The 144,179-nt window shown below is 38.4% G+C and overlaps 1 protein-coding gene across 2 annotated transcripts; it reads left to right on the top strand.

Annotated features, from left to right (window-relative positions):
* The first annotated feature begins 33,940 nt into the window (after positions 1-33,940).
* Positions 33,941-132,867, top strand: MME (membrane metalloendopeptidase). Of its 2 annotated transcripts, none has more exons than XM_043595076.1 (23): positions 33,941-34,150; positions 39,340-39,506; positions 40,236-40,271; positions 69,577-69,738; positions 70,905-70,985; positions 71,072-71,167; positions 71,286-71,404; positions 73,183-73,248; positions 84,526-84,660; positions 86,862-86,963; positions 88,515-88,651; positions 88,761-88,854; positions 90,001-90,129; positions 91,100-91,198; positions 94,428-94,508; positions 95,796-95,899; positions 112,706-112,764; positions 118,700-118,819; positions 119,838-119,971; positions 120,803-120,868; positions 123,780-123,875; positions 124,206-124,282; positions 131,651-132,867. In XM_043595076.1, exons 2-23 carry the CDS (start codon positions 39,350-39,352, stop codon positions 131,748-131,750), a joined length of 2,250 nt encoding a protein of 749 aa, XP_043451011.1. In that variant the 5' UTR covers positions 33,941-34,150; positions 39,340-39,349; the 3' UTR covers positions 131,751-132,867. The 2 variants fall into 2 exon arrangements, with proteins under 2 accessions (XP_043451011.1, XP_043451012.1); XM_043595077.1 differs by lacking the exon at positions 33,941-34,150 and adding an exon at positions 34,285-34,417.
* The last annotated feature ends 11,312 nt before the right edge of the window (positions 132,868-144,179 follow it).

Raw genomic sequence — 144,179 nt, 5'->3', positions numbered from 1 at the left:
TTCTCCTCGATCTCCCTCATCTCAATATTTTTTTCAGCAAAGATTTGTGAAGTATCTCCTATGTGCTGTAGGCTTTAAGATTACGATGATGAAAGCAGCTGACACGGCCTTTTCACGGGGTTTACCTTCTAATCAGTGACACGGTAAGGATTTGTAGAGCCTTAAATGAACATAATTTGGCAGGCCCTCTCTGAGACAAAGCAACCTACAAATTATAGATATCAAATTAGATATAGTAGTGACTACTTATTAGGAATAAGAGAAAAAAATCCAACCACTTTCGGGGCATTGGAGGTTCAGGCCCCTTTCTTCTGAGATACCTGTAAGCAAATTACTAGACATGCCTACATGCTAAGGCCTCTCAGTGGCAGACTGCCTTCCCCTCTTTACCCTGAATACTCCACAGCTTCCAGAAACTCCCAGCACTCACACGGGCCCCAGGTGAAACAGGGGCTCTGAAGTTTAGCTTCATTGACTTCATGGGAAATTGGCCTCCAATCTATGAACAACACAGATAACATACAATTATACCAAAAAAATATTTTCAGAGAGTGAGAAGTACGATAAAAATATAAAAGTGGGCAGGCAATGTGATACAAAATGCATGGGCAGGTAGTATTAAATATGGTGGCAGCAAAGACCTTAAACTTGATTCCAGAGTACAGATAAAAAAGCCACACACCTAGAAAGGTCACAACTTCTTTGGTTTCTTGACTATTTCTATCGCAGCAAATTTTCAAAAGGGATTTCATGGAAGGGTAGCAGAAGACTATGTTGCACTTATTACACAAAACAGCTTTATAGCTTTAAAAAGATCCATAAATTTAGTTTTAAGAGAAAAGAAGGATTTCATCATGAGATAAATAAAACTAATAAGAAAAAGTAAGACAAGCAACTATTACTTTTATCTTTGAAATGATGGTTCAAATCATCCTGCAGCATATTTAAGGCCTATTAATCCACCCAAAGACCTTTTGGAAATTGTCTTCATACTCCAGAATCTCGATTTAAATAGAAGTGCACAGGGTGGTATCTTAGAGAAATGAATGAAAAGAAGGAAGAGGGAGTTCAATTTTAATAGAAAACAAAGAGCTAGAGATGAAAGATAGGAAAGGAAAATGGAAAAACTTAAATCCTCAAGTACCACGTCTTAAATGCCAAAGACCCAAAGGCTGTGTATCAAGTTACTAAAAGGTATGGCCATTTAGAGTCAGAGAGGAAAGAAGATTGTCAGCAGCATCATACTGTCTCAATCAAAGAGATAAACACTCTAAATGTTTCTAAACTTTTATGAACCACTCCTTTTAATCTTTTTGAAATTGAATTTTGTCATCTTATAAGAACTCTACTTAGCTCTCAAAAATGTTTTCAACAAAGGAGTATTTCAATTTAGGAGTTTAGAGAAATTAGTCAAATGGAGTTGGCTGTCTTAATGACCATGCTGGCTTTCATCTCTCTGAGATAATGTGCACAGACACTCAGGTACTGAGAGCTTTTCCCAGCTGCTCTTTTAAATCCTCCTGTCAGGTAAGTTCAGAAGAAAGGATACAAACTAGCTGCTGAGAATCTCTGCAATGGAATTCCTTCCATCAGCCTGGTCATCTTTTGTGAGAATGTGAGAGGTAGGCGTCTGGCTAGTTTCTTTTTATTTTGAGATACAGAATTATGGTTAGGGGGGAAAAAAAGGAAAACCCTGTAAACAAAAACATTCATGCTATAAAAAGAAAATGTCTCTCTTCCCATTTCATGAAGAGTCCTTCTCTCCAAAGGTAACTGATGGGAAGAGTTTCTTACGGATCCTTCAGGGAGAAGGGGAAAGACACACACACACACACACACACACACACACACACACGTTTAATGTTTTACACAAATTGCATCATATACCAAAGAGAATTTGAATCTTCTCATTTTTCAATTTGAATAACTGTTGCTGAATTATCTTTCAAAGAAGTTGTATATTTTGTTTTCCTACCAGCGATATATGAATGTATATATTTCTCCATACCCTCCCCGACATTGAATATCAAACCTCCTTACCTTTGTTAATGTAAAAGGTGAAAAAGACCACCATTTTTTGCTTTTGTCGACTTTAATTATGAGTGAAAGTGAGTATCTTTTCATGGTTTTGGCCATTTACATTTCTTTCTCCATTAAGCATTTATCACCTTTGCGTGTTTTTCTACACTCATTGTCTTTCACGTGGGGATTCATATAAACCATCTGTAAATTCAGAAAAATCACCATTTGTAAGCTTTATCTGTTATAAATTTTTTTCCAAGTTCATCTTTTTTTCTTTTTCTTCTTGCAAATACAATTCTTTTAACTTTTCTTTTATGGCTTTGGTGTTTGGTGTCCTGCCTAGAAAGCCTCCCAATAACAAGATTACATATAAGTTTACCCACTTTTCTTTTAGTAATTTTATAATTTTATTTTTAGATTTTTAATGTACCTAGAAACTATTTTGAGATTCATTTTAAGTAAGGGATAAACTTTATTTTTTCTAAACTGTTAGCAAGCTTTTCCAATGCTATTAATTAATCCTTTTTCCCCCACTGATTTGGTATGGCACCTTCATAATACCCTAATTTCCCATAAATAGTTGCACCAACCACAGGATCATTTATTATGTTTCCTAGGTGTATTTCTTTGGTATACTAAACTCTTTTAGTTGTTTTAACTCGATTACACATTTTATTATCTAGTAGACTAGTTTGTTTGTTTTTTTTTCATTGCTTTTCCAGAATTGTCCTTCCTATCCTCATATGTTTACTTCCACAAATTTACTCTGGTAACACTTTGTCTAATTTCCCCCCAACCTTTTGGTGTTTCAAGGAGATTGAATGACTTAAATTAATAAATTAAGTTAGCATTAATTGATCATTTTCCTTACCTACCCATAAATGAAGTATCATTTCCTTTACCAGTCTCAATAGTTTTAAAAATGTAGTCAAAAAAGTCTTATAAATTAAGTGTGTATCTTTTTAGAACCATTGTGAATGGCACCTTTTCTTTTTTTTCATCTGACATGTTATAGTTTGTTGTTAGAGAAGGTTCTGACTTTTGTACATTAATTTTGAAACCAGCCATCTTGCTAAAATTTCTTTTAGTTTTATTTGATTTCAATTAACTTAAATTCATTTTAAAATTTATTTTAATTGTAAGAGGGTTGTTTTGTGTGTGGTTCTTTTAAATTTTCAAAGTAGACAATCATCTCACCTGCAAATAAGTTTTTCTTTGTTTTCCCTTTTCTTTTTTCCTTCCAGTATTTATCCTTCTAATTTCTTTGTCTTGTTTAATTTGTATTCACTATTACTTCCTGAACAATATTAATAATATTATTAACACTGGGAATCCTTGTCTTTATCCTGATTTTGATTTGAATGTTTATACTGTTTCTCCACTAAGTGTTTTGATTATGATAGGTGTTTGTCAAATATCTTCATTTGAATAGGATAAGAATAATCAGTTTTCCTCTTTTAGGCCAATATTATGAGTAATTAAATTACTTCATTTTCCAAGGTGTAAACATCTTTTCATTCTTGGGATGAACCTCATCAAGCCAAGAAATAGTACTCCTTAATTGACTACTTAACGCTATTTACAAAAATTTAAAAGATACTTGCATTAATATTATGAGTGAGACTAGGTTATAATTTTAGAGTGGGGCGGGGAGCACGTTTTGGTATCATTTTTCTCCTGAACTAGTCATGATTTAGGAGAACTAGTGGAACTAGTCACTAGTTTTCCTTTCACTATTCACTGAAAAAATATATATATATGTATAGTAATTTGAGTAAGCTCTACACCCAGTGTGGGGCTTGAACTCACAACCCTGAGATCAAGAGTTGCATGCTCTACCAACTGACCCAGCCAGGTGCCCCTCCCTGAAATACTTTTAAATCAGGTTGTAATTATCTATGAAACTATTTGAACTGATGTTTTAGAGGATACCACTGCTATATTTTGCATACATTTAGTTTGATATTTTGTTTACCAAAAGGTCTCTTTAGGAAAAGTGTAAATTTTCAGGAAGTTATGGTTTGAGGTTTTTAAAAATTAATCATCATTTTAATATGTATAGGCTCTTCTCTAATATCTTTTTCATTCCTGATCATGACAGTTTATCTTCTTTTTCTTTTTTCTTGATCGCTTTACCTAAGAATGTGTTGGTCTGTGTTGATTTCGTTGGTTTTTTCAATGGACCAACTTTTGACTTTGTTAATTTTCTTTATTGTTTGTTTTCTATTTTGTTGATTTCTAATGTTTATTATTTCCTTTATTCTACTGACTTTGGACCTATTTCACTCTTTCTTTAGCTTCTTAATATGGGATGTTAGGCATTGATTTTAGATTTCTTCTTTTCTTTCTTTTTTTTTTAATCTTATTTTAGGGAGAGAGAGCACACTAGTGGAGGAGAGGGGCAGAGGAAGGAGGAAAGAAGTAATCTTAAACAGGCTCCACACTCAGAGCAGAGCCTGTGGGATCTCATTTCCACAACCTTGAGATCATGATATAAGCCCAAATCAAAATCAGACGCTTAACTGACTGAGCCACTCAGGTGCCCCAAGATTTCTTCTTTTCTAATACCAGCATTTAGTGTTTTAAGTTTCACTCTTAGAACAGCTTTATCTCATAACTGTGGATATGTTGTCTTTTAAGTATAATTCAGTCCAAAGTATTGTCTTATTTTCCTTATTTTCCATGGTATTCTTTGAGTTTATACTGTTTGGGGTTTGCTGATCTTGAATCTATAAATTTATGACTTTCAACAAATTTGAGAAGTTTCAGCCGCTTTTTTCTTCAGCCATTTTTTGTGCTTCTATGTCTCTTACACAGACTCTCTGGAGCTCTGCTCATGTGCTAGACCTTTTGGTATTGTCACATTAGTCCCTAAGAGCTGAGGTGGTTTGTTATTGTTTTTTTTCTTCCCCAATCTTTTTTTCCTCTATTCTTCAGGTTGGATAATTTCTATTGACTTATTTCACATTTACTGACTTGTTCCTCTGTCATCTCAATTCAACTTGTAGGTCTATCTACCAATAAGTTTTTTTTAATTTATTTATTACATTTATCATTTCAAAATGTCCTTTTTATAGACTCGACTTATCTTATGAGGCTTTCTCTCATTCCATTCTTTTTAGGAGTGTTTCCTCCACATCACGTTGCATAGTTTTAATACATAATAGCTGCATTAAAGTCTCTTCTTGGTTCTGTGTATACAGAGTAGTTTTCTATTGTATCCTGGACATTGTGAAAGTTGTGTTGTATAGATGATAGGCCTTGTTTTAATCCTCTGGAGAAACTAATATGACTTACACATTAAGATTGATGGGGCACCTGGATGGCTCAGTTGGTTAAGAGAATGACTTCGACTCAGGTCATGATCTCAAGGTTCATGAGTTGGAGCCCTACATCAGACACTGTGCTGACAGCTCAGAGCCTGGAGCCTGCTTCGGATTCTGTCTCCCTCTCTCTGCCCCTCCCCTGCTCGTGCTCTCTCTCTCTCTCTCTCAAAAACAAATAAACCTTAAAAACAAATTTTAAAGAAACAGCAGAATTGGTCTTATTTCTATGAGTGGGAATTCAAATCTCAGTTCAGTTTTTTGAGGCTTTGCAAATCTCTGGCCCATGCGTTCATTGATTAGTATGAGAATTTTTGGAGTAGTCCAGTTTTCGGGTCAGATCTTTTTAGGCCTCTGTTTGGGTCTTTCCCGTATAGATATTGTTCCAGGGTGACATTATTCCTGGGTGAAGGTGAGACTTGTGCATATGGCTCAAAGCTCAGCTCCATGTTTGAAGGCTTTGCCATGTGCTCGTTGACCTGTGCACCCAGAGATCAGGAGCTGGGCCTGACCTAGGATCTAGGTGTAGGATCCTGCATCAAATCAGAAATCCCCTTCTTTCCCTCTCTCCTTTCCAGGACTTCCCTTAAGGCACACTCTTCAGCTGGTGACGACTCCTTCCCCTGATTTCTGTGGGGTCTACCCTTAGAGCAGGGCCACAGAGGAAAGATAAATTCATAAATAAATGAGAAAGTCACCCTACGTGGAACATTTTCCTCAGTTTTTGCTCCTCTACCGCCTATCTGGTTTTGTTTCTTTTCAGAGTCCTTGAGCGATTCAGAACATGCTTGTTTATTTGTTGTTCAGAGTTTGTTTCATTGTGATCCGTGGGAGAGATGGGCTAGAGTGAGATTATTTTGAGATGTTTGCGTTTGTTTAAAGATAGCTTTGCCTTAGGGGCGGTTGGTAGAGCATATGACTCTTGATCTCAGGGTCCTGGTTCAAACCCCATGTTGGATGTAAAAGCTTACTTAAGAAAAAAAAAAAAAAAGATAGCTTTGCCTTGGTGCTTACATAACAAGGCTTGCATTTTTTATGAACTTTTAGTATGAACTTTTATGAACTTTTAGTAGAGGTTGCCTCACTGTAAAATCTGAGGAAGTCTGAAATTTCCTGAATATGGCCTTTCTATCACTATATTTTTGCAGATTTTTTTGTCCTTGGAGTTCAGTAAATTCTTCAGAACATCCCTTGCTAATGAACAGCCTGCATCAATTTTTCCTCGAACATCGTGGGCCTTTTAATCCGTAGTTTCAGTTTTTCCTTTTTCCTATAAAAATACTCATTATTCTGTATCAGAATACTTTTTTCTACTCTAGTGTTTAGTTTATCTTATTCACAGATACTGAAGATCTTTATGTGGCATTGACTTTTGCTCTCCACATTTATTACCTGCCCTCTAGCTGCTTTAATCTTTGTTGCTTTTATGACAAATCACTGTGATTATCCCAAACCTTTCCTCCATTTCAGAAACTCTGTCTTTGACATGTCTATTCTAATCCTTACTAATTCTAATTTGTTCATTACTTCTGTATTAAGCACCCTCTTTGTTCCCTTGGCCCTGAAATCTCCCATTTCATCTTTCTGAAACTTCACTACTTTATTTTGTATCTCTTTTTTCTAACCCAAATCATGTTCTTCCTAATTCTTTTGCGGTCAGACTTCTCATGGTGTGTGCAATGGGTTGAACTGTGTCCTCCCAAAATTCATGTCCACCCAGAACCTCAGAATATGACCTTATTTGGAAATAGGGTGTTTGAAGATATAATTAAGCCAAGAATTGAGATGAGGTAATGCTGGATTAGAGGGTGCCCTGAATCCCATGACACTGCCTTTATTTGAAACAGAAAAAAAACAGAGACACAGGAGAAAAAGGCCATGTAAAGATGGATGAAGAGGTTTGAGTAGTAGTTCTATGAGCTAGGAATGCCAAGGGTTGCTGGAAACCAACCACGAGAAGCCAGGAGAGAGACATGGGAGAGTTTCTCCTTCAAACCAACCCTGCTGACACTTGATTTTGAACTCCCGGCCTTGTGAAGTGTGAAAGAATAAATCTGGTTTTTAAAGCTACCTGTTTATAGTAATTTGTTATGGCAGCCCCAGCAAAGTACTAAAAATGCCAGTTTTGGTACTGGAAAGTGAGAGGCTGCAGTACCAAATACCTAAAAATGTGGAAGTGGCTTTGGAATTGGGAAATGGGTAGAGGCTGGAAGAATTTTCATAGAAAAAGTCTAGATGCCTTAAAGAGATGGTTGAGAGAAATATGAATGTTAAAAGCATGTCAGATGAGGGCTCAGATGGAAGTGAGGGGCATGGTAGACACAGCTTCCACCATCTTCGAAAACACATGTATTGTCATGAAGTGAATGTTGGTAAAAAATATGAATATCCAAGGTGCTCCTGGTGAGGTCTCAGGAGGAAACAAGGGATATGTTATTGTCAAATAGAGGAAAGATGATTCATGTTATGAAGTGCCAGAAACTTTGGCTGAGTTGCATTCTATAGTTTGGTGAAAAGCAGAATTTATAAATGATGAACTTGGATATTTAGCTAAGGATACTTCCAAGCAAAGTGTGATGGGTTCAACCTAGTTTCTTCTTGCTGAAGCTGGTAGTAAAATGTGAAAGGAAAGAGATGGCACCAAATCTGATGATTTGGAAAATTATCAGCCTAATGTAGATAGCATGCTCTAGAGGCAGGATCAAGGATTCTGGGCAACTTTTGTTGAATAGATTAAGTACGGAAATCATGGATCAATCAACCTTCCCAACCAAAGCTGGGGAAGATCTGTGGAGGACTTTCTTGTGAGATGGCATAGACCACTGTGAATTACATGGGAGACTAACAAGTCTTCTGAGAATGTTATATGAGCAGACACACTACCAGCCTGGACTAAAAAGAGACAGAGATGGGACAAAATGAAGGAAAGCTGTCACACTTCTGAGATTCTACAAGGGGGGAAAAAAAGCTGATAAATTTCTTGGCTGCAAATATGGGCTTGGCCTTGGCCTTCAAGGACACAGAGTGGTTCCAAAGGCAGAGCTACAGACGCAAAGGCAGAGGCCAGAGGGTAAGACCACTGCCGCAGGCCCAGAGGACACAGCATCACACCTTAGATGATGATTCCCAGGCCTTGCATCTATCTAATGGAATTTTCCCTGCTGGGTTTTAGACTTGCTTGAGACTTGCTTTATTCCTTCTGATTTCTCCCTTGGGAATGGTAATGTTTATCCTGTGCCTGACCTACCATTATATTTTGAAAGCAGATAGTTTGTTTTCTAGTTTCACAGGTCCACAGAGAGAGAAGATGGCCAAGGATTGCCAGCAATCAACAGAAGCTATCCTCCAGAACTGTGAGAGAATAAATTTCTGTTGTTTCAAGTCACCTAGTTTGTGGTAATATGTTATGGCAGACGTAGGACACTAATGCAGTGTGCAATTTACTTTTATTTCTTTGGCTTTTTTTTTTTTTTTTTGCCATATCATGTATTTCACCTATTAGAATTTTTTATACTAATTCTTTTTTAAATAATTTTTATTATAGTGATTTTATGTAGCTTTCATGCAATTTCTTTTTGCCTTCATTGTTATTCATTTGAGTTTTTTGCCAAAACCTTCTTTTGGTGGTAAATAATTTGGGTACATTCTTCTTATCTTCCTTCCATGTAACTGAGACCCTATTTTTTATTCCATGGAGTTTTGGTATGAATACTATCATTTCCCTAATTGTGCATGAATAGAAAGAATTAAGTCCAGCTATGACAAATCACAGACAGATGATCTTGCCTATGTGCTCTCTCATTGTTAGAAATTCACTATACTTGAGAATGGGCTAAAGACTTCAATGAGTATCTTTTGGCCAATAAACATATGGCTAAAATGACAATGAATAAATTGGCAAGGATCTAAAGTAAACAGAAATCTCATAAATTGCTAACATAAACTACTTCAACTATCTTGCAAAATTGTTTGGCAGTATCCATCTACTAAACCTGAGTCATATGTATACTCCATTACCCAGCAATTCAACTCTTAAATATATAATGAACATGAGTATTACATTCATGTGTTTGCCAAATGTATTCATACGTTCACTAAAAGACATATAAAATATGCTCATAGCATTTCCAAACAAGAAACTGTTCAAATATCTCAACTATAAAATGGGGGGAAATGTGATATGCTCACACAATGAAATACCATATAGTAATAAGAATGAATACACAGAAATTACAAACAATGTTAGGCAAAAAAGAGAGAATCTGTTATGGATTAAATGTGTCCACTCAAAACATAAATTGAAGCCCTAACCCCCATTGTGACTGCATTCGGGCCTTAGGAGAAAATGAAGATTAAAGAGGTTATGAGTATGGGGCCACAATCTGATAGGATCAGTGCCCTTCTAAGAGGACACACCAGAGAACTTGCTTTCTCTCCGCCATGTGAAGGCACAGCAAAAAGACAACTGTCTGAAAGCCAGGAAGAAAGCTCCCTGCCATGAAACTGAATTGACTGAAACTTGATCTGGGACTCCCAGCCTCCAGAAATGAGAAAGTACATTTCTATCGTTTAGCCACTAAGTCTTGGCGTTTTTTTTTTCCCTGACAGCCCAAAGTAATACAAAGTCTATTGCGTGAATTCTCCATTTATAAACAGTTAAAAAACTAACCTGTGGGATGAGAAGTTTGAATAATGGGTACTTCTGGGACAAATAGGGAATGACTAGTAATGGGTCCAGGGGGATCTCGGAGGCACTAGCAAGGTTTCACTTTTTGGTGCAATTGTGCGGGTGTCTTGGTGAAAATTCAGAGATGTATACTTGTGATTTATGCGTTTTTCTAAATGTATGTTATACAAAAAGTGTAATAAAAAATTGGTTTGCCTTTTTTTTAAAAGAGTTCAGGGCCTTAGTTTACTCGTTGTAGTCAGGCCACAGATTTGGGGGGTTTTGTTTTTTGTTGCTTTATTTCTTTTTTAAGAGTTTTTTAAATGGAACTACTCTTAGGATATAGCTCATTTTTCTCCATTCAGCAACTTCAGATAGTAATCCCAGATCTTCAATTCCCTTACCATATTTTTTTAGCTGAATTCAGTCTCCTCCCACTCAGGTATTTTTTGTTTTTAACTATAAGACATTGGTTTGTAGAAAATAAAATTGATAGGCTTTCACCTGCAGTTCTCCAAGTGCCTCTTCCCTAAGATGATTTTATTTTATCCTTTGACATCCTTTTTACTAGATCCCTAAACTGTTTTAAAAGACCAATTAGGGGTGGCTCAGGCAGTTGAGCATCAGACTCTTGGTTTTGGCTCAGGTCATGATCTCATGGTATGTGAGTTCAAGCCCTACATCAGGCTTTGTGCTGAGAGCATGGAGCCCTCTTGGGATTCTTTCTCTCTCCCTCTGCCCCTCCCACATACACCCCCCAAAATAAATAAACTTAAAAAAAAATAAAAGGCCAATTAATTTGGCTGATTATTATACCTTTTCAGACTTCTCTACTCAGCTCACTTCTCGCTGGGTAAGCCCTAGTGGACTTGTCTGCCTCTGGTGTGCTGATAGATAGCTGTTTATATTTCATACTCTCAAAGGGTTTGAGAGTTCTTCCCAAGCTGACGTCTTCATTCATTCCTTTGTTTTCGAACTGTAATGACTGTGTGAGAGGGGAAGGGAACAGTGAAAGGGTAAGGATCAATGATACTTTTTAGGATATAATTCATCTTTCCCCCAATGGCTTACAGGAGGGATGAGGGAAGGAATCTTCACAATGCCTGTTACATTCTACCTCTCTTTCCCTGGCTTGGTTATGTATTTATTTGTCTGACTCCTACTACTACACTAATATTTTCTTTCATGCATGTTTGCAATTGCTGTTTTAAACTTATTTTCAATTTTTTAATTTTTAGAGAAAGAGGGGTCTATGATATAACTTTTTTTTTTTTTTTACCATCTTGCTCTGGAAAGCCCATGGCAAACATACTGAACAACAGAGGATACCAACTTACTTAGCTATCATATATTCTAAGATGTATCAATAGGAAGTTGATTTAAAAAAAACTTGTATAAATCCCTATAAGTAATAATAATAATAATACATGTGTACAGTTAAGCTAAAATTGTCAAAATTTTAAATAAAGACTCCTGATCATAATTGATCTCAAGGGTTAGGCAGTAGAATTCTATCAGTTCGAATCCAAGAAAGAGGAAAAGCATCCCCCTGTCCTCAGAGCACATTTAATCACTGCATTTATTCTTGTTGAAGGCAATGCCCATTTTGTTTACTGTTCACTGCCCTACATTCACTTCCAGCACCCTGGACAATGTCTAGTTCTAAATAAATATTTGTGAATGAATCAATTAGCTAATTAGTGAGAATGTAATCATAACAAATAACATATAAATATAGTGTGCTTGTGTTAGAAAAAGAGAAAGAAGGGTGCCCAGGTGGCTCAGTCGGTTAAGTGTCTGACTTTGACTCAGGTTATGATCTCACGGTTCATGGGTTTGGGTCCCACGTTGGGCTCTGTACTCAAAGCTTGCTCAAAACCTAGATCCTGCTTCGGATTCTGTGTCTCCCTCACTCTCTGCCCCTCTTCTACTCACTCTCTGTCTCTCTCTCAAAAATAAATAAACATTAATGGCCAACTAATCTTTGACAAAGCAGGAAAGAGTATCCAATAGAAGAAAGAGCATCTCTTTAGCAAATGGTGCTGGGAAAACTGGACAGCAACATGCAGAAGAATGAAACTAAACCACTTTCTTACACCATGCACAAAAATAAACTCAAAATGGATGAAATATGAGACCTAAATATGAGACAGGAAACCATCAAAACCCTAGAGGAGAAAACAGGCAACAACCTCTTTGACCTCAGCTGCAACAATTTCTTACTAGACAAATCTCCAAAGGCAAGGGAATTAAAAGCAAAAATAAACTATTGGGAGCTCATCAAGATAAAAGTTTCTGCACTGCAAAGGAAACAATCAACAAAACTAAAAGGCAACCAAAGGAATGGGAGAAGATATTTGCCAGCAAATGGCTTATCAGATAAAGAGTTAGTATCCAAAATCTATAAAGAACTTACCAAATTCAACACCTGAAAAACAAATATTCCAGTCAAGAAATAGGCAGAAGACATGAATAGACATTTTTCCAAAGAAGACATCCAGAAGGCCAACAGACACATGAAAAGATGCTCAATGTCACTCATTATCAGGAAAATACAAATCAAAACCACAATGAGGTACCACCTCACACCTGTCAGAGTGGCTAGTATTAACAACCCAGGAAACAGCAAATGCTGGCAAGGATGTGGAGAAATGGGAACATTCTTGCACTGTTGGTGGGAATGTGCACTGGTGCAGCCACTCTGGAAAACAGTTTTAGAGGTTCCTCAAAAAATTAAAAATAGAACTACCCAGAGCACCTGGGTGGCTCGGTTGGTTGAGCGTCTGACTTCAGCTCAGGTCATGATCTTGCAGTTTGTGGGTTCAAGCCCCACATCAGGCTCTGTGCTGATGGCTCAGAACCTGGAGCCTGCTTCAGATTCTGTGTCCCCCTCTCTCTCTGCCCCTCCCCAGCTCACGTTCTGTCTCTCTCTTAAATAAACTTTAAAAAAATAATAATACTAATAAAAATAAAACTACTCTACAACCCCACAATAGCACTACTAGGAACTTATCCAAAGGATACAGGAGTGCTGATTCATAGGGGCACATGTGCCCCGATGTTTTATAGCAGCACTTTCAACATTAGTCAAATTATGGAAAGAGACCAAATGTCCATCAACTGATGAATGGATAAAGAAGATGTGGTTTATGTATACAATGGAATACTACTTGGCAATGTGAAAGAATGAAATCATGCCACTTTCAGCACCGTGGATGGAACCAGAAGGTATTACGCTGAGTGAAATAAGTCAGTCAGAGAAAGACAGATATCATATGTTTTCACTCATATGTGGATCTTGAGAAGCTTAACAGAAGACCATGGGGGAAGGGAAGGGGAAAAAAAAATAGCTACAGAGAGGGAGGGAGGCAAACCATAAGAGACTCTTAAATACAGAGGACAAACTGGGGGCTGATGGGGGGATGGGGGAGAGGGGAAAATGGGTGATGGGCATTGAGGAGGGCACTTGTTGGGATAAGCACTGTTTTCATGTGTAAACAATGAATCTTAGGAATCTACCCCAAAAACCAAGAGCACACTTTACACACTGTATGTTAGCCAATTTGACAATAAATTATATTTATAAATAAATAAATAAATAAGATCAGGGGCGCCTGGATGGCTTAGATGGTTGAGTGCCTGACTTTGACTCAGGTCATGATCTCGCAGTTCACGAGTTTGAGCCCCGCATCAGGCTCTGTGCTGACAGCTCAGAGCCTGGAGCCTGTTAAGGATTCTGCATCTTCCTCTCTCTCTCCCTGCACCCCTCCCCCACTTCTACTCTGTCTCTCTCTCTCTCTCTCTCTCTCTCTCAAAAATCAACATTAAAAAATAAAACATAAATAAATAAATAAACATTAAAAGAAAATTAAAGAAAAAAGAAAAAGAGAAGAAACATCTCTTAACTATTTCTTCGCACTTTTAAAGCAGTTTGACAACATTGTACCAAAGAACAAACTAAAGCATTTAACATAAGTTAGAAAAACCCAAAAAACGAAAATAATATTAAAAGATGACATCAGAATTAAATGGAAAAAAGGAACAAATAAAGAATAAGTTGATAACCAAACCATAACCTGACTCTGAAAATGCCACAAATGAATACATATATTTTAAGTTTCATTAAGAAAAGATTAAAAACAAAACCCATATATTGATACATTTGAAAAATCTTAATATTTTCAAATAGCAAGTGTAATTTTCCAGTAAACTACCCATATCCAAAAAACTACGCCAAGAAGATAAAGAAAATGTGAATTTGTCAAAGCGCTATCCCCACCCCCTGCCAAAGGGCACAGGTTTTGGGTGATTTCATAACTGAGTTATTTCAAATCCCCAAGGAATAGATAATTATTCTGCCTTTTAAGTGTTTCCAGATCATAGAAAAAGAAGGATCACTTCCAAGTGTGTTTTATGAGGTTAGCATATTGATAGCAAAACCTGGCCAGAATGACGTTAAGACGTGGCCAGAAAGACGTTAATGCTTATAAAGAGCTTTTTGTATAAAAAGAACTACTGTAAGTGTTCCAAGAATACAAATTCATTTAACTCTCACAAAATGCTTATGAAATAGATACTATTATCACCTTTTACAGATAAGAAAACTTATACACAGAGAGGTTAAGATCCCACAATTAATAAATGGTGGGCTTGAGATGGAACCCAAGTAACTTGGTTCTAAAAGACAAGCTATTAACTATTACCTTGCCTACCTCCCATAGAGAACAGAAGCTAAAGGCCTATGTCTTTTATGAATGAAGATGCCACCATCTGTGATAAATTGCTAGCAAGTTTAAATCAAAAGTATATTAAATGATTAAAAAAGAAAAATATAGAGGTGCCTGGGTGGCTCAGTCAGTTGAGCGTCTGACTCATGATCCCAGAATCTTGGGATATATATATATATATATATATATATATATATATATATATAAAACCAATGACCAATGTAGGTTTTATCCAAGAAAATCAAAGATATATCAATAGTAAAAGCTATTTCTATAATCCCGAAATTCTAGGTAAATGAACATTTATATGTAACAAATTCAATAAAAAAGAACAAAATTCAACAAAAAAGAAGCAAAAATTATCATTATTCACACCTAGTGTAGTAAACACAAGAAAATAAAATGAAAAAAATTTTTAACAATATAAGAATTGAGTAAAAATGTTGTTGAATAGATTTGGGCCTATGAGACTAGACCCAGAGTGTCCAAGCAGGAGCTGTTAATATGTTTACAGCTCTCTTGAATTATAAGGATAAGGGTAGAAGAATGTGGTCACAAATACTTTGTGTGCCACCTAAAATTACATTGGGCCATTAGATCATAGGTTACTGACTTCAAGAATAGACCTTTATACCTGCCCTTTGAGAGGCTGGAGACAAAAATGATGTTCTGAGAAGTTGCAGCAAAATTATATAATTTCATATATGTGAGACAGTCTCTGTGATCTGCAGATGTCCCTTTGGGCCGGCTGCAAGCTAAAACCCCATTATTAAAGTCTTTTTCTTTTGCTAGAAGCTTTCTTAATGTGTTAGGTGAAATACTTATGGTTATGATGGTTTACTAAGTTTTACAACAGGTATTTATTCCTTAGTGCAGTAATTTAGGGCAAGTATGCTGGCCTCTCTGGTCCTTAGTTTGCTCATTTGTAAAATGAGGGGTCTGAACAAAATAATCTAAGATTTTTTTTCCAGCTGTAACGTTCCATGATTCTAGAGCCCTCAGGTCCCTCCCAGAGAGCCAGAACTAATGGCTGTACTGGAGGGGAAGTCCAAAGGTCCTGATGACAATAAGTGGGTTGGGGGGGTGTGAATCTTTCACTCTGAATCTTTCACAACTTTGTCTGAGATATGCCTTATCAAAGGATAACTTTGCATATAGCCTATGTGAAAAAAGATGTCCCAAGGTGAAAACAGTATGTTAGTAAAAATATCTTAGAAGGGACAGATTGCTTTCAGTACATCCTCCTCTTTAAGGTATATCCTTTGGGGTCTAAATCCAAAGCACTGAGGGGTTCACTAGTTTCCTTCTTTTGGCAGGCTCTAGCCTCCACTGTGTCTGTCTTGCTGTACAAAATTGTCAAAGCACTGCTGTCTCAGGCTCTCAGACCTCATCAAGAATTGATCCTTTTCCCTAGAGTTTTCCTCTAGGGCCCTGAATTGAGGACTCACTTTCTAGGTTACCTCTTTCTCCAGATCTTGACCCCTGCTTTTTCACTATTTCATCATGTTATCTTCCTTTGTTTTTCTGTTGTTCACAGTGGGAATGTTGTTCTGAATTAGGCAGCCCGCTATTACTGATGACCACTTTTTAATTCAAATTCCCTAAGGTCTCTTGGTCATTAAAAAAATTCTTTTTCTCAAAAAAAAATTCTCAACAATAATATAGCTGGATAAAAGTTGCTAGGTGATCACAGAAGTACCTTATAAATTTTATCTTAAAGGAGGTAAAAGGATTTTAAAATTACATTTCTACTTCTCCGAGGTATAAATCAGGCACAAACATTTATTTTTCAGACAGGATAACATGATCCTGTGTTCATTGTATGACTGATTTTGTTCTGCCAACGAAAATTGATTTCAGCAAATTTTACACCACATCATTGTCTTATATAATACAATACAATACAATACAATACAATAGTTGTTGTCAGGCAAAGGCAACCAAAGCATAGAATAATCCTTAACTGAAAGTTATTTGGAATCACGTTTTATCATATGATGACCTTCCTGACAGTGAGCTGGTTAGAATGTAGTGTTAAAAGTAAAGTCCTCAGCAACAATAATATCTGTGTTTGAGTTTTAGCCCCATTACCTGCTGAGGCAAATTAATCTCTCCATTTTAGTTTCCCTATTTGTAAAGTGAGAATACTATGTAATTAATCAGGGATATTTCAAGGGTAAAGAAAAGTTGCTTAGGAATAATTTATTTCTTAGCATATGGCAGTAATATTCATTATTAGCCATTATGCTTGATCACAATTTTCTAATCCTGGTTCTACTGACATTTTGGACTAGATAACTCTATTTCTGAGGGGATGTGCTGTATATTGTAAGATGTTCAGATCTGGGCCTCTGTCCACCAGCTGCCACCAGCACCCCCAATGTCCGACCCACAGTGGGACAAGTGAAATGTCTTCAGACATTGCCAAATATTGCCCGAAAAGCAAAATTTTCCCCATTGAGGACCTCTGTGCTGGAAAATCACATATATATAGAATAATCATCATACTCAAGTTGGAAAAATATTAAATTTGAAGTTAGAATATATAAATTAATATCCTACAATTTCCCTTTATCAGTTCTATAACTTCAAAGAATTCCTTGATTTCTCTTCATCTCAGTTTCCCCACTGTATGTATGCATGCACACACATACACACACACACACACACACAACACATGCACGTGCATATATTATATAATGTGGATGAATATATGCAGTTATCCAATATATGTGGCAATTCTTTTTATGCTGGAAAAGAAAAAAAAAGATTTGTTAAACTGTCTCAGAATTTCACTGGCTTGGTAAAGAAAATAAAAATTTCCCATCTGTTGATGAATTACACCCTACCCTCTAACTTTGAGATTTTTTTTTTAATTCCATACGTCACCTGGTGCTCATCATGACAAGTGTACTCTTTAATCCCCATGGCCTACTTTACCCATCCTCCTACCACCTCTCCTCTAGTAACTATCAGTTTGTTCTCTATAGTTAAGAGTCTGTTTCTTGGTTTGTCTCTCCCTCTCTTTTCTTTCCCTTTGCTCACCTGTTTTGTTCATTAAATTCCACATATGAGTGAGGTCATTTGGTATTTGTTTTTCTCTGACTGACATTTCACTTAGCATTACACTCTCTAGCTACATCCATGTTGTTGCAAATGGCAAGATTTCATTCTTTTTTATGGCTGAATAATATTCCATTATTTATATATACCACATCTTCTTTATCCATCAGTTGATGGGCTGCTTCTATAATTTGGCTATTGTAAGTAATGTTGCTATAAACAGCAGGGTGCATGTATTCCTTTGAATTAGTGTTTTTGTGTTTTGGGGGGGAAATACCCAGTAATGTGATTACTGGATTGTAGGGTGGTTCTATTTTTTAATTTTTGGGGGAACCTCCATACTGCTTTTAACTGTGGCTGCACCAATTTGCATTACTACCAATAGTGCAAGAGGGTGCCTTTTTCTCCACATCCTCACCAACACTTGTTGTTTCTTATATTTTTTTTTATTTTAGCCATTTTGACAGATGTGAGGTGATATCTCAATGTCGTTTTGACTTGCATTTCCCCAATCATGAGTGACCAACTTTGAGGTCTTTCAGAAACAGAAAGTTGGGCATCATACAACCTTTTACAGTAAAGCTGAATCTTACTAAGGAGTTCTAGAGCCTCAAATCAGCAGGCAGACAAAAACTATTTAGAACCAAAATTATCCAGGGGCGCCTGGGTGGCGCAGTCGGTTAAGCGTCCGACTTCAGCCAGGTCACCATCTTGCGGTCTGTGAGTTCGAGCCCCGCGTCGGGCTCTGGGCTGATGGCTCAGAGCCTGGAGCCTGTTTCCGATTCTGTGTCTCCCTCTCTCTCTGCCCTTCCCCCGTTCATGCTCTGTCTCTCTCTGTCCCAAAAATAAATAAACGTTGAAAAAAAAAATTTAGAACCAAAATTATCCATGAAAACACATCAAGAAGGTGCCAAATTAGAAACCTGTAAAAGACCTGTCAGGAATTAAAATGTATCCAGTGTTTTGTCCATATTGGAATAGGTACCTGTTTCTTTGGTTGAGAACCAAATATAGTGTTTGGCTCATGTTTAGGAACGATGTTATTTATTTTTTTAAAGTATATGGCACAACTGTGTTAATCCTCCAATTGGCAAAATACTCAATGATGTGAGGCCTAAGAGATAGGCTAAGGAAAAGAAAAAAAGAGGCTAAGGTTTGTGTCTCATTTCTTTTGTTCATTCTGAGGCACATACTCATTGTGTGAAATAATAAGAAACACCACACACTGTTTGTGTATTTATTATTCATTGAACTACACAGATCCCTTTGACTTTAAACAACTCACTTGCTTTGATGGGATTCCTCTGGGCACTCTTGTACTTTTCTATACCTTTGAACATACTGTTACCTATACTTGGAAGATTTTCCCCCTTAATCTATGTAATGATCTCCTAGATGTCAGTATTAGTTGCCTAGGGCTGCTTTAACAAAGTACCACCACTGGTCCTTAAAACAACAGAAATGTATTTTCTCCCAGCTCAAGGCTAGAAATCCAAAAGCAAGGTATCAGCAAGGCTATGTTTCTTCTCAAACTTATTGGGGACAATTCTTCCTTGCCTCATCTACCAATCAACCACGGACTAAAGTGAACAATGAAATGGGATCTAAAAAAGATGAAATTATACTTTTTGTAAGGATAACAGTTAAAATATTAATATAATAATCCAGGAAAAATAAGAGAAGAGAATTCATGCTGGCTAATGTTGGCTTTGGGAATGGAATGTAAAGAAAGGAGTCAAGAGATCCTGTAGAGATAAAAATTGCTAGGACTTGGGAACTTAACTATATGGACAGTATTAAAGAAGTCATGAAAGACCACTTGGACGTATGAAACCTAGATGAACTTGGGCAATGCTGGTTGTGTAAAATTTGCCGGGTCCCAGAAGCATGCGTATGTGCAGTGTCCTGCAAATGGAAGGAGACATGAGTCTGCTACTCAGGAAACACACGGGGCTAATTGATGAAGGTTTGTTAGTTGTGGGCCACAAGACCATGGGCTTCATGGAACCGTAAAGAAGGATGTATAAAAGCAAGGAAGAAATGGTAAAGAGATGAAAGGAGAAGCAAAGATGCTTTGTTCAGTAGACACAGAGGAAAAAGAGGATGGGAGAGGCCAGTGTTAGCACAGTGTTGTGGAACTGAGAAGTGAAAGTTCACGAAATATATGAAAGTCTTTAAAAGGTCACAGGGCTAGAAATAATGGAGAGAATTAAAGAAGGTTTTCAGTAACCAGGTGAGAGGATTAATGAGAGGGGGACAGCTCAGCATTAAGAGAGGTTTTTCTGGGACCAGGAAAAGGGTGAACCCACAAATGACTGATTTGGGGGGAAGAAGAGCATCCTTGTGATTGAAGAGTACTAACCTGACACTTTTTCTTTGAGACTTTAGAGAAATCTTAATCACTCCCCACTAGAATGTGAAATTGTGCCTTAGCAATTTATTGGAGATATTAGAGGAGGAGAAAAATTGTACTTTATGGGGAAAACCTTTTTTTTTTTTAATTTTATTAGCACCTACTTCAAAGAGTTACTAGAGAAATTAATCTGACCCCGGATTCCTTAGCAGAAAGAAACTCATTGAGTTTCAAATGAGTAAAAAGCAATACTGTCAGTTTAACAGACTAGGGATAGGCTCCATTACCTTCAGCTATTTTAATACCCTGATACTGGCCTAATTTAGCAAGAATGTGACTAAACCTATCCCTTATCTTTGTGATGTCAGACGATCCCAGCAGAAATACCTTATTGGGATCTGCCTCCCTACCCAGCTCCAGAAGCAGCAGGAAATGGGCATAATCAGAGGGAACAGGAAGAGATTAGTTTCCCTGGGGAATATAACTGCAGCCTCTACCGATAGCCATTAGATATCACAGGTGGGCTAGGGGAACAAACAACTCTATAATAATACAATTAGTCTGATAGGAGCAAAAACAAGACAGACCACATTATTTAATATTTTTAGAGCTTTCAATTACACAAATTTTGCCCTTGTCAAATGGATCCTACTTTCATTTCTTTAATTTTTCCGGCCTAACTTAAAAGTTATAGTGTACTAATGTGCACGGAGAAAACTATTGTGAAGTATTCCCAAGTCACTGTACTTGAAGGGATTTTTTTTTAACATTGAAAAGAGTCATAACAATTAGTTATAGCAGTGAGTTTTCCTTTGGATTTGGCTTTCAGAAATTGTAAACATTATAATAAAAATATACACTAAAAGCCTCTATGTGCATACATCTGCATGTACAGATCAGGGTGAATTTTAATTTTTTTTTTTCAACGTTTATTTATTTTTGGGACAGAGAGAGACAGAGCATGAACGGGGGAGGGGCAGAGAGAGAGGGAGACACAGAATCGGAAACTGGCTCCAGGCTCCGAGCCATCAGCCCAGAGCCTGACACGGGGCTCGAACTCCCGGACCGCGAGATCGTGACCTGGCTGAAGTCTGACGCTTAACGGACTGCGCCACCCAGGTGACCCCAGGGTGAATTTTAAAGACTTCATTTGGACCTAAAGAATGTAAGGAAATGCAATAATCTGAACTGGTAAGAATGTCTATCTGATGGAAAGGATTAAGAATGATGGGGTTAAAGATAAACTTTATCTTTGCAAATGAATTGCTAAGGCATAAAGCAGAAAACACGAGTCTAAAATCAAGATATTTCTATTTCATTTGGCAATTTTTCTGGGAAACTATGGATCCAAGAGAAGCTGGGAATTGATTACATTTACAATATAATTATATCAAGGTAAGATGCAAAGTTTCCCACTCAGAGGTTGCTTAGAAGCCACACTTCTTTTCTTTATCTTGCTTGTCCTAGTTTTGACTGTTTGTAATCAGCAACCCCATTCAAGGTCAGAATCAGAAAGAATCAGAGATTTAAAGGTAAACTGTGCCAAGGCTGAACAGCTGTCCCCAATCTGGGTTCTTCCTGTCGCTGCTGTGATGTACTACTCAACTCCCTGCTCTTGCCACAGATGTCCACAGGAAATGCATCAGAGAGGTCTAATGGCAGTGAATCAGATGCACATGTTCCTTAGTATGTGGTGATGGGCAGCCTCGACGTGCCTGCCACAGACAGCCCTCCCTCCGAGCTAGAATTAGTTCCAGGTTTGTGAATGCCCAGTGTCCACACAAGCTGTGCCGTAGAATCTCCACTCTTCCCCTTTCTCTATACGTTGTCAATGCGGGAATTTCAGAGCTGCTTGGGAACGTGGCTGGGGGATGAGCATGGTTCCGTAATTGAGCTTAGTCACGTCCTCATGTGAGGGGAAAGTGCAGCGGGTCCCCGTAGGGACTTTCCTGCCCTGCAATATCAGAGCACATGGAACAGTTTAGCCAGAGAATAGGCTCAATTCCACGTTTTGAAATTTAATTTTCAGTCCGTCAGTTATGGTCAATCAAAAAACTGCTTGGGGAGTGAAACCTGAAGTTACAATGTTTCTGAGTCTCATTTGTCCCATCATCGCAGATAATTATTGCATGTGTCACATAACAGATATTTAGATGTTTTGCTGGACTGTTGGAAACAACAAACATCCCACTGTTACATTCTATCACATGACAGAAATGTTACAATTTCAACGAGATGTCCAACATCCTATCCACAGCTCACCACTAAATGATCCCTCACTCTGTGAAGTGACAGACCCACCTGGTTGCCCAAATGCAGGAGTCCCTCTAGATTCCTGCTTCTTTGCTACCCTCAATATTAAAAAAAATCACTAAATCCTATGGATTCTTTAATCTTGAATTGCCTCAGATCATTCAGTTATTTTAAAAACACCTCTTATAAGAATCATTGTACTAGCTGGCGTGCCTGGGTGGCTCAGTCACTTGTGTCTGACTTTTGATTTCTTCTCAGATTGTGATCTCACGATTCATGAGATGGACCCTGTGTCAGGCTCAGCACTGACAGTGTGAAGCCTGTTTGAAATTCTCTCCCTCCCTCTCTCTCTGCCCCTCTCCTGTTGCTCTCTTTGTCTCTCAAAATAAGAAATAAACTTAAAAAAATCATTGAACTAGCCTTTTTTTTTAATGTTTATTTATTTTTCAGAGAGAGAGTGTGAGCAAGGAAGGGCAGAGAGAGAGGGAGACACCGACTCCGAAGCAGGCTCCAGGCTCTGAGCTGCCAGTGCAGAGCCTGACACAGGGCTTCAACCATGAACCATGAGATCATGACCTGACCCAAAGCCGGATGCTTAACCAACTGAGCCACCTAGGCACCCTTCATTGTAGTAGCTTTCTAGCAGATGTCTGCCTACCTTTTTGCCCTGTTGTCCATGATTTCCATGACCATCAATGCAGGCTGGGCATTCTCATGTACAAGGCTGACTTTATTGCTCCCTTGCATGAATTCCACCATGATTTTCTATTGCATGCAACAAAGTGTAAACAGTTTTCATCAGGTACAAATTCCTTCATTATCTGGTCCCTACCTCTTCAGTCTTTTCGCAAGAAACTGCTCCCCATCTGTTGTTCCTCCCCATGCCTTTTAGCCTTCAGCAATGCTAAACCGTTTGAAGTCATTAAAATATTACAATGTATGTCATACAATATTCAAGACACAGAGAATGTTCTCTATGTTCTCTCTGTCTTGAATGTTTTTATCCTCTCCTCTACCTAACAAATTCCTCAAACCAAATAAAAGATGTGTTATGTGATGAAGTATTCTGATATACCCAGTGGTAAAAAGTTGCCTATCACATAGCAAATGAACTTTATATATAACTCAGTTATGAAAATTACCCTGTTCTAGTGTCCATGCTTGTTCGTGTTTCTCTTACCCACTAAACTATGGCTTCCTTGATTACATAAGCATCATATCTTTTGTTTTCTTTGAATCTATGCAATCCTGCACAGGATTTGCTTGCTTTTTCACTCAACATCATTTTTCTGAATCATTCATATTGATTTGTTTAGCTGCAGTTGCTTATTTTGCATTCTGTGTAGTGTTCTACTAGTATTCCATGTTATGGATGTGTTACAATATTTTACCCATTCTGCCATCAATGGAATTTTGTGTTGTTTCTAGTTATTTTTCAGGATTCTTATAGATAATGCTGTGGTGAAGTCTTGCTCATATCTCCAGGTGCACATGTGCAGGCTTTCTTCTAGAATATGTATCTGAAGGGAGAATTGCTGGATTGTAAATTGTGTGCCTTTTCAACTTTCCAGATAATGCAAATGTTTTCCAAAATGGTTTGCTAAAGTGTAGTTTTTTTCCAACACTATAATGGCCTGTCAAACTTTTATTGGCCTAGGCCAACGAAACGTAATGTTTGGAGTTATCTTTTCAATGGAAATCATTAGTGTCTTTGCCGGAAAAGATTTATTTGCATTATTTTCAACAAGAATCATTTCCATTGCTGTCGTTTTCCCACAAATTCCCACACAAGTACGTTTGCATTGCTATCAGTTTCCAATAAAGGTTACCTTTTCACAGTTGCAAAATAGTATGGTCAATAGAAAGTCAACCTGAGGTATACACCCCAATAAAGTCAGATAATCCTGAGAGATCTGCCAGCCAGGGATCTGCAAACTATAGCTGACTGGACAAATTCAATAGTGGTCAGTAGCCTGCTTTTATGGAGCCCACAAGCTAAGATACTTTTTAAGGGGTTGTAAAAAAGAAAAAAAAAGAAGATATGCAACAGAAATATATGTGAACAGTCTAAAACATTAACTATCTGGCGCTTTGCAGAGCAAGTTTTCCTACTCTTATGCTAGCCAATGCCCCAAACTCTATTGAAAAGACAGCCAATAATATCATTTGCCCTTTACAAGGACAACTATTTTTTTCCTCCTGGAAGATTATACAAATTAATACTCTTCCCAGCGATGTGTAAGAAGTCACATTGAGTAAAACTTGGGCTTACATTGGAGTTTTAATTGGCAGTTACCTATTAATAAGATTGTGTATCTTCTTATATGCTATGGTCATTTTTATTTAGCCTTTGTTTTAATGTCTGTCTTTTATCGATTTGGAGGGATTGTCTGGCTTTCATTTGCAGTTCTTTATATATTCTAATAATTTTTCACTTTAATATGTTGTAGATCTTTTCCTAGTGCTTTGCTTTTTATGTTCTTTACAAAGGTTTTTGGCCAACAAATAGAATTTAATTTGTAAATTAAATTTAGCAATCTCTTTATATTTTGAACTTTTTGGGCTTTAAAACAATTCCTTATTGCAAGGTCATAAAGACATTCTCTAATATATACTGATAAAAAAAGAAAAAATAGGCCCCAAATTGAGTCACTTGTGCTAAGCCCCACTTCAGCAAACCAAGACTTAGTACCTAATGTAATTGCAGTTTCAACCTCTCCCAGGAATGTAATCTTAAACCAGTCAATCTGGTTTAAGGGATGGTGAAGTAATCCACCTGATAGACCCCTTTCTGTCCCCAAAGGAAGATGAGATAATCAACTCTTCCATTGTTCCCACCCCTTTGCCTATAAAAGTCTCCCATTTTGTTTGTATAGCTCTTTGAAACTCCTTTCCATTTGCCAGATGGGATGCTGCCTGATTCATGAATCATTGAATAAAGCCAATTAGATCTTCATATTTACTCAGCTGAATTTTTAAAAGGAGTTTTGGTGGCGGCGGTGGCAAACATAAGAAGCAAACTTCTGATAGCTTCAGAGAGGAAAAGAAAAACAGGAGTGGTAACCTGAGAACCCTTTGAGTTCAGTCTTGCTCGCCATTTCCGCCCTTCGGCCATTTCAGAGGGCTGTGGGTAAGTTTCTCTGGATTCTAGGCTCCACTCTCTTTGTGAAGCTCCTGATCTAATTGAATTTCTAGTCAGTTCCCTATTTGATTAGAAACCCCAGGCCTTAATTCTGCCCCCAGATTCTACTTTGGGAACTGCTGGTAGTTTAGTCTGCAGTTCCACATTTGTTTGGAATTCTTCCTGAGAGTCCATGTTGGGAAGTGCTGGTGGCAGCTGTATTTCCCAATGTTTGCAACCAGTCTGCAATCCCCATTCTTTGGGGTCCACCAGTTCAGTCCTCTCCCCACTCCCTAGGTTTCACATTGGGAAATGCTGATTGGTTTGGAATGGATTGGATTCAATTTAAAAACTGGACCAGGTCCAAGATGAGACAGGTCAGACTTAAGAACTGGACTGGATATGGGATCAGACTGGGTCGAGGTTAAGTTGAACTGGGTTCACTAAGTAAAGGCTATATTGCTTCTGGGAATCTTGGAAGATAAAAGGCCACAAAACGTGGTGGGCATGGGTTGAGCACTTAAAAGCTGTTAGAGTGTTTGCCACCTAACTCTAAGAAGACTCCTGGGTTAGGATAAGTTGGTCTCAGAACAGGTTAGATTGACTCTAGGTCACCTGCCAACCTCAAGAAAATCTCTATGCAATGACGTTCGCTCTAAAACATCACACAATCTCCACTCCAGTGGCACATCTTCCTTAGGTATTAGTTTGGCTCCAAGAGATCCAAAGGCTTAGCTGAAAAAGAATGGGATACTTAAATCTGCTTATTTGACATCTAATTGCTATGGTCCTGGAACTTATAAATATTTACAAAAATGAAAAAATCTTACCCCCAACCCCCCTAGAATTAGACAAGATCATTGTTTTGTGTCCTGAGAACTTAGTAACTGTCAGGTTGGGGTTCTTAAAATATGGCTGGACAGAAATGTGGGTTGAACTCCATTTGTGGTTAAGGGTCCTACAAAACTGCTGCCAGCCCTCAGGGAGGGAAATTGCAATGGCCATTCTGAGGAATGTTCCAATTAGCTGAGATCATTTAAGAAGTGCACTTAAAAATTGTGTTCCCAAATTAAACAAACAGAATGAGATACCTATTTTAATAGGTAAGCTGAAGGCTTCAAAAACGCTTCAAGATTCTAAAATAGCTTCATTGCAAAAAAAAAAAAAATCACACACACACAAGAGGCACCTGAAATGAAAGATGGACGCAATTCCTACTTCTCCTCTCCTTCCTCCTTTATAGCATTCATTCTATCATTTATCCTCTCTCTACATTGTCTTTCCACTCTAAAGAGATTACAAGACCATGAGCGCAAGTCCACCAAGTCAGTGGCCTTACAGATAACCCTGAATCTACTGTCAACGGAGAACCTCCTTACGGACCCCTCCCAGAGTTGATGACACTCAGGAATTTTCTGGTAAACTGCTATATTATTCCCTTAAACAGCTAAGGGAAACTAAAATTACAGTTAAAGAAAACCCTTGGCAAATTCTGGTAGATACCAGAGCTATACCCTCTGCTTTAACCCCCATGCATAGCCTGTGGATGGAAAACTGGCAGAAGCCAGCTAAGGGTGAGGATTCTCACCAGAGTCAGCTCTTCCAGATCTCTGTCTGTAGTACCTGATAAACAGAGAAAAATAAAATAGCTTTCACACTCAATTCGTGAATGCCTCTGAAGTCTAAGGGGGTGTTCAGTATTGCCAGAAATATTTACTGTTTTCCCAGCAGAAATTGAAAGATATTTAAAAGGATTTTTTTTTTAATTGTTGGCCAAACTGGAAGCTGATACTCAGAACCTGATAGGATTTTTTTTTTTTTTTTTTAAGGTCTTCTCCCCTAAGCTAAAATAAAACTAACTCTTACCTTCTTATCTGGGCCATCTCCTTGAAATGCAAACTTCAGGGAGGTAATTCTCTACAGAAAAAAAAAAAAAAGAAAGAAAGAAAAGAAAGAAAGAGAAAGAGGCTTTAAAATACAAACTGCTATAGAAGCTCCCTTGCCCAAAATCTAGCCCACAGCTTCCATAAGATTACTTGTCAAGGACAAGTGTGTGTTCTCCAATCCTTGGATGAAATGTTCAATATACTTACGGAAGAATGTTAGTATTGTTATTCAGATCTTCTGGGTTGTTACTAATTTGTTCACATGATTTATTAAATATTGAGAAAAGTGTATTCAAATAATCCTTATCATGGGGGTGCCTGGGTGGCAGTGGGTTGAGCTTCCAACTTAGTCTCAGGTTATGATTTTGTGGTTTGTGAGTTCGAGCCCCATGTCAGTCTCTGTGCTGATAGCTCAGAGCCTGGAACCTGCTTCAGATTCTGTCTCTTTCTCTTTCTACCCCTCTTTGTCTCTCTCTCTCTCTCAAAAATAAATAAACATTAAAAAAAATTTTTTTAATAAAAAATGAAATCATCCTTATCACGGTGAATTATCAATTTATTTTTATAGTTCTGTTATTTTTTGCAATACATATTTAAAATTTATGCTACTGGATGTAATCACATTTAGAATTGTATTATCCTGCTGAATTGATTACTTTATTTGGTTTTTTTTGGTAAATTGAAGTCTGTTTTATCTGATTACAGTATTTCTGTACCAGTTGTCTTTTGGTTAATATTTGACATATGTTTATCCATCATTTTGCTTTCAACCGTTCTATGTTCTTATATTTTAGATTTGTTTCCTAAATAGAAGATAGCTGAATTTTGTCTATTTATTGCATTACAATCTTTGTCCTGTAACTGGAGAATTAAGTCCAATTATATTTATTGTAATTGATATATTTAGATTTATTTCTACCATGTTAATTTTGTACCATATGTCTTTTCTAATGTTTCCTTTTTCTCTTTCCTTATTTTCCTTTAGATTTCCTTTTATTAATTCTAGTTTTTTTACCTCTCTGCAACATTTGACCTCATGCACTCAATTTCTCCTCGTTGAATACTTACACTAGTAATTTTTACATGTATAATTAATTTAATAAAGTCTAAAATCATTATCATTATCATTATCATTATCTTCCTTTCCGACAACATAAATAAGCACTGTTAGAGTGCTTTAGCTCTAATCAAACTATCAAGTTATACACCATTATTGTCTAATATTTTAGGTGATCTTTTTTATCCCCAGACTTATTTTTTAATTCAAATCCAGTTAGTTAGCATACAGTGTAATATTAGTTTCAGGTGTACAATTTAGTGAGTCAGCATGTCCATACAATATCTGGTGCTCATCACAAGTGTACTCCTTAATCCCCATCACCTATTTCATCCATCCCTCCACCCCCCTCTTCTCTGGTAACCATCAGTTTGTTATCTACAGTTAAGAGTCTGTTTCTTGGTTTGCTTCTCTCTTTGTTTTCCCTATGCTCCTTTGTTTTGTTGCTTAATTCCACATACGAGTGAAATCATATGGTATTTGTCTTTTTTTGACTGACTTATTTCACTTAGCATAATACTCTCTAGATCCATCCATGTTGTTACAAATGGCAAGATGTCATTCCTTTTTATCACTAATATTCCAGCCAATGGACATTTGGGCTTTTTCCATAGTTTGTCTATTGTAGATAATGCTGCTATAAACTTTGGGATGCATGGGGGTGCCTGGGTGGCTCAGTTGGTTGAGTGTCCAACTTTGGCTCAGGTCACGATCTCACAGTTTGTGAGTTCAAGCCCTGCATCAGGCTCTGTGCTGACAGCTCAGAGCCTGGAGCCTGCTTCGGATTCTGTGTCTCCCTCTCTCTTTGCCCCTCCCCCATTCACACTCTGTCTCTCTCTCCTTCAAAAATAAATAAACATTTAAAAAAATTTAAAAAAAAACAAAAAAACATTGGGATGCATGTATCCTTTTGAATTAGTATTTTTGTAGTTTCTGGGTAAATACCTAGTAGTGTAATTGCTGGGTTATAGAGTAGTTCTACTTTTAGCTTTAAGAAAAAACTTATTTATCTATTTTGAGGCAGGGAGGGGCAAAGAGAGAGGCAGAGAGAGAATCCTAAGCAGGCTCCACACTGTCAGGACAGAGCTCAATGTAGGGCTCGATCCCATGAACTGAGAGATCATGACCTGAGCAGAGATCAAGAGTAGGACGCTTAACCGACTGAGCCACCCAGGTGCCCCTATTTTTAACTTTTTGGGTAAACTCCATACTACTTTCCAGAGTAGCTGCACCAGTTTGCATTCCCACCAACAGTGCATAAGTGTTCCCTTTTCTCCACATCCTTGCCAACACCTGTCATTTCTTGTGTTGCTGATTTTAGCCATTCTGATAGGTGTGAGATGATATCCCATTGTAGTTTTGATTTGCATTTTCCTGATGATGAGTGATGCTGAACACCTTTTCATGTGTCTATTGGCCATCTGTATACCCAAACATTTTTCTAAGTCAATGTTTACTTAGATTTTCTTACATTGTTACTATATTCTTTGCTTATCACTCCTTTAAATAACTTATCTATCTAGTATTGATGCAGGCAAGCGGAGTCCAAGAACCCAGTCAAGAGGGTCCTTGGCTTCACACAGGATAGAAATCAAATGCAAGCTGGAGAAAATGAAAACAGACTTTATTGAATAGGGCGAGTGACAGAGAATAGTAGACAGAATATCTGGGCGACCCCCAAAGAAAAGGAGAATGAGTCTCATCATTGCTTGGGGCTTGGGGTTTATCTTGGACAAGGGTGTAGGGGATGTATATCTTCAGGAATCCATGGTTGGGTCCAATCAGAGGTGAGTGTCAGGTGAACAATAGATGTTATTCCATGAATTACTGAAGGTAGGGGTATTGATGCCAATATCAGCTGAGGTTTGTTTGAAGCTAATGTTCTGGAACATATTTGGGATCTGGTTCTTCTTAAGCGTTATTACGTGTTTGAGGCCTAGGACAAAATTCAGAGAACAATTAACTTTCTTTTTCCCCCTTGAAGTGGGAACATAGCTTCTTTGGCTTATTCAGAGGTAAATATGGAATATGAATAAATGGAGCCTAGCAAAAAAACAGTAAAGATGGAACCTTTCTAAAATGGTAAGCAAGGAATCATGGGAATCTACTCCTGAAATCAAGAGCATACTATATACACTGTATGTTAGCTAACTTGACAATAAAAATTGTATTTAAAAAAATAATAAAATAAAAATTTGAAAATAAATAAATAAATAAATAAATAAAATGGAGTCCTTTCAGCTTTCCTACTTCAGTATCATTTTGTTTTATAAATGTATTCTCAGTAAGTTCCTTTAGTGAGAGCTGAGTGATAATAATTCTTTCAATTTTTGTTTGGTATAGTCTAGCTGGAACCACTTTACTACAAACTTTTAACTTGGGAATTTTCAGGCCACAGAATTCGTTTAAATCCTAGCTAGCCCTACTGTCCATCTGATTATGATTCACCAGTAGCTTTTTGGTGTAAATTTACCTGCCAGAGTCAAGGCTGAAAAAAGCAAACATATTTTGGTTTGGGGTAGGGAGGGAAGGGAGGCAATGTGAATGGGGTTTGAGTTTTGTTTTTTCTTTTTCTAGTTCACCTTTGCACTGCAGATGTTTCTTTTCAGTGGCCTCAGTTTTAGGTAGGAATCTCTGACTTGACTTTTCACCTTGCTCTCTAAGAAGTCCTTGGCACTTACAAGTCCTGTTACAAATGCAACCGTAGGTTTGGTGAGGCTGCAGACGGGTAGCCACCCCAGGACAGCACCACCTTTAACACTTACAAGACTTTCTGAATTCATGACTTTAATCTTGGCCTTTCCTTCCCTTTCTTGCTGGCTCAGTGGTGCATTTAAAGGGCCTTTAAAAAAAATCCTGTATCAAGCGTTTGTAAGTGTTGTGTACAGGGACAGCTTTTAAGGATCTACTCTGTAACTTGTCGGAACCAACGCATCATTCCACTGTTAATAACTTATGCATGGTAGCCCAGAGGACTACTTTCTGGTTCATCTCTATAACCCACTAAACTGTATGACCTTGTACAACCTCTATAAGTCTCAGGTTTTCTGAGTTTCCTAACCTGGGGACTCTTTCTTTATTAGATCCTTTAAAGGAGAAATCTTCTTAAACTTGTTTAACCTCCTTCTAGGAAGAGATTTAGCATTCCTGATGAAACCCTTAAATTTTGGTAAACTTTAATGAGATTAAGACTTGTGGGAAACACACCTTCTTGACTATCAGCTGAAAGACAGTCTAAAAACAACTTTAACTATACCTTTTTTCTTTTTCTGTATATTCTCTTTTCATTTTTCTTCCCCTGTAAAATACCCCTACCACTAAGAGTGGATCTTTGAATTGGCTTCCTGCAATGTTTTCCTCTTGCAACAAGACAGAACTAAAACTATGATATATGCTTATCACTGAATAGTCCGAAAAGTTCTCATTAACAAATCTTTACTTTTTAAAAGAATTTAAATGAATTACCTTTATTTTCAACTTCCAGCTATAAGTTTAGAGGCACTATACACAAACCAGACTGTCTTATTTTCTACTGGTAATTAGATATTCCTGAACTGCGAGGGTATTCTATTACCTTCCAAAAAGAACCTTTTTCTGTTTAAAATTTTTGTGCAAATTGGAAAACAAAATGTAGCTTGAAAAGTTTAAATGGAAATGTTTAGATCAGGCATGAATTTAAGTTGCATTTTCTGTTGGTATGCAAATTTGGGGATTATTCTGGCCAGGCATCCCCCAATATTCATTATTATGTTAATCAGAAGAAACATTACATTTTTAATACATGGGGCTCCCTGTGAAGAAACTGAGGCCTGGCTACATGGGGAAAAAACAAAAAAAGGACTTTTCTAACTGCTTGTAGTTCATTGTTGATTATGTAAGGTTGAAATAACATTTTGGTAATTTAGCTGAAAAGTAATAAAAATTAAGCACTAGAGTGTTAGAAGAACAAGATTTCTCACACAATGAATTTTAGTAAATCACTACCTATGCTTCAGTCCTTTCTCTAAAGTGAGGAGAACTGTAACTCAGCATTTGAATCAAAAATGAACTAGACTCAGGGGCTCCTGGCTGGCTCAGTTGGTAGAACAGGAGACTCTTGATCTTGGGGTTTGTAAGTTCAATCCCCAACCCCCACATTGGGTGCAGAGATTACTTAAAAATCAGATCTTAAAAAAAATGAACTGGGTTCATATTCCAGTTGAAACAGTTCCCAGTAGTTTTAACTTGGCCAAGCTCCTTATGCTCATTTATGGGGCAATTACATCCATATTTTAGGGTTGTCATGAGGATTAAGTGGTGTGTAACACGTGAACCAGACAAGAGTAAAGCATAGAGATATGGAGAGAATTCTTTTGAAGCCTATATATTAGATTGATGTATATTAATCTAGTTATTTAATAATTATTTTAACTTCTTAAAAAATGTCTCTACATTGTATCCCACTATTTCACTAGCAAGTATTACTATTTCTCCTTGCCTTTCAGGTCTACCACGTAAAGAATGTAAAATCTGTCAGTTACTTGATGTCAAAAACAGATAATCGTGAGTTCAGGAAAAGTCACCTGTATTTCAGTATGACTTCCTCAGGGTGTGTGTGTGTGTGTGTGTGTGTGTGTGTGTGTGTGTTTGCAATGAGACGTGATTTGAAAAAGGAAAAGGACACTGTTGAAGCCATGGCCTTGAATAATTGAACTAAAAATCATGTAAGCAAAACAAAACCCCCAAACCCCCAAACCACACCAATATGGGAGGTCTAGTTCTTCTGAGCTCCTTGACACTTAGAGCTGCTGAAGGTAGCTTTTATATAGAAATCGCCTTTGTGCAAAAAGTATTTTTTTTAAACTTCCTTGAGGGGGAATCGCATGTCTTACATGAGAATGCTGTGCTGCTACCTGGCTCCATGAAAATGAGAAGGGTCCAGACACATTATAGCTAATTTTAGAAGGCAGACACACCTTCGCTTATTTTTGTGACTCCCTCGCTCCCGGTCCCCAAGCCTTTGGATATACACATCACTAGATTCCCAAGAGTCAGGAGGTGGGAGTGGGGAGTTTCAATACAGAATATAGCTCTTGACATCATTTTGGTCTGACCAAGAAAAAGAAAGGAAGAGAAGAAAGAGGAGAGAGGAGGAGAAAGACGGGAAGAAGGAAAAGGGAGAGGGGTCAAGAAAGAAAGGAAACCAAAAAGGGAAGGGACAGAACAAAACAAATAGGAAAGGAAGGAAGCTGGGATGGAGGGAGGAGAAGGAGAGCGAAAGAAGAATGTGAGAAGAGAATCATTTTGGTCTCAGGTTGACTAGGGAGAGCAACAGAACCTTCATCAGCACTACACATTCTCGAAGAGGCGATGCATTGTTTTCTTGAAAGCCCCGACGCTAAGCAATTCCAAGAATGTTTGGCAAAGCCCTTTTGGGAAGGGTGAGGTGGGGGGGCTTTCTCGCACGCACGCACACCCGGCCCCCACACACGATGTGACAGGGTTCGGGAGACCTAGCGGAAACCTTCAGGTCACCCAGCGAACTGCTCCTCTCGCTCGTCCTGCGGCGGGGGGGACGGGGGGGGGGGGTGAGAGCGCCGAGACGCGCGGGGCGCGGAGATGTGCAAGTGGCGAAGCTTGACCGCGCGCAGGCGGGAGCAGCCGCCCAACTCCCGGCGCGGGATCCGCTGAGAGGCCACGGTGAGTCCCTCCGGGTGCGGGTCCGAGGGATGCCCGGTTCCCCTTCGCTCCTTCGGCCCGGGCCGCCGCGGGGCCGGAACCTCCCCCGAGTCCGGCCTCGCTCGGCGCCGCCGCCGCCCGCCGCCCGGAGCCCGCGCCGCTCGGGGCGCGCTGGGGCGGACGCACGGACCGACCGGCGCTCGGCGGGGCTCCCCACGCTCGGCCCCGCGCGCTCATTGGTCGGGATGTGTCTGCTCAGCAGCCTCCAACTTCTCCCGAATCCCACTGGTGAGTCCTGGGAGAGCGAGCCCGCACCTGGGAGCTGGGGAGAAGGGTCCGAAGGGCGCGAGAGCACGGGCGGTGGGAGCCGGTGGGACGGGCACGGGGCGGGCACAGCCGACCGAGGGCAGCGGCCGCCTGGGAGGCGCACGGAGCAGGGGCAGCGGCTCGGCTCCGGCGCAATCGAGCGCCCGGGACCCCGCGGCCGTGGGCGAGGGAGGCGTGCCCTGGGAAGGTGCCGCATCTGAGACTCGAAGAGTGAGGGAAGGGGCGAAGAGGGTGACCTGGAGGAGGGGTCTGCGAGTGATGTGGGGTCGAGTCTTCGGGTTCATTTCCACAGCTCCCTGCAGCCTCTGCCTCGGGGAGTTATGTTTGGTTGCCGGGATCAGCGCTACCAAATTGCAGGGGGTCTGATCTGGGGGCTGGGAATTTGCCATTCCGCTGTTACAGACACGGATTTTTTTTTTTTTTAAGCAAGGTTTGTTTTCATTTTGGTTTCTATCGGATTTTCTCATTTGTAACTCACTTTTCTGTTTTTACTTTTCCTAACCTGAAGATCCTTTCATTACCCTAGCTCTTCATCTTGCCTTAACCTTAGCTCGCTATTATATAATTTATGCTGATAGCGTGCTTAAATCACAGAGGGTTGGTTGGCGGGAGCAGGGGGGAGTTCCTAGGTAGGTGAAAGTTTTCTTACCTCATTGGCCTCAGTGTATTTGTATTATTCGAAAATAAGGGTAATTGCAACCAAACGTTCCTCTTTAGCCACTTGATTGAGTCTGTTCCTCCCCCATAGGTGATGCAAATGGTAATTTTATTAAACTGGAAAGTAGTACCTGACGTGCAGTGTCAGCATTGGGGAGCTGCCAATCGGCAGGCCGGCTTTGGAGGCTTGCAGCGTCTTCACTCTTGCATTATTTCTGGGCCCCAGCACTTAACAAAAATTTGTCCGGTACTTTCTTGAACTCGCTGCTGTGACTTCTGTTGAAAAGCTGCACGGCATATGGGAGTGATGTGGTTGTTACTTTGTGTCCAGACCCCCGGGAACACCTACACAGTAATGTCCTGGGAAAAAAGGAGATGGTTTCTCTCTTGACCTGCCTCTTCAGCCTCCGCAGCTACAGCCTAAATATGCAACCTGTCTCTCCTGCTTCCTGTGCCTCAGTTTCCATAACACAAGATTGTTTTAATAGTGTACCCTCAGGACTTGCAGAAATGCTAATGTGGAAAAGTGCTGTGAAGATGAAAATCGCTTAGGTTTATAGACTTCCCTTTAACAAAGCAGTTATCCTGTAGGTTGATTTGACTCTATTCTCAACTGGTGTAAGAATTGCTGCTTTATATTGCTTTGGAATGCTGTTTCTACTTAAGCAAAATCATTCTTTTGGTAATGTTATTTAGCTGAAGTTGGCAGATTTCTTGTTGGGTTAGATCTCCTAATTCTCTGTTCTCTCCTCTGGAAGTGTCTCCTTTTTGGTTGAAACTTTCTGACCATATCTCCAATTGAGATGTACTATTTTAAACATGTAGGTATTTTGGGGTGGGGGGGCATATCCTGCTTTATATGGAACTATAAGTATCAACTTTATAATTTTTTTTGTATCCTTTTGCCCTCTTCCCTCCCTTCTCTAAAATGGGGTTGGATGTAGTTGACTTGAATATTCTGTATCTAGGGGGTTGGTGATTGATCTTGGTGTTCAAGATTCTGGCTCCTGTTTTCTTATAGGAACATAGTGAATCCACTAGAAGTGTCTGGAATGAATGGCAAAGTTAACCAGGAAGTTAAACTTGTATCATTTCTCCTTTTGCTCAGTGCTGTTCAAAATTGCTACTTAGGAGCAAAAGACAAAAAAAAAAAAAAAAAAAAAAAAAAAAAAAAAAAAAAATCAGCGTGTTTACAAGAGGGGCAGATGGAGGGTTTGCAGGTGATTCAAAGATGATATTCTTTTGATGCAGGTAAAAGGGCTAACAGCTGTAGTCACTGCCTTTATTTCCCTGTAACAATTTCTGGAGTCTTAGGTGCAGAACCATTAAAAGCCCAGCTGCCTCTGTACCCCAGTCTCAAGGGTAAGGAGAAGTGAGGGAAAAGTAACCTAGACGGGAGAAAGACATGCCTGCCTACCAGTTTTCTGAAGTTGGAAGCCTGGTGGAGCCAAAGAGCACCTTTAATTTAACCCTGTGGCTACCCTGGTTCCTGGCCCTAAGTTTTACTACAGAAACTGATTGTTGTTTCTCAGAGAGAACTAAAATGAGAAGTGGATCAGGGCGCCTGGGTGGCTCAGTTGGTTGGGCTACCGACTTCGGCTCAGGTCATGATCTCACAGTTTGTGGGTTCGAGCCCCATGTTGGGCTCTGTGCTGACAGCTCAGAGCCTGGAGCTTATTTAAGATTCTGTGTCTCCCCCTCTCTCTGCTCCTCCCCTGCTCACGCTCTGTGTCTCTTGGTCTCTCAATAATAAATAAATGTTAAAAAAAATTTTTTTTTTAATGAGAAGTGGATCGTATTATTTCAGGGAAACTTGGCTAGATTGTCTTCTGAAATATTAGAGCAGGAAGACAAATGCTCATGAAAGGCAAATGTGATTAATATTCAGATGCTGTTTACGCCACTCTTGAATTCTTCTGGGGAAACTGGGAAAATTATTCTTTTTATTGTTTACCTCTCTGAATGGTGTCCAAGTATTAAATTTGGTCCCATCTTTTCTTTCCCCAATTACCATCCGTATTAAAACTCCAAGGGCCACGATCAATGCAATTCCATATCATAACCCCAGGGTCTGTGAGACTAAGCCAACATGAGTTACATAACCATTAAGTAAGACATTTTAACATTCAGGTACATTACATCCCACTTTTATTGAGCAGACACAGTTTTCATGGTCTAATAAAATATTTTTATTTGATAGTCTGTCCTTGGTTATAGCCTCCTGTAATCAAGAGGACAGCGCGCTTAAGACTTTGTATCCAGAACTCTAAAGTCCAGCTGTGGTTCACTTATTAATAACTCACTGGGGAGATTAAATTCCTAGCTATCAGTGGGATCTCCCAGTCCACACTTCAAATGTAGAATCTATTTTCTACTTTATCCTGTGCCTCAGTTTCCACAAAACATACCATCAGGCAAATTGTGGGTGTTCAACAAAGATCTTTAGGAGTATTTCTGAGGAGTCACTTCCTCTAGGAACTAAGTTATATGCTTAATTGTTATAAAGTTATAAACAGCTAATCTGTTAGTTTATGATGCCCTTTTCTACAGTCATGCAGAAAAATTGAAGTTGGAGCTTTGGTGGATGGTCAATAAAGAACCACGAGGGCTCTAAAAGAAACCTAATGAAATTTAATATTTAGGCTTTCATCCCCTTAACTTCCCTCCCCCTTCCCAAAACTTCTGCAATAAGATCTAAAATAGCTTTTATTGTGTGATGATATGATACATTTTTATTTCAAACAGTGACCAAATGTGTTCTCTGTAAAGAACATTTACTAGTTTTGTAGTGGGGAAAGTTCCCTGAGTTTTATGTGCCTCGGTTTCCTAAAGTATAGAATTGGAATATTAATACCCACCTTACAAAGATTAAAATAATCAGCACAGGTAAAGCACTAAGAACTAGTGACTGACACAGGAAGCACTCAACAAATGTCAGCTATTATTAGAAGTATTAATATTAATTTTAATATAAGTTAAGTATCTTAACAATTGTTACCCTGACCTGCAAGGAGGGTTTTTTAATGCATATATTTTTTTCTTCTTCAGTCCCACGAAGAAACAGTGATTAAGGTTAACAGCTATCTCTGGGTGTAAACCACTGACTTTTGGTTCACTGAGTGACCATCAGAATGTTGTCTAACCAGTTAATAGATACCCACATCAGCAGTAGCTGTAATTTTGAGCTTGTAAAAATAAAAGTTGTTTTTAAGACTAAAAACAAGGGGTGCCTGGGTGGCTCAGTCGGTTAAGTGTCAGACTGCGGTTCAGGTCATGATCTCGCAGTTCGTGAGTTCGAGTCCCGTCAGGCTCTGAGCTGTGCTGACAGCTCAGAGCCTGGATCCTGCTTCAGATTCCGTGTCTCCCTCTCTCTCTGCCCCTCCCCTGCTCATGCTCTGTCCCTGTCTGTCTCAAAAATAAATAAAACATCGGGGCACCTGGGTGGCGCAGTCGGTTAAGCGTCCTACTTCAGCCAGGTCACGATCTCGCGGTCCGTGAGTTCGAGCCCCGCGTCGGGCTCTGGGCTGATGGCTCAGAGCCTGGAGCCTGTTTCCGATTCTGTGTCTCCCTCTCTCTCTGCCCCTCCCCCGTTCATGCTCTGTCTCTCTCTGTCCCAAAAATAAATAAACGTTGAAAAAAAAAATTAAAAAATAAAAAAATAAATAAGTAAAACATTAAAAAAAAAGACTAAAAATAAGCTATCACAAGTGTTTGTTCCTTTTTGTTTTTATCTGTATTCATATTTCAAATTACTGCTTAGTCAAAACCTCAAAGTATTAGTCATTGATTTCCATGCTTATGAAGGAAACCATTGGAGCAAGATATAAAATTCACCTTTGACGTTGTCCAAAGTTCAGAAGGGTGAGTTTAAAACTTTGCTTTATGATGGTACAGCAATTATTTGCTTATGAACTGCCATAGGAATCTTATGTGAGTATTTAGCTAAGTCTTCTTGTCTAATTTTGTTTGGATCTTTACTGTTACTTAAAAAAAAAAATTGTGACTGTTCATGTCAAATTCATTGGCTCTATACTCTGTTTTCAGAATCAAAATTCTGACTTTCAACAACAGCAGAACTTGATTTCTTACTTAAAATTAATTAGTCATTTACTTTTATCTAGCCACATTAGCATTTGGAAAGTTGTACCTACATTTTCTCTTCTTTTTATCTATGTATTAGTTTGTTGTTGGTAGTATTTAAAGACTTAACAAAAATTTTTTTCCAGATTTTAGGTGATGGGAAAATCAGAAAGTCAGATGGATATAACTGATATCAACACTCCAAGGCCAAAGAAACAACGATGGACCTCACTGGAGATCAGTCTCTCCGTCCTTGTCCTGCTCCTTACCATCATCGCCGTGACGATGATCGCACTCTATGCAACCTATGATGGTGAGTGACTCCCACACCTGTGCACACAAAAATGCACAAGAGAGTGAAATCTTCATCTTACGCCTTTTTCGTCTACCAAGCAAATGTGTTATGGAGAGAGATACTTAAGGATGGTGGTAGAAAGATTTCTTCATAAAATGTAACATCAATATGTCGAAACGGTTAACTCTGACTAAAGTACAATGTCTTTTATGTTTGAGCTAAGTTATTAATTGCCAAGTATATTTAGTGCACTCATGCTTATTTTATAAGGATTCTAGTGTATAATTTTATTTGATTAAAGTATACACCATTTTGTGGCCAGCTTCAATTAGTGAAATTTGTTGTGTCATTGAAATTCTAAAGGGCTTCACAGGAATCTAAGAGGTCTAATTTGAGTCTTAGCAGTTTTCACAATAAGGATTAGAAAAGATTGGTTCCTTAATAGGGGGAAAAAAAGATTACCGTACTAAAACAACTGATTATTTCAATTTAGGAGATCTAGGGCTTAGTGAGTAGCGATGATACAATAAATTGTTTTTTTTCACAATAAAGTGTTCAAGTTTAGGATTTACCTATTTTATTTCTCTATGTTCTTTCTAACTATTGGCAATGACATACAATACTCAGGTTTTAGTTCTTGCTTTAAGGAATTTATTATTTAATTGGCAGTTTTTAAAAGAACAGAATATAGGGAGAAATTACAAACCCGCATTGCAGATATTTATGCATATTCCCTTCTTTTTCTAGATGGCATTTGCAAGTCGTCAGACTGCATAAAATCAGGTAAGAAGATGGTTTTCAAATGGAATAGTTTTGCAAGTAACGTATTAACATTTAAAAATCAAATGCTAATAGACAAATATCTCTATATTTCCTTTGTGTATACTTTTATTTATTATAGATCATTTATTTATAGTCAAGGAAAATCCAAAAGTACTTAAGTACTAGGTAAATTAGCTAGTTTATTCTAAAAAAGAATTTGCTCTTTCCAGCTCTGGAGTGTGTGGTAAGGGTGATAGAGGACTGTATCTCTAGCTTCTTGGAGTTTGCCAGGTAGTTGGAGAAAGACAACACACTGAAATGGCGAGAGCATCATATGATCATGTTGACTTCTCGATGCAGGTGATCAGAGATCAGAGGGGAGTGTTGTGTGAAAGCCAGTTGGAGAAGAGAGATTTGGGAGGGGCCTTGATATGGGCTAAGGGTTAGAAGTACAGGTATAGAAGAGGGAATTCCAAGTAAGGACAGAGAACAGGAATCAATCATGTTGTTGAGAAACAGTGAATATATAGGCTTGATAGATAGGGCCACGTGATGGAGAGCTTTGGAAATGCATGTGTTAGCTTTGATGTTGTAATGAAGGAGAAACGGATATTTTCCAGGACAGATCATTCAGTAAGGCAAAGCCGAAAGATGATTCTGGGAGTGCAGGGTTGGGTGGATTCAGTGAAAAGTGATGAGCCAGAGAGGGTGGGCAGGTAGGGACTGCTGCTGTAATGGAGGGGTGCCTTGAGGAGCAGCTTAGAGTGGTATGAGAGAGCCCTGTGACCACATGAAGGGAGAATTGGATGACTCAGTGGAACAGTATTGCTAAGTGAAGAATATGAATGATCTGAAAATAATGCCAAGTTTTGGGGCACCTGGGTGGCTCAGTCAGGTAAGCGTCCGACTCTTGGTTTTGGCTTGGGTCATGATCTCACGGTTTGTAAGTTTGAGCCCTGCATCAGCTCTGCACTGATGGTACGGAGCCTACTTGGGATTCTCTCTCTCTCTGCCCCTCCCGTGCCCTGTAAATAAATAAATAAACTTTAAAAAAAGAAAAAAAGAAAATGATCTGATCCCAAGTTTTAAAATCTACGGGACTCAGGAAAATGGTAACCATGCGCACAGAAATAGAGAAGTTTGGAGGTAAATTTGTTTAAGGGAGAGATGTGATTAATATAGATTTGGACAGGTTGGGTCTAAGCCAGGGGTTATGCACAAGTGGGTATAGACGGCAAGAGGGTAGAGATGGAGTGTAGGAAGATCTCTCGTGTGGGTCATTTAGGATCTGTCCAGGAGCGATAGGTGAAGCCTTGTGGGGTATTTGGGTTCTTAAAAGGAGATGAGCTACAAGGGCTGAACTTAAGGGGATCAAGAGTTAGAGTACAAGGAAAAGAAAAGTCAGAGAAGGGAACCGAGAAAGTGTGTGGAGTTATAAGCTGTCACATCAATTAGAGAGTGGTGAAAAAGAGAAGAGCATTTGACAAGAAGAAGGTGGTAGCTGGGTGCAACAGCCTGGGATATGAACACTATTTACCTCCTGTCTCCTTTGTCAGGAGATTCTAGACCTCTTTTCTAATGTTCACATGTCTTCTAAGAAATAACCTGTCCCAAATGATTTTGAACCATTTCCTATTAGATGGTTTTATCTGGGTTTTTGTTATGCATTGACCTTTGCAAAATAATGATGAGAAAATATCTTGGGATTTTAGGTGATAGTTTAATGTTCTGAATGTTTGCCCTTTGCTCTTCTGTATATTGCTTTTTGATGTTTTTATTGCTGTAGTTGCTCTGGATCTCATGTGCACTGACAGGACACCTGAGATATGATGTGGGTGACTGGAGGGAGGCCTGATTGGGACATTAGCCACTGGTTGCTCAACATACTAACAGTCACTTGCCCACCCAAGGGCTTTCCAGAAACAAAAGAAGTTTCTTTATTTCCCAGAAAATGGCTGCACAGATCCCTTGGCTGGGAGATATCCAGGGGGCACTGTGCCAGAGTTGGTATGTGCCCAAGTTGTCAAAGTTATCATTTGCTCATCCCCCACTTTTCTTTTATTATATGCTCATTCTTATCCTGTTTTGAGAAACTCCCACTTATGTATTGACCTCTAATTGTCTCCAAGTTTCTCTGTCCTTAATACACTTGACATGTCTTCTAAGTCTCTTAATCTATAGGTTCTCTTTCACACTTAGTCTCTCATTCTCTTTCTCTTTAATTTTAATACAAAGAAATGAAATTAAAAAAAATGTTTTAATGTTCATTTTTGAGATACAGATAGAGTCGAGTGGGAGAGGGGCAGAGAGAGGGAGACAAAGAATCCAAAGCAGGCTCCAGGCTCTGAGCTGTCAGCATAGAGCCCGACATGGGGCTCAAACCCATGAACCTCGAGATCATGACCTGAGCTGAAGTCAGATGCTTAACTGGCTGAGCTACCTGGGTACCGTGAAGAAATGGAATTTTTTAACTAGGCGGACATAGAGAGGCTGGGCAGGCTCATCTAGTGGTACCTACCCCAATTAGCAATGTGATATCTGGAATCTGGAATCTTAGGTGTGATTTACTGCTTAGGGATTGGACTTTGGCTTTTTTTTCTTAAAGTGGTGTTTGAGAAATCTCAATTCATTAAGACATATTTAACATGTATCCTTTCATTGTAGCTTAGAAATCATACCAAATGTAAAACACCTTAGAGAATTGTACCTTGGCAGGGAAATGTATACAATAGAAATAGTGTCAGTGGTAAACAAAGTTGCTGAATAACTGTGATCTTCTTTATTTGGCTCTGTTTGTTTACAAGCTGTTAAAATACTTTCATATTGCTAGTTACTGTTCTTCCTGGGAGGAAAAATGAAGATTGAAACTCACCCTTATGGGTACAGTATTCACACTCGTGCCCACTTACACACCCACAGTTCCCTGCTTGTTAGTCAACCTTTTCTGCCATAAAAGATACAACTACTGTTTTTAGCAGCTCAAATTGGGGCGCCTGGGTGGCTCAGTTGGTTAAGCATCTGACTCTTGATTTCGGCTCACGGTTTCGTGAGCTGGAGCCCCATGTGGGTTCTGTACTGACAACACAGAGCCTGCTTGAGATTCTCTCTCTTTCTCTGCCCCTCCCCCACTCGCACTCTTTGTCTCAAAATAAATAAACTTAAAAAAAGTTGCTGCAAATTAACAAAATTCTAGGGGAATTCTTAGACAGAAAAAAGTATTAAAGAAAAATGAATGAGCAGTGAATGGAAAGGAAAAGAAACATGGGGAAAAAAAGATGTTGAAAAGAATATAAGGTCTCCTACCAACAATTTCTAGATTGCTTTAAAAAGACTGGGAGAGGGGTGCCTGGGTGACTCAGTAGGTTAAACGTCAACTTCAGTTCAGGTCATGATCTCACGGTTCATGGGTTTGAGCCCCGTGTCAGGCTTTGTTCTGACAGCTCAGAGCGTGTAGCCTGCTTTAGATTCTGTGTGTGTCTCTCTCTCTGTTCCTCCCCCGCTCACTCTCTCTCTCTCTCTCTCTCTCTCTCTCTCAAAAATAAATAAACATTGAAAAAATTTTTAAAAGAATGACTGGGAGAGGGGCTCCTGGGTGGCTCAGTCGGTTAAATGTCTGACTCTTGATTTCGGCTTAGATCATGATCTCATGGTTCATGACCTTGAGTCCAGCGTTGGGATCTGTGTTGACAACATGGAGCCTTCTTGGGATTCTCTCTCTCCCTCTCTCTCTCTGCCTCTCCCCCTGCTTGAAATCTCTCTTTCTCTCAAAGTAAATAAATAAGCATTAAAATAGATACATACAAAGACTGGGAGAATTCAACCCTGAGCACAGAGATGGATAAGAATTGGAAAAGTAGGTATTGAGAGCCAAGGTGCTTACTTTAAGTAAAAGTTGGTTCTAACTTATGTTTTTCTCTTGATAGATGAGGATGTCATAGCAAGTGTACTTCTCTGATCCTTTCAAGTCAAGGGATAGATATCAGGTCATACGAAGGCAAAAATGTAGATCATCTTGAAATCTGTTTGGTGTTAGGTACTTTAAATCTGAGAATCTATGAGTTTTAATATTTATAACATACATAAATTATGTTTATAATACATACTTAAGGATAATTTACATGTATATGAAATGCACCAGTATGAAAGATTATACCAACCTAAAATAAAAGAAACACTACTTAACAAATAACAAGTTAAGGTAGTGTTCAAAACCCTACTATTAAAGCATGAGTAATGTTATTCATCTCTTATTTACTATATAAGATTGTCAAAACATGGAGTTATAGAGCTTGCTTGTGATTTCTCAAACTTCTCCATATACATCTAAATCCTGAAACTGGTTTCCATTGTATTGTAACCTTACTAGCTCGGAAGATTTCAAGGGATCACATGCTTTAAATCAGGGTTTCTCAGCTTCATCACTGTTGCCATTTTGGCCTGGATAATTCTTTGTCGGGGTGAGGAGGCCGTCCTGTGCATTAAAAGATGTTTAGCAACATCCCTGACCTCTTACCCACTAGATGTCTAGTGCCATTCCCTTCCCAACTTGTGATAACCAAAAAATGTCTCCAGATACTGCCATTGTCCCCTTGGGACATCAGAGCCACCTCCAATTAGGTGCCACTGGCTTGAATGATCTCAAGAGATCATCCAGTGCTTTTCCCATTGTGGTGGGTGGAATAATGCCTCCCTAAAGATATCCACTTCCTATCCCTGGATCCTGCGAATATATTACCTTATATTGGGGGGGGCGGGGAAGGACTTTGCAAATTTAACTTAAGAATCTTGAAATGGGGAGATTATCCTGAATTATTTGGATGGATTTATGTAATCATAAGCATGCTTATAAGGGGAAGGGAGCAGAAGGGTAGAATCAGAGAAAGGGATATGACCAAAGCAGTGCAGAAAGCAGAGGTTGGAATGATACAGCCCCAAGCCAAGAAATGTGTGCCGCCTCGAGAAGCTGGGAGGGGAAAGGAACGGTTCTCTCTTACAGCATCCAGACAGAGTACAGTGCTGGCAACCCTTCTTGGGACTGCACGACAGGAAATTTGTGCTGCTTTAAGCCATTAAGTTTGTGGTAATTTGTTATAGCAGTGAGAGGGAACTTCTAATACACCTCCATCATTCCTTTATTTTCAGACTGTTGGTAAGGAATTAAAATATGCACATACATACATGCACAAGCGTTTCCCACCACGCTGCTGCTTTATTACTAAATGGAGGTGTGTGATATAGAGTATGGGGAAGGAATGTTAAATAGATTTACAGGGGAGTATAATAATAGAATATAGGAGAAGAATAGAATAGAATAGAATAGAATAGAATAGAATAGAAAGAGACGATAATAAAAGAAAGTAATAATAGTTAACACTGAAGAGTCATTTGTCTGACACTATTATAAGCAGTTTATATGTATCGATATGTTTGATTCTTACAATGACCCTGTGAGGTAGGTACCATTATATCTTATTTTTATAAATGAACAAACTTGGCCTGGGATGCCAGCCCAGATAGCCTGATTCTGGAGCTCGTAATGGTGACCATTCCTCCGTGTTGCCTCGAAGGAGACTAGGAGTCTATCAAACTTTTAATACCAAATGTCTTTACATTGTATGAAAGCAGATTGCCTCCCCTCCTGCTAGAACCTAATGCTAAGAGGCATAAGATGACTCTCGGAGAGTTGAAATAATTAAATCCAGACTGAGAAGGAGGAGAACGAATATCTCTCCACTCCAGAAAACAGCTATTTTACTGAGAACAGTGAGCAGCTTCATCAGTGATTTTAGTACATCAAATACAACTGCAATTGAGTGGTCTTAAAGAAGCAAATATTAACAGTGTTGTTTTAGACTCTTTGGGGGATGGAGAAGCCAAGTTAAGATACATGAGCAATACAATGCACAAGAGAGAGAGAAAGACTGTCTTTACAATTGTGCAGGTTGTATACTGCATAATCATGGTAGCCCGAGAGACACCTAGAGACAGGTTCATGGAGCATCAAGCCTTGGATAAAATCTCTCAGAACTATTCATTTCCTTTCCTTTAAATCTCTACTCACCAAGCAAACTTTTTTTTTCCTACCAAGCAAACTTTTGATAAGTACTTAATTATTAATAGAAGGAAAGGAGGCATTCTGTTCACTTGAAAGATATATTCAGCATGGTGAGATAATGTATTCATATTCAGAGTACGAACCTTCAAATTTCTGCTCATTTTTGTAAGGGTCAGATTCTGGTAATGCCCTGGGTGAAGTATCTTGGCACCAACTGGCCTTTTCCTGGCAGCAACAGGAAAAGGTCTCTCACTGTTGGCCACGGTCTCTCCTTTCTTGCCTGTTAACACCCCATGAAGCCTCCATGAAGAAAAATGGCACAACTAGATAAGTACAAGAAAGACTGCAGACTGACTCTTCAGGGCTACCAGGTGTGTAGCAACCTTTCGGAGTAGGAGATGAGGCTATTTTATTTTGTAATTAAGTTTGAGAAAAATCCTTCGGGCTAGCAGGTATCTTAGTAGAAAGCTGGCTGAGACACACCTTTGTTCATGTAAATGTGGCATGTGGCAGTTTGCTTTGGGCAGCTTTCCCCACACCATTCTCCCGACTATTGTGTAGCAATACTTCCTTGAAAATTTCCCCGGTCAAAATTAGCATCTGTCAATCAAATCCTTTCCAAGAAGGGAATCAATTATGTGATAAAAACAAACATATGTAACATATTTTTCTTACCTTCTGGGTAGAATTTAAGCAGTGGTACACCATTATTTTATTTTTTTTCCTTAATGCACGGCCAAGGTATGGAAAACATAGATAAGTTGAATGAAATGGTTAAAGGGAAGGAAATTTAGCAATGCCTGGTAAGCTTATTTGGAATCCTAAGGTTTGTTTCACAGCTGTGAACATCACCTATATATAAAGGAGAGTGGATATAAACTCTGCTTTGGCTAGGATGAGGCCTCTGGCTTTACACTCACTTAACATTGCTGTTAAGAGGTATGGCTGTAGTTCAAGGGTCTTGCTTTGTTCTGTTCCTCAGCAAACTGTGGGGTGGCAAGTGCTTTCCAATAAGCCTTTGATATAATATGAAGATCAAGTTGATAATATTAGTAGATTATTTAAGGGAAATTGAAAAATAGAGAATTAAAAATTCATAAGGGGACAGTTCCCAAACGCTTGAATCCTGAAAGATTTCATTCTCTCCCGATTGTTCAGAAAAGGAGATACAGTAGAGTGGGGGGGGGGGGGGGGCACACGCAGGGTGGGGGCAAGGAACTAGTTTTTATCCTATGACTGACTGACTGAAAACCAGGATATATTCTCTCTATTCAACATACCCTCACCTTATAACCATCAGAAAGGCTGTAATTAATAAATAAATAAATGAATAAATGAATAAATAAATAAATAAATAAATAAATAAATAAAGGCGCCCAGGTGGTTCAGTTGATTAGGCATCCAACTCTTGGTACCAGCTCAGGTCATGATCTCACAGTTTGTGGGATTGAGCCCCGCATTGGGCTCAATGCTAACAGCATGGAACCTGTTTGGGATTCTCTTCCCTCACTCTCTGCCCCTCTCCCGCTCACTCATACTTGCTTGCGTGGGCTCTCTCTCTCTCTCTCAAAATAAATAAATAAACACTAAAAAAAAAAGAGTATCAAGTGTTAGTGAGGATATAGAGACTGGAGACATCAAACATTGTTGGTAGGAATGGAAAAATACCTCAGTACCTCCCAGGTGAGTGTCTAAAAACCAATTGGGAAAGCATTTGGCGATTTTCATAAAAAGTTAAACATACTCTTTGCATATGACCAGCAATTTCATACCTAGGTATTTCCCTAAAAGAAATGAAAGCACATGTCCTCACAAGAATTTCTGTGTGATTGTTTATTATGGGATTATTCATAATAGCCAAAACATGGAAACAACCCAAATGTCTATCAACAGGTCAATGAACAAAGTAAGGTATAGCTGTAAACGGGAATACAACACAGCAATAAAAAGGAACAAACTATGACACATGCAATGGTATGCATGAACCTCAGACATTGTTAAGTGAAATAAACCAGACACGAAAACGTGCATATTATACAATTCCACTTACATGAAATTTTCAGAGAAGGCAAAATTAAAGAGACAGAAGGCAGAACAGCTATTGCCTGGGGCTGGGAGTGGGGCAGGAATTGCAGCAAATGGGCCCTAGGGAGGCTTTTGGGTAATGGACACATTCTAAAGTTGGATTACAGTGATGGTTTTGTGCAACTGGATAATTTATTAAAAAGTGTTGGTTGAATTTTATGGTATGCAAATTGTAACTTAACAAAGCCATTGACAGACAAAACAAAACCACCCTCATCCCTTTTTTTATCTCTCCAGTGTCCATCTATTAATCATTATATTTTTTAACATTGCTTTTAATTTATTTATTTTTGAGAGAGAGAGAGACAGAGCACGAGCAGGGGAGGGGCAGAGAGAGAGGGAGACACAGAATCTGAAGCAGGCTCCAGGCTCTGAGCTGTCAGCACAGAGCCCAACGCGGGGCTTGAAACCACAAACTGTGAGATCATGACCTGACCCGAAGTCAGACGCTTAACCTACCGAGCCACCCAGGCGCCTCTAAGTAATTATATTTTGATCTTCTCCTTGCTATTAAGTGTTTAATCCCATTTTTGCAATTAAAAATGATTACATTTCCTTTTAAGTGTCTACCAAATCTTCACTAAATAACTCAAGCTTCTCAGTTTGAGTATCGCTTATTGGATTGTATTAGGCTAATATTGATGAAAGTCTATGGAAACAGAAAATCAAGTAGGAAGTTAAAATTCAAAATTGGACATTGGAAACATTGTTTGCATGCACTGGGGGTTTCGCTTTCAGAGGGTGTCAGAGATGCATGTGATATCATAGGGCAAGGTAGGCCAGCCATTTCTGAAACAAAGTCAGAATATGGGGTCTACCGCAAAGCAGTTTGCTTTTGGAAATAATCCTGCTCTTGGAAAAAATGTGTTGGTTTCACATATGGGTTCTGTGAAATGTGTCCCATTTCACCTTGACTGCTAGTAAGTCAAGAGTCAAATTTGTTTTCACCTTGTAATTATAAGACCTCTTTGTATACCATTTGATTCGTTAGCATTATTCCTATCCTCTTTTTTCTTTCTCATCCAGTGTATATGAGTTAATTTATGTATCCCTGTAAGGCCACTTTGAATTCATTTCAATAGGTTAATAATTGGATGAATAGAACATAGACAAATTCCAGCAGTAGATATGTGTAGAAGAAAGAATGTTAAATAGTAAGCTTTATTTCAAAGAGATACAAGTGTTATGAATAATTAAGGCACAATCTTTTGAAAGATTACTGCTCCTTTTTCCACTAAGCCAACTTAGCATGGGAGAGCAAAGATACAAGTTTTGGCCACATCCTGTGTTGTTAGCATGTGATCTTAATTAAGTCAGTTTAGCTTTCTGCATTTTATTTTCCTTATCTACAAAATTGGAATTACAGTGTCTCATTTTACAGAGAAACAGCAAAGACTAATAATGATAGTCCATTTCACATGACACATCCTTCATGGAGATGCACCGTAGGTATAATGCACCGATATATTCCATTTAATGTGTTTTTTTTCATGCAAGTTGCAGATGCCCTGTTTAGGCTATTTATTGAGAACCAAAAAGCAATCAACATATTTTTAAAGATGAAAGCGTGGTCAAAAGAGAGGGAAGGAGAGAGAGAGAGAGAATGTTCTATATAGTCTATATATTCTATATAGTTCTATATAGTCTATATAGTCTCTATATTCTATATAGTTCTATATAGTCTATATAGTCTATAATTTGTCATCCCTTATTAACATTTTCCTTGGCTTCTGTGCTCTATCGTAGCACAAGGTATGACAGGTCCGCCTGTGAATAAGTTAAAGTGTGCACAATCAGAAATGGGCACTTAGATCCACATTTCCTATAGAACAAAACTTACCATCAGGCACACTGATTTGAATCCATAGTTACTCCATGCTTGCCCTTGCACACTCTCTCTGTTATCCCTTCCCTCGCCACTCACTGACCCCAAAAGTAAATAAACCAGAGACCTGTGGCAATAAGAATAACTAGATCCTTGCTGTTCAAAGTGTGGCCCACAGACTGGCAGCATCAGCATCGGCATCAGCTGGGAAACTTGCAAAAGTGCAAATTCTCAGGCCCCACCTCAGACCTATTGAATCTGCAGCTGCATTTTTAGTGTAGTCCCCAGGAGAATAGTGTGCACAATAAAGTCTGAGAAGTGCTGAAGAATAGTGATTCTCAGCTACGGCTGCTTATTGGGATAATTTGGGAAGCTTTTAAAATATACCCATGCCAAACCATCTCACCTCCCTGACACACAAAGTTCTTGTTCCTTCAATGGAGTGGTCTCTGTTAGGGGTCAGAAGAAAAGCATTGTAAGTGTATCAGTTGACATTAAGGTATATAGGAATTACCTGGATGTTTGCATTTTTAAAAAGAAGTGTATATGTTAACCAAATAGTTGCTTTAACAGGTGCAGTTTCAGGCTGTGCTACCCACTGAAAACTCAGTTAGAGTGGGTGAGGCACTGGCCTTTTTATCTGCTAGTAATGGAGAAGTTGAACCTGGAATGTCCTCCTGAATTTCCCTGGAAAAATGTGGACAGGGATGTCTTCACAGAGAACAAGACAACTTCTTTCCTCATCCATCCATTCATTTGTTTATCCATGCCTCTGTTCGTTTATTGATTTTTTTCCAAAAACATTAAGTGGGCACCATCTAAATGCTGAGCCTTTTCCTAGACACTCAGGACCATGAACTCAGATACCCCCTGTCGTCAGGAAAGTGGTAGTCCAGTCAGCATGACAGACCAATAAACTAAATAACCATATGGTGTGGGTAAGTTCTATGACAGAAATAAGCAGACTGTGCTGTAGGCACTCTGAGAAAGGAACACCTGAACCAGATAACTCATGGGAATGGGCAGCTCGGGTGACTGTGATGGGGCCAGGAACTCATTATCAAGAGGAAATGTCACCCACTAAGTTCTGAAGGATAGTCAGAGACTGCCAGACCAGTGGAGCAGAGAACAGCATGTGCATAGGCTAGATGCAGCATGCAAGCAAAGGCTGAGTTGAGTTTAGGACCTGCACATGATTCATGATGGCTGGAAAAATGCACCAGGCTAGCAAGACATGATATTGGAAAAATTAATTGGGGTAGTTCACATACTACATGGGTTGTAATTCCTCCTAAAGCTTATGGAAAATAAATAAATGTGTTATAGGGAGGATCTGAAGGATTTTAAGCAGAGGTTTGCCTCCTATCTAGCTCATACCTGGTGAGGTAGAGGAAGAGATTTACCCATACATACAAGGGAATAATATTTCTGCATCCCAAGTGTGAGGGATAGCTTGACAATATTGAGGAACTGAAGGAATAGCTGTAGGGCTAAGGCACAGAGGGTGCGTATGAGGATGCGAAAGTGGGGATGAGGAGGGGAAGTGTTGAGTGTTGGCACAGAGATGAGCAGGAGGTGGATCATGTGGACCATGGTAAAGTTACCTGGATGTTATCAGGATGTTACCATTAACTAATAGCCCAGAGAAGTTATGGAAGGAAGGGTTTCAAATGAAGCATGACTTGATCAGAACTGTAACTAAAGAATGGCTGTGGGCAGGAAGCTAGGCTACTGCCCACTTCTCTGGGATGAGAACTAATGGTTGCCTGGGTTTGACTGGTAACAGGTTGGAGAGAATGGATAGATTTTAATATGCAGTGAAAAGTCTCTTTGGAGACAGTGTAGATTGGAAATACTCCTAAGTCTTCCATGTGGCAAAGTCAGGGTTGGATATAAGGATTCAGGAACCGTCAGCATACAGAGGGTGTGGTTGAGATTTCCCAGGAAGGAAATGAAGACTTCCAAAAGGGATAGAAGGGGAGGACTCAGGGAGGTAAATGGAAAACCAGGGAAGTGTAAAATCACCAAACCATAAGGAAGAGAGTATGTTAAAAAAAGTAAGATTGTTGGAGTTTACTGCAGCTGAGAGGTTGATAAGAAATGGGAGCACAGAGGAAGAAGTTGAAATTTCAGGTGGAAAGTGGGAAAATTGATAAGTCTAGTTCCTGGGGACATAAGAGAGGATATATCCAGGGAAAAGGTGGTAGGACTCCCGAGACAGAGGAGAGCCCCCTCTTCATCTCTTACGGGGGAGGAGGCAACGATGGCTTGAATACAAGTATGTTTGGAGGCTGGGAAGGATAGGAAGGTGTGTTGGTTATCATCCAGTTACTTCAGTTTTCCCTGTGAAGTAAGAAGCAAAGTCTGCTGCTGGGCCTGAGCTGGCAGAGAAAGTGAGAGTATCAAAGGCTGAAAAGGGGCAGTGTATAGAGGGGAAGGGAAGGCCAGCCAGGGCCATGTATGCAGAAAGACTGTGCACAGGATTGATAACCCTGGTGGAGCTTAAGGCCATTATTTGAAATGGCATTAACCCAGGTAGTTTTGGGATTTTCTTGCACCACTGATAATATCTTCAACAGATATTGAGCACTACACTGGTTGCTGAGGATGTAGAAGTGTTTAACACAAAGTCCAGGCTTACAAGAAGCTCACAATAAAAAAGGAGACGGTCAATGAATCAATGTGTAAAATATATTACTTTTTGATGTTTATTTTTGAGAGAGAGCACAAATGGGGCATGGGCAGAGAGAGGGGAGGGTACAGAGGATCTAAAGCAGGCTGTGCACTGACAGCAGAGGGCCCGATGTGGGGCTTGAACTCACGAACTGTGAGATCATGACGTGAGCCAAAGTCAGGCTCTTAACTGACTGAGCCACCCAGGTGGGCCTAAAATACACTACTAAATATCTTAGCCTATAATTGGAGGGCAGCTGGATAGATTCAGGGTAGGCTTATTTGCAGGGAGCAAGGGAGTGAAATACTGTGATGAGATGTTGGTTTAAATGATGGCACTAAGAATGTAGGCTGGATAGAAGATAAACACAAAGGGAAAATAGAGTAGGTGCGAGGTGAGCTCTCAGTGAAGTTCAAAAGCAGGTATAGAGGGAATAAACAAATGAAAAACCTTCTAAGGATCAGAAGGTCGGCACATAGGTTACTCAATCGAAGATTTCAAAGGTAGAACTGTTCTGGGTGATGGCAACCTCAGGATGTTACCATCAAAATGCATGTACTGATGTGGAGTGGAGGTGAAGGTCATGACAGTTCAGAAAGTTCAGAAATTCTAGAGCTGGAGAGTAGCAGAGGTGGTCCCTAAAGTCCCTGATGTTACCCGGGAAGATGGCAGAACTTTCATGGAAGGGAAGACTGAGCAAGGCGTTAATATTTAATAAACAATGAAGAATGTCCAGACAGTTAAAGAGGTAAGGTAGTTGATGCTGGAATGATCAACTGGCAGAAGCCTAAACAAGCAGTGTGAAGAGAAATGATTTGGATGCTACCTGTAGTGATAATAGAAGGCTAGTTTTGTCTCTCAGTGTCTCAGAGTGCCAGAAGGCCAGGGAGCTTCAGGGGAAGGCTTTCTGATTAAAGCAGAGAGCTGGTGGCTGCACTCTATAAGGCTTAGAGCTTAATACTGAAATACTTAATTTAATACCTAAATACTTAAAATGCTCTCCTGTTTCACATCCCACACCCTTATCATTCCTTCTCCAGAGAAAAGTTTGCGGGAGATACCCTTCTGAATGGAGGTAAATGCTGACAGGAATGAGATTCTGGAGTCTTAGGATGTGCCACCAGAGCTAGAAATTAGTTCACGCCGGTTAGGGCTTTTGGCTCACGTGCTGTCATATGTAATTATATAATTCAAGTGGGTAAACAGCAACCAGCAAGAGGTAATGGTGGAGGACCACCCGTCTGGCATGTTGTTGTTGAACTCCATTTGACGGAATCACTAATGAATTCATTCTATTTATCTTTTCACTAGCCTAGGTAGAAGAGTCAAAGTGAATCAGTGAGTTTTTACCTTAAAACAAAATGTTTGTTTAAACGTTTCTCAGAGACACGATCTTCCTTCAAAATTAAAAACAAAACAAAACAAAACAAAAAAAACAAAGTGGAATTGTCACATTTTATTTATTTATTTTTATTTTTTTAAGTTTATTTATTTTGAGAGACCGAGACAGAGAGAACAGGAAAGGGGCAGAGAGAGAGGAGAAAGATAATTCCAAGCAGGCTCCACGCTGTCAGCACAGAGCCAGCCACATATAGGACTTGAACTCATGAACCATGAGCTCATGACCTGAGCTGAGATTGAGAGTCAGATGCTAACCTGACTGAGCCACCCAGACGCCTTGGAATTGTCACATTTTAGAAATAAAAATATCTTTTTGAATTTTAATTAATTAATTAATTAATTAATTTTTATTTTCTTTAAAGATTTTGTTTTTAAGTGATTTCTACACTCAAACTTACAACCCTGAGGTCAAGAGTAGCATGCTTTACCGACTGAGCCAGCCAGGCACCCCAAAATATCTTTTTTAGAAACTTCAGTTGGCAGGAGTCTAACAAGTAGTAGGACCTTAGCTGTGAACCTGAAAAAAGGGATTTGGTCCACAGCACAGACCAGATGATTGGAAAGTCAAATTGAAATCAGTTAGCAGGCAACCAATAGCCCTCAGTGTGTCTGTTCCTCAGTGCTTGATGCTTAAAGCAGAAAGAAGCAAGCCAACTATAACATGATGTATATGGCCCAGGCCATCTCTTTAAAAAGTTTCTTTTGTTAATCAAGGCTTTCCTGAACTTCAAAGAAATTCTTATTGAAAGGACTCCCAAATCATTAAAGACTTATAATAAGATGTGCTTGAGGATCCAGTAGTTACTTAAAAATACTCCCAGAAAAGAAAGCTTTTGTTAAATCCATGGGCTTAATTTTCTGGTATAATGAAATTAGCTGAGTGAAATTAGGATGTTTTGATACGTCTCCTAGTCTGAAGCCAGATGAATTCATTATCCCCAAACATATGTATATAACAATTAATGATTTCACTAACTTAGATATTGCCAAGAAGCAAAATATTAATAATTGTATTTGTTCAGAGAAATAACTTAATTATATTTGAGTGGATCGAGTGAAAGAAGCAATATATAAAAAGTCATTAACCGAACAAAATTTCTCAAAGCCCTGTATACACTATTCTGTAGCAAGGATACATGTTGAGAAGCATGTTGAGAAGAAATGGCACAAGTGAAGCCTTGAAAGTCCTCTTAAACTCCTATCCATGCAAATATGAATCTTTAAAATTTTTTTTAATGTTTATTTATTTTTGAGACAGAGAGAGATAGAGCATGAACGGGGGAGGGTTAGAGAAAGAGAGACACAGAATCCGAAGCAGGCTCCAGGCTCTGAGCAGTCAGCACAGAGCCCGACGTGGGGCTCGAACTCACGGACTGTGAGATCATGACCTGAGCCGAAGTAGGATGCTTAACCGACTGAGCCACCCAGGCGCCCCCATATGAATCTTTTAAAAGAGAATATAAGATAGTAGCAATAATTGCTATGAAACTTGACATGATGTATTTTAACTGCGATAATAAAATTAAAACCGAGAAAAGAGATGAGAAGATTTAAAAAGTTTACAAACTAATTGGGTTCCACACAGGGTCTCTGTTGTAGAGTCAGACCCATTTCAGGCCCAGGCACTTACTAAGGTCATGGTCAGTGGCTCTGGCTCCAAATCTGGTGAGTCTCATGGGTGAGCTTCCTCTGACCTCAGCTCCAGTTGCGTAGGGTCCTACCTTGTCCCTTGGGACCTCACTTCTGGCTCATTCCCCGCTTCTGGAGTCTGACTCTTTCCACTTTTCCTTTCCTGTCTTCTGGGACTGAAACCTAGCTTAGCTGCTAACCTCATTACCTTTTTCCAGACCTTGCAGAACTTTCTTGGATCAGCACACTGCTGGTTACATCTCCTTCGTTGGAACTGCCTGTGGGTTCCAATGTCGACATTGCTCTTAGCTGGAAGCTTCCTCTGTTGCTGACACTTGTAGTCCATCTAAAATAGGATTCAGTCTCACTGGACTGGCTCGTACTGCTTCTACCTGAGCCCAGGTTATGTACATGACAAACATTTTACGTGGAACAAAAATGTTTCTTCCTTTACTGAGGGAGGGACAGGCCACTAATTTTGTACGTCAACACAGAAAGCCAAGGATCCTGCTTTTTCTCTCATACATCAGCTACCATACCTGTTAATTTTAAAAACTTAGGAGGGAGGAATCCATTTTTTGTCCTGTTTATTTAATACAAGGAAATCTAATTCTGTGTGAAAAGTTAATTTTTTTTTTCGGATATTGCCTACCTGACTTTAAATGAACAATAAAAGTCCTTTTTTTTTTTTAATTTTTAATTTTATTTTAGAGAGAGAAAAGGAGGGAGAGAGAGAACAGGGGAGCAGGGCAGAGGAAGAGAGCAAGAGAACCTCAAGCGGCTCCCATGTTCAGTGCAGGGCCCATAAAAGTCAGTTTTAAAAATTAATTAATTTTTTAATTAAGTGCAACAATGATTTCTGGAGTAGATTCCTTAATGCCCCTTACCCATTTAGCCCATCCCCCCTCCCACAACCCCTCCAGCAGCCCTCTGTTTGTTCTCTATATTTAAGAGTCTTTTATGTTTTGTCCCCCTCCTTGTTTTTATATTATTTTTGCTTCCCTTCCCTTATGTTCATCTGTTTTGTATCTTAAAGTCCTCATATGAGTGAAGTCACATGATATTTGTCTTTCTCTGACTAATTTTGCTTAGGATAGTACCCTCTAGTTCCATCCACGTAGTTGCAAATGACAAGATTTCATTCTTTTTTGATTGCCGAGTAATACTGCATGTACCACATCTTCTTTATCCATTTTCCATCTATGGACGTTTGGGCTCTTTCCATACATTGGCTCTTGTCGATAGCGCTGCTATAAACATGGGGGTACATGTGTCCCTTCAAAATAGCATACCTGTATCCCTTGGATAAATACCTAGTGGTGCAATTGCTGGGTCGTAGGGTAGTTCTATTTTTAATTTTTTTTAATTTTTTGAGGAACTTCCATGCTGTTTTCCAGAGTGACTGCAACAGTTTGCATCCCCAAAAAGTCATTTTTAATTCAAGCATAGTAACAGGAAAAAGAACCCAGTGTCAGAATATTTTAAGATGCTGATAGAGCACATGTGTGATTTTTAAAGCTTTTAAATAACAGATGGTGATAATTTACTATGAGAAGACATACTTAATTGAGAAGGAAGAATTCTTTTGGAATGACCATTATGGCCTGGTTGTGCAGAGTAGATCCCTTGTTCTGGGTAAAGAGTGTACCTACAATTATTATTGCTTCTGTATTCTGTGGGTTACCTGGAAATATGCTTTGAGTTATTTCTCAGTAATTGCATGTCTCATACTGATACATCATCATTGATGATCTGAGGCCCCATCTCTCATCTAACCATATTATCATACAAATGATGCTACAATATATGAAACTTACAGAGGAGGTCAGCCCACAGCTTAACATCTGTAGTCCACAAGAACTCTGGATTCATGGAGAAGACCCATCTAAGCTAGGGCTCATGAAAGCATAAGTGCATTTGGCAGGGCATGTGTCCAAGAGATTCTTGAGAACTTTGTGACCAGCCATCAAGGTAGAAAATAAAGGGAAAGCTGTCTCCATGAGATGCTCATGATGAGAACTTACAGGACAAGGCTGGCTGTTTCCTGCAGCCTCAGCAGGAGTGAATCCTCTTTCCCATGATCATATCCCTCCCCTTCACTGGACAGAGTGATAAGGGCCAAGCCCCTGCTTACTAGTTCCCACAAGTCTGCTTCCACCAATCAAAGATAGGAAAAGCTTTGGGAATGTAGGTGCTGAAGCTTTGGGAACGTAGCTTTTCATCCTTTATCCATCCTGCATCCCTTCTTCAGAGGTTAGCCTACCTTTCACACCCATAGACTCTTACACTCCAGTCCTCTTTTGTCAAGGCATCACCCACCTTCTCCACCTGGAACACACCTTGGTACCTGACTCAAATATTTGTGGAACAATGAATGAATGAATGAATGAATGAATGAATGAAATGGTCTTCTCTCCACCTTTGCCTAGCTAATTCTTCCTTCATTCCCTACATACCCATAACTTGCATCTCATTTGTAGTTAGTTGTCCAATGTCTAGTTTTTCCCACTATAGTGAAAGTTTCAACTCTTTCTATCTTATTTATCATTCTGTCTTCACCACCTAGCAAGGTGCATGGCACACAGTAAATTGTCCATACATATTGGTTGAGTAAATAAAGTTTTCACTTATGTTTTATGTTTATCCTCGACTTCCTTATCTTGATGTCACAAAACCACTGTTGTTCAGGCAAAGTGATTTGTCAGGGCACCTGATCCACAAATATGGCAGCAAAGAAGTGTTTTCATTCTGGCTTTGTCCTGCTTACATAAGTCAGGTTTCTCAGTTCTGTGTTTCTCTGTCAAGCAACCTAAGTTGAGCCCTTTTCTGTCTGATTCATCTCCTTTGCTGGCAGCAAAGCCAATGACTGTCTTCTCAATTGTTTAATTTACCTTGCTAATTCTACCCTCCTAAGCTAGAATTAGGTCAAGGAAACCATTTCTGGAGGTATTTCAGGGAGAATTTTCAATGAATTTCCTACTCAGGTAAGCATAACCAGCTCTCAAGGACCCAAATCACCACTAGTCTGGCCCTTCTTGTTTGACTCCAGCTCTCACGGAGCTTCTCTCTTCTCCATAATCCATTTCCACTCTCATTTAATGAAGTCCCTGTGCTTTCCTTCTCTTGGATGCCCCAGATTAGCTAAGTGTTGCTGGTTTTCAACCATCATCTCCTCAGGTTCCCTATCCCTGGTCATTTCATTCACAACGTGACCGTTCAGATTCCTGGTCAGCTCACACGTGCAAACACAGGCACATGGAAACATCGCATGTGCCTCCTTATCTCAGGTTGCATATAAAATAAGAGCTTTACTTATCAACTGAATACTGGCTAAATTTAGCGATTGAAAATGAGAACCATGCATGTCTAGATACAGTGACATTATAGGAGTTTATGTGCATTACAAAAGAAATAGTCTCGTTTCAGAGGAAAACCTGCAAGCTCTCCGAGGGCAGGGATGATACCTGTTTATTCAGCCTGGTGTGTTCAGTTCTGAGTACTGTCAGATATCATGGGGATACTCAAAAATACTTGTCAAAATGAGTTGAAAAGTTTTGGAGTCTTTTAGTGCCCCACAAGGAGAACATTTTTTTGGAAAAGGCAAATGACTTAGCGTAATCCTCTGTGTTTTTGATACTATAAAAGAGCTATTCATCAAAAAATATAAACATTTGGAGCCAAACACAACCTCGTGTCCACTAAGTGCTTAGTTTGTTATACATACTGCATTGAATAGTGCTCACTAGAAAAGAGCTGTCTTATGATTCCAACATCAGTTTTATAAAAGCACTGATGACCCAGCTCATCTTCCTGCTGTGATCTTTTTGCACCACCCTGTAACCAAAATTGATGCAAAGGCAGAATGTTTTGAGTTATTCTCAGTAATTGCATATTAGTGAAGGTGTCTGGTCATTCTTGCTCAGTACCGTGGTCTAAATTAACAAAATGTTTCAATGGGAGAAACAGGGGTATGTAAGTTCACTGCTTTCTCTTTAGAGACATCCACCAGTGTCCAGGGATCTTGGAATCTACCTGACAGAAGTTACTGAGAGAACAACCTAGCCTTTCAGTAACCTTCTCTATCTTTCCTCAAAAAGGAGCATTATTATTCATTAACATTATAATGAACCTGCAGCCCTGATAACTTATTTTAAGTGATATATTGTATTTAAATTGCAGTATAATCTCTAATAGCTTTTTGCTAGCAAAGAATCTTTTAGGATTCAAAATGCAAATTGGACCTGGGAAAGAAAAATTATTTTTAGACATATGGCACTTTAACTTAACTGTAACACAGTGTCAAGGCTTTGGGTTATTAAAAGAATATGTTTTGGGTTTTGATTTTTGGAGGAATCCCTATTGGAAAATTATTGACTGTCCTCTCTTGGCTGTGAGCCATTCATTTAAATGGACTATAAGATAATGAATTTCACTAATAAGAATTTCACTAATTTGGGGAGAGCCAAAAAAGAATTATTATTGTGTATCTATTAGACTTGAGATTTCTGTGATTATCTCAACAAATTCTAAAATTCAGGGCCAAATGAGGTAAAAAAAAAAAAAAAATTAATGTAGCTATACTCACATTATAGAGCAATTAAAACCTTAATTTGGCATCAAAACTGCCCTCCCACTCCCCTCCCCCCCAAACTGGTTGCTGTTTAATTTAATTTGGATTTTCTTCCCCTTTCTGTGTAGCTTCTAAAATTTCTTTAATGTTATTTGGTCATGGCAGAATGATACTGTATTAAAAACAACAGCCTAAAATTAAGCCAATGCTCTATCTAAAGTTATCTTGGTCATCTTGGACATGTGACGACTCTGCTTAGATTTCCTTAAAATAGAGGTAATATGTATTACTCTGTTGAGCAATTATAAGAAAAAAACATTTAAAGCAAAGAGGCAACTTAGCATCACAGAAGAGCTCAGACTCTGGCCACCACTGCTTGAGTCAAACCTTGGCTTTGTTGCTTACCAACCATCCTCAATTTCTCTAGCTCTAAAATGGGGACAAAAATGTAGTTACCATATACAGTTTAATGAAAACAAATTTTGAAGAACTTAAAACAGTACTTTTCACACAGTAAGGGCTTGGTGCCTGACACATGTCCACCATTGGCTATTATTTATTATTATTATTATTATTATTATTATTATTATTATTACATAAGCATCTTTGGCTCAACCCAAGTGAAATCCTATAGTTTACATTCTATATGTGAATCTGTAAATCTGATAGCAAATGGATACCAGGTTAACTGTAGCACGTGCATGCAGACATGTGTTTTTGTCTATACATTTAAGGTAAATTGATCGCATGCATATCTGAAATATACTTATATACTAACTACATCTCAAGTTAAGACATGAAATAATAGGTCTCCTTTCCGGGGAGTTGCAGCTCTACAGAGTAAAGCCACTATGCTTTCCTCAGACCTACTTGTATAAATCCACAGTTTCTGAACAAATGTATAGTGATGGCTTTTCTTGATGCTGATCAATTAGACTAGTGTTAAGACTTGACCTTGGCTTAGCTGGAACTTCACCAGAGGTTGACAGGGAGTGGTTGATTAAATGATAAACTAGCAGTCTGGATTAAATTCAGCATCAGATATTTCCCCCATCCCACTCCTGCAACCTTTCCTTCACCAAGGTATTACAAAAGCAATTCGAGGACAAGGATTTCATTTAAAAGTGGAAGAATCCAGAATGTTTGCAACGAAAACCATTTGGTTTTTATTAGCATTAGTCTGTGTGCTTGCTAATTTTCAGTCATTTTCCCTTTAGGAATGGTCCTCTAGAATCCAGTTTCTACATTACTGCCTTTTGAATGGAGTCCTTTGTGACCCGTTGTGATTACATTGCATTTTCCTTGTGTTCTTTCAAAACGTTCTGACTTGGCCTTAATTTTGGCTGGGGGATGGCAGGAGGAGGGTAGCAGCAGGGGAATAAGGTCAGCAATACTTTCAGAATGTTGTCAAAAGAGATTTTTAAATTGTCAAATTTTCCCAGTAAGTAATATCAGGTATTAATAAAGCACACATTTAGGAAAGAAGGTTGGGTCAGAAATGGGTGTCCTAAGGTCTTTACAAGAGCATTTGTAGGTACCCCAACATTTCTCTGACCTCTTCTGGACACTTCCAGAACAGTCATAAGCTAGGCTGATTATAGTGATTTTAAGATAATGAAATGAAAATGTTGTGTGGTTGGGGTCAAAAAGCCAACGACTTAGGCTGATTTGGAGAGAACAGGCTGAAAACAGTTTTGCTTATATACCATTTCCTAAGACTTAGTTACGTGCAGAGTAAGAACAGTCAGGGAAGAAATTTTTTCACAGAATCAGATGTGTGGCACTTATGTTGTAAATAGATGCCTAACCTATTCAAAATCTTTGACACTAGAATATAAGTTTGGTAATTGAGGATGAAATTATTTGAATTCATTGCCACTACATATTGTTGCCTGGTTTGTACATCTTCTGGATAGTTAAAAAGCCTCAAAGAAGAAACAGACAAAAATATATAGTTGATCCAAATTCTTTGAGAGTTCCCCGTTTGCCAGCTCACCTGGCTGGCTAAAATTTATTTGTAACCCCCAAAATCAATGTGTGTGGTGCTTTTGCAGACCTGAGCAGATTGGTGAAAGATCTGAGTCACCCGACATGTGTGTGTCCGGCTGAGGTCTAACAAGGACTGTAAGCAAGGGTCCTTGGTCTATTTAGTGTTGTATTTGTCGTATTTTTTGTGGTCTTTTGTTGGTTATTTCCCTATTTAAAAAGGGTTCCAAACATTGTGCTGAAATACTGTTAGTATTTCTAAGCACCAGAAAGCTGTGTTGTGCCTTACAAAGAAAACACCTGTGTTAGATAAGCTTTGTTCCCTCATGAGTTGTAGCACTATTGGCTGTGAGTTCGGTATTAATGACTCAATGATATATATTAAATAAAATGTCTTTCAATCAAATAGAAACACATAAAACAAGATTATGTATTGATCGGTTGATGAAAATGCTCTGTGGTCAGAAGCTAATAAGAACCTAACTCTGTATTTCCCCAATTGTCAATGACTCTGTACTTGCTAATTCAATGTTAGTTGTGACGTTAGAACTCCATCAAATAAAAAGAATGGACCATGTTCATAATTCCCATGAATTCATTCTTATGGGAAAGCATCAGTGAACTACTGAGTAGGGACCAGTATTAACTAATGTTAAGTCCACAAAAAAGTGCCACAGCACAAAGCTTTATGCTATCCAGTTTATTTATTTGCTGCTTGTGGCAATCCTATTTATTTCACGTTTCCCTTATTTTCCTGAAAATTTCCCCAAGAGCACTTGACACATTCAGAAATCTTTTTAAAACACACACACACACACACCCAGAAAACTAGTCTCTAGGGAATGTATATGTATAAACATTGAAATATTTCTTGGGCATAGTGCCAAAAGTCCTATTTTCAGGTAGCAAACTATTGATATTGTTGGAAAGCAGGGGATCGTGTGGCATGGAAGCCATTGGTGACATGAAGTGGAATTCCAGTGTAGCTGGAGCTTCCTCATGTCCAATCCTATCTGAAAACTGGTGTAGTTATGCCCCCAGTCTATTGCCTGAGAGGCCCAAGAGGCTCCTGAGATTAGAGAGAGCTCATCTTGGAGGAATAGAAAGTCAAGCTCAACAAACATGTCCCTTAAACAAAGACTTGCCCATCAGAGGAGAGAAATAATTCTGAACAGAGTGCAGGTTTTGCTATTATTGTCTCCCCCAAACCAGGCCTATCAGTCCTTGTGGTTCTTGGGAGAGGGAGGCATGGAGCTAAAATGTCAGACAGCTATTTACCTGGAGACACGAGGAGCCTCTTTGAGACTCCTCCAAGACGATGACAGATGAAAGAAAGGCATTTTCACACAGGTCCTGCACCAGACCGAACTGGGTCATGGATGGGGCAAAAGGTTATGGAGGCCAAAGGCAATATAGTAGAGAGGAGGCTGGGAAGGAGTGGGCCTGTACACAGGAGATATATGTGTGGCTTCCTGCAATATGGGCCAGGGATTTATAAGGGACTGAAGTGCACTTAGAAGTGTAGGTTGTTGGGGCATCTGGATGGCTCAGTCAGTTAAGCATCTGACTTTAGCTCAGGTCATGATCTCACGGTTCGTGGGTTCAAGCCCCACATCGGGCTCTGTGCTAACAGCTCAGAGGTTAGAGCCTGCTTCGGATTCTATGTCTCCCTCTCTCTCTGCCCCTCCCCAGCTTGTACTCTGCCTCTCTCTCTCAAAAATAAATAAACGTTTAAAAAGTAAAAAAAAAAAAAGAAGATGCCCTTCTTGAATACAAATGGGCTGTATGCCACTTGCCTGTCCACTTACCCTGCCGTGAGGAATTCATCTGTTTTGTTTGTTTGTTGGGGGGCGGTTAACCTTTTTCCTTCTTCCTGGCCACCACAGACCTTCCAAGCCCAGATACTTTCTCTTACCTTTGACCCGAGACTTGTTGCTGGTGATAAAGTTGGGAAGCTGTGGTTACAGAGTGGCAGAGAGGGGAGAGGGCAAGGGCAAAATAGAGGGTACCCGAGAAGAAGTGGAAAAAGAAGAAGAAAGGGAAAGAATGCAAGTCGCTGCTTCTCACATACCCCCACCTGGTCTATCCAAAATACCGAGGGAAGAGGGTGGTGAACCTGGGGCCCTGGGAGCCTACGTGCAAGGCCTGTGACTCCATCATTTACTAGCTGCTTGATCTTGGGGACATTACTTAATCTTGTACAAGTAAAAAGTGGTGAAGCTCAGGGATTCAAAACTGGTCTGCCTGATTTAAGGACCCCAAACATTTTCCCAGCTTCTACAGCATCTTCTAATCCATTCCCACACAATAGACCCTTGGTAATGAATACAGTAATTAATAACTTCCCGGATGGTAGTTGAGCTTGTTTTAAATTTCCTAGAGTCAAGCAAGTTAGGAGAATGTTACAAGAAGATTAGTTAGGAAAAAAAAATGGTGTGTCATGTATTATCAGCCTCGAACATTTGGAATTGTCATTCATAAGAAATAAGCTCATTATTAATAGAAGATTACTTTTCTTGTCTTTATGTGACTATTTTCTTAAATTAAAAATGCTTTTTTTCTTATTGCAAAAGCAGTGCATGTTCATCTAATACAAATTGGAAAATAAAGATAAGCAACTAATACAAAATTAAACACACTCATAATCCTCCAACCAGATGTCTTTTAGACTTTCTGTGCTTTTATGTAGATTTTTAAAAATAGCGTAAATACTGTTTCTTTCACTTTAAGAACATGTGGTCAGCATCATTCTGTGTCAATACTTTTGCCTTTACTACATCATTCTTTATGTCTACTTATTAAGGTGAATAATTTTATTTGTTTTTAAACCACATTTGTTTACTCAGGAGTCAGAAACACACAGATAAGGAAACATCTGAAGAGCCCAGGTGTGGCTGTGTGGAGAGGTTGAGTAATTCAAAACAAAGTGCAAAATATAAAAACAATTACGACCAGTTTGACAGCTGAGCGTCTGTTTCCTACAGGCCTTCTACTCGCAGGTCTACTGCTGACTTCAAAGAAAAGTCAGCACAGAGGTCCGGATGGTAAGGTGCAAAATGAGAATCAAACCCACGATAAGAGATTAAAGGAAGCTTGATCAAAGACCCGGCATAAAAGTGCTAGCCCATGACTTGCCTTGGCCCATGGCCCCAAAATATTCACCAGGACAGCAAGGTCTCTTTGAAGTGATTGGAAGCGCCCATGCTCAGATGAGCTCTGGTCAAAGGAAATTTGAAAAGTGGCACAGGAAAGAGCTTGCAAAGTTGTCTCTTCCTATCTCTTGCCTGCTAAGCCCTCACAAATTGTTTGAATCCTGCTTCTTTGGTTTGTTTTCCAGATGTAGGTAGTTGAACCGGGTGTCAGGTGATGAATTCCACCTAGATGGGAAGGATCCTCCTTTTTTGTTTGTGGGAGAAGTGAGACGTACAGGGGCATTCACATGGCAGTGGATTTGTGCTCATGAGCATAGAGCCACTTCACTGCTCCTCCTTTTTGTTCAAGGTGTTTAAAAGGGTATGTGCTGTTTCCAAATAGGCAGTAAGACTTGTTCATTCTACTGACTCATTACTGGTTCACTGCTCTTTCCCCTCAGAGTTTATTGCTTGCTCCTTGTGATGTTAGGGGCATAAACCTTCCATTTCCCCAGGGAGGGAAGAAACTAGAAGTGCTCCCAGAATGGCAGTTGCCTTTACAATGCTCATTTTAAATACTTAAAAGTATTTTAAAAGACAAAAGGTACATAAAATTGCTAAAAATGTCTGCTTAGACCATCTTTGGTTAGCTCTTCTTTCAGCCCCCAGTTTACTGGTTTTTCACTTTACATGTGATAATTCTCCAAGTTTTAGGGTCTTTATTTTCACCTCCCCTGTCATCATATTTTCATTTCCCTCAGCATTTAAGGGAGTTAGTTTTTCTATCTTTTTAAAATCAATTTCCTAATCTTTACCTGAGGTTTTAAATTAAGAGTTTTTACTGACCAATTTTGATTCACTGCAACATTGGGCTCTGTAAGAGACCTGGAAAACACATTCCCTTCTTTACCAGAACTACACAGTCCAGGTGAGGAGGTAATGTTTTTTTCCAACAACAAAAAAATGAGTACGATGGCAGCTGATATAGATTTTGCGAGGACAGTCCTTCATGAAGAAGGATGATTTTTTTTAATTTTTTTTTTCAATGTTTATTTATTTTTGGGACAGAGAGAGACAGAGCATGAACGGGGGAGGGGTAGACAGAGAGGGAGACACAGAATCGGAAACAGTCTCCAGGCTCCGAGCCGTCAGCCCAGAGCCCGACGCGGGGCTCGAACTCCCGGACCGCGAGATCGTGACCTGGCTGAAGTCGGACGCTTAACCGACTGCGCCACCCAGGCGCCCCATGAAGAAGGATGATTTGAACTGAGGCCTTGAAAATGCCTGAAATCTCTAAATATGAAAATATGAAAAAGGATATTTTAGTAGGGCTTGATGCAACACGGTCAAAGTTACAAAAGCAGAAAACTGAAAGGTGTTCACAGCACAAACTGACGCAGCCATTTTACTGGGGCAGAAGGCGTGTGTGAGGAAGTAGTGAGAGAGAAGCTTCACTAGACGCATCAGAATGAGAATATGCTGTGGAGTCTGTATTTATTTTAAAATTTCTCCCAGAGTTATTTATTCCATCTATGATTTTGTTTGTTTTCTTTTTACTCATGTAAAATTAACATAAAGTGTTAACATTAGTTTCAGGTGGGGATTTTATGATATGTTGGTATATATTTATATATTTTTTCTAGATTTTATTATAAATGCAGATGGAGTATTTTGAAAACCTGGAATGGAAATGGCATGCTGAAATGTTATGGCAACATTAATCCAGTTGACCCACAGGGTGGATTGCAGTGGGCACAGGCCTGGGCCACAACTTGGGCAAAAGGGCATGGATAGATCCTAAAAGAAGGAGGGCCCGAAAGAGAGCAGAAACAGTGGGCATTGAAAGGAAGGGACGGACTGGAGGCCAGGAGATGAGAACTGGTCTGACGTGCAGGAGCGGGGGAGGGGGTGTGTCAGAGGAAGGAGTAAGAGGACTCACAGATAACTCAGTAATGTCATCACACACAGCCATTTGTGCCTGTCTTTTATGAGGTGCTAGGTGATGGGAATGCAAAGAGGCTAAGTTCATCAACAGAATGGTTAGGAAGATGGTGTAGGTGTCCACAATGAGCATTAAGGACTGAGTGAGGCAATGAGCTCTCAGAAGTTCAGGGAAAGAAATATTCCCTGAAAGTATGGAGTCATGGGAGCCTCAGGGAAGAGATGGGCCACATGCTGAACCTTGAATGGTGAGCAGCATTTGGGAAGAAAGGGAAGAGAAGTTAGAAGGGTAGGATGAGGACTTGAGAAGCACCAGCACCCAGCGGAGAAACACAGGAACGTTTGTGGCACATGTAGTGAGGCTGTCTGGTTGGGGCAGAGAGTTTGAGTAAAAACACAGAGAGGAAAAAAAGAGAAGGTAGTGACTTTTTTTGATTAGTAAAGATTTAGAGGCCAAATTAAAGAATTTTGTAATTTAACCTGGGCAGTGGCAAGCTACTGCCGTATTCCAGTGAGAGAGTGGCCCGCAAAAGTGTATTTGGGGAAGTTTAATCTGTGAAAGATATGTGGAATATATACAAGTAGAGAGATGGTATTAGCAAGATGAATAGTTGGGTGACTTCTAGCCAAAAGGGAGTGAAAATGTAAACTCATCACGGCGAGTATAGGAAAGAGGCAAAGGAGTTACCAATAACCTAAGCGGGAGGGGGAAATACAGAGCGTTACCCAAAGTTCAAACCCGGGAGGCCATGATGATGGTTGTGCTGTGTACCAAGGTGCACGAGTCCAGACTATGGTCTGGAGACGACCCGTGGTTCAGCATTAAAGACTTGGAGCCTGAAGTGGCAGCCAGGCCAACACATCCAGAGGGTGGTAAGAAGCCGAGGCTTAAGATTCAGCTGGAAAACAGACTTAACCATTCCAGGTTGGAAGAATCCACACAGCTCAGCAATTGTTTGAAGTTTTTAAATTAATTAATTAATTCAGAAAGTGAAGTCTTTTCAAAAGCTCATTTGAGAACTTATACTCTCTTGATACAGATGAATTCTCAATTGGTCTTTTGTTTTTACTGCAAAACAGTTCAACTTGGATGAGAAAGAACGTGGGGAGGACAGTGGGAGGGTCTTCTCACTCTTCCGGGTGTAGGAATTGTGGGTGTCGGGCCTCCTGTGCATATTATCCTTCTCCTCAATGGCAGTAATTCATATTTTATACATCCTTCTATCAACTGCAGCACCTAGCACAGTCAGGGTTTTGCACGTTGTAAATACTCGGTGTTGGCTCATTTGTATTTTCATCGTAGTTTTTCAAAGATAAAAGAGTGGACATAAGAAAAGCGAATGAGCTTACAGCCGATTTTGTAATGACAGACTCTACATAAACAAGTGCAAATCGGATGTCAAATTTGAATTGCAAAAATATTGTGAGCGGGGTCCGAGAAGTAATAATAGTAGAGTGATAAAATGCATTAACAGTCCCACAGGGGCACCTGGCTGGCTCCCCTCAGTGGAGCATGAGACGCTTGATCTCAGGGTCGTGAGCTGGAGCCTCACATTAGGTTTAGAGATCACTTTAAAAAAACAAAGAACAATCCCACTTCCCTTAGAATCTCAGAGACATTCAAAAGTCACAGAAATTTGAAAAGTAGAGTCAGCCGCTAAAATTAATAGAGTGAAGAGCCGCCTGTGTCAGCCCCAGGCTCAGGCCTGGTAAGGCAGACCTGTGTTCTTTGTTGTCATCTGAGATAGGAGCTAGCAAGAACCTCAGTTATTTGGAGGTGGGGGTGGGATGTAGGATGGGAAGACCGAGACCTGTCAGGAATAAACCTAACCAACTCTAGCAAAGGAAGGGAGGACTATACATAGATAAGAGTCATCATCCCTCCTCAATTGACCATTAGAGAAGAAAAAGGAGCATCAGTGCAGTTGACTTGATCATAAAGGAGAAATAACAAGCCTCTTTTCCCCCCTTCCAAACTACTTAAGAAATACACCCTTCATTTGATCTCGTTCATTCTCTGGTCTTTCAGCTGCTCGACTGATCCAGAACATGGATGCCACTGCTGAGCCTTGTACAGACTTTTTTAAATATGCCTGTGGAGGCTGGTTGAAACGCAACGTCATTCCTGAGACCAGCTCCCGTTACAGTAACTTTGACATTTTAAGAGATGAACTAGAAGTCGTTTTGAAAGGTTAGTGGAGTTTGTGTCTATGCATCAAAGATTTCTCTCTTAATATATCCATTTTTTAAAGATACAACTCTTAGCCATTACAGAGAATGTCACAGAAGATTAAAGCCGATAATCCCTCCAAGTTTTGGGGCTCACCACCAAGTCTCTCTGAGGGTGGTAACGCTGAAATGGATATGTTGGCATCTCAGCATTCCTGCTTTCATTTGTGGGTACACATACAACAAAATCTGTCCTCTCTACAGGGCGGCATCTTATGCCATTTCACACAATAAGAAATTAATTGGGGTGCCTGGGTGGCTCAGTTAGTTAAGCTTCCGACTTTAGTTCAGGTCATGATCTCGTGGTCCAAGAGTTCAAGCCCCACATCGGCTCACTGCTGTCAGCACAGATCCGCTTGGGATCCTCTGTCCCCCTGGCTCTGCCTCTCTGTCTCTCTCTCTCAAAAATAGACATTAAAAAAATTTTTTAATGAGTTAATTGATTGCCTCCAAACACCACCTCCATTATATTTTCCCACCCTGGCCCTGGGTTGATGTCGATATTGAGCCATTACTGTGTTGAAGATGTTACTGACGTTTATATCCCTGGGTGGGTATTTATTCTAACCCAGCTAAGATACTCTCCCTGGGAAGTTGAGGAAGTCTTGTCTAGTCTTCTGCTATCCTCCGCCTTCTGTTCCCCATTTCTAGAAGTTACTTTGTAGAAAAACAATTTTTGCTATTTTAGAACATCCAAACAAGTAGAATAATTCATTCAATTCATCTGGAGCATGAACAGTACAATCACACAAAGATAATTATTTCCAGCTATCAAGAAGACTATCATATTAAATTCCATATTCCTCTGCATTATTATTTCTCTTTAATCTTAATTTTAAAAAAAACGGGAACTTATGTATGGCAGAGCAGTACACGTCGTTCACAAAAAAAGAGAATCTAGTCAAAAAGACTTTCATCTAACTTGGCTAATGAAATCAACTCCCAGTTCTGCACTAGGAATAATGATCTGGTAGGGGGTTTAGTTTTTCCTGGAGGGTTTTAGCATGGGGAGGGAGTGAACATACATACACAAAAGCAAGCTTTTTTTCTGAACCTGCACTGCAAATGTTAATTACAGCTGCAAATGAGCAATTGTATTGATGGGTTGTACTCAATGCTCTATTTCAGATGTTCTTCAGGAACCCAAAACTGAAGATATAATAGCAGTGCAGAAAGCAAAAACACTGTACAGATCTTGTATAAATGAATGTAAGTGCTCTTCCTTGTATTTCATTAAGAGAGTGCCAAAATATGCAAAGACTTTATAAGGAATTTGTTTTCATTGTTTCCAAAAGCCGCTATTGATAGCAGAGGCGGAAAACCTCTACTCAGTCTACTACCAGATATATATGATTGGCCCGTAGCCACAGAAAACTGGGAGCAGACCTATGGTAAGGTGATTTTCATTCTTTTTTAAAAATATAATTTCCATATAGAATCTATGTTATTATAGTATCACATTAATGCACTGAAACTTCTAAAAGTATTCTTCACCTTTCTTTGCTTTAGGTCCTTCTTGGACAGCTGAGAAATCTATTGCACAGCTGAATTCTAAATTTGGGAAAAAAGTCATTCTTAATTTTTTTGTTGGCACTGATGATAAGAACTCTGTGAACCATATAATTCATGTAAGTTTGTGGGCTGACAGCCAAGTTAGCTTTAAATTGTTAATAAAATTTCTGCATACATTGTTGTTGTTGGTATTTAGAAATAATGCATATTCTCATTTGAATTGCATGAGCAAGATAGTAATAAATTTGTGCTCTGTCCCTGAAACCTGGATTCCCAATTTTGAAAGTATTCTCTTAATGCTGTGGTCGTGTCTCCCTTCTGCTACCTTAGGTTTGATACTGCTTTCTTCATAAAATAAATTAAAGAAATGAAAGGGCCCCCTAATTTGAAACAGCACCTGATTTCTCCATATGTTCATGAAAGGAGCATAGTTTGGTTTACATTAGTAATGCAAATCTGGAAACCAGAAATTTCCAATTGCTTCCCAAAAGGACACAGAAAAGGGATTTGGGGGGTTTGGGGGTGGGGGAGTGGGGTTTTTTTTGGTTTTTTGTTTGTTTTTTGAGAAAAGGATTTTGAATACAGTTTTGGCTGTTACTAAAGAATATCTGAACTTTTTTCTCAGTGAAGGTAAATAAAATACTGTTCTTTTAAAATCAGTGTTTTAGATTTTTTTCCCCCTCATGTAAGCCATTCATTTAGGTTTACTTAAGGTGTCACCTAAGATGAAATTAATACTTAATGAGTATGTTTGGAATGGACTAAAATATTTACAGAGCTTTATTTTTGGTCTCCTGTGAAAGAAAGTACCCCAAAAGTTGCAAGACACAGATTCATATTTATGTCACTGTTGTATAAATCTTTATGGCCATTTTTATTAAAATCATGAAAGGAATTGAATCCAGCTGTCTTCTACAGTGGGCCCCCTTCTCCCTTCTGGAATTCACTCCTTTGGCTCTTCAGTACCAGCATCCCGCATGATCACCATGAAGAGATTTCCTAGGGAGAGTGGGGAGGTTGGAAAGGGGGCAGAGCCCTATCTGTGGTGACACCTTCTGGCTCTTTCCATGCTAATTCTCTGGGTTCTGTTTCTTTTGTATTGTCCTGGGCTCTTTACAGCCGCTGGGTTTCTCACTTTAACCCATACATGCCCTAGTTTGCCCCGTACCCATCAAACCATGCGGTGCATAGGAAGCAATCTCGCAAAGCTGCACATGTGTCCAGGTGGCTCTCCAGGTGGTCCAGTGGACCAGACACACTCGAGCAGAGTTTCCTCTTTCACACACTCTGCTGTCAGCTGGGTCTGCTCAAGTGTTGAGCAGAGCAGGAGAGAACCCAGGAGGAGTCTCCCCTACCCCCCACCCCCAGGGTAGGGAATCTCAAAAAAAATCTCTGGCAAGATTTCCACTAGAGAAACAGTTGTAGAGTTACCACAGAGGTTTCCACTTTTTTGGTTTTTTCTCATCCCCATTAAGGGTGGGAGAAGAGAATGTCTTCCAGGAGAGCATATTAGAATCTCAGCAAGCCAAATGTCCTGTAAATGTGTAATTTAGAAACTTCCAAGTCCTAGATTCTAACATGTTTTTGTCCACCTGCACTTTTGGTTTTGCATTAGAAAATTCTTCCTGGTGTATTTCATTCAAGTTTCTTTGGTTTTCCTCAAATACCTGCAGCATACTCTTCCAGATTACCTAACTACCCATCACTGTAAAACTGCCAAGTAGTATGGAAACCGGTGCCTAATTTGTATTCACTCATTGTCTGACTGTTGTTACCCTTATAAACAGCAAGAACACTAGGCTCTTGCTCATACAGAGGTAGACATGCTTGTATTTTGTCCAACTGTCCCACATCAACTGAATGGTTTATTTTCTTCTTGGTATATTTTTTACAGATTGATCAGCCTCGACTTGGCCTTCCTTCCAGAGACTACTATGAATGCACTGGAATATACGAAGAGGTAAACAAACAAACAACAACAGAAAGCTACAGAAACAATTGGTGTAAACTTATAAATACTGAAAAAGATTAAGGCCAAATTTAAACTTAATATACATACTAGTGAGCTTCCTTGGACTGAATGCATACTCTCAGCAGAATGAATCAAAGTCCTTTTTTTTTATTTTTTTATTTTTTTAAATTAAAAAAAAATTTTTTTTTTGACATTTATTTATCTTTGAGAGAGAGAGAGACAGAGACAGAGACAGAGCATGAGAGAGGTAGGGGCAGAGAGAGAGGGAGACACAGAATCTGAAGCAGGCTTCAGGCTCCGAGCTGTCAGCACAGAGCCTGACGTGGGGCTGGAACCCACGAGCCGTGAGATCATGACCTGAGCTGAAAGTGGGACGCTCAACCCACTGAGCCACCCAGGCTCCCAAAAGTCCTTTTTTTTTTAAATGTTTATTTATTTTTGAGAGAGAGACAAGAATGTGAGTGGGGGAGGGGCAGAGAGAGAGGAAGACACAGAATCCAAAGCAGGCTCCAGGCTCCAGGGTGTCAGCACAGAGCCCAACGCTGGGCTTGTACTCACAAACCGCGAGATCATGCCCTGAGCCGAAGCTGGACGCTTAACTGACTGATCCACCCAGACGCTCCATGAAAGTCTTTTAAGGAATAAGGAAACTTGAAATTCCTTATTTGTGTCTTGATTCTTACTATTTAAGTCATATGACCCATTTTGAAAGGTGAATTATAAGTGTTTCATTTCCTCTATAAATTGAGTCATTTAAAAAGTAAATGGAACTGCCCAGGTGGCTCAGTTGGTTAAGCACCCAACTCTTGATCTCAGCTCAGGTCTTGATCTCAGTTCAGGGTGGTGATTTCAAGTCCCATCCTGGGCTACACGCCCAGCATGGAGCCTACTTAAAACAAACAAACAAACAAACAAACAAACAAACAAAAACAGATAATTATGGTGTAGGGCAGTGCCATTGAGGTTCAGGGAATGGTCCAGTATGAGAATGAGACACATCATACTCTATAGTGCCCTTTCAGAACCAGTCACCGGATGTGACTTTCAGAGGACTACCTAGGAAGGAGCATCGGGTTCAGACAAAGCTTTGCAGCCACTTTCTGACTGTAACATTGGTCAGGGAGCCAGGGAGCATCATACGCCACAGAACTGGGGGGTATTCTAGAATGCTTTGTATTATGTCACAGCCTTACTGCCCTCACACTGATGTTTGTGTGCCTATGCTTATTGATGTAAAACACAACACAAGACAAACCCAGCAATGGGACGTATAACTAGATATTTGGGGAAGATGTTATAAATGTTTTCCTCATAATTGTTTGGTAACTCAGAAGTAAGTTTATGTTTGATGATCCTGATGGGTTACAAGGTAGTGATATGGCTGAAATGACTTCATAGCGAAAATTATTAGCTACATATGTTTGTGCCAAGCATTTATTTTGCCTAATTATTAAGTTCAGATAACGTGGAATCAATCCACTGTAAAGTGCCTTTTTGAGCGGCTACACAACATTGAAATGAAGAAAAAGATATGTTATAAAAGGCGACTACTAGTAGCACAGTCAAATGGAGGTGGGATATTTGAGTTCATTATCATCTAGTAACTGTGTGGGCTGTAGCTATTACAGGCTTTATGAGCTACTTCCTGCTGCAGAGTTGAGGGTGATTGAGGAATTTTGGCTCATTATGTTACACTGTCATCATCATGAACTGGAATGTTTCTCATATTCAGGATTGTGTCCTAAAAAACATTAAATTTTTCCAATCCTAAAAATATGTCAGGTTTTTTTTTACCTCTAATGTCTCTGATATCAGGGACTACCTGGCAGTCAGTGTATTTGGGGGGAAATTTATTCCAACCCCCTAAAAAAAGCAGTTCTTAGGATGATGGTGTATTTGTATGTTTTCGATTCAATGCTGTCTTGTAATCTAGAACAGGTCACACACTGGCCATCATAGACTTGAGTCTGCCACAGAGGCATTTTTGTTTAACCCGCAGTTTTGTTTTGTTTTTTAAGTTTGGATTAGTTGCCAATATTGTTAACAATATTGTAAGATAACGATAGTGTAAGATCTGCGAACCTAGATTTCTTGATAAATTAGTAGGGTTGGAAGCCCTAGGCCTGCGTTCCCAGGTGGCAGCTTTTGAGCAGAGCCGTGATGGCTGCTGCTTTCCATAGTGCACTTGTTCTTCAGCCTTGAGCAGTCATTTAGATGATTACTGGGTTATATGGACTTCCTGGTCCCTGTGTGCCCTTGAGTTTGTAAATTAGTTGGGTTCTGGCTAAGCTACGGTAACAGAGACCTAAAAATACTGAAGCTCCAACCAGAGAGAGGCTTATTTCTATCTCCTGTTGTAATACAGAAGGAGGCGGGCAGTCAGGGGAGGAAGGAAACACTGCTCCATGGGAGTGGCTGAGACCACAGCTTCTTTGACCACCTTATTGCTCTAACATTAAGTCTTCTCATGTTTTATATTAGTCTGTTTGGTCAGAGTTGGTTCGCCAATGCTCTGTTCACATTTCCTGCCACGAGGAAAGAAAAAAAAAAAGATTTCTTTTTATGTAAGTGATGCAGAAGTTGCATACATTCCATTGGTTAGAACATTGCCATGTGGCCACAGTTAAATTCTAAGTATTCTGGGAAATGTAGTCTTAAGCTGGGTGGCCATGTATGTGCCTTTTAACATGTGGTTGACAGGGAGGAAAGCTCTATTACTAAACAGAAGGGAATTTTGGATGCCAAAGACATAAGAGTAGGACTTTATACTAGGAAGGTTCTTTAAATGAGCAAATGATAGGGAAAATCCAGCAGCATTGGCATTTACAGCCAGGAAGTTACCAGTTCAAATTAGGTGCCCCTCAGTGATCTGGATTAGACAAGGAAACACACAGTGTGCTTGCTGCCCCAAGGGGGGTTGGCATATGGGATAAAATCTAATTTTCATCCTGGAAATGGATAATTACTAGAATATTTGTGGACCCTCCCCCTCTTTTCAAATCCATTAGCTGCATGGGGCGGGAGGATGTCAGGGGGGAGAACAAAGAATATGTGTGGCCACAGAAGAAATTCCATATTTTTCCTTATTGCCCTCATGATATATGCTACTCTCTCCCAGCCACACCTACCTGTAATCCCTCACTTAGTTTCTATTCTGTATCCCTAGCCAGCTCTCAAGTAAAAGTTAATTCTAGTTTTCCCACTACCTTGTTATCTCTGAAAAAAGTTAACCTCTGTGTATACTTTTTCCTTAGTGTTGTATCGCTTCATGAAAAAAAATGATGAAAAGGATAGAGTAATGAAATAACATCTAGTGGAAAGGTTATAAAACTAGAAGAAATCTTAATATCATTGTATCAGTGTAACACTGGTCTTCATTGATTTTCTCACTTATAGGCTTTTATATATCTGTTCCCTTGCCTGGAGTACTGCTCGCATACCTGCCACCTGCCCAGCCCTCTCTCTTCCTTTTCTCCTCACCCTTTCAATCTAAGTTTAAATTTTATTTCCTCATGAAGGCCTTCCCTGGAACTTGTAACTAGACAAAAATACCTTTATGTTCCCATAGCACATGGATTTCTGGATACTTTTTTATTTAATGTCACTTCCCCACCCCCCAGGAAAGTGTAAAATTAGTGGCAACAGTGGCATGTGGCATGTCTCACTTATTCTTTGCTTCATTTCTAGTGTCCAGCTTAGTTCCTGACCCTTATTAGTTATCAAATGAATACTAAGTGAATCAGGGGATGAACGGAATCAGTAGATGTACAGTTGAGGGGGAAGATGGCAGGGAAGAGAGGAAAGAAAAGGAAGGTAGAAACACCCAATCTCTTAGAGCTCCCTCCTAGTTCCTCACCTTGATTTTGGGGCAAGTGTGAACTCTAGAATATCAGTGGCTAATGGACTGTATTTCCTAAGTATCTTACAAACATCCTATAAACGATGTATCCCTCTTCCTCTTTTTAATGTCTAATTCTTTCTCCGCTACACTTTCAGTTTGTCTGAGATATATTCACATAGTCAGTGGGCCCCATACTTTTGCATTCCACATTATTTTATTGGAAATAACCAAGAGAAATTTTGAGGATTGGCATGAGGTCACCAAATTTTACCAGGAAAGGGGCTCCATCTTTGACTAGAGAAGCCTGGCTTCCTTGCCAGTCACTCTAACCAATGATTTTCAAACTATAGTGTGGAGTCTGATTCTGCAGTTATACCTCAGGGGCAGGGTAATGAGGGAGGGTCACATCCCTTCTTTGATCATAAGGACCCTAAACATAAATCTTGATCAGATCATTACCTAAGCCCATTTCCCCAGATCCTTCTTGGCTCCTCTTTGAGGATATCCAGCTCATTCAAGAAGTCTTCCTCATAATCCTAAGCTAAACTTATCACGAACAATGGAAACAGCACCTACTATGAAAGCGCATTCTGCTTCATAGAAATATGTTTGTGGTGTGTGTGTGTGTGTGTGTGTATGTGTGTTTGCTTTTGATACCCTCCAAATGGAATTTTTGTGTTGTGATAATTGTTAGGCATTCAAAACAGTAAAATGCTTTGTGTCATTACAGTACTAAGTAATGAAAATAGATGATGCATTTTTTTTTCCCCCAGGAACTATCTCTCACCTCCTTCCTCAAAGACAAAACCTATTTTTCTCTTGTTAAAAGGCCTTCTTGCTTTTCAGACTTATTATGTGCTTTTATTCTGGCAGTTTCAAATGTTATATTTTGAGAAATGCGTATGATATTCGTCTGGTTATCTTTCTGAACTTAAATACCTCTGTTCCTTTTCATTTTCTGTACTTTCTGTCTCACTTAAAGAAGAGAACATGCCCTATGATAATAGAAACCAAAGATATATATTCTAATATTTCGTACATGACACATTCATATGTTTTCTTAACAATTAAGGTTACTCATGCACAGACTTTAAGAACTAAATGGGACATTAGAGGATTTAGTCCAAACTCCTCTCTTACAAATGAGGAAACAGAGACCCAAAGAAGTAAAATGACTTGCTTAAACTCACAGGTTAAAAGATCCATGTGTCAGTTAAGAACATTAATTGTAGGGGTGTCTGGGTGGCTCAGTCGGTTGAGCGTCCGACTTCGGCTCAGGTCATGATCTCACAGTTCGTGGGTTCAAGCCCTGCGTCGGACTCTGTGCGGACAGCTCGGAGCCTGGAGCCTGCTTTGGATTCTGTGTCTCCCTCTCTCTCTGCCCCTCCCCTGTTCATGCTCTGTCGCTCTCTGTCTCTCAAAAATAAATAAATGTAAAATAAAGAAATAAAGAAATAAATAAAAAGAACATTAATTGTAAGTAATAAAACCTACTCTGATTAATTTGAATGACACACTACTACCTCACAGGACAGAAGTTGAGATTTGAAATAATTCTGTACATTCTAAGGGTATAGTTTCTATGCAAAGAAAACAATAGGAAAGATACACATTACCCATAAAAGATAATCATCCTATCCATAATTTTTCATTGGAACCAGCCTTATGTGAGAAAGTTCTTGTATATTGATTGAGTCACTGAAAGGAATGATGGCGTGAATTTTCTTAAGAAGCTACTCACCTTCAGAAGAGTCTCCCAACTCTGTATTTGAGGATAAATTGGAACAGTTTTCAAAGCTTCCCTTTAATTACCTCTAGATTATCAAGGCTAATTGTTACCTTGTCCTGTTTTGTAAAGAAATCTGTAGGTTAGCCACCCCAAATATTTGAACATAATTGGGTTATAGATATGTTTATTTATGCTCCGTGTTTGTCTGAGAAAGTAGAATAAGCCAGAGTAGCAGTTTCCAAACCTAAGACCTCTTTGTGTGTCTCAATAGCAGGGCTCTGTGTAGCCACACCTTCTTGCCTACATGCTTCAAGACAATCCATCATGATTTATTTTACTTGCTTACACATCAACAAAATATTTATTTGAACAGAGCATTTCAGGGCTAAAAGAAAAGTGAGCAAACCACTGGTCTAGCAGATGAGAACCAGAGGAGGTGGGGCAGAAATTGGAAATTAGAAGCCACAGGATATAGTGCTATAGGGGCATAGGAGGGAAGAAGGAGTCCAGAATCATGAACAAATTCAATCCTCTTAGAAAAACTGAGGGCTCATGAAAATGGAGATGTTTGAGGGATGAGGATAGAGGACTTGGAACATGGCCAGGACAGTTGGAAGCCAAAAAGAGATGACCCAGGGTCTGTGTGTCTGAATAAGAGAAAATGCAGACCGGGAAAGAAGGAAGGAACAAAAGCTGAGGTTTGCAATCCTTTCAATGAGCAGGCACAAGCTGGAATTGAGTTAAACCTACAGAGGATTTTGTTTGCTCACTTACCCAAAATACAAGCAGAGAGAAACTGTTCCAGACTTGGGCTGAGAATGGAAGTCTGATGACATAGGAAGTGAGGGAAACTTACTTAATATACTTAAAATTTAGCTTCATTTTTTAATTTATTTTTTAATTTTTTAAGTTTATTTATCTATTTTGAGAGAGCGAGAGAAAGAGTGCACACGAGCAGGGGAGGGGCAGAGAGAGAGGGAGAAAGAAAGAATCCCAAGCAGGCTCCACACCACCAGCGCAGAGCCTGATGTGGGGCTCAGACCCATGAACTGTGAGATCATGACCTGAGTGGATCATGATGCTTAAGTGACTAAGCCACCAGGCGCCCCCAAATTCATTTTTTAAAATCAGTAGATATTTATTGAGCTTCTACTATGTGACAGATATTTTTCTAGGTGGCAGATATACCAAGGAAACAAGGCAGAAAAGTTCCTGTTCACCTAGAACTCATGTTCTAATGTCAAGAGATAGAAAGCAAAGAAACAAGTAAATAATATAAGGAGATAAGATACATGCAGACAGTAGTGTTATAAAGGAAACAAAACAAGGTGATACAAGGTGAGTGACTGGGGATAGGGGTCGGTGGAGAATTTAGATGTAATTTGGTTTGGTTTTTAAAAAGATCACACTGGCCGCTGCTTGGCTGACTTGATAAAACAGATTCTGCAAGGGAAACTGCTGACCTCATTTTGTCCTTTCTGGGCACCAGGTGACTAACAGTCAGGAGATTGTACCCAGTCCAGGCATCTGTATTTAACAAAATGTAAAGGAGCTTTTAAACTTGAGACTTAGTGAATATGACAAGAATATGTGAATATGACAAGACTTGTCTTGGCATGTGTGGCACTGACAAGAGAATTTTTTGAGATGGATTGAATGTGGTTTATAAAAGGAACTACATACAGCTTCTCAAACATCTGCAATAAACCTTAGAAGTTACACAATAAGTGCTCACATCAATCTCTAGGTTCTCCTCATTCATAATCTGATGAAAGCCCCCAAAGAGTCCCCATGCTGGTCTACAGTGGATCCTCTCGAGTCTGGTGTTTCTCCTGCTCAGATTGGGTGCTCTTTCTCAATTCTGTCTGTAGTCCCTGCAGGGGAGCAGGTCTCTAGTGCGACAGGTGCGTGCTCCCTGACAATGATGTTTAAGTGGTCAAAAAAATAACAAGCCTTTTTGGTGGGAAACCTGTCTTTCCCACTTGGTGTCCCCTGTGTGTTCCTTCAGGAAACTTTCTGTGGAGCATTATTAAAAATCTCTGGGCATCGAGGGGCGCCTGGGTGGCTCAGTCGATTGAGCATCCGACTTCGGCTCAGGTCACGATCTCACGGTTCGTGAGTTCGAGCCCCGCGTCAGGCTCTGGGCTGATGGCTCGGAGCCTGGAGCCTGCTTCTGATTCTGTGTCTCCCTCTCTCTCTGCCCCTCCCCCATTCATGCTCTGTCTCTCTGTCTCAAAAATAAATAAACATTTAAAAAAATTTAAAAAAAAATCTCTGGGCATCCAAATGTCCATTGATGGATGAATGGATAAAGAAGATGTGGTATATATATACAATAGAGTATTACTCGGTAATCAAAAAGAATGAAATCTTGCCATTTGCAACTACGTGGATGGAACTGCAGGGTGTTATGCTAAGTGAAATCAGTCAGTCAGAGAAAGACATATCATATGACTTCACTCATATGAGGACTTTAAGAGACAAAACAGACGAACCTAAGGGAAGGGAAACAAAAATAATATAAAAACAGGGAGGGGGACAAAACAGAAGAGACTCATAAATATGGAGAACAAACTGAGGGTTACAGGAGGGGTTGTGGGATGGGGGATGGGCTAAATGGGTAAGGGGCATTAAGGAATCTACTCCTGAAATCAGTGTTTCACTATATGCTAACTAATTTGGATGTAAATTTTAAAAAATAAAAAATAAAATTTAAAAAAAAAAGTGAGGAAAACTTCAAAAAAAAAAATCCCTGGGCATCAGTGGATACGAATAGCACAGTTTGATGACTTCTCAGTCATCTCCACATGACTCCTCTAGAAAAGGGAACGCAGAAAATTGGTAAGAGCTGGGTGTCCCAGGACAGAATCTTTGGAAGCGAAACCCTGATCCTTAGGTTGTTGTTGCCCTCAGGTACCCAAATATCAGCCAATCTAACTAGAAAGCTATCTGTTCCTCCCTGGGTCTTGCTGTTGTTCATAAACAAAGATGCTAAATTTTGAAGGACAGTAGTAATATGTCATTGCTCTTTTTCTCTTTGGCAACCAACAAATACCAGCTTTGTTCTAAGCAGGAGAAGCCCAATTTCTGAACGGAGCCAATTTATAAGTACCATTTTTTGGTCCTGCAAAATGAAGATAGTTCTAATTAGAGTGACAATTCATGGTCTTGGATGTTAGTAAATATCGTCCCATTGATAATATGTAATTTAAAAATTCACAAAGCTATTATTACGAATTTTACCATAAAACCATGTGAAACCAATGATCATCTCTGAACCTGCTATTATAGGAATTGGGATGTACAAAGTTTTATTTTTAAAAGGAGGGCTCTGTAGACATTTAGGTGGATTCTTTTTTTAAAAAAAAGTTTCTTGATGTTTATTTATTTTTGAGAGAGAGACGCACACAGAGTGTGAGTGGGAGAGGATCAGAGACAGAGAGGGAGACACAGAATCCAAAGCAGGCTCCAGGCTCTGAGCTATCAGCACAGAGCCTGATGTGGGGCTCGAACTCACAAACAGTGAGATCAGACCTGAGCCGAGGTCAGATGCTCAACAGAATGAGCCACCCAGGCGCCCCAATTCTTTTTCACATAAAGGATTCACTGTGTGAAGGCTTAAACAAGGCCACCTTATGACCACTGGCTGTGACCCTTGTCCTAGTAACTAATTGCTCTTTCAGTACCAAAAAAGAAAAATTGAATTTCAATTTTAAAAATATCCTGGCCAATGTAGTATTTAAATGTTAAAATATACGTTGATTACTTTCTCCCCAAATCATGACAATTACTATCATTTGGCATATTACATATCTATAAGTATCTCAGGGAAGAGTATTAAAACCTTAGAGTAGAATCACATCTTGTAAAAAGGATTTAACAGCAGGAGTAAGCTTGGGTTCTGACAGCTACTAGATAAATTTGGAAGCCAAGAAAGATAATCAAGATACTAAGACACACATTTTAATCAGTCACATTGGAGTAGTTGCCAGGTAATGGAGCTCATTAAAGGAGGTAGTGTATTCCATGTAGCTGTATTAAATATTCAAGAATCCCAGAGACTGGTGATATCATATGCTTCCAGTTTTCTGGGAAACCTTACCAGCTCAGCAGACTGGAAGCACCATCCAGAGTTCTTGTGCTTGCCTTATGCCAAGTTCTAGAGTCTTTAAATGAACGTGTAAAGATAAAGATACTGGAGTAGAACCAGTTTGCAGCATCAGTGAAGGGCAGGAGAGCGTTCTTGTTATTGCTTTCTTACCTCATTACCAAAAAAAGCATCCCACAAAATCAAAAGGAATCTCAGCAGACTGATACTGGAAAATTCAAATTACCATTTCCTTCATAGTCAGTAGTAATATTCCCTGCTGAATGCAGATGAATTTATATGATTAGAAATATGGTTAATTCAAAACGCTGCATGCTTATACTTTGGAATAGTTGGTCCCGTGAGATGTGAAATCAGACATATTTGTTTACTTCAAAGGGAAACAAGAATTCTGATTACCTTTTAATAGGAAAAGAATGACTTGGTGAGAATATACATAAAAACATCCTTTTATCCCTGTTGCCTTAGTGATTAGGTTTTTAATACAGGCTCACAGCTGAAAAAATAGTTTGTTCTATTGAGTAGCAGTTCCAAGAATGGAGATGCTAGCTGGATACCCCAGCATCACGGGGTATCCATGAAAAGAGAAACCCTCTCCCTGGGGAACTGTTTACTTAGCATTTAGTGAAGGTCATAGAATGCCAGTATCTAAACCTTACTTTAAGTGGTCCTCTTGATTTTCAAATTGATAATACCTGTACATCTTGCTTGATAAAATATTTTTTTATTTGCCTGTAGGTTTTATGTTTGATCCTCTTAATGAGTCACTACAAATTCAGATGTGCCTTTTGTACTCACAGTGAATATAAGTGTGCTCCTTTGACTGATAATCAATAAGTAGGGATATTAAACCCTCTTGAAACTACGAAGTGTTAAGCACTGTATAACCTCCCTTCGTATTTACCCTGTGAATGAGTATTAGAAGCACAGAAGTGAAGTGCCCATTAACCACAAACTTGTGTGGCATGACCTCCCTAATCATGGTTGTCTGTCATTAAGCTTGTGCTAGGAACTTGAATTTTGAGTAAATTTTACGGGGTGGGATCATAATTTATTTTAATTGCTGATGGATAATAATGGCTGAATAGCAATGGGTTGAAATCTACATAAGTGGTATTCCATTTCCTGGTGTTGATGCCACTCTGAATTTGAGTAAGGCATTATATATTCTGTAAAAGGTTGATAATATAACTAGTTTATGGCTTACCTTCTCAAAGTTAAAATGCATGTGAAGATAAAATGGAAAGAATTTAAGTCCTTAGAAAAGCTCAAATATCCAGATATAGAAATTTTACATTGTGAGCCAAATTATGAGCACACAGTCTCATTTGCTGCTTAGACAACAACAGCAGCAAAAACAACAAAAATAAACAAAAAACAAATGCTTGGCCAAAGAAAAGATCTAAAGATGTCCTGATAATGTTATATGAGTTTGTGGCCATCTCTTCTAAATCTCTAGGATTTAGAAAATGTTATCTGTTTTATTGCGCTTTATGTGTTACCAAAAATTAATAAATTTTAAGTTAAATCGTCATGCTAAATATTTAGAATGTTCTCCGACAGTTCATTATTATTTATTTCTTGCAGGCTTGTATAGCATATGTGGATTTTATGATTTCTGTGGCCAGATTGATTCGTAAGGAGAAAGGACTGCCCATCGATGAAAACCAACTTTCTTTGGAAATGAAGAGAGTTATGGAATTGGAAAAAGAAATTGCCAATGTAAAACACATTTTCTTTAATACACTAAATTTTCACCACTCTTTTTTTCTTTTCTCCTCTCTATCATATTTTAAAGGTAAAATGTGCAACTTTGTAACCAACTGGTAAGAATGCATAGCTTAGTAATGAATCATTGACTTTATGAGGACCTTTGAAACTGTAGAATTTTGTAGTAAACTGGGTTCCTGATAGCCAGGAGGCATACTAAGTTTGGCAAATATTAAACTAGATATACTTAATTACTTATTATAAGTGGATTATACCAAAAGCCTATTTGCAGTCATTTGTTGAAATGTCCTTGAGATTCAGGGCACATGCAATTGCTATGTATAGTTTTCCTTTGCTTTATTTTAAAGTTTAAGGTGATCACAGAGATTGACTGTCCTTTTGCTTAGAAATACTAGTCCCTGAATATGACCACATGACAGTGTGATGTTACTGAGTTCAGACCACCAGGCTGGCTCAAAGGGTCTGACAGGCAAGGTTTAGCAGCAAAGCCCACAGGGTGTTTTCCTGAGTTTTCCTCTAGTTTCAGATGAACCCTTGGAGTCTCAATTGGCACTTTCTTTTTTTTAATTTTTTTTTAATGTTTATTTATTTTTGAGACAGAGAGAGACAGAGCATGAACGGGGGAGGGTCAGAGAGAGGGTGAGACACAGAATCTGAAGCAGGCTCCAGGCTCTGAGCTGTCAGCACAGAGCCCGACGCGGGGCTCGAACTCACGGACTGTGAGATTGTGACCTGAGCTGAAGTCAGACGCTTAACGGACTGAGCCACCCAGGCGTGAATTGGCACTTTCTTGTCTGACTTTGCTCTGACAAGAGTCTGCAGTCTCAAGGAGTGAATTCTGTCTAAGCAGTATCAAGGTTATTGATTAAACGCATGGTCAGGTCCAGTCTAGAATCTACAGACCTCTCTCTGACATTGCAAACAACAACCCGTGTTCCTAAATCCCCATGTGCTTGCCACTGCCCTCAGCATCTTGAAGAATAAAGATCTTTGAGGGCAATTTTAGCTTTCCTGGAGCTACATGCGACCAAAAATCTCCAATCAGAGCCAGACTTTGCTTGGAGCTGCAGCTGGATGAATGGCGTTTGGATGGGTTACATGTGATTCTGTGCTGGACACAGAGTGGTGAGAGGAGAATAGTTTATTGCCCTGGGTTTTTACCACTTGGCCGTTCCCAGACCATGTCATCCTTTGATCAGCCTTAGCTCTGTGATAGTTGTATCTTACCTCAAAATTATTCGTGTCTTTGTTTTTCCTTCTCTCTTAAATTCAGGTTGGGGTGAGGTCTTAGTCTTGTTTGAATCACCTGTGTATCTCTAACAGAATCCGGCTAATTATTGCATTCAGGAGATGTTCAATAAATAATTTTTTAAGTAGTGAATAAATAAGTACCTAAAGGGGAAATTGGAGCCATTGTCACCGAGAAATAATTCCCATATTAAACTTCTACCTTTTGTCTCTCCTCACTTAAAATTGACTTTGCTAATTTCAGCCACTAGTTGAGGAGTTGCTACTACGATTTTCTTTTTTGGTTGAGTGAAAAATAAATAAACAAGTAAATAAAACTGGATGCTGTTGAGTATAGTGTGTTAAACTAATTAGGTGGGATAGGAGTCACAAAAATAGAAGGTGCTGGCACTCTCCTCATATGACTGTGGTGTGCACTAGGAATTTTCTCTCTTACTGGCTTTAAATTCTTGCAGAAGTCATTACGGTTTTTGGTTTGTTTTTGTTTTTGTTTTTCCTGTCTGGATTTTACCTGGGACGCTGGATAGTGGCAATGAGGAGGTGGGAGAGAGTATTTGAGAGCTGCATTGGAGAAGACTGTATTTGAGAAAGTTATCATATAAAGCAACCACAGCAACAACTGAGCTGGCCATGACCCTTAAAAAGAAAGAGGCCTGTGGACACTGTCTGTGTGGTTCAGCAGTTGTCAAAGTATAAAAAGATTTTTGAAGAATTTTATATTCGACATGGCGGCCAAATAGTGATGATTATTACTGAATATACTTAAAATCTCCTAAATTTCACTTCTCTTTTTGATATCAATTTATTTTAACCATTAAACAAGTATACAAAATAGAGCTTGAGTTATGTTGTACCTATTCCATACTTCTTTTTCCTTCATATAGAGTTATATTTTTCTAAATCATTCTTAGTTCTAAAACAATGATCAAAAATTAAATCCATAGGCTACAACTAAATCTGAAGATCGAAATGATCCAATGCTTCTTTATAACAAAATGACATTAGCCCAGCTCCAAAATAACTTTTCACTAGAGATCAATGGGAAGGTAAGTACCAAGTTTTATGTGCTCTGTTATTGTGCCATTTCTAAAATTATAACATTGAAATATAGTTGGTTAAAATTCAGTGATTATTTACTTTTTGAAATAAATTGAATGTCAAAATGAATTTAGAGGACACCAACCATTTGACTTGATGACAAGACTGGGAAAAAAAAAAAACATGTGAAATCATTGTATTATATTTAGTTAGAGTGAATTTCAAATTAAAACTCCTTTCAAGGCACCTATGCAATGATATTAGACTATTGTAACAAAAAGTTTGGAAAACATTAAGCTGGAAAATCCTTCTGAAATACAACTGTATGGCCATTGGACTTGGCCAGTCAAATAATAAAGCCACTAGATTTCTTTTTAACTCTTAAAAAGGATAATTTATTTATGGAACTTGCCATATTCTCATCAAGGCCATCTATCGAGATGTTCCGAGCAATAGTGGAGAAATAGAACACAAGAAATAAGAAGAAAAATCTGTCTCATAGATTCCATTTATAAACAGTTGTAATTCATTAGCCAGTACGTAATAATCTCTTTTGGGGACTATGCATGTATCCTTGTGTATAAGTTCATACACATGATTGCGAAAAGTAGCAAGATCCATGGGAAAATCTACAAACCATCACATTCACTGATAGAATTCTCTTTGGCACTAATTACAGGAAAAAAAGGGAGGGGGGATACTTTGTAAAGGCATGACCTATTGTTAGGAATTTCTCACATGAAGCTGCTTAAAATAATAAGTGTTAAGGGTTTTAATAAATATATTTTGAAACAATCGTCCGGACTACCAAAGGAAATTAAGAAAAGTATATAGTACTACATACTTAGTGATCTTTATTTTTATGTACTTCCACATCTGTGTTTTTTTCTTATATCTACTGGTGGTTGAATAACCATTTAGAGAATAACAGATAAGATTTCATCTCTTAGCAGCTCCAAAATGTAAAAATTGCATATGCCTATAGACCCAATATTGATAGTTTCAAATGTGTTGTTTGGCTTCATTGGACCATTTGTGTTGTATCTGTGACATTACTGTACCTCTCCTACAATAGTATGCTTTCATTTATAGCAGGATCTCCACTGAGATGTATCACTGTGTTTGAATGGATTGTTTAATATCCACCTTTAAAAGATAAACACTTTATACCCATTTAAATTTTTGCATAAATGTAGGAAGCTTTATTTTATAAAGCTAAATTTCTTTTTCATTTTTTTTTAATGTGAGTTAGACCAAGAAGATGACATCGAGCTTAATTTCTAGCTGTATATTCTCTATGCTTAAGGGCTTTGCTTTTGCTCTTAAATGGTTGGTTGAATGCTGCTCTCTAAATAATCATGCTACAGAACTAATTTCTATTCAGGAACTGATTGAAACAATGGAGGAAAAATCCCACGCAAATAAACTGGCCATTGTGGTAATTCTATAGTGATGCAAATGACACCCTAACCATGTCTGACTCCATAACCATAATTGAGTCTTAGAACCAAGAAGAGAAATCCAAAATGACTGAATGTTTTATGCCTGCTTTTTTCCAGCCATTCAGCTGGTCAAATTTCACAAATGAAATCATGTCAACTGTGAATATTAATATTCCAAATGAAGAAGAGGTGGTTGTTTATGCTCCAGAATATTTAACCAAACTTAAGCTCACTCTTACCAAATATTCTGCCAGGTAGGTATGTCAGAGTGCCTATGTCCTCAAAATTTACATTTAATATCACTCTTTAGAAGCTTTGCAGCCTCATCTTTTCTGTTGCTGGGTGGTGGGTTTTTTTATACAGAGATCTTCAAAATTTAATGTCCTGGCGATTCATAATGGATCTTGTAAGCAGCCTCAGCCGAACCTACAAGGAGTCCAGAAATGCTTTCCGCAAGGTGAAGAAAAAATCTCTCTTTTCTTAAGACTTAACGCATAAAGAGATACATGGTTATGAAGGCTTGCCATGTGCTAGAATGTGGTGAACTTTGCCAAGAGTCAAAATGCCAAATGTTGGTTATTTTGCCCATATTTTGGCTCTGTTGCCTAGGAAAGCCAGCTTTCAAGGGCTTTGCCGTCCCATGATTGTCTACTCTGGCAGCATGATTGAATTGCCCTGGAAGGAGATGCATTTGGTTATTTGAGCAGTTCGTGAGAGAATACTGGCTTGGTTTTTTGTTGTGTTAAACGTAACTGCAAGGGGGTCTATCTGAATAAATTTCATTTTCAGGTGCCTGTAGCACACTAGACATACAGACAGGTGGACTACTTTGATGTGGACAATCCACTGAGAGTACAGCTACCTGGAGACAACCTTAAGGCTTTTTACTAGGCTGTACCTGCATTATTTAAACTAGCATCCTATTAGTGCTGTGGTGAGGGGAGAGGGCAGGAGGGATTGAAGAGGAAAAACTCTGGCAAACGTATTGATTGGTGTTATGGAAAGGAAACAACTGTTTATTTGACATTTCTAGCATTTACCCTTTGAAAGAAAATGTAGACAAAGTTTTGAAATTAAAGCCTGCAAAAATGGTCTTTTGCTCGATTTCCCTTACCTCAGTTAATTCCCTCGTTAGTACTTAAATTTATTCACATACAGTTCTTCTAAGTACTGGAAATTCAGCTAAATTATTAAAAAACTGAAATGTGTTTTCTTGTATACCAGATACCTCCCTTGTTACATAAATTGAACATTACTTCGTGTTTACGTTTATGCAGTTGTAACTGTTATATATATTTTTTTGGTTTTGGTGGAAGGGGGGTCATTTTGTTGTTGTTTTCTAAAACTGTCTACAAGGGTATTCACCTGTAACGGCCCAAAGTTCCACTGGGATGTGCTGCCGAAAATATACCTTGTTTTCAGATTATTTGTAAGTAAACGCTCCAGTTGGATTACGTTTTTGTCTTGGGCAAGGACAACATGCCTTGTGAGGAGAAGCAGAATTTAGAGGACATAAAGAACAGAGGCCCTGTGAAATATGTGTTCTACCTTGCTCTGGCCATCTTCTCGTGGTCAGATGTCATTTCCTTTCTCTCGCCCTTAGGCCCTTTATGGCACAACATCAGAGACAGCAACGTGGAGACGTTGTGCGAACTATGTCAATGGGAATATGGAAAATGCTGTGGGAAGGCTGTACGTGGAAGCTGCATTCGCTGGAGAGAGTAAACATGTGGTAATGTTTTCAGCACAATACTCTTATCAGTTAATGGTTTCCATCAATGGGCAATTACAATAGTTCATAATTGGGCTAAAGTTTATTAATTGGCAGAGAATCTCTGTATCACAATTTGTGGTTATTTCTCAACCACTCTCCTCCTCCCTCTCCAAAAGGTCTGCTTCTGTTTCTGATCTTAAAGTTGTCTAATCCAAAAGCAATCATCCCCCTTCCCGAAACATTGTATTCAGAGTACCCACTCACTCACATGTTCTGTTGATACAGTTAATTGTAAATTCTCCTATTGGCAAGACTGACCAAGAATTAGAGTTTTCTGAAAAACTTTGAAAGTAAGGTTTTAGGGTTTATTTGAAATATCTAAAAAAGTACTCCATTTTTCATTGTTATTGAAATGAAGACCATGGAACTTAAAGACTAAGTGAAAGAAACTATTAAAATGCTACTTTATGCTTAATTGAACTACTAACAGTGATGACAGCTACTATTTTATGTATTTTTTTATGATAATGGAAACCATTATGTTCTTTTTTTTTTTATGTTTATTTTTGAGAGAAAGAGAGACAGAGCACGGGTGGGGGAGGGCAGAAAGAGAGGGAGACACAGAATCCGAGCTGTCAGCACAGAGCTCTACACAGGGCTCGAACTCACTAATGGTGAGATCATGACCTGAGCCAAAGTCAGATTGAGCCACCCAGGCGTCCTGAAGCCATTACACTCTAAAGATAATTTTTTCATTAATGCATATATAAGACCTGTTTCACCATTAGTGTCAATAGTAGCAAGATTCCTTTGAAAACATAATTATCCACATGTATCCATTTGTTTAGGTCATGGTTTGTCTATAAATTTACATGCATTAACATATTATTGAGTCCTATAAAGGCAGCTCAAAGCCCTGTTTGTTAAAATTTGTGTTACAGAAAATTAATTCATGGCCTAAATTTGTCTTCTGTTCCTTTCATTTTAGGTTGAGGATTTGATTACACAGATCCGAGAGGTTTTTATCCAGACTTTAGATGACCTCACTTGGATGGATGCTGAGACGAAAAAGAAAGCTGAGGAAAAGGTAAAAAAGAAACACAAAGCTAACTATTAGCTAACAATTGCTTTACAAGCAAAGATCAACTTTTAAGGAAGTTCAGAAGAAAGAAGTTCAAGGATTGCATAAAATTAAGCAAGCTCCTTCAAGATGTCATGTTTCCAGGAACAGTTTTCGTGGATAAAGATTTGTTTCTATGATTTTTCACCTTTTATTATCTCTTTGCATCCAGCTCCTACTGTCCATGTTCAGTTCAAACCTTTGAAAGATCTCCAATTTTCCTTTTTTTTTTTTTTAAGGAGTCTTCAGAAAACAAGGAAAAATCTTAGATGAACAAGAACCGAAAGATACTATCAATGGTTCATCTCCTCTTTTCATAAAGCTTATGCAAAAGGACTCTACTAAAGCCTAAAAAATATCCCTTAATGTTTAATGCAGATTTCCAGCTCAAGTTTTAGAAAACATGCCTGATTTAGACTTTTATATGACCTAGGGAGAAAAGTGCTAAATTTCTGTAAGTGTAAGGTGATGCATTATTTGAGTATTACATGGTGATCTACAGTTAAAGGGATGTTGAAGGAGCCTTGTTATAGCTATTCTTATCTACCCCATTGTGCACCTGTTACTGGGACTTCTCATATCTTGCATAAGAACAAAGGTGTCAGGGCTTCTGGGTGGCTTAGTCGGTTAAATGTCCGACTTTGGCTCAGGTCACGATCTCATGGTTCATGGGTTTAAGCCTGGCGTCAGGCTCTGCACTGACAGCTCAGAGCCTGGAACCTGCTTCAGATTCTGTGTCTCCCTCTGTCCTCCCCGACTCATGCTCTGCCTCTCTCAAAAAAATGAATAAATGTTAAAAAAATTTTTTTTAAAGAATAAAGGTGTCAGATGCCTAAGGAAATCTTAGGTTTAAACTTACTACGATCATTTGTCTTGATAACTATATAAAACTAGAAGGAATATGTCCAGTGGAAATTCTATATACTTTGGCAGCAAAATTCACACGCAACCTGATAATTCCTCTGTAGTTGGGATGGCAAGAAGAACAGACTGATACAGAAAGAGTCTATGAGCCTACTATAATAAAAAACCAAGATACAGTCTAGTTCTTTCCAGGATTAAATCATGTGGAAGGACTATCTTTTTCAGTCTTCTCAAAGCTGGAGATAGGTTAGGTCTAGAATTTAGGCACCAAAGTATATCTGTCTTTTCATCACTGACTCAGAAATTCCTCAGAAATTCAGGCCGGCTCTACTCCTTTCATGTTCCAGCTATCTTGACCTGGGTCTATTTGATGTAGCACAACTGGATTATGCTAGATCATCATTTCCCAAGGCGGTATCATAAGTCACTGAACCCACAAGTAGTTCCCTGAAGAAGACTCTCACAGTCAAAGAATTTAGGAAACACTTCCTGTAGGAAGACTTTCCTGATCCCACCCTAGACTAGGTTACATGCTTCTAGGAGATGATTTTAAGGCACCCTACCTAACACTCATTACATTGCCTGTCACTGAACTTTATGGTAAGCTCTCTGGGGGGAGAAATTTTTTCCTAGCATTGTATTCTCAGCCCCTTACAAAGTACCTGACTCATCATAGATGCTTGAATACGTATTGAATGAGTAAATAGACAAATTAATTCCTTATGCTTACAATTGGACACTTACAATTACCTAATTTTAAGCTGCAGTAAAGAAGCCTGCTTAATGTTTTTGTCACAGTATTTACCCAAAGTATTTGACAATAAATCCTTTTTATGTAGACCTAATTCTGTAGAGTTTGTGTCCCTTAGGACACTCTTTGGGGAAGTGTCTTCTAGAAAATAAAAAACCTCTGAGAAGGGGCTGATGGTAATGGGCAGTGGTGTGGAAACCTACAAGAAAATGGGCTTGGCCTAAAACAGACTTACACATATCCTGTCTGATCCACTGCAGAAATCCTGTGCTTATGAAACAGATTTGTAGCATAATTGAATTACTTTTTTAGGTTTTTATCTATTTATTTTGGAAGAGAGAGAAAGTGAGCAGGGGAGGGGCAGAAAGAGGGAGAGAAAGGATCCCAAGCAGCCTCCACACCATCAGCACAGAACCCGAAGCGGGGCTCAAACTCACAAACTGTGAGATCATGACCTGAGCCGAAACCAAGAGTCGGACGTTCAACTGACTGAGCCACCCAGGCGCCCTGCATAATTAAAATATTTAAGAGCAATGTAATATGATAGAATCAAAAGTCAAATATCTTTGTTTTTTTTTCTTTTTTTTAATTTTTTTTTTCAACGTTTATTTATTTTTGGGACAGAGAGAGACAAAGCATGAACAGGCAAGGGGCAGAGAGAGAGGGAGACACAGAGTCGGAAACAGGCTCCAGGCTCTGAGCCATCAGCCCAGAGCCCGACGCAGGGCTCGAACTCACGGACCGCGAGATCGTGACCTGGCTGAAGTCGGACGCTTAACCGACTGCGCCACCCAGGCGCCCCAAAAGTCAAATATCTTTGAAAAAATGAGAGAAATAAAAAATGGAAAGATATTGCAATAGTAAACTAGTAATAAAATAATAAAAAAATAAGTAAACAATTTTAAAATAATAAAAATAAAAATTAGCAAGGGTAGTAAGCAAGTGGTAAACATGAGCTAGTACAACAAGGCAAGTCCTGTCTTCTACTCATTTAAATAATGCCATTCATTTAACTGTGGAAGATAGGTACACTGGCCTTGGAGACCAAAAGAGAACATATAAACTCCAGGACTCCATACTCAGAAAGAACATTAGCACTAAACTTATAAGCCCATATCTGTTTTCTCAGCCAAATCAGTGAAATGGAAAGACAATTATAAGCTGGTAGAATGGAAGCACTATTACTTACCCCTCCTAAGAAATGGAAGAAAAAAGCCTTTCAGAGAAAAATTTCATAGAAGTACAATACATGAGGAACAATGACTTGTCAGTTTTCATTTTGGTTTTCTTTGGAAAGCTGGAGCCTATAAGAATAGGGTATTAGAAGCTAAATTTCAGAACCAGTTTTTGTTTATTTTCAACCCCAGGGAGAAGCCATTGCAAAGATCTCTATTTAAGTGTTGTCAGATACTATTTTGTAAACAGTATGGAGCAGGTTATTCAATTAGCAGTCATGGGCAAATTATAATGTTTGCATTTAAAATATATATATATATATATATATATATATATATATATATATAATGTTTGCATTTGAAAGCTATAGAATTATCCTTATATTCAATATTTTAATTTTCATAGGCCTTAGCAATTAAAGAAAGAATTGGCTATCCTGATGACATTATTTCAAATGACAACAAACTGAATAATGAATACCTCGAGGTAAGTCTCTATGCAGACTGTGCTAATGATACCTGGGACTGGTGATGATGTCATTTGCAGCTGTGGGGTGCCCGAAATGATGTGAAGTAGCCTAAGGCCAAAGGTGTTGTTATATAAAAGCCTTTTCCACCGAAGCCAGAACTTGTGTTTTAGTTTTAGCCTTTTGTTTCATTGGCCTGGTTCATATTTGGTTTTTGTGATCTTGGTCTCCATATATTTCATTGAACAGTACTGGAAAAATCTGGTGTCCTTTAAAGAGCATCAAGGGGTAGACATCAAAGTGATGAGCAACAGGCCGCACTCAGGCTCCTTATCTCCTCTGGTCCAGGCCTGGAAAGTCACGTCTTCAGTTCCCCTTCGCTTTCCTATTATTCCTCCACTGGATAAAAACCAGGTTATGCCTCTGTATTCAAAAAAATAAATAAATAAAACAAAACAAAAACCTACCATTTGAAAACCAGAATCGGTTTTATTCCCCTCTGGTAATGTAACAATGAAAAGAGAACAGAATTGATTCAAGTCACTACACTATTGACTTAAGACCCAGCTGAGGATCCTGTTGCTAATCTTGTGGTCCCTGCAACTCCTTGAGACCCTGGTGACAACAAGGTGATCCTTGCCCAGAAGTGGGGATGTCAGTGATTCCTAATCCATTGATTACTGGTCTAACATGGGAGTTTGCAAGCCACAATGTCCTCTTCTCTCTTTACATTTGTAGAAAAGCTTGACTATTTCTTGTAAATGAGCTGGCTGCGGCATCTGAGTCCTGGGGGCCTTTGTGGCAGGAGTCTGATGGCTAAGAACATAGACCCACAGGGAACTTCTTGGGTTCAAATCCCAGCTCCACCATTCACTAACTTGGGCAAGTGACTTAATTGCCTTGGTTTCCTCAGCTTTAAAATGGCAATAACAACCCATCTTCATAAGATTATTATAAGGATTAAAAACATGTAATATATAAACTGCTGAGAACAGTGCCTGGTACATTGTAGGTGCTAAAATGGAATGTGCTCTTATCTGTCATGTAAGGGTTACTATCAATATAGGAAAGCTTGTCTGACACTGGGTTCATTTGATTAGTTACAGAAGAATAGACTAAAGTAGCGATTTAGTTAGAGCGACAGTGACCTATTATATAGAACTAGGCTAAATGGAATTAAATCCTTCTTTGGTAAGTTTTAATGCTCTCCGTTAACTTTATTAACTGATACAATTTAAGAAAATGTTCCCTATGTTTTTTTAGCAGAAATTTTGACTATTTTTCCCAAAACCTTTTATGTAATATAGTTGAACTACAAGGAAGATGAATACTTTGAGAACATAATTCAAAACTTGAAGTTTGGCCAAAATAAACAACTAAAGAAGCTCCGAGAAAAGGTGGACAAGGATGAGTATGTATATTCCAGTTTGCTATATGTTCATTCAGAAAAGGGGCTTTTCCCCTCTCATTGTTGGGTTAAGAAAAAGAACCTGACTCAATGTTAATGTTAAAAAAGTACAATATCCTCCTTCAATGGAGTGAATACCTCTAAGAGCATCCAAGAATATCATACTAAAGGTGGGTCAAAGATTTAAGCAAAATTAAAATTTTTTTTATTATGGTGGCCTCAGGCTACCTCATTTCTTTGGTTTCCTCTCATATTATTACCTATTTCCTCTACTTTGTGGACAAGTTTCTCAAGAACACCTTAACCTAGGTAACCCAGAGCTCCTGCAAGTTTTCTCTGAGGCCACACTTGTGGAACTCGGAATTATCTCCTGCCCACAGCCCCACCTGTTTTCTATGGGTCAGTCATCCCACAACTCCATCCCCTTCTAGACTGCTCCTTTTGACACGCCCCTCAAACTTGTGGCAGCCAAATAAGAGATAATTGGAGTTGCCTTCAAACTTCAAACTTAATCCCTGCTTATCAGTGGCATTGGTGCTTCATGTTAACATCAGCTTAGTGTTTATTTTTCAACTAAATGGGTGTGTCTAACTCAGTATGTCTAACATATTAACATGCATCAACTTGTGTGTTTGTGCACATAGAGCCCTAGAGCTGCTTATGTTGACTTTTTCTTGCTGGGCTCTTAACTTCTAGAGAACAGGGGCTATTCCTTTTGACTGCTCAGCAGCATGCTGAACACATGGAAGGTTTTCAGTTAAAACTGAGTTAAAGAGTGAGTGAGCGAATAAAAAAGAAATGTACTAACTTGATCCGTGTGGTAGCCGACAAAACAACATGACAGTGAGGTGCTTGGTTTATTATTCATGTATTCATTTATTCTTTCATTTATTCATTTACTAAACTAATATTGTAGAACACTGACTAAGTCCAGGTGTCGTTGGGAACTGGGAGAATCACAAGTGAACTTTGATTATATTATATTATATTATATTATATTATATTATATTATATTATATTATATTACAACAGCAGAAGGTAAGAAAGACATATATAATAAACTCTACCACTAGGAGGGAAATGTGCCAGGAAGTGTACAAAGTGATGTGAGACTGTTTGATGACAGGCTGTTCTGTTCTCAGTTAACTAAGTACAGGTTGGACAAAATTCCCAAGTGAAAATGCCAATACGTTCAATCTCTGTACAGCATTTTGAACCTGTCAGGTGCCATGAAAGAGAGATTGATTTCCTTTGCTGACCTCTGGGTTTATACTGCAGTAAATGTATTGTCTCGTGCTAAAAACAGGGCTGCAAATGTCAGAGAACGTTTAGTGTCCTAGCTGGCAAAGAAGGAAGAAGAGTGGGTGCATATGGTTTGTGTTGTAATTGGTTGTGAAACCCTATTTCAAAAAACCCTATTTCAAGAAAAAGTCATCAAAAAGAATATTCAGTGGGTAAACTTATAAACTGAGAAGTTTCTTGTAAGTCTGAATTTTTTTCTTTAAGATGCATATACTTACATTTAATAATTGTTAGTACTGTGTGAAATATCTACAGAGAAATATTGTCAAATAGTGTTTCTGAAAATAGCTAATATAACCTGCATCCATATGACACCAGAAGACTTTTTCATAATTTTAAAAATAGTTGTTGAGTTATGGCTTCATGTTTTCTTTTGAACTTAATGTAGTCCAAAGTTCTACAATTATTTCGTAATATAGTTTGCATTTTTTATTCCCTTTCATCATATGTGTTGCTTTTCTCTTGAGTCCTTTTCCCTTACAATAATCACAAGTGAAAGCTGTGTACACTGTTTTAATGAATGTTTGCTCAATAGCACGCATAGGTCAACAGAACATTTTGGGTCCTTCCCATGAGCTTCTGATAGTCATCATAAGTGCAATATGGCTTCTAAGGTCTTCTCTGCCATGTCAGACTAGTTTCTTTTCCTTTCTCTTCTTCTGCCTGTGTACTGAGTCCAAGGGTTCTAAATTCTGACTGTACAGGAGAGTCACCTGGGGAGCCCTAGAAATAGTACTGAGGCCCCAATCTCACTACCCTTGCCTGTGATGTACTTGCCTGTGGGTGGGGACCCAGGTATTGGATTCTTTTTAAGTACTACCCCCCAACTTCAAGTGAGAACCTCTGAGTTAGCGTTAGTTCCTTTTGGTTAATGATACTCTTCGTATTTAGTTTTGTGTCATTTTCTTTTTACAGGGTGATGCTTTTAATTTGGCAGGTTAGGTTTAAAATTTATTTTTTGTTTTCCAAAATATTTGAAGCACTTTTGACAGTGATCACGTCAAACCATTAGGACTGTGGGATACAATGTCATGACAGTTTCTTATATTTTTTTGAGGTTTCTTGGAGTGAAAGTTTCAGACCTATTTTGTAATTGTGTAGTAGTAATAAAGTCACTATGTTCTCCTTCCTTTTTTATGTATACCAAATTCAAATCCTCACTGTGTGTGTTCAGGCAGACACATCTACTGCTTCTGCTTTGTTCACATAGTTTGTAGTTACCTCTCAGAGAACTATATTTTCAGATGCTCAAGTCCTCACTCCTAAGGTCTTGCAGGAGAAATAGGTGCCCATGCCCACAATTGATGGGACAGGGATGGGAAAAACTATGGATTATGTAGGGTTTATATTGTAGGGTATTGTAGATGCATTATATTTTCAAGACAACAATCAATTTGAATTAATTCAGTCAATTAACCAAGTAATAAGCTTCTGGACCTGTTTTTGTTTGTTTGTTTGTTTTTCCCCTCACTGGGCAAACTCATATGCTTGTTGGCATCTTCTACCGCCATTATGACCACTGAATATTTGTACCTGGCCCAGATTTGTTTTCAACCCACATGTCTAGCTACCCATGAAACATCTCTACATAGGTGTTCCACAGACCCTACAAACACAGAATTTTCCATTTGGGACAAAATTTGATCATCTTTCTCCCCATATCCTCATATTGCCCCATATTTTCCAGCAACTTTCATCTTATTGTTATCAACACAGAAATCAGGGACTCACCATTCTAGACTGATCTCTTTCTCTCATCTCTGACATCTACAGTAATATCTACTCCAGATCCCCATTCAAAACCAAAAGTTTACATCTACCAGCTGCTAATTAAAGATTATATAGGTATTGCTAGGGAATCTCCATCTTACTATCTCCATGGTCACTGAGTAAATTCAGGCATGTCTCATTGTTCACCAAAGTTATTACTAATTTTTTCCTAATCTTATCACCAATCATCTTACTTTCCTTCAGCTCATTCTCTTTACTAATACCCTAGAGATTTTTTGAAGACACAGAATGAGTCGTGTTATTTCCTGATGAAAACCTTTCAATATATCCCTATTGCCTATCTCATGGTACAAGGCTCTGCATTCCTCCCATTAGCTCTCCAGAATTCCTTTAGATTCACCCTGCCCACCCTCCCAGCATTGCCCAAACCTCCAGCTATAGGAATAACTCTAGGTCATTCTTCCATCTTTTCTTCCTCCTTGTCCCTTACCGTGGATCACCCTTTCTGTCCTTGTTCATCTAACAGAAGCCTATATATTGTTGGACTCAACTAGAACATTACTTCCTTATTCATAGCACCCCACTGCATTTTTCTCTTCACCTTGTACCTGCCCTAGTCCTTGTTGAAAGCAGAAACCAGATGTTTGTGTCACCAGAGCCTGAACACTGATGAAAAGAATGTAGATCCTTCCTCAATGTTTCTGGGGTTAATAAATGATACAATAGTGGTTTGTGATCATGCTGATGAAGTGAACTCAACTGCTAAGGTAGAGAGTGTCCCATCCAAGCATTTCACCATCATGGTCAGTGAAGTTACATAACAGCTCTCCGCTGCTCTCTCTGTTTAACAGATTCAAAACATTGAGAAAGTCCTGGAAGTCTGTATGTGATCTATCTGATTTAATCATTTCACTAAAAGAGCCTTCTGCCCATTTGAGCAGGCAGCTACTGCAAAGGACAGGGATTTAAATTTGAAAAGCTTGGTTCATGGGGTTTCTGAGTGCCTAGTGTTTCCAAAATTATCCCAAACATTGTGTTCTCTGGGTCTTTGGTACCAGTTTGTAAAGAATTTCAAATATGTCATATTATCAGATAGTAAGAGTGATAAACGTAGAATGTAATATCCTTTGGCAAAATTACTTAGATATATATCTATAATGATTTTATTTCCAGTAACATGATTATTCACTTAGAGTCAATAGAACATAAACCTTTAAAGAGAAGGAAAAATGTACAAGAATAACAACAGAAAGCACTCCTTTTCTTGTGTTTTAGATTTGATGTTATTTTGTTAGTTTCTCAGGACAGAACTTCCTGTGATATAACTGTGATGTGGCCCTGTTTGTAAATCATGACCACTGAGCCGCGGTGTTACTTAACAAAAACTACAAAGATTCATTTCATTGCTTCATCTTTCCTGCTGTTGTGTTTCAAAATAAAAACACAGGTATATTGACAAGAGCCAGTTCAATAAGCATTTTATTGAGCAGCTGCAACGTGCAAATCATTGTGCTAAATAAACACTGTAAAGGATATAGATGAATAAAATGTGGCCCTGGAGCCAGGAGCTCACAATCTAAAGAAAGAAGCAAGTAAGTAACAGTTAAATCTGATAAAAGGCAGAGTTTGCTTGGTTCTGTTACAAGTGCTAGAACAGCACTTTTTTAAAACCACCATTAAACCTTTACTTATTAGTAGAACATTCTCTAGAAGCAACATGTCAGCATTTAAATTAATATTGACATGAACAGAAGATTCACTAGAAACAAAACAGAACAAAATGGTTGGTTTATCTGTCTTCCCTGTCATTGCTTCAAGCCTGCTGTCTTTTCTAATCTGGGCTCATTGGGTGGTGGCAATCCCTGGCAGCCAGCACTGTGGCTCTGTGTGTTTTTTTTCTGAAAGGTCAACACCACCAAAAACAGCAGGGAGGCGACACCCTGTGAAGCGACACCATGGATTTCCCACTGCAATGAGTCACTAACTCTCTTTCAGTGTCCCAGTTCTGCCACTTACTACCTGTGGCCCTTTAAAAGGCATGTAGTTTTCTTATTTATAAAATGAGCAGGTTGATTTAGACTGTATATCATCTTTAAGATTCCAGCATTCAAATTCTGTGGGCCTAACTGTGAAGTTTTGATAAGAGCCAAGAAGTTTTCCTCTTTGGCTTCTACACATCAGGTGACTCGAGAGAAAAAGAACATGCTCTCCAGAAAGGTAGGGAAGTAGCTCACTTCTTTCTAAAATAACCCTTCTATTTTTCCCCTTCACTGATATTTCTAGAGCCAGTCTTCTTTCTAATGAAGTCCTATATCAGTGAGCTTGGTTATCAAAAGAAAAATAGTATGCAGGGCTATTATATTATATATCATATAATATATCCTAATATATAATATAATATAATATAATATAATATAATATAATATAATATAATATAATATAATATAATATAATGTGGGTAAATGAGATGGTATAGAGGTGGTGTTGGTAGGAACTGTCCAGGGTGTGTGTGCGGAGTGCTGGAGACTTGAGACACAAATGAGTCTCCATGAGCATAGATGTATGGGGAGGATTTACAAAAAAGATTATTTGGCTCATCAAGCACTACTGAGCCAGGAACATGGAATAACAGATAGACTAAATTTGGACAAATCATTCTGGTTCCCACATACTGCCATGGAATTCTTGTGTTCTACATTTGTTGTAATAGTTGAAAATTTGAGATTTCCATCTTTTAGGCTCCCATTAAACTGCCAGGCTTTGTGGTTTTCCGCTGTGTTTTGGAGGCTATAAGCAAAACATATTTGATCAGTAAAAACATTTCTGCTTTTTTGAAATTAAGTTTTTATTGCAATTCCTGTATGATTAACATACAGCATTAGATTAGTGATTCAACAATTCTATACATTACTCATTGCTCTTCATGATAAGGATAAAAACATTTCTGCTTTTTTTTTTTTTTTTTTTTTTTTTTTTTTTTTTTTCAACGTTTATTTATTTTTGGGACAGAGAGAGACAGAGCATGAACGGGGGAGGGGCAGAGAGAGAAGGAGACACAGAATCGGAAACAGGCTCCAGGCTCTGAGCCATCAGCCCAGAGCCTGACGCGGGGCTCGAACTCACGGACTGTGAGATCGTGACCTGGCTGAAGTCGGACGCTTAACCGACTGCGCCACCCAGGCGCCCCCATTTCTGCTTTTTAATTAGCACCCAAGGAAGGCTTTGGGTTTTTTTGTGTGTTTGTTTGGTTTTGGTTTTTGGCTTTTTTAGAGGGGATGGGAAGTAGAGAAGGGAATTAAATGGTTTAAAGGTTGAAGTTTTAAACTAAGAGAATTTTGCAAAAGAATTCTAGAACTTTTACACTACTGTACCATCTTTTTATTTTTTTTAAATTTTTTTAACGTTTATTTATTATTGAGAGACAGAGTGTGAGCAGGAGAGGGGCAGAGGGAGACACAGAATCTGAAACAGGCTCCAGGCTCCAAGCTGTCAGCACAGAGTCCGACACGGGGCTCGAACTCACAAACCGCAAGATCATGACCTGAACCGAAGTCGGAGGCTTGACCAACTGAGCCACCCAGGTGCCCCTACTAGTGTACCATCTTGAGGGGATGATATTTCAGTTGGTGCATAGCTCTTGGTGGCCATGGCTCTCTATAGCCTGCATAGAAGGAATGCCTCACCTAGGCCTAGTGCCTTCCCCCTTCCCAGAGTCCAAGGAGGGGAGTCATCTCTCTTGGAGGTTGGAGGACTCATTCATATGCCAAGGCCCAAATACATATTGAGCACCTATCATGTTCCCTAAGTCTCAGAGATACAATTAAGAACAAAGCATAAAATAAACAAGTGAGACAGTATTAAACTAAAAAGCTTCTGCACAGCAAAGGAAATGACCAACAGAATAAAAAAGCAGTGTATGAAGTGGGAGAAAACATTGGTTAAATCATATTTCTGATAAGGTGATAATCTACAAAATATATAAGAGACCTCTAAAACTCAGTAACAAAAAAAGTAATAAGCCAATTTAAAAATGGGTTAAGGGCTTGAATAGACATTTCTCCAAAGAAGACTTATAAATGGCTGACAGACACGTGAAAAGATGCTCAGCGTTAGTAATCATCAGGGAAATGCAAGTCAAAAACCACAATGAGATAACACATCACTGCTGTCAGGATGACTGTTATAAAAAAAGAGAGAGAGAGAGAAGTATTGGTAAAGGATATGGAGAAATTGGAGAGCTTGCACACCATTGGTGGGAATGCAAAATGGTGCAGCTGCTATGGAAAACAGTATGGCAGTTCCTCAAAAAATTAGAAATAGAACTACCATATGACCCAGGAAACCCATTTCTAAATATATTCCAAAGAATTGAAATCGATATCTTCAGGGAATATTTGCGCTCCCTTGTTCATTGCAGCACCATTCAGAACAGATAGATGTGGAAACAACCTGTTTCCACTGACCGATAAATGGATGAAGAAAATGTGGTACATATATACAATGGAATACATTCAGCTTTTAAAGAGTAGGAGATTCTGCAATATACAACATGGATGAACATGAAAACATTATGCTAAGTGAAATAAGCCAGATAGAGAAAGACAAATACTGCATGATTCCACTTATGTGAGTTTTTCTAAAATAGTCAAATTCATAAAACCAAAGAATGGAATTGTGATTACCAGGGGCTGGAGGAGAGGAGTAGATGGGGAGTTATTAGTCAAAAGGCATAAAGTTTAAATTAAGCAAGATCAATAACTTCTAGAGATCTTCTGTGCAGCTTTGTACACACAGTTTTCAATGCGTTAAAGTGTATTAAGAAGATATAGCTTCTGGCAGATGTTCTTACTATAATTAAAAAAAAAAGAAATATCATTGATTCCATGGAGTTACTGTCTAATGAGATAGACAATAGACATAATGTAAGTTATGTTATTGCTAAGGGTTATATAGGATAGAAGAAGTTTCAGTTCTTGAAAGATCCCAAGATTATTCTAAATCAGGAAAAAAGTCATCAAAAGAAAATTCTGACAGAACTGATTCACCCACCCATATATTTTCCAGTTTGGGAATTTCTCTGAATTTGGCACATCACACAAATGAAGGGGCACACATTTGTGCGTATACAGATAGAAACTTATCAAAGACTAAAAAGAATGTGCCTTGCTGCCAAACTTAGAACTGCATGCCACCAACTGATGACTTCTAGGAAGAAAATCACATCAGTGATTTCTGTTGCATTTTGTTGAAGAAGTGGATTCTCCCAATTTCAGGTCACAATGGGTGTCTTGGTTCTCACCTCACAGGTAATCAGAGTACTTCAGTTATGTTAACAACTCTTCTGCAACATCAATGAATAGTTTAAAGAGGCTCTTTTATCCTGCTGTGCTTTTATCTTTGGGTAAAAAACATTGCACTTTATGGAACAGTGGAAAGAATTTGCAGTCAGGGAGGGACGGTGGGACCGTGGAAAGTGGGACTTAGACAGAATGGGCAGCCCTGAGTTAAGGTTCTTGCTCTGCCACTTACTGTGTAAACTTAGACAACCTCCATAATATGAGTATCAGTGATTCCTTTATAAACTGAGGAAAATAACATCTACTTTTGCCTTATGGGGTTGTTGTGTTATATATTGTATATGTGTCTGTCGTATAACTTAGGTGCTTATTAAATAGTAGCTGTTTTTGTTATAGTCTGGTCATGATCGATCTTCTAAAATGACTTCGTTGTAGGGTAGAGGCCAGCATCCTAAAGTGTATTAGTGTAAGGGGGAGACCTAAGTGTGACACAATTTTAAAAGGAGCACTTTCAAAGGGGCAGTCCCAAATGGCAGCCTAGGAAGATCCTGAACTCACGTCATTCCATGGACTGAATCTATAGCTACATATGGAACAATGATTCCCTCTGATAAAGACCTGAAAACTAGCTGAACAGCTTCTTCATGACAAACAGTAAAAGGGCCAAATTGAGATGGGTGGGAGAGGCAGTTTGGTGGTCTTGCCAAAAACACTATCCCTGGTGCAGTGACCCACAACTGGGAAGGGGGGATTTCACCAATCCAGAGCTTCTTTCTGAGGACTGAGGTGTTTGTTCCCCACATCACACCAACCTGTGGGACCTGCAATGGAGAGATGTGAAAACCAGTGGGACTCAAATCCAAGAGACCCAAAAGGACAGAGAGAACTGAGATAATTATCTTAAAGGGCTTGCATGCAGACTCCAGTCACTCCAGGGACCAGCACAAAAGCAGCAGTTTGAAATGGGCCTAGATTATATGTGAAGGAGATTTATTTGCTAATCCTAACTCATCTGCCGAAAGGGCATGGGCCTGTTGGGACTCCATGGGGAGAGAGGAATGGGTGGACACTTTGCTCTCTCTCTCTCTCTCTCTCTCTCTCTCTCCCTTGATAGCATAGGTAGGAGTGCCTCAGCTCTGTGCTATTCTGCTGCCTTGCTGAAGTGAACGAGCATATACAGGACACACAGGGGATGCTCCTTAATTACCTGGCTCTGGTGGCCAGGGGGCTTGTGTTAAGAAGCCACCAGATCCCAAGGACTGTAACAATTTGAGAGATAGTTTTTGGCAGGCAACCACCCCCAGAGTACTACACAGACTGTAGACTAAAATATGCCTCCAGTATTTCTGTGTGAAAGCCCTATTTATTTGTCCAGGAGCTTCAGTCTGAGGGGCAGACTTCAGGTGTGCTACAGATCTAGAGGCTATGGAGGTGCTCTCAGGGAATGTAGGCTGGGGATACCATCTTTGCGTCTCACTACACCTCCCCAGTACCTCCCAAAAAGGAGCTTATACACTCTTCAGAAGCCCCAATTTTTATAACTATACACCAGGGACACCTGCAGATCAAGTGGTCTGGAGGCCAGCAGGGTTTACAATTGCAGTCCCTCAAAACTATATATTTGCGTACTTTAGAAACTGCTGTCTCAGGGGCTTCCAGTCAACCTCAAACTGGGTGCTAAATGAGATTCCTCCCTTTGGAACACTGACAAGTCTTGCCACACCCTCAACAACTGGGATCTATGAAGAATGAATCAGGTTGCTTTGATACCTACAAAGGTTGAGAGACAGCAAAGACCTAGGGCAAGGTTGAGAGAGAAGTTTCCTACACAAGGGCACTCCTTCAATACTTCGAAAGGTAGTTGTTTTGCCTAGTACATAGAAACAAGTGAAAAGAGTCAAACAAAATGAGAAAGCAGACAAATATGTTCCCAATTAAAGAGCATTAAAACTATATATTCCATATTACCAAATCAATCTATAGGTTTAATGCAATCTCTATCAAAATTCCAGTAGCATTTTTCACAGAAAAAGAACAAACAATCCTAAAATTTGTATTGAAACACAAGACATCCCAAATAGCCAAAGCAATATTGAGAGAGAAGATAAAAGCTGGAGACTTCATATATATATATATATATATATATATATATACACACACACATATATATACGTATATACATATGTGTGTGTGTGTGTGTATCCTACAACTCATCAGCAAAAAAAAAAAAAAAAAAAAACCAGTCCAATTAAAAAATGAGCAGAGGATCTCAATAATCATTTTTCCAAAGGAGACACAAAAGATGACTAAGAGGCACATGATATGATGCTCAATGTTACTAACCAGGGAAATGCAAAGCAATCACAATGAGATACTACCTCACAATGTTAGAATGTTTATTACCAAAAAGAAAAAAATGGCAAGTTTAGCAGGGGACCTGTTGTACACTATTGGTGGGAATATAAATTGGTGCAGCCACAATGGAAAACAGTGTGTAGTTTCCTAAAGATACAAATAGAAGTACACCATATGACCCAGCAATTCCACTTCCTGGTATTTATTTGAAGAAAATAATAACACTAATTTAGAAAGGTATATGCACTCTTATATTTATTGCAGCATTATTTACAATAGTCAAGATGTGGGAACAACCTAAGTGTTCATTGATGAATGAATAGATAGAAGATGCAGTATGTATGTATGCATGTGTGTGTGTGTGTGTGTGTGTACGTGTGTATATTTATACATATACATCATATACACACACATGCACACACACAAGGGAATACTATTCAGCCATAAAAAAGGTGAAATATTGCCATTTGTGACAACATGGATGGAATTTGATGGTAAATGCTAAGAGAAACGAGGCAGAGAAAAACAAATACTGTATGATTTCCCTTATATGTGATATCTAGAAAACAAATGAAAAAACAAAACTCATAGATACATAGAACAGAATGGTGGTTGTCAGGGCAGAGGATGGTTTGGGGCTGGGTAATATATATAAAGGGGATCAAGAGATGCAGACTTCTAGGTATAAAATAATTAGTTGTGGGGATGTATATAACATGGTGATTACAGTCAATAATAATATGTAGGGCATATTTGAAAGCTGCCAAAAGAGAAAACAAAAACATGTTTTTCATAACTTTGTATTGTGACAGATGGTAATTAGATTCATTGTGATGATCATTTTGCAGTGTATACAAATATCAAAGCATTATATTGTACACCTGAAACTAATATGTTATATGTTAATTATACCTCAATAAAAAATTAAGTTTTCTGATTCATGAAAGTGGCATATCTCTTCTAGGTTTTTAAGTCCTCTTTAATTTCTTTCAGTAGTGTTTTGGAGTTTTCAACGTTCACAGCTTGCCCTTCTTTTGTTAAATTTGTGCCTAAATGTTTTATTGTTCTTAGTAGTATTGTAGATGGCATTGTTTTCTTAATTCATTTTGGATTGACATTGCCAATGTATATAAATAAAACTGAGTTTTGTATATTGAAGATAAGTAAATAAAAATGAGCACTTTCATTTTTAAAGAGTTTAGCAAGGAAATGGAATTCATCTTTGTACTGAAATGTGTTATATAATACAGATCGACAGCTCAGAAGTAGAGGATTTGGATGGGAGATGAGAGGGTCCTCTTTCTCCGTAGTTTACATATTCGTGTCCCTGTTGTATTGCTTAGTTTTTAAGTGCATTCGAAGGTCAGAAAAGCATGCTGTGCCTTAGTTTCTACACCTGAAAACTGGACGTGTCATCTATCTTGTATGATTGGTTTGGCTGAATGAAGGTCTATAGGTATAGGAAACTCTGAAGTCTTGATGAAAGAATATTAATAAATGTAAAAGTTTACAGTGGTTATTGGGATTACAAAATGAGAATTCTCCTTTCCACAAGGACTTGAGGAAGATAGAGAAAACCATTGTTTCGTACTGCTGATCTTAAAGGAGTTGCTTTGGGACCACTAGATGCTGGGAAATGGAACACTTTCAGGGAAAGGGGCATTAACAGTTTTGTTGTTTTAAGTTTTAAAGTTACACATGAGAGGGTGAAAGAGGAGTTAAATTCCAGGTGCTTTTGCAATCCAGTGGGTTTATTACATCCAAAAGGCTGCGGGATCAGGCTGTCGACTTCTGCCTTTCGTCTCTGCTATAAAACTGATGTCTTTGTGCTTTAATTCATCACTGCCTGGGTTCTTCAGGGTAATAAGAGATAGAAGAGAAACACCTGGTCCCCATCTCAAGGGCATTTCAGTCATATTTCCCATCCACACTGTTAGTTCAGCTTTGAGGTCTGTGCTGCTTAGAGTGGCCCGTCTTTGTTCTACTGTCAAATGCCCCCAAACCAAAATCCGTTCACCTGACAAAGTCATGGCTCCAAAATTAAAAATAAAGTTTTCCTCCTTCTTGCTTTCCCATTCTTTGCTTAATACCACACACACCCAAACTCCTACCCACTAAGACCATTGGAGGCAGGAAGAAAAATCAAAGAATGGGTGTGATTTCATCACTCAGGTCTGATACCTGCTCCAGGCAGCTGCTAGTACCTGGCCTCCAGCCTGGACGTTAAAGGTACCGTCAACCTGCACTACCCATTATTTTAGGGCAAGAATCACCACCATTTGGTTTTCTCTTCTGTTGTGCATTTTCTCTTTTCTGTGCTGCTATTCAGCATCAAATGTGTTTCTGTTCCATAAATGGAAGCTTTTCCTGAAACTTTGAGGCTGCGTCCAAATCAAATGAACTTACGGTTTCCATTACATCACCTTTAACTTGAAAAATATTTTCTTTGCCTTAATTTAGCTTTTTACATCCAGCGTACTGAGATATTTCATGACTGACCACACATGTTAGATGCTGAACCTGTAGCTGTTATCATCATTTTATTTAACGTGTAACGATTCAATCTCAGTATTTCAAGTTCCTGTTGTTCCCAGGGACAGTATGCCCTGTGCTTTTCAATCTTGAATCACCCAGGGGTAGTCTAAGGATGCATTGTGCAGGTTCTCAGGGAAGAAAAAGCAAACGCTACACACTACTGCTCTGTAGTGTGTAATTCCAATTTTATTTGGGAGTTTTGTGGTCATAAATAGCTCCATATTTTCTTGAAAGCATAATTCACCATGGACGTTTTAATATGTAAAGCACTCCCTCCTGGAAAGTTACAGACATGAATCAAAATGCAATCATAAACCCCTCAAAGTCATGTAACAGAACAGCAGAAAAGCACTAAAACAAAGGTATGACATTTATTTTTACCAAAGCAGTAAACATGAGAAGGGTCTATAAACTTCATTCATCTATGTCCTCCTTCTGAGACCTGTTGCTCTCTGAAACATTTTCATACATCCAGCTCCTTTCCTCTGTGCTTTACTTATTTTAAGAAAACATTTTGGATTGGCACCTTTGGTCTGTCATTTGTAGCATGTGCCTGAGTCCAGAACCAAAAAATTGGCATATGATTTGTGATTACCCATAAAAGTCCATGAGGAGTATACCATCACTAAATCGGTTCATAATTGAGAAACTGAACCTTAAAACAACTGAGACCTGGAAACATGTTACATCAATTTTCTGACAATTAAAATGAATAATTTTAAGCTATTTGTGCATAAAGTCTACTGCCATAGGTGCTATCAAAATGTTGAGACCACATGAAAAATACCTTTCTGAAGAGTCGCTATAAGGAATGGTGTTTCTCCTCAGGAGTAGCGAGAGCACGCTGTCCATTTTGCCCCTCCTGCCACACAACTCAGAGCCACACTTGAACCTAAGTCGGAATAACTATGTGAATAACTATGTGAATATATGTAAACATAATCCTGATAAATCATTTTTCCTGATCATGGTTTTTACTTACATAAGTATTGTCTTTCGTAATGCCTTTTTGGTCACACGAACAAAATCGACTTGCTCTGTATGGTTCCTGATCTCTTGATTTTAGTCTTAACACCCCTGGATTTATATGTTTTTGCTGTGAGTCATGTGAGAATCATGTGGGAATCAAGTGGAGTTTAATTAAAATAAATGTAATTATTTGCTTGTAATCCTCAACCTGCAAGAAATTTAAATAGTGATGACTCACCTATGATGAAATTGGGAAAAACTGATCTATCAGTCACACCATCCTGTTTGAAAATGTTTTTATCTATTTAAAATGGCATCAAACTACAAAAATATTGTTCAACCATCCCCTCCCACACACACACTCTGTCTTCAAATTTATTTTCTTTCTAAAGAAAAATTCAGAGAAGTGTTATCTGGATTTTTTTTTAATTTCCCGATGTTTTCTATGAATGTCTGAGTCGTGTTATTGGAGATAAAACTCATACTTAATTAGAATTTATCAGACAGTTGTTATATATGGCTTTCGTTCAGTTCTTTTTAAGAGATCAAAATAGGAACTCACATCTGACATCCCACAATAGTTACTGAAATTGTAGCTAAAATGTTGATTTGGACAGCTGACTTTGTACTGCTTACCTTGCAAAGCAGGGTCTGGAAACAGTTCTGATTTAACCTCATTGTACTAATTACTGTAAACTCCTTCCATGAGTAGGATAATAATTGGCACACTAATTATTGCCCTGAAAGTGGCATAACTACAGTGAAACTGTTAGCTAATAATATATGATTGTCTTAAGTGTATGCATGTGTGCTGACATTTAAGGGGTTATCTGAAATTAAGCATTATCTATTATTCAATGACTGTGTGTGTGTGTGTGTGTGTGTGTGTGTGTATACACACATATATATACTAGTATATATAATATATATAAATAAAATGTATATATATAAAAGTCTTATTAAGATTGGAATATTAATCCTGTTGCAAAAAATGTTGAACAATAATTTTATTTTTTATTTTACTGAAGTATAGTTGACATACAATGTTACATGAGTTTCAAGGGTACAATATAGTGATTCAACAACTCTGGATTATGCTATGCTCACTACAGGTGTAGCTACTATCTGTCACCATACAATGCTATTATATACCATTGATTATATTCCCTGTGCTGTACCTTTCCTCCTGTGACATTTATTCCATAACTAGGAGCCTGTACCTCCCACTCTCCTTCACCCATTTTGCCCATCCCCCCACACCCCTCCCCTCTGGAAATCATCGGTTCATTCTCTGTATGGGGTCTGTTTTTGATTTTTGTTTGTTCATTTGTTTTGTTTTTTTAGATTCCACATATAAGTGAAATCATGTGGTATTTGTCTTTCTCTGCCTAACATCTTTCACTTAGCATAATACCCTCTAAGTTCATCCATGTTGCCACAAATGGCATGGTTCCATTCCTTTTTAAGCCTGAGTAATATTCTAACAATGATTATTGGGTCTTTTTTAATGTTTATTTATTTATTTATTTATTTTGAGAGAGAGAGAGAGAGAGCATGTACACAAGCAGGGGAGGGGCAAGGAGACACAACGCACATACACACACACACAGAAAGAGAGAGAGAGAGAGAGAGAGAGAGAGAGAGAGAACCCCAAGCAGGCTCAGCACTGTCAGTGCAGAGCCCAGCGTGGAGCTCTATCTCACAAACTGTAAGATCATGACCTGAGCCAAAACCAAGAGTTGGACCCTTAACTGAATGAGCCACCCAGACACCCCCAACAATGATTACTGGTATGCAATTTTCATAATATCTGAGCAGAAAGACATGGGACCATTGTCACCTGTTGTTTAGCTTAATACTGCCCTCAAATTATTGTCTGCGAGCTATTTTTTTTTTCCATTTTCTCATTTAGTCTTATGGTAATTTATGCTGCTTTTTCATCTCTTCAACTAAACTGAAGTCAGGAACTGTATTTTATGAAATCTCTAAATGCTGCATGGAGACTAAGTCATGGTATACATAGACAGACAGACAAATCCACTTAAGATCCACCTGGATTTCACTTTGCAGTCATTATACCAAAATATGCCTTTGCTCAATTAGCTGGATTGCTTCATTTAAAAAAGGTAATTTTAAATGGCAGTAATCAGAGGCAGACTACCTGAAACTAACTACCTGAGAAGGGGATATCTTAGTTTCAAAATAAACTAGAACATTTAGAAGATGTAAATATATTTGAATATGAAGTTTTAACAACTTACACTTCAATATTCTCCCAATTGCTCCAGAATTGTTGGTATAGTTACCAAGTATCAGGAACCTAAAGGTAAGCATATTTCAATATAATGTTAATCCATTGCAATTTCCAAAAAGGTACATATGAATAGGTACATATGAATTCACACAGATTTGCAGACGGGGATATATTCTGATTTCTCAAAAAGTAGAAATATTTTCAAATGAGCTGTCTTACCTAGTGAACTAATTTTAACTTGTTGGTCATATTTCAAACAGAAAGTTAAGATTCCTCTTGGAATAGTAATAATGCTTTTATTGCATTGAGTAGATTGAATCAGATGATAATAGTATAATTTGTAATGAGTTCTTATGTTTTCCATAGGTGGATAAGTGGAGCAGCTGTAGTCAATGCATTTTATTCTTCAGGCAGAAATCAGATAGGTAAGGTCTATTCCTAAACAATTCTTTAATATTTCTCTGTTGTTACCAACTTGTAGTGAATTGCATGACCAATTTAAAGTACTCCCCATAAAAGCACAGCAGAAGCTGAGTTATTGATTTATTGAATATACTCCTTAAAAGTAAATGCATCCATGTACCTCTTTTCACTGTAATAGCAAATTTTAAGTTAGTACAAATTACATTAAGTGGTTTTCTTTCTTTTGCAATGTTCTCATCTGTGGCTAAATGGTTTATCTTATATCTAAGTACTTTTATTTTATTTCTGAATGCTTTTTAAATGTCTCTCATGTCTCCATCAAGTTATATTGACTTTAGGACTTTCTAAGCATCAGCATAAGTTTAAGGTTCCATGAACCAGCTTTGCAGAAATCCCATCCTCCAGGCAATTATGTATGTTAGCTCTGGTGGGGATGGTCCTGATCTCTATCACCCATTTTTCTGGAAGATTCCAAAGGTCTCAGAAAGTTGAAAAGTCAGTTATATTAGGTTGAACCATGTGAAATTATATTTGCTTAACTACTTTTAATCAAAAAAGAAAAAAACTAATATGTTCATGAATAGTAATGTTATAGGAATATGTGTAGAAATGAATACATGAGTGAGAGGAATAATGAATAACTAAATGACTTAATAGAACAAAGATATATAATTTTTTCCCCTGGGAAGACTGTGAGATCTTTAAACTTTTTCTTAAATATTACATAAATGGACCTATTTTTTCCCAAGGGTTTTAAATATGTAGAAAGGCACCCAACAGATTGACTACTATCAGAGGTATACTAAACAAACAGTACAGCCAGTGTCTCCAGGTGTACTTAGTCTAGCCCTTCATTTCAAAGTGTGATCGAGAATCAAGAGGGGAAATATTTTCAGCATTATTCTCAAATAAAATTTCATGCCCTAAACCTCATTTTTCTTGAATTCTGTTACAAACTAGATTAGATATAGTGGAAAATCCTGCAATATTTTTTACCGTTGGTTAAAAAACAAACTTTAAAAGAAATTATAACTCTGATTTTGTTTTAAAGTTCGATTATACCTTTCCCCCTTGCTTTTAAACCAAGGAAAAGTTAAATTAAGAAATTAGCTACATTTTCTTCTGGTATGTTTATGGTCTTTATTTTTGGAGTAAATCATTAGCCATCTGGAATTTATTTTGGTATATGACATGTAAATTAATTATATAAAATAATAAGAAAAGTTGTGTGTGTTTCGGGGGGGTTTTGGTGTGTTTTTTTAAATTAATTTATTTATTTAGAGAGAGAGAGACTGTAGGAGCAAGTGGAGCCAGTGGGGGAGGGGCAGAGAGAGAGGGAGAGAGAGAATCCCAAGCAGGCTGTATGCTCAGCGTAGAGCCCAATGCAGGGCTCATTCTCACAACCATGAGATCATGACCTGAGGTAAAATTAAGTCGGATGCTTAACCAACAGCCACCCAGGTGCCCCAAGACTTGTTTTTTATAACATATCAATAATAAGTAAGTCATATGCAGTTGGTTAAAATCAATTAGTTCAAAGTCTAGTCTAGTACATTTCCTAGCTAGTGCAATGATTACCTAAACCCAGACCAGAGTCTGTTTAATGATCAACTAAGAATGCATGCAGTCTACTCTTTTCAATGTATTCCTAGAAACCATTCAGTCCTTTCTTAAAAGTGCCTTTCTCTCTGGAGAGCCTTCACTTTGAAGACCTCTTTTTGATATTCACTAGTTCTGTCAGTATAATATCTTGTTCATTATAGACTTGGACTTAAACAGGATAATGAGCTTTTATGGAATTCCAAGGCAAAATGAGGCAGCCTGGACTTCAGTCTGTATTTGAGCAGACTAAAAGATACAGCTTTATTTTAATCCAGCTGAGGAAGGACCCTGGATCCTATCAGACCTGGTGCTGATTCATTCCAACAAGAAGACCCATACAGACCTTTTGTAGAACCACTCTGGTATGATAATCCCTTCAGCCCCTCTCTAGAGCAGATCTACAGTTTAGGTCAAGGCAGGATCTTGTTAGGCTCTGAATTACCTCATATCCCTGGAGCTGGCTCAAAATTGGTTTACTTCAGAGATTCCCTGATCAGAGAAGACCAGAGAATGTTCTCAATTTGAGTTTAATACCCTCTAACCAAAGAAGCACACAGCAAAAGGAAAAAGGCAGAAGGTAAAAGTGGCCTAACATTTCACAAAGTAGTCAGTTATCCTCTGAATAATCAAGAATTGGCTACAATAAGCATTCTTAATAAGAAAGACCTTTTAAAGATTCTGAAGATAAATTCATCAGATAGAAATTCAGTATCTGAAAAATTGTTAACATCTTTTCATATGCTTGTGTTACAATAACAGCAATTCAGAGGAAAGGAAAGTGTCATGCAAGAAGAAATCTTTGACATGTGTATGTTTTTTCTTTGACAATTCATTTAAATCTTCAACGTGGGGATTGTCTTAACTAAAAATAATTGAAGATCCAGACCTTCGTCTTTCTTCTAGATAGAAGTGTGTGTGTGTGTGTGTGTGTGTGTGTGTGCGCGTGTGTGTGTGTGTGTCTGTATACATACATAGATATACAACTTTTGATTTTGGAATTGTGCATTACAGAATTAGAATAGCTATAGAATAGCATGTGTCTCATAAATGACCCTCCTACCCTCACACAAATACCTTAAATTAGATCACATATAATTTCTCATGGGATTGGCCTTTTTATGTTATGGTAAAAAAGAACTTGTTTTATTATCATTTAGGGAGTTATATTAATAATTTCTTCTTTTTAATTCAATTCCAAACACTTTTTGTTCTAACTCACACAGGAAGACTATATTCTGCCTTATGCACCCCTGCCAGTTTCCATCAATTTAAAAAAAAAATCAGCTTCCCAGACAGGAAGGCATACTGAAAGTGTTTAATTCACTGGTTCTTATTCCCCACACATTTGCTCCATAGAGCTCCAGAAACCTCCCATGGATTATCTAGTGTATTCAACCTGGGTAATGTATGATGACGTTGAAATAATAAATTTTCTAAAGTTACATTACTTGTTCTTAGGAATCTCATTTTCAGGCTTGAAAATTAAGAGCAAATGTTTCCAAACATATTGATATTCCATTTAACATAAAAAATAATCTTTAACTTTTTTCCACCCCAAGTTGATTTCACCTGATGTCATCAAGCTTTATACCAGATTCTAAAATTGAATTGCTCTCAGCCTTAAAAAAATAAACCAGGGAAGCGAGGGCATGGGAGTTAGGGAGAAACACAGTTTTTTGTTTCATGGACCAGTGACTTATGTAATTGACTAATTGACAATCATGAATGTAAAAAATGTACAACTAAGCAGTTATTATCAACAGTTGTGAAGTCTACTGGTAATAGTGATAGGCTAATGGGGAAAATCCTCATCACTGAGATTTAGCTGATAGTGTAAAACAAGAAATCATAATTTGCAAAGCTGATCTTGAAGACTAGTATTTAATATGAGCCATAAAAATATTATCACTTGCCTGAAGAATGACATATCAGGATACAATTAAAGCAGCAGGATCTTTACAGTTAATGTTTAGTCTTGATAGCACATTTCATAAGAGCATTTTATATAACGGGTGGATTTTAATCGAAGTACATAGTGTGGGAGATAGTATTCGCTTTAAGTGAATAATGTACTGCACATAATTTTAATAATTTAAGCTAAAAATAATTTCTTGGCACTGTTGATAACTCAGGCAGCTACATGTGAGGTATAACTTTCATCAAAATTCTCCAAGGACAGAAGTATTTATTTTCTAATTATTTTGTCATTTTGGATGTTATGGCAACTTTCCAGATTTTTTTAAAGGTCTGGAGAGCATTTAAATTGTCCAGCATATTTTTAAAGTCTCCTCTGTAAATATCCAATATTTATCCTTGAAATCCATTCAAGGCTGTGCCATATTCGCCCCACCCAAAAGACAAAGAAACAACATTTGCTACTCTGTATAACTAGATCTTAGATTTCTTAAGGTCGGGACCTTCTCTTGACTTTTCTTAGAATCCCACATAGCAGTCGCCTAGGGTTTTGCATGCAATAGGTGTTGCTACCAAAGATTTTATTATTATTATTATTATTATTATTATTATTATTACAGGATGTAACTCAGTAGATACTAGAATTTTAAAACATGTAAGATGAAATTGCTAAGTTATGAGTACTATGAGGAAGGGGGTGGGCATGAGGAAGATGAAGTAGGAGAGGACCATGGAGGCAAAGGCTAGGAAAAAGATGCTATATTTAGTTAGAAAGTATCAAAGCCACCCAAGGATTTTTCACAGGGGAGTGATAATGACCAGAGTTGCGTGGTTTTTTTTAAAAATATGATTTATTGTCAGATTGCTTTCCATACAATACCCAGGGCTCATCCCAGCAAGTGCCCTCCTCAATGTCCATCACCCACTTTCCCCTTTCCCCCACCCCCCATCACAGAGGTGCATTTTAGTCTGGCTGCAGGATGGATTAGATCTAGGATAGATTATAGTTGGGTGAGACAGGAAATGGAAAGATCACATAGGAAATTAAATAATTTTTTAAAATTTTTAATGGTTATTTATTTTTGAGAGACAGAGCACTAGCAGGGGAGGGACAGAGAGAGAGAGAGAGAGAGAGAGAGAGAGCATCCAAGCAGGCTACAGGCTCTAAGCTGTCAGCCCAGAGCCCGATGCAGGGCTCAGACTCACGAACCATGAGATCATGACCTGAGCCAAAGTTGGATGCTTAGCCAACTGAGCCACCCAGGTGCCCCATGGAAATTAAGTAATTCTTAAGACAAGGAATGATAATATGAAGTAGGATGGTGGCAATAAGACTGATAGGAGGAGATAAACAGAAGAAACGCTTCTGGAAGGAAGGTACATGACCTTGTCTTTTCCTAAGTAGACTATATAAAACTTTATAAAAACAAACAAACAAATAAACAAATATTTAAACAATAAAAAAAGCATGTAAGATAAATAAAAATTGTTCATGTTGGATGATTGAGACCCTTCAGATGCCATTATCAGAAATAAAGTCAAGAGAGTGATGGTTTAGAAGGGAAAATGGTGAGTTTGATGTTTGACACATGAAATTTAAAGTTTGTGAGACATCTAAGTGTAAAAAGCTAGCAAGTTAATGCAGATGTCAGGGTAGACATAAAAAATATTTATTTAATAAAGTCTTTAGTAAATTCATTTGTTCATTCATTTATCATTGATCATTCACTTATTCAACCTATTTCTTAAGCACCTATTATGTTCCAGGCACCTTTCTAGTTTTAGATGCTGAAGATAATGAACTCAAAAAACAAATGGACTCAACAAATAAACAAATGTATCTCTGGGCCCACAAATCTCTGCTCTCAAAGGACTGATATTCGAGGGTCTAGAGCAGGTGAGGGCAATAAGAAAAGGAAGAACAACAACCAAAAATAAGGAAATAAACAGCCACAGGTGCCTTGTTAAAATTGGGCAATGTGATTGGAGGATGCCTTTCATTGAGTAGTTCTGTTTATTTAACAAGCTATTGTAGATGAATAAAATGTTAGAGATGACATTAAAAGAAATACTTGTGTTATTAAATAACTGTTTCTCCCAAATATTTGCAGCGGGGAAAAGACTTTCTGAATGAAGATGATAATTTTCCCTTGCTCTAAACTCTTTATAGCAAAAAACAATCTTAGCAGAGTTTGTAAAGTGAATTGTGATTATAAATCATAGATTACAGTACCGCTTTGGGATGAGCTCTCTGTTATCATCAATAATAAAAGACCTACATTTGTTTTATCACAGAAGATTTTTATATACAATTAAGTGGAACTGACATACTGGAAAATAGCTTACCAGGCAGAAAGCCAGCCCCAGGCCTGCCATCACAGAATAATGCCAATAATCTTTAACCATCTTCTTTCTTTGTAGTCTTCCCAGCTGGCATCCTGCAGCCCCCCTTCTTCAGTGCTCAGCAGTCTAACTCATTGAACTATGGGGGTATCGGCATGGTCATAGGACATGAAATCACCCATGGCTTCGATGACAATGGTAAAGTGCCGTGGACACTTTCCTTTGGCTGATAAACCTGATTAAGAGTTATTATACTTGATCAATACAAGAGCATATTTATTCATCAATGTACCACTGGCTAATAATCATACTTTTAGTATTCCTTTTAAATTGTTCTTAGGAAGATCAGAAATTTCTAGTAGTGAGGTAAGCAATGTGTGCTTTCCACTCTTGACGGAATAACACAAATATTTACATTGAGAAGACACTGATATTTGTCAATGATAAATGTTTGGTCTTATTTCATGAAAGTGTCTATTAATTCAACTATACAGTAATTTTCACAGGTAGGTACTAATACCATTTCAGTTTTTTTAATGGAAAAAAGTAAAGGCACATGAAAGAATTGCTAGGAATTAGTGGAATCAGGATGTGAGTTCAAGTAATTTGTCTTTGTAGCCCTTTTCTTATTCACTACATCATAAGTAACTATTTAAAAGGATGATAAAATGAAGTCTTAAAACATGACATGTAATAAATGCCACTGTAGCTCAAAAAAGGGAAAGATCAATGTGTTTAGCATTAGTGGGAAAGCCCCTGGAGGAAGGCACTTCTTTCTGAGTGCTTGAAGTCGAGGGAAACTGAGTCTACGGTGTGTCTCATGAAGGGTCTGAGATATGAAATGGATGCAGAATAAAAATAATGGTCTTTTTAAGTTTCAAAATATCAAATTAAACAGTCTTGGTCAACATGAAAACTCTCCAAGAGAAACAAGGCACGATTTCAGGAGTGGTTTACCTGGTGGCCTCGGCTGAGATGTCAGGAACCAAGTGGACACAAGGCCCGGATTAATACTAAGGCACATCAGCAAAGCAGGCCCTGGCAGCCCAGGTTTCATCAACACAGGATGAGGAAGGGAGCAGTTCCTCTCATTACCTGTCCAGTGTAGTGTTCTCTCACACAGTGGTATTTTGTTCCTTGCCTTTCAGATTAAAGATACCTTATTGTAGTTCTTGATGTAATGAGTTCCCATTTTACTTAAATCATTATATTACAGGCAGGAATTTTAATAAGGATGGAGACCTTGTTGACTGGTGGACTCAACAGTCTGCAAATAATTTTAAAGACCAATCCCAATGCATGGTGTACCAGTATGGAAACTTCTCCTGGGACCTAGCTGGTGGACAACATGTATGTCATCAGCACTCTCTTGAAAAGTTTTAGATATATTCAGTCTTTTTTATTGTTGTTGTTGTTGACGACGATGATGTTTTATTTTGTGTGAATGTAGATGACATGTAATGTTACATTAGTTTCAGATATATAACTTAGTGACTTGACAATTTTATACACTGTGGTTTCACCACTAGTGTAGCTACCATCTGTCTCTTGACATTGTTATTACAGTATCACTGACTGTATTCCTTATGCTCTGCTTTTTATTCTTGTGCCTTCCTCATTCTATAACTGGAAGCCTGAATATCCCTCTGGTCTTCACCCATTTGGTCCATCCCCCTGTACCCTTCCCCTCTGGCAACTATCAGTTTGTTCTCTGTATTTATAGTTCTGGTTTTTTAATTCATCCTTTTTAGATTCCATTTATGCGTGGAGTCATGGTATTTGTCTTTCTCAGCCTGACAACATAATACCTTCTAGGTCCATCCGTGTTGCCTCAAATGGCATGATCTCATACTTTTTTATGGCTGTGTAATATTCCTGTGCGGGGGGGGGGCGTGTGTATGTGTGTCACTTCTTCCTTACCTGTTTGCCTATCCATAGACACTTAGGTTGTTTCTGTGCCCTGGCTGTGATAATGCTACAGTAAATAAATATATCTTTTCAAGTTAGTGTTTTTGTTTTCCCTGGGTAAATACCCAATAGTGAAATTATTGAATCATATGGTATTTCTATTTTCAATTTTTTGAGGAATAGATATATAGTCCATCTTAAGTGCATTATTGATGCCTTCTTAACAATCCAAATACAGGTGAGAATCTTTAAGCATCTTTTGTTTTTTAACAGCTCAATGGAATTAATACACTGGGAGAAAATATTGCTGATAATGGAGGCATTGGCCAAGCATACAGAGTGAGTAATAATATTGTTTCCCATTTTAATGTTTGGAGTATATATTTATCATAATCACTGATGTAAAGCCTTTAGCAAAAGGTGCATATAATGTAGGGAGTAGGCAATGAATAGAAAGTAGAAAATACATGGGGAAAAAGGGGATTGGGCAGTACAGTTACGATTGAGCTGAACGCCAGTCTAAGCTCCTGAGAAGCTGAGGAGAAGAAACATGGAATGTTATATGAGCAGAAATGAGGAGACATGCACGTTCCATAGAGGAAGCAACATTTTTCTAAGAAATAATCTCTGAAATAATTTTTTAGAAAAGGTATCTCATAAAAAGGATTATTTCAGTCATTGATCAGTGTAGTAAATGGGACCCCCAGTTTCACAGCAGGTGAAGCAGTTAGGAACCATAATCAGCATCAACCACAGTCCAGTTACACTGATACAGTGAGGGACTGAAGTGATATGGCCTTGTGGCATGTGGCCTTGTAGTCATCCAAACTATTATATCCAGAGGGGTATATCCATGGAGCATCCCTTAGAATCTCGTTTAGCCTTCCATTCATTCTTGCATTCAACAAATACTTGTTGAGGACCTTACTATTTTCAGTGCTGGAGATGTAACTGCAAACCTCCCATGAAAGATGTCATTATTTGATGGGTTGAAGGATGATCTAGTCGATGCCATGCGCACAAGAAAAAGTAGGGATTTTCACAAAAGAGTAGAGGGATACTGGTCTTGGAATCAACAAGGAGAAAGAGAGAGGGTAGTTTTAAATGCCTCTTCTAACCCCGAGGTAGCTCACATGTGAGACAATGAGCAGTGTCTACTTGAGAAGGTACAAGGGTCAAGGTGCCTCAGGACAGAACCAGGCTTCTCTAAAACCAACACAGATGGAATGTCCTATGCAATGGATGAAGATGTAGGGTTATTTTCCCACTATAGAAATGTATGGGTTAGAAGGGAGTAGGAGGGCCTTAATGGTTGGGCCAGGAAAGGGGAAGCAGTGAGGGAAAGATGACTGGTAGAACCTGTGACTTGGCAGTGACCATGGATGATCAAAGTGTGAGACTTGAGAGATTAAGCTGCCTGCACAGTTTCCAAAAGAATGAATCCCAACAGAATCTGGGGTGGGTGGGGGGTGTTACGTTGCTGCTTCTTTGAATGCTTGGTAATATTTTGACTGGATGCCAGTCAATGTGCGTTTTACCTCTTAGGATACTAGGTATTTTGTTTTCGCACAAATATTCTTGAGCTTTATACTTGGACACAGTTAAATTGCTTAGAAATGGTTTGATCCTTTTGGATCTTGCTTTTACAACTTGTTTGGTGGGACTAGGGTAGTGTTCAGTCCAGGGACAATTATTCTCCACTGCTGAGGCAAGACCCTACTCTGTGAAACTCAAGGTCTTCCATTTTTGTCCTGTGTGAATACTAGGCATTTTTATCTCTAATCCTTTTTCATGGTTCCTTCCCTAGTTTCTGGTAGTTTGCTCATATGCATACTCACATACTCAGCTGAATACTTGATCTCTAGAGATCCTCTTCTGTGTGGCTTTCTCCTCTTCAGGACTCTGTCCTTGGTGTCCTTGAACTCTCAGCTCCTTGTCAACTCAAGCAGTCCCTTAAGCTCTGATTGAGTTTCCCTTCTCTATGTTGTAAACTGCAAATGCTTAAGGCAATACACTGGGGCAACTATAGGGCTTATCCTATATGTTCACCATCTCAGAGAGGTCACTCTCCTTTTTGCCTGATGTCCAGTGTAATGTGCACCATTGTTCCATATATTTTGTCCACCATTTGGTTGTTTCAGCAGGAAGGTAAATCCAGTTCTTGTCACTTCATTTTGCCTGGAAGTGGACGGAATTGGCACTCTTAATACTCCCAAACCCCCACAGTTATTCTAATATTCAGACAGATTAAAAATCATTCCTGTAAAACTCTAGTCAAAATCTGGGTTGATGGTACTTCCATGAAGATCCTCACCTAAAACAAGTACAGAATTATTATAATTAAGCAAATTACAAGTATGCAAATATTTTATTATATGTGAAATCATAGAATCTAATACCTTGTCCCCTTGCTATATTGTGAGCTTCCTAGGAGGGAGCAGGATCAAGTCTTCCCCATGCTCCTAACATCTTTACAAAGGAGATACTCAGTAAATCTATGTCAATGGCAAGGAGGAAGAAATGAAATATATCTTCTGCCTATCTGAGTGATCGCTTTCCTTTGTATTAAATTGGAAGTAACACATCTCAGAAAGTTTGTTGTAAATCTCTTAAGTATATATAGTAGAGAAAAACTGCATTTTTTTAATAGAGTTCATAAAGCCTTAAGAATTAAGAACACTTTCTGACATTCAAGTAACCTAAATTCCTTCTTCCTAATGCAACTGAGGTTCAGTCTATTTTGCCTTGTCTTCCAGGGGGCCACAATAACTGCTCATCTTTATGCTTAGAATCACAGGATACTAATTTTTAAGAGATCTTAAGGAATGCCTTGACTTTGGTCCTGAATCATTCAAACGAAGTCTGATGAAAGTCTTTTTGCTAAGAGTAATAACTGTGCTAAATATAACCATCACAAACTCCCTTGGCAATCCATTCTTCCAACAACCAGACTTATCCATCTCTCTATAGAACAATATTTAGATAAGTTTTTCATCATTTATTTAAGTCATCCATTCATTCAACTGACATTTATTGATCATTGTTATTTTCAGACCATTTGTAAATAAATTCTGGTTTTCTTTCTAATCCATGAAATAGTTGTTAAGTTTCCATATGTAAATATATTATTATGGCGATCCTGATATAAAAAGTTAATTACTTGGTTATTTGGTTACATGGTCTTTTGCATAGATTTATACATAAATTTCAAAATTATAAACATCATGTTTCTATTTCATTAACTGCCTAGGCCTATCAAAATTATGTTAAAAAGAATGGTGAAGAAAAACTACTTCCTGGACTTGACCTAAATCACAAACAACTATTCTTCTTGAACTTTGCCCAGGTAGTGTATCTTTTTTTGATTGATAGATATGAAAATCATGTTGAGTTATAATTTCATAGTAAGTTAGATACTGCATGCTGAGTTCTCTTGTTTTAATCAGTTATGGCAGAGCATTTGACTTGACTGACTTTCATTGTTTATAACAGACTATCATATCATATTAAGGATAATTATGTTTCTGGTTGCCTATCACTGAACAATTATTTGAAGAGTAAATGGTTGGGGAATGCAGAATTCCAATTTAATTTTTGCAATAGGAATTTGGCTTTCTCAAACAAATAATCTTTGAACCTAAGCACACTACTTTCCTTTTTCTATCCCTATCCCTAGGTGTGGTGTGGGACCTACAGGCCAGAGTATGCTGTCAACTCCATTAAAACAGATGTTCACAGCCCAGGGAATTTCAGGTACATGGGTTTGAACAGCAGTCAGGTGCTCTAATATTGACTCCATTACTTCTAAATTTGGAAATTGTTTTTTTTTTTCCTGTGACTATAAAATTTTGAAATACAGTTGTTGTTTTTTTCTTTTGAGGGTCATAGAACAAATGATCACCAGAACAAAACAGGATAAATGTCATGTTTACATGAGCATAGCCTTGACTGCTGTTATCCTCAGAATATACGTGACCAATGCTCAGTGCTTGATGGATTCCAACAAAGATGCTGCCTGAGAATAGTAGCTCTATTTAAAGCTAGCATAGACATTTTTAAGAGGCTATGAAAAGTTTAAGCCTAGCACCAATGAGTACCTATTCCAAAGAAAAATTTGCATTCAACATAAAGAGAAATGTTCTTTAATTAGAGGTTGATTAGAATTAGAGGCTTAATTAGAGGTAATCAGTGGCTGTCCAACATAAAGTTAGCCCCAGAGCTCCAGGAGAGGATACCTTGAAGGGGAAGTCAGAGAACAGGTCATTAAGGATGCTGGAGAAAAATGCGCTGTAGAGTGGAGGGTTGAGTTAGAAGAAATCTAAAGTCCTTCCGAGACCAGAAAATCTCAGAGAAATCAAAACAGTGAAAGAGAATCACTCGAACCAGTGTTTCAGTGTTAAATCCTGGATCCCTGTGTATCCAGTTAGGACTAAATTATTAATGCTTCCCCTTCCAACATACTATACCACTTCATCACTGCTAAATGATCAACAACACTTCTCAAGCAGGAACTCTGAAAAACAAATTAAAAATTTTGTAGAGTGGTTAGAAAACAGTTTGAGAACAAGAGAGAATTAAGGGGCTGAGTTTTAAAAGCCCTTCCTAAAATAGCCATAAGTATACTGCCCGGATCATTCACTCCTGGGGAAAAACCACATTCAATTATGAAACAATAAAATAGCACATTTACAAATTAAAGAATTTACTCAGCTTGTTCTAGTATCATCATTGTAATCACCATCATTTAGTATTTGCCTTAACAGTTCTTCCAAAATTCATTCTTTCAGCAACTGTTTATTGTATGCCCAATATGTTTATAATCCAAGGTAAATTCAGTCTTGGTAGAATATTCAAAGTAACTTCTTTTTTAGGTAATGAGCAGCAAAAGTCACTAGGTCAATTCCCATCATGGTTTACCCAAGTAACGGTGTCGTTTCTAGAATTTGCTTTTTCCTTACTGAAGTCTTCAGAAATGAAGGTATGGGAATCTAATTCTGAAGGCAACGAATGCAATTTATACGCTCACATTAACCATGATAACAATCTAATTGGTCAAAGTTCTTCCCTCCATATCCCGATGAACTAAAGCATATGTCCGTAGAAACCTAACTGAATTTAAGTAATATTATTGTAGTACGTGATACACCTGGCATCCTCAGAGAATGAGGCTTGCAAATTGAAAGCTTTTGATAGCTACAATTTGTCCCTTGAGTGTTAATGTTTTCATCTTAACCACTGGATGAAAATTTCTCTGTTTAAAATATTTTCTACCCTGTTGCCTTATTAACACAGTATCCTCAACAAAACCTAGCCTTTGTTTTTAAATGACACAGACTATTGTTATGACTACTAGTTGGCATTTTAGTGCTTATTAGTCTCCTGAAATCCTCAAAAGCTAGTGTGGGGAGCGACTTATTCCTACAATACGGAGCCACTGATGGGGATACAGTAGTGCTTTTTTTGACTTTTAATTTTGGCTTTTTATTAGGTTTTTCTGTTTGTTTCTTTCCTAGTTCTCTTTTCTGTTACTACATTGCCTGCCTTTTGCCATTTCATTCCTTTATTCTGATTAGGTCAGAAAGCATATCTTTAAACTTGTATGGTAAAAAAAAAAAAAAAAAAAATGAATGCAAGCTTTGAAGTAAGAAACACTTGAGTTCCACCCATGATTCTGCCATTTGCAAGCTGTTACTTAATCAATTTCTTAATATACAAAATGAGGATTAAATTCTCATTAAGAGTCATTGAAGATTAATGTTAATATAGAAGTGTCTGTTACATATATGTGTGTGAAAATTAGTACTAGAATTATTTTTAGACACGAAAGGTATAAACAGAATAAGAATTTCCATGAGTAATTTGAAACAGTTTTTATTAACTAAAGTCAAGGGCTCTTTGTTGCTCATTTCTTATGTCTGTATAGTTCAGAATGTCAGTAACTGATCATCGGTTAAATGATATGTAGGTAAATATGTAACTGTTCTACCTTCAATTTTAAACTGAAAGGATTTTATTATAAATATGTAAAATTTGCTCTCTATAAAAGTACATATTATTTTATTATAAAATATGTAAAATTATTTGTAACTTTCATTTTCTCTATCCTGGTGCAAAAGATGCCTCCTTGACTATTTTTCATTTATAGCAAGAAAAGTATGTGTTGTTTTTTTTAAAAGGGTAAATGGAATGCCAACCCTTTGTCAAGGAAATTATTATTTTCTCTGGAGGTAAAGGGATTTCCTTGGCAAAAGGTTGAGGTTACATTTAGTTTTGGAAACAAGCTGCTTCCTGGCTCTACAAAGTAAAACATATTTTTTAAAGAGCCTTAAAAACTAATAGAAATTGAATTGCTAGTGAAAAATTGTGCATAGTGGGCTGTGTAGAAACATTTCTGAAATAGAGGGAGATTTTGTAAGCTTACGTTTAAATATTCACAGTATTAACAACAAAAGACAAAATATAGTTGATATAAAGCTGAATCTATAAAACAATTTGTTAGGTCTGAGCTGTAATTGTCTTATTCTTCCTAACCAAAGTCTTATGTATTTTACATAAACTTCTAAAAACTTTAGTATTTAAAACAAAAACATTTCCCCATGAGGTTCTAGAAATTGAACTCAAAATTTAAATGACTTATTTGGAAATTCAGTTTTTCTTAGCCATCTGCAGTCACTCGGAATGGTTGTTATGCTAATATTTACCATATAAACTACACATATGTTTCTAAGTTATTCAGATGTAATACTTCTAAACAATATAAAAGGGTCTGATACTTTTTTTAAAGGAAGTCCAAAGGGACAAAGTGATACCAATGTATATGCTACTTAAATAGTAAAAGTGCTAATTTAGATGCTTAAGTTGCTAGGGTCCCCTTGGTGGCTCAGTTAAGCATCTGACTTTGGCTCAGGTCATGATCTTGCAGTCTATGAGTTTGAGCCCTGCATCGGGCTCTGTGCTGACAGCTCAGAGCCTTGAACCTGCTTCAGATTCTGTGTCTCCCTCTCTTCCTGCCACTCCCCTGCTCATGCTCTTTCTCTCTCTCTGAAAAACAAACACTTAAGAAAAATTTTTAAAATAGATGCTTAAATTGGTGGATAATTGTCTTCCAGTCAGAATATAAGGGCACTTTATAGAACTAACACTACTAATAAAGCAAGAAATTTTCCCCACAGATTAATTTCTAGCACTTTTTGTAAGATAGTCTTTCTAGTGTTTTATGTAGACATTTCCAAGTAATATGGTGATTTTATTCCATATTATTCTATGATATAGTATGTATATGCCAAATCGTCTTTGAAATACTAATGTTTCCTCCATTTACCTTAAATATTAGCATTGGTTTTGATATTTTGTAAGTGTTAGTTTGGATTTTGGTGAACCCTGTAGAATTCCTGTTAGCACTTGTTAATCTTCAGACTGGATCTGGGAATCTATTCTGGCATTTATTTCTTTGTCAATCCATAGTGGAGCATAAGCTGATCAAGGTGACCTTACTTTAACAAAATCATCAACAACAGTTAATGATAAAGATTGGATAGTTTACTTATGAATGAAGCAGGTTAACCTGGTAACCAAGTCATTCCTTTAAAACAAGGAACAAAGGGTTGTCAGAAGACCAATTAATTGCAAAAAGCTCATTCAGTAATTCAAAAATCCAGTTAAGTGCAGGCAGAGGTAGTCTTCTTGGTCACCTGATGTTCAACTCTCTATATCTTAAATGTTTTTAAAAGAAGTGATTATTTGCCAAGGCAATAAACAACAATAGTACAATAAAATATTTTATATAATAAAATAAAACTTTCAAGTAAATCACTTTAAGAAATAATAAAAGCCATTTATCTTTGTTATTATAAACACATATGCCACACAGTTTTCATGTAGCACTAAATTCAGGTAAGTATTTTATGTAATATTAATGAAATATGACCCCACTCTTAAGAGAAGGGATTCGTTTGATTAATAATGTATCCATTTTTTTTGAAATAGATTATTTATGTCCTCCATCCAAAGATTTAATGTAAACAATAAGACATTAATTAGAGTGCTAGGAAGGTAAGTGAAGGCCTGGTACGTTGTTGACCTAATTATTCAGAATCAAATTGTCTAAGTGAAGCCTTTGGATGGAAAGAGAAGAGCTGGAATTGAAATGAAGAGCTAAGTGTGCCTGAGATTGAGTGTTGCCACATTGCTAACTCCCATTGGTGCTTTGTGAAGACTTCCCTTTTTTGAGGGGTGTGTGTGTGTGTGTGTGTGTATGTGTTTCATTTCCTTAATATTTTTATGACAAATGTAGAATTAAGTCATGGGTTTGGACATTTTACTGAAGTACTTGTCCCCATATGATTATATCTAAGACATAATCCTTTTATTAAAAAAGTTTACTAAAATGAAAACAAAAAAGAGCAGCTCTTCCATTCAGTGACTCTCAGATGATTTCCTTGCCCATCAGGGAGCTTCCTCCCCAGTTTGAGGAACAATCGGGCCACCATGATGACTGTCATTCAGCCAGCATATAGGGCTTCCTAAAGTGGAAAGGGGATTGAATTAAATGAATCAAAGCATCTTTCTGTCTCAGAGTCCATGAGCCCAGAAACTTAAAGACTAAAGACCAATACAAATTCCTGATGTCTAAAATCCTTTTATTCTTTGGAGCGCCTGGCTGGCTCAGTTGGTAGAACATGTGACTGTTGATCATGGGGTCATGAGTTCGAGCCCCACGTTGGGAATAGAGATTACTAAAAATAAAATAAAATCTTTTTATTCCTGCATATAATCACTTTTGACCAAGTATCAAGTGAATTTGTTCTTAAACTTTTCGATGTAAGAAGTGACACATTTATTATTATTATTATTATTATTATTACTATAATAGCAAATTAACTCAATCGCAAGCTCCCACCCTAAGCTAGGAAGTAAGAAGTTTAATTTCAGTAGTTTTCAGTGTACTCATTTTTAAGATTGTTCAGGAACCCGAAGACCTAGAAATTAGGGAATTAGCCTCCATCTCCAGCCTGCTGTGGTCACTGCTGATATCCCTGCAGTTCAAGGGCTCCCTCTGAAGTCAGGTGGCTCCATTTCCTTCAGGTGGTCATGGGCAAGGGCCCATTACACCCCATCCTATCAGAGGTTCTCTCAGGACCCTGCTCATAGTGGGAGGCATGTCTGTGCCATTCACACAAAGGAGAGGGCACATTACTGGGCCCCTCCTCAGCACTGGGAAGCCAGTCTTTTCCGTATCAAATGGACTAATAGACGTAAATGCCCCAGCTCTGGCCCCCACCCCGTTTCAATCACCACCCACCCTCCCCCCAATACCAGGAAGATTCCTATTAATCTTTAGGACTTTTCTAGGAGTACTAAAAATACACACATAACCAAAAAGGTTTACATTCTCCCTGAAGGGATAGAGGAGTTGCGATGTTGGGGATGAGAGATAGTTGATGTGGTAATAGTTGGCACATTAGGGAGTCAGATTTTCAGAAATTCAGTTATCTTTCCTGGAATGGGAATAAGGAAAGCAAATGCTTGCTTTCTCTCTAGTTGGTTGTAGCAAATAAACAACAAAAATGCCAAGCAGGACATTTTCTTTATAATGCCCTATTCCTCGTATACATATAATCACCGTGACCAGCCAACAGACTCATTTATTTGGTATGTATGTCCTGAGTCCTACAATATACAAAGCACTGTGCTAGGCTTGGGGGGAGGGCAGCAGGGAGCAAGAGATACACAGTATTTTGCCCTCACATTACAAGGTAGGGTTATGTCAGGAAGTAAAGAAGGAGAACAAATCACTGTGAACCAAGAGGGCTGCTGCAGGTGGAAGGAACTAATCTGGACATTATTTGAAGAAAGCCTCTGAGGAGGGGTGTTTAAGTGGAGGCATGAAGGCTGAGAAGGAGTGAGTCATGTAGTCACTGGGGAGTAAACTTTCCAGGGACTATGGTCAGTGGGAGCAGAAAGCCCTGAAGAGGGAAAGAAATTGGCTGGTTTGATGAATGGAAAGTAGGTCGGTGTAGTTTGAGAGAAATGGGATGAAGAACGAACGTACTATGAGGAAGCCGGGAAGGTCGGCTGGAGCCCTCAAAACACTGGAAGCCACAGCAAGGAAGTTGACTTTCATCCAAGCCCCTGGAAGATTTTAAATAAGGGAATTAGGGGACTTGATTTAGAGAATGGGTTAGAGGAGATAAGAGTGCAAAGATTTAACTTAGCACATCTGCCACTTAAGGAAATCTCAGTAATTAGAACATACTCTCCTGTCACTTGCTTGAGATCTTCCCATCACCCTAGTCTGTTTGCTTCCCTGCCCTTCCTCCCAAGCCAAGGTGGGTGTGGTGGGGTGGTCCCAGTGGGAAGAGAAGGGAAGGAGCTGGTTTGGGGTTGACATGAAAACATCACCTCTGCATCACTGTACTGACCTATCTGTCTCCTTAAATGTTGCTTGGTGCCGAAAGTGGGTTGGACAGTGTTGTTTTTGCCCATTGGGGTCAGAGATAAGAAGAAATTGACTTTCTGCCAGCCTTTTCCAGTTACTCAGGCTGAATCCAGTTTCTGATATCTATGGAGTTCTTTTGGAAAGAAAGAAAATAATTCTCTTCCTTATTAAATCAACAAATATCTATTTAGTCTGTTATACTTGTTATTGTGTGAGCCCTTCCAAAAGATAATGAACACTCATGATTTTATTTTTGGCCAAACTCTTATTATAATAACTGCAATTCCAAATATGTATTATTCATTTATTTTACAGCGTGTATATCTAACTTACTTTACTGACAACCTTAAGATGCAGGTACTATTATTATATGCGTTTATAGAAAAGGAAAGTGAAGCACAGAGAAGCGAAATAGATTCAACTTATAACCAGGATTCAAGCCATGCCATCTTCAAATCTGTGCTCTTAATTCCTGTGCTTTGTTACCTGCTCACTTAAAAATTCTATTAACAAATAACAAATTTATTCTACCTGTTTCTTTTTTATGATAATTATTATTCTCTTAAACTGTAAATTTCAAATTCCCTCAATAGGCCTACACCTATAGAAATTCTGTAGAGCTTCTCCTATATGGTATGGACATAAGTATCAAATGCTGATGGTGACTTTGTTTTGTTTCACAGAATTATTGGGACTTTGCAGAACTCCCCTGAGTTTTCAGAGGCCTATCATTGCCGCAAGAACTCATACATGAATCCAGAAAAGAAATGCCGAGTTTGGTGATCTTCAGAAAAAGCGACGTAGCCTTTGGTTAGCCTTGCCAACACCATGAAAATGGGAAACTCTGTCCAAGAGAAAATGGGCCACCGAAGTCACTGTAATTACATGGGGGTAGTTAACAGAGATGAAAGAGCATCATTTAGAAATGAAGTTAGGTTATTCTGGAAAAGGTATGGAGAGGAGGGGTGGGGTCTGGTGTCTATCAAATCAATCACTTCTCACTGTGTAAATAACGCTTTATGTCTAAAGATATTACCATTCATTTCTGTTTCTCATACGATCTGCCAGTTTGATGTCACCTCTTGAAAACAGTGTTAACCACTTGATGTAGACTGGGATTTCTAATCAAAGGGAGAAAGAAGAGATTGGAGAATACAGTTGGCTCCAAAAGCACAGCAGTGGCATGAGAGTTAAAACACACATTGCCTAATTACTTATTTTTATTTTTATTTGTAACATTTATGCTCCTGCAAAAATCTTCCAAAGAATTCTTATACATGTTGGGGCCGTGGGACTTAATGTAATTTTAAACCAGTTTTGCCAATCATCAGTTATTCATCCTGAAATCATTGTATTTTAAGCTACTCTTAGGGCGAAAATGAATGTCTGAAACTATTTTTCATTATACCTGCTTTCACTGATGTTGAAATTCTCAAGGCTCCCTGCAATTTTCTAAGCAATTTCTTGTTCTCTCTCCCTCTCAAAACTTGATCTTTTTAAGAGATTTGTAGTAATGTATAAATAATAATTTTTATATTTAATTATTACATTTATGACTAAGTAATTATTATTATAGGTAATCACTGAATATCGAAGTTTCAGACAGATAGTTCCGAACCAAGATCTGTAAAGTGATGTACAGATGAAGATTTGAGATTTTTACACTTATAAATCATATTGATAAAAAACTTTAAGCACAAACTAGGTGAAAAATGGCCATTAGACAGTTGTCTAAAGATACATAAGACCTGTGGTTTACAATCAGGATTTTCAGAATAAAATCTGTCCCTGAGGTGGCTCCGATAAAAGGGCATCTATATAGCTCTGCATCTCTTTATCTTTTCAGGTTTGTTGTCTGATGGAAATATTTTGATAATAAATTGAAATTGTGAGCCCATTACTCACTAAGCCTATTGTGCTAGCTGTCTGGCTTTGGAAAGTGCATTTCTGAATATAAATGAGAGACTTCCCCACCTCAGACAGACCTGCTTCTAAAATCCTAACTCACATAAGAGTTCTGGGAGGGGACTGTTGCGTCCCTGATAGGAACTCATCTCTTGAGGCTTTCATGTTCTCTTTCCCTGTCCTTTTAGCTAGTTTGGTTCATTTCATTACTTGATTAACATTTTACAAAAGAGGCACACTTCCAACATCCTTATTTTTCCTAACAAAACAAAAATGAGGGAATTTCTGTTCAAAACATGAGTGTTGGTTTTCTTGCTTCTTGAAAGATGCCCATTGGCCTTTTTTAAAGAAAAAAAAAGTTATTGAAATATAACACACAACAGTTTCATAAAACGTAAGTGTACCCAGCTCAGTGAACTTTCTCCTACCGTAGACAGCCCTGTAACCAGCACCTTTAAGAAACAGAACATTACTAGTGCCTTAGAAGCCCCTTCTTCCAACCACCACTTTGCTCCTCCAAGGACAACTACTGTCCTGACTTTTAATATCATACATTAGTTTCAATTAATTAGTATGTATTCTTTTGCATCTGGCTTCTTTCACTCAGCATTACATTTGAGATTCATCCATATTGTTGCATTTGACTGTGGATCTTTCATTCTCATTGCTCAATAATATTCTATTGTGATTATACTACAGTTCACCCATTCCATTGTTGATAGGCACTTGAGAAGTTTCCAGTTTGGGGTTGTTACAAATGGTGCCATCTTTTTTAACTTGAGATTTTAATGGGCTCATTTCCACAAATATTTCCTAAAGTTATTATAAATATTGAAAATACAGTTTTATACTAGCCATGGAAATCCTTATCTTTTCTTCTTGTATCACTACCACTGTTATCATGGACAATTAAAAGTATACTTATGGGTATCTTTCTTTAAACTAAACTGAAAACACTTTTAAGTAATATTGGTAATTGGAGCAATAGGAGGTTCCAGTTCTGAAGAGAACAACTATCTTTGAATCACTTAGTATCTATCTTAGCCAAAAAGCAACTAGTACAAATTATAAAAAGACACTAGATTCCCCACTCTTTAAAATGTCAGACTCCCGTCCCTATGGAAGGACTTGAGTGAAATTTTATGGGCGGATGGGGCAGGGGGGAACAACTCTCTAGTGTCTGGATGTCCTGTGTCTAGAAATACCAGATTTCCTGGGACTAAGGGATACACCAAAGTGAGAAGGCCAAAACTTTCCCCTCCCTCACACATGAGGATGTTCTTAATCTTGCATGGCACTGTTGTTGAGTTTTATGGATCTCTCTCAACTAATCCCAATCACTTGGAGTTGTTCCATCAGGTAAGCTCAAACATAAATCCAGTTTCACCATGGATGAATCCTGGTCAAGGAAAGAGTTTAGAAGCTGAGACATTAAGGGTCGGGAGGCAATGTAACTCAGGGAAGAGGACAAAGAGTTACTCAGCAGCCACCCTTGGTAAGGAGTCTGCCTTCATGCTTCAGTGTCCATGTGGATTCTAGCTCTAAGGTGGAAAGGATGCTATCCTGGGAGAAGAGTCTTCTCCTAGTCCTATTCTTCCATAAATGACAAGGTGACTTAGGACATTTGATCCATTCTCTTGGGTCTTTGCTTTTCCCCCCTGAAATAAAAGAAAGTTAGATTCTACCAGTAGTTCTCAACAAGAGAAGGAGAATGTATCCAGTACTTCTTTGCTTGTAATTTATCCCCCCAGTTAAGAACCACCGGGTAAAATAATTTCAAAACTCTTGTGTAAATGCCTGAGTCCAAGTCAACAACGTTATAGTTCAAAGGACACAGACCAAAGTTTTATCTAGTTAGGGTCTACACTGCTCTTAGTAGTTTTCTTGAAAGCCTTTATTATTCCTATTGTCACAGGTGGAGTTCTCAAAGTAGAAAATAACTGTTAGTTTGGAAATGAGACTCCATCCTGGAAAAGATGGAAAATCAGAAGGTTTTATGGGTTCCAGTGTCAAAAATACAAAATAAAAACAAACATTTTTCATAGTACTGCTTTTACTCTTAGTCCAGTCTTCCCTAACGCCCACGTAAGCCCCCACAGCGTTTATGTCTTGAAAAATGTTAAAGCCAATGTTAGAGCTTTTATCTCTGTAATCTTATACTTCCTGCCAGCTTCAAAATGGATCTTTTAACAATGAATGATATAAACTATTTCACCAATATCTTCTTATTTATATAACCCCATTCTTCCAAAGATACTATCATTTTCTGATCTGATTTCTTTCCACATATTCAGTGCAAAGGTTTCCAGATGGCATAGGAATTGACTTAGGCAGAAACCAAAAGTGCACCATCCCTGGGTTGAAGGATTTGACTTTTGGTTAATCAGGTGAAGAGAGGAGCCACATGGGACGAGTGTCAATACACATGGCACATGTGTATTGCATTCTATTCTTTTCCTTAACAGTGTTATCTTAATTTTAACTCCTTTGTATTTGGAATTTCCTCTAAAACAGTGAGAAATACTACTGTTATTTTCAACTTTATAGCCAAACTACTGCGCTTCTGTTTTGTTGTTTGACAAAGCAGAACCTCTAGGTTGTGCAAGAGAAGCCTGACAGACAAATGAGCACTGACTTTTGCCAGAAATAATGATGGGCTCTCGGCTTGAACAGCGTAGGAAGACTGGAAGTCTAGCAATTGTGACTAAATTTTATATTTCTGAATTTCCTTTCTACCCAGAAACTAACAACAATTTTTTCAGGTATCCGGCATGTTAACATATGATTCTACTCCTATAAATGCACTTGGTGTCATCTCTGATCTGGTCATTTCCAATTATAATGCATCCTAAAAGTCCACTCTGTATGCAGGAAGACAAAAATGGGGTCAAGTACAATATCTGGATTGTCAATTACCTTGGTGTAAGTCTTCCAACATGCATGCTATCAATGCTCTATGTCTCCTGAAATATGGCATCAAAGATGCAATGCTAAGGTGTTCATGGCAGCTTTACCTTTAGAATCAAAGCAATAGGGAGAAAAAAAGAAATAGCAGAAAATGTTTAGATTTGTTCAAAGAAAATCAGAAGAGGATGGAATTAAGTATGCATCATGATTTCAGTTATGTTAAAATATCGTTGCATAGAAAAGGAGTTGGAAGAATGTATGCCCCAAATTAAGAGGGAATATCTCTGAGTGGTAGTATTACAGGTGATTCTTACTTCCTTTTGCCCTCTGCATTTTAAATGTCTCTAAAAGGTGACAACATTACACTTTAAAGCCATCTAAAAAATGTTATTTGGAAGAGAGGAGGAAGTAAGTAAGGGAGAAAAGATGGAAGGAAGAGGAGTGAGGAGAAAATTGATCCCCCAAAAGAAACCTAATAATTCCTATGAATTTAAGCTGTGTTCATTTACTTAAGAAGCTATTCAGTTTAGTAGCTCAGACCACTTAGACCCAAGGAATCCAGTGAAATGGATTTGGGTCAGGAGCCCCCTTCTCCCACCACGGGCCAGGTCTGCTTCCCAAGGTGGTTTTGACACACACTGCTTCACACAGAGCAGGGGATTTAAAGGACCTTCCACTGACTGTGTTCAAGGTGATTCAGTGAGAACAACGCATGTGTTTGAGAGGTTTTTTTGTTCTTTTTTCTCCCTAAAAATACTAAGGGTTGACTGATCTTGCCACTCTCTCCCACCTGGTCTCCGCTCATACAAAATCCTAACATTTGCCAAATCCTGGCCAAGGTTAAGGTTACAGCATTTGACTGAAACAGTAGTTTGTAAATTATACAGTGATCAGACCTAAATACTCCACCAGGTAGGCACCATGGTGTACCTGGGGCTCAGATACCAGAATTTAGAGGTAGAACAGGGAGGAGGCAAAAGGATACAATGAATCCAGGTAACTCCCTGCTCCTACGTGTTTACTTATGACTTTGGTTGTAAATGTGAAGATCACACTCATGCTAGTTTAGCCAAAACTGGAGACTTTATTGATCCACAGTACCAAATGTGGGACATGTATGACTAGGCCTTCTTTCCATGTGTCTACCTCATTGTTGCAGACTGCCTTTCTCCAGAAGAAAGCATGATGGTCAACTCTGCCCAGGCTCAAAGATCCTCTGCTTCCTTCCCAGGGGAAGGACAACATCTAACTACAGTCCACACTTAACATCTTAGAGAAAACCCAATGAAAATCCTAGAGAAAAAGTCTATTTTGGAAACATGTCTATCCCAGTGGATAGGGCATGGGGAAATGGTGTGGTTGTAGAAATTATCATCATTGATCCCCTAACCCTACCCTCAGAGAAGGATAGCTTTCCAAAAGACAAAAAGCACCATTCCTAAGAGAGAAAGAAAAATAAACATGTCCAAAACACTAGTAATACAAGATGCTTCTTAAATGCTTTATAAAACATCTAGGTTTGGATTATATTATGCATATTAAATTTTGAATATGTTGACTTTAATTTTGTATAATCAAAATGAAGACATGCATGCATTTTAGTTAGATTTAATATTTAAGAAAAGTGAAAATAATAAAAGAGGGTGAGGAAGAGAAACAATACGTATTATTTATTGTGAGCCAGACATATAATATAGGCTGTTTGTGTAGAGTTTCCACTTAATATAACTAACCTGTGAGGTAATGTTCTACTCCTGTTTTATAGATGGTGAATTTCAGTTTCACAAAGGTTAACTAATTTGCCCAAATTCACACATGTAGTAAATGATAAGGCCAAGGTATGCTGAAGTCCAAAATCTACATAAATTTACTATCAAAACTCTCTACATCACTGTAAAATTCATTTTAATCTATCAAGATAAACTCATTTGTAGCTAATAATTCCCAAAATACTCCTTTAAGGAAAATTAATGAAAATAATATCTTTTCCAATTACTTTTATGACTTTATATAAGCCATTGTGATTTTTAAGAGAACATTAAGTATTTTGAAGTCATGTCCATAGACACTTATAGAACATCTGCTATGCTGAAGGTACTGTATTAGAAGCAACAATCAAAGGAGCTAGAAAAGAAAAACAAGACAAAGTAACAGTCTTTGGCTGACACTACACTTGTCCACTACATCCATTCGCTTATTCATTGATGAAACATCAGGCACCTTTTATGTGTGATGCACTGTATCACATAAAAAGGCCTATTAGAAGACAGTCTTTTACTGGGCCCACTAGAAGATAAAAATAAATGAAGACAGCTGGCCTTTTAATATAGTAAAGACATCAAAAATGCACACAAATAAATGCAGCTGAATGTGTGATGTGCCAAGAGATACGAGAAAGCAAAATTTGAGAATTCAGAAAACTTTTCCCTCCCAGGATGCCAGGCATTCTGGAAGAACCAACACTGAAGTTGCACTTGATCGTATGGTTAGGATCTTGACAATTGCAGAAGGAGGGAAGGAAATATATTGGAGAAGGTTAAAATTAGTCAACAAAAGAGTAAGAAGTCCACAGTTAATCTATGTAGCAATGGAAGACACAGCAAAGGGCAGTCTGCATTCTAAAACTGACACAGTCATTCATTATTCACTGTTGGCTTTTTGACATGTTTCGTAAACATTTTTTAGAAGAAAACCTTCCCTTATTTGTCCAGATATCTGATGCTATCCTCGAAGTTTGTTCATCATCATTCCACATAGAAAGAGGTCCTGTTTATTTCTTGCATTTGCTAGAAGTTGTATGATGAGGATGTTACTCATCCTAGATCTCCTGGGAATTTTGAATTCTGCTCTTATTCCAGTCCTGTTGCTAAATCACTACTCGTAACAAATGACTATTTCTTTGCATTTCCATTGTCTGAGAATTAAAATCAGAGTTAAGATCAAAGCGTTTTCAAAACCAGAAGGCAGGCAGATGGAATATTTTGCAAACCAAACTCCTTGGAGATGACGAAAGATATCATCGTGCAGAGGAACTAGGGCACAGTGTTATGGAAAAAATCTGAATCGAGAGAGAGCCAGATAGACCCAGGGATACACAGGGTCAAAGCAAAGACCAGCCAAATGGCTACATGGGAAGCATTTGGCTCCTCTAAGCCTCAATTTCCTCCTCTTCAAAATGGTCATAATCACAAGCACCTCTCAGGGAAGGATACTGTACCAGTCGCCAGCAAATTGTATTTTCAACGGAGTTGATATTTAAATACTTTGATGCTTACCTCTGACTTTTCCTTGACACTAATTAAGCCTGTGGGTCTTTAAAAACATGAGGGCTTTTGGCTAAAAGACTAGAATTTTGTTTTTTCTTTTTACCGTGTTGTCTTTCATGTTGCTCTAGGTGAATCGTTTACTTGATCCCTTTTTAAATCACTTTCTGCACTAGACATTCTTGAAACAGAAAAGGCACAAAACCTGCGATCCTTTAAGTAGCAGAGGATTTCTTCAAAAGTAAAGAGCAAAAGCAAGAACACTCTAAACAAAATTGAAGATTTGAATGAGACAATAATTTGTGGGGAAACAATTTAGGCAAGTTATCTTCACTTTGCTTAGAAAATGGCATCAACCCAGACACCTTGGGGAAGCTATTTAACTCCTTTGAAACATAGTTTGCTCAGAAGTAAGTATAAAAGTATAAATTTTTATGTATGTCCACATACTAATTCCCAGAACCTGTGAATATATTAGGGTTTTGGGCAAAGGGGAATTAAAAGTTGCAAGAGGAATTAAGGTTGCTGCTGACCTGACCTTCAGAAGGTGAAATTATCCTGGGTTATCCAGGCAGGCTCAACATAACCACAAAGGTTCTTAAAAATGAAAACGGGGACAGCAGAGAATGAAACCGTATGAGAGTTCCATGTGAGAGTCAGCTGTGGCTGACTTTGAGGGCAGAGGAGGAGGGTAACAAACCAAGGGATGCAGCTGGCTTCTAGAAGCTGGAAAAACCAAAGGTGGACAGATTCTCCCCTAGAGCTTCCAGAAGGAACACAGCCCTGCTGATACCTTTTTTTTTTTTTTTTTTTTTTTTTGGCCCAAGGCGACCTGTATCAGATTTCTGACCTACCAAATTGTAAAATAATAGATTCATGCTCTTTTAAACCACTAAGTTTGTGGTAATTTGCTAAGGCAGCTATAGAATATACATGATACTAATAGTCATTGCACAATACTTCAGAATTATTTAAGCGTTTTGAAAATTATGCGAAGCTCAGATATTATCTTCTGATGGCAAAATATATGCAACTGTTTTAATATCAAAGAATATTTGGGGCGCCTGGGTGGCTCAGTCGGTTAAGCGTCGGACTTCAGCTCAGGTCAGGATCTCTCGATCCGTGAGTTCGAGCCCCGTGTTGGGCTCTGGGTTAATGATGGCCCAGAGCCTGGAGCCTGCTTCCGATTCTGTGTCTCCCTCTCTCTCTGACCCTCCCCCGTTCATGCTCTGCCTCTCTCTGTCTCAAAAGTAAATAAACGTTAAAAAAAATTTTTTAAATAAAAATATCAAAGAATATTTACTCTTCTTCACTTACCTGTTATTAGGTAGTGAAGTATATGGTATGACATCAATTTGAGATAACTAGATATGAATTTTCATTATTCTCAACTAATACAAAGTTGTAACTGACTCACACGAAGACTAAAACATTGGTCTTTATAAAATAAACATAATTCATCTTAGCCAAGGTTAGGTATCTGACACTTAACAAGCCTTACCGATCACCCACCTTTCATCTCAGCATGCAAACTAATTAACCAGCAACAGGGCCTTCCCTGTCTAAGCACTAATATGTCAGGAAAATATTTATGGCTTTATCCACTAAAGTAGCTAAAATATAAATTGTTTAAGCAAAGCTTTGAGAAAATAGAAACCCAGGACCATGGAAATACTAATCATAAAGCAGCCTTGAGATTTTACTGCACTTGGCATATTGCATTTTACTGAAAAGTTATTTATAGGTATTATTTTTACCTTAGGGCAAGCTAATAAATTGCTGTGTTCTCAGGAACTTCTGCACTTCAGCCTCAGGAGTATGTCATAAAAAAGACATATTGCCCTGCAACGTTAGAAATAAAGAGGAGATAGTCACACTGGCAAGTGCATGCTGTCCTTGGTAGCAACACCAAGAATATTCCTGATTTTTCAATGTATGACACCTGTAAGCTCCATACGTGCATCGTGCAGGACTTCAACTCTTACTGAGCTCTATAGATGGAAAAATGAGTGAACAAAGCCCAGCCTGTGATATGCTGGAGCCAGCTATTGACAGCTGATGAGAGCTGATTTTTAAATTTTTATGAGTTTTGTGAGCTAGTTGATGTCATTTTGGAAGCTTGAGATCAACGAACACTACGCATCAGGGTTGGCTGGTTGGCTGATGGCTTGGTTGATTGCTTTTTCCCAGAGAGCCAGCTGTTCAACATTTACCAGCACACCATTGGCATAACCAAGGGCAACTCGTAACCTAATAAGTGAAACCAGGGTGGCCATCAAAAGTGACACAATCTAGGGGGCTTCTTGTATGTCTTAAATATAACTGATTTATGTATTTGTAACTTTTCCCACAGATGGCTATAATTTTCTTATTCTACAAACTCACAATTTTCCAATAGATGAATGTAAAGTATCTTGAGAAAGGGATGCCTTTCTCCAATTCACACAATGGCAACACATGAGTTAATGCCAATTCAAGGGAGTTAAGTCAGAATAATTATGATATGGGATTTAGTTATGGAAATGATAAGGGAGTTCAAATGAGAGGACTACATCCAGTTGCAATCATTTGCAAAGACTTTAGTAAGATGCATTATTAAGCTAGGTTTTAAATATGGACTGACTAGGTTTAAAGATTTTTAAAGGGAAAATAACAAGACAGGAATTTCAAGACAAGAGAACGACCTGAGTCAAAGTTGGTAGCTGGGACAGTTCTTCACAGAGCCAGTGGAGTTGTCTAAAATTAATCAGAAGCAAGTTCACTTCTCAAAGTAGTTTGGGGCCAAAATTATGGGAATCTAGAATTCCAATCCAAAAAGTTTAAATGCTCTAAGTGCCTTTGAAATTTAAAGCCTGATTTTTTGCCGAGAGAGGGGATTGTACTAACGTGAAACCAGACAGCTAGTAAACAGCACAAGAATTCATGCCTGTTTTCTTCACTACTGTACCTTTTGGGCTGGGTACAGCATCTGGTACTTTGTAGCACTCCAATTCTTTTTCTGTTTGGAGACCATGAGCCGAGTTTATGTCATTGTATTTAATTCTACCACCAAACACACCTGTCAAAATATTTTCAATATATTCCAACCAAGATAGTCTCCAACCATTTTTTTGAGTCATTTCATAAAGTGACTTTTATATCCTTTCCTCTGGCAAGACATTTTGCTAGATTAAAATTAACAGGTTAAAGTTCAGAGGCAAGACTAATGATGAGCAGACATAATTAGAATAGAAAATTGTGGCAAGGGGCGCCTGGGTGGCGCAGTCGGTTAAGTGTCCGACTTCAGCCAGGTCACGATCTCGCGGTCCTTGAGTTCGAGCCCCGCGTCAGGCTCTGGGCTGATGGCTCAGAGCCTGGAGCCTGTTTCCGATTCTGTGTCTCCCTCTCTCTCTGCCCCTCCCCCGTTCATGCTCTGTCTCTCTCTGTCCCAAAATAAATAAACGTTGAAAAAAAATTAAAAAAAAAAAAAAAAGAAAATTGTGGCAAAAGGCTAGACCAAGGGAGACTTTTTTAGAAATGTGGTTCTGATTCTGTTGTCGAGCCTTGAATCAGAAGCTGCAAATGGTACTCAGAAAGAGGTCAAGGCAACACAAAAGAAACAGTTGAGTAGAAGAGGGGAAAGGATATTTTACGTAATTTCAGCCTCAGGATCACCTGTTCCCTGAATAGAATATGCAGGGTACCGGGGTGGCTCAGTCAGTTGAGTGTCCAACTCTTGATTTCAGCTCAAGTGATGGTCCCAAGATCATGGGATGGAGCCCCACATCAGGCTCCACACTAAGTGTAAAGACTACTTTAGATTCTCTCTCTCCCCTTACCCCTCTCCCCTACTCACATGCTCTCTCTCTCTAAAGTAAAAATGAAAAGTGATGATCACCAAATTCTACCCCTGAAATCATTATTACACTATATGGTAACTAACTTGGAATTAAATAAAATTTAAAAATAAAAAAGTATTTTAACAATAATAAAAGTTCAAATTAAAAAAAAAAGAAAGTGTGCTATGTTGGAGCTGCTCCTTCCTATGAAAATCAGGGCAAATCAATGACAAAGTCCAAGGGCAGTGAGGCAGGAAGGCCTGGAGCTAGCTCTATTAGATAAGGCCACAAGCAGTAGATACAATAGATCAAGAACATTATTCATAAAGCAGGGAGAGATGGTAGAGAAAGCGTCACAATAAATGTCAGAAAACAGTTTCACTTTGTCTTAACTGCCATTCATTATGTAGGAACAAATTCCCGACCTTCTCAACTTCCTCCCAGATATTTCTGAGAGTCCTTTGGGGACCACATACATGTTCCATGTCATACCAAGTTCAGTACTCTTGATCACTCAAGAATTCCTTCCTCTTTGGCTCCAGTTTTCTGCAAAGATGTTCCTTATTAGTGCCAATTCCGAATGTGGTAGCTGTGCTCCAGCGCTCACAAAGGGCGCTACTGCTGCTAATCCCCACGAAAGGGAGAGCCACAGCTACCTATGCCCCGTGACACAGCTCTCAGAGTGCCAATGCCAGACACTGAGGACGCTGTCATCTGACCTGTGGGCTCTGTCTCTTATTACTGCCAAAGATTCCAGTGTAGAATCTTTCCATTGCATCAGCTACCATGTTATTGACACCTTGTGTTCCATATCCCACAAAGATTTTTATTTTTAAAGATTTTATTTTTATATAATTATCTAATATATAATATATAATAATATTCTAATATAATATGTAATATATAATATATATATTGCATGCTATAATTATAGAATATATGGTGCTATATAGTATAGAATACATATGTGTGTGTGTGTGTGTATATATATTGCTTTTATGTGCCTTGTTATTGCATACCTCTTGACCTAAGTTCAAATTAGTACTAGTGGCTGGGGCTCCTGGGTGGCTCAGTCAGTTAAGTGTCTGACTTCAGCTCAGGTGATGATCTCACATGATCTCACAGTTCGTGAGTTCAAGCCCCACACTGGGCTCTGTGTTGACAGTGTGGAGCCTGGAACCTGCTTCAAATTCTGTGTCTCCCTCTCTCTCTCTGCACCTCCCCCACTCGCTCTCTCTCTCTCTCTCTCTCTCAAAAATAAATAAATGTTAAGATTTAAAAAAAAAAAAAAAGACAAGTGGCCACATTCTCGGTGACAA

Source organism: Prionailurus bengalensis, chromosome C2, assembly GCF_016509475.1.
Source record: "Prionailurus bengalensis isolate Pbe53 chromosome C2, Fcat_Pben_1.1_paternal_pri, whole genome shotgun sequence".
Classification (NCBI taxonomy): domain Eukaryota; kingdom Metazoa; phylum Chordata; class Mammalia; order Carnivora; family Felidae; genus Prionailurus; species Prionailurus bengalensis.
This window is presented reverse-complemented; position numbering and strand designations above follow the sequence as displayed.

Coding starts and splice junctions, on each gene's coding strand:
- MME (XM_043595076.1), top strand. CDS start 39,350: ATGGGAAAATCAGAAAGTCAGATGGATATAACTGATATCAACACTCCA. Junction 73,249..84,525: donor GCACTGGAATATACGAAGAG/GTAAACAAACAA, acceptor TATTTCTTGCAG/GCTTGTATAGCATATGTGGA. Junction 90,130..91,099: donor CTGGAGAGAGTAAACATGTG/GTAATGTTTTCA, acceptor CTTTCATTTTAG/GTTGAGGATTTGATTACACA.